Source organism: Bactrocera oleae, chromosome 5 (genome assembly GCF_042242935.1).
Source record: "Bactrocera oleae isolate idBacOlea1 chromosome 5, idBacOlea1, whole genome shotgun sequence".
NCBI classification, from domain to species: Eukaryota; Metazoa; Arthropoda; class Insecta; order Diptera; family Tephritidae; genus Bactrocera; species Bactrocera oleae.
In genome coordinates, this window is record NC_091539.1 from 14,433,333 (window position 1) to 14,577,089 (window position 143,757).

At 34.1% G+C, this 143,757-nt stretch overlaps 15 protein-coding genes, 1 long non-coding RNA gene and 2 other non-coding genes across 20 annotated transcripts; 7 read left to right on the forward strand and 11 right to left on the reverse strand.

Moving 5' to 3' along the window:
- Positions 1-13,189: 13,189 nt before the first annotated feature.
- On the reverse strand, positions 13,190-19,234 carry LOC106622130 (uncharacterized). 2 transcript variants are annotated; one of them, XM_014241218.3, is made up of 3 exons: positions 18,652-19,234; positions 13,784-14,422; positions 13,190-13,713 (listed from the first exon to the last, which is right to left on the reverse strand). In XM_014241218.3, the coding sequence occupies exons 1-3, from the start codon at positions 18,803-18,805 to the stop codon at positions 13,697-13,699; spliced, it is 810 nt and encodes a 269-aa protein (XP_014096693.2). In that variant the 5' UTR covers positions 18,806-19,234; the 3' UTR covers positions 13,190-13,696. The 2 variants fall into 2 exon arrangements, with proteins under 2 accessions (XP_014096693.2, XP_014096692.2); XM_014241217.3 differs by having other exon boundaries at positions 13,190-14,422; positions 18,652-19,233.
- Positions 19,235-24,785: 5,551 nt separating this feature from the next.
- On the reverse strand, positions 24,786-29,218 carry LOC106622128 (serine protease Hayan). The gene is given in 4 exon segments (XM_036371272.2): positions 24,786-26,618; positions 26,703-26,868; positions 26,950-27,259; positions 29,214-29,218. Coding segments are annotated over 4 exon segments (810 nt in total). The 3' UTR covers positions 24,786-26,289.
- A 5,193-nt stretch (positions 29,219-34,411) lies between these two features.
- Positions 34,412-35,180, forward strand: mRpL49 (mitochondrial ribosomal protein L49). The gene is made up of 2 exons (XM_036371275.2): positions 34,412-34,567; positions 34,622-35,180. Exons 1-2 carry the CDS (start codon positions 34,490-34,492, stop codon positions 35,099-35,101), a joined length of 558 nt encoding a protein of 185 aa, XP_036227168.1. The 5' UTR covers positions 34,412-34,489; the 3' UTR covers positions 35,102-35,180.
- On the reverse strand, positions 35,154-36,858 carry Brms1 (breast cancer metastasis-suppressor 1-like protein). The gene is made up of 3 exons (XM_014241220.3): positions 36,512-36,858; positions 36,194-36,438; positions 35,154-35,763 (listed from the first exon to the last, which is right to left on the reverse strand). The coding sequence occupies exons 1-3, from the start codon at positions 36,699-36,701 to the stop codon at positions 35,482-35,484; spliced, it is 717 nt and encodes a 238-aa protein (XP_014096695.1). The 5' UTR covers positions 36,702-36,858; the 3' UTR covers positions 35,154-35,481.
- Positions 36,859-39,531: 2,673 nt separating this feature from the next.
- LOC106622129 (Odorant-binding protein 19a) lies at positions 39,532-42,456 on the reverse strand. The gene is made up of 4 exons (XM_014241216.3): positions 42,269-42,456; positions 41,130-41,208; positions 39,922-40,010; positions 39,532-39,849 (listed from the first exon to the last, which is right to left on the reverse strand). Exons 1-4 carry the CDS (start codon positions 42,347-42,349, stop codon positions 39,652-39,654), a joined length of 447 nt encoding a protein of 148 aa, XP_014096691.2. The 5' UTR covers positions 42,350-42,456; the 3' UTR covers positions 39,532-39,651.
- Positions 42,457-50,304: 7,848 nt separating this feature from the next.
- On the forward strand, positions 50,305-54,893 carry LOC106622131 (general odorant-binding protein 19a-like). The gene is made up of 4 exons (XM_070109845.1): positions 50,305-50,445; positions 52,088-52,166; positions 54,476-54,567; positions 54,650-54,893. Exons 1-4 carry the CDS (start codon positions 50,374-50,376, stop codon positions 54,848-54,850), a joined length of 444 nt encoding a protein of 147 aa, XP_069965946.1. The 5' UTR covers positions 50,305-50,373; the 3' UTR covers positions 54,851-54,893.
- A 2,780-nt stretch (positions 54,894-57,673) lies between these two features.
- Positions 57,674-58,550, reverse strand: Obp19b (Odorant-binding protein 19b). Its single transcript, XM_014241219.3, has 5 exons — positions 58,433-58,550; positions 58,262-58,349; positions 58,091-58,179; positions 57,893-58,032; positions 57,674-57,826 (listed from the first exon to the last, which is right to left on the reverse strand). The coding sequence occupies exons 1-5, from the start codon at positions 58,493-58,495 to the stop codon at positions 57,745-57,747; spliced, it is 462 nt and encodes a 153-aa protein (XP_014096694.1). The 5' UTR covers positions 58,496-58,550; the 3' UTR covers positions 57,674-57,744.
- Positions 58,551-64,531: 5,981 nt separating this feature from the next.
- Positions 64,532-66,053, reverse strand: Obp19c (Odorant-binding protein 19c). Its single transcript, XM_014244960.3, has 4 exons — positions 65,926-66,053; positions 65,519-65,797; positions 64,925-64,978; positions 64,532-64,863 (listed from the first exon to the last, which is right to left on the reverse strand). The coding sequence occupies exons 1-4, from the start codon at positions 65,986-65,988 to the stop codon at positions 64,705-64,707; spliced, it is 555 nt and encodes a 184-aa protein (XP_014100435.2). The 5' UTR covers positions 65,989-66,053; the 3' UTR covers positions 64,532-64,704.
- A 3,731-nt stretch (positions 66,054-69,784) lies between these two features.
- On the reverse strand, positions 69,785-70,909 carry LOC118682440 (uncharacterized). The gene is made up of 2 exons (XR_004978264.2): positions 70,012-70,909; positions 69,785-69,951 (listed from the first exon to the last, which is right to left on the reverse strand). It is a non-coding gene; the product is annotated as an uncharacterized lncRNA (long non-coding RNA).
- A 12,012-nt stretch (positions 70,910-82,921) lies between these two features.
- On the forward strand, positions 82,922-84,076 carry LOC106625145 (uncharacterized). 2 transcript variants are annotated; one of them, XR_004978263.2, is made up of 3 exons: positions 83,046-83,220; positions 83,293-83,584; positions 83,655-84,076. It is a non-coding gene; the product is annotated as an uncharacterized protein (transcript). The 2 variants fall into 2 exon arrangements; XR_011396606.1 differs by lacking the exon at positions 83,655-84,076 and having other exon boundaries at positions 82,922-83,220; positions 83,293-83,535.
- Positions 84,077-92,784: 8,708 nt separating this feature from the next.
- Positions 92,785-93,344, forward strand: LOC106625943 (uncharacterized). Its single transcript, XM_014245761.3, has 2 exons — positions 92,785-92,912; positions 92,993-93,344. The coding sequence occupies exons 1-2, from the start codon at positions 92,855-92,857 to the stop codon at positions 93,301-93,303; spliced, it is 369 nt and encodes a 122-aa protein (XP_014101236.2). The 5' UTR covers positions 92,785-92,854; the 3' UTR covers positions 93,304-93,344.
- A 3,110-nt stretch (positions 93,345-96,454) lies between these two features.
- On the forward strand, positions 96,455-97,004 carry LOC138857310 (bacteriocin microcin B17-like). The gene is made up of 2 exons (XM_070109657.1): positions 96,455-96,606; positions 96,726-97,004. The coding sequence occupies exons 1-2, from the start codon at positions 96,471-96,473 to the stop codon at positions 96,881-96,883; spliced, it is 294 nt and encodes a 97-aa protein (XP_069965758.1). The 5' UTR covers positions 96,455-96,470; the 3' UTR covers positions 96,884-97,004.
- A 3,281-nt stretch (positions 97,005-100,285) lies between these two features.
- LOC106622929 (bacteriocin microcin B17-like) lies at positions 100,286-100,832 on the forward strand. The gene is made up of 2 exons (XM_070109658.1): positions 100,286-100,450; positions 100,560-100,832. Exons 1-2 carry the CDS (start codon positions 100,330-100,332, stop codon positions 100,715-100,717), a joined length of 279 nt encoding a protein of 92 aa, XP_069965759.1. The 5' UTR covers positions 100,286-100,329; the 3' UTR covers positions 100,718-100,832.
- Positions 100,833-103,187: 2,355 nt separating this feature from the next.
- LOC106622930 (RNA-binding protein cabeza) lies at positions 103,188-103,775 on the forward strand. Its single transcript, XM_014242271.3, has 2 exons — positions 103,188-103,336; positions 103,399-103,775. The coding sequence occupies exons 1-2, from the start codon at positions 103,282-103,284 to the stop codon at positions 103,590-103,592; spliced, it is 249 nt and encodes an 82-aa protein (XP_014097746.2). The 5' UTR covers positions 103,188-103,281; the 3' UTR covers positions 103,593-103,775.
- A 19,286-nt stretch (positions 103,776-123,061) lies between these two features.
- LOC106622934 (uncharacterized) lies at positions 123,062-123,769 on the reverse strand. Its single transcript, XR_011396448.1, has 2 exons — positions 123,373-123,769; positions 123,062-123,275 (listed from the first exon to the last, which is right to left on the reverse strand). It is a non-coding gene; the product is annotated as an uncharacterized protein (transcript).
- Positions 123,770-128,080: 4,311 nt separating this feature from the next.
- LOC106622928 (uncharacterized) lies at positions 128,081-129,066 on the reverse strand. The gene is made up of 2 exons (XM_014242269.3): positions 128,898-129,066; positions 128,081-128,795 (listed from the first exon to the last, which is right to left on the reverse strand). Exons 1-2 carry the CDS (start codon positions 128,983-128,985, stop codon positions 128,194-128,196), a joined length of 690 nt encoding a protein of 229 aa, XP_014097744.3. The 5' UTR covers positions 128,986-129,066; the 3' UTR covers positions 128,081-128,193.
- Positions 129,067-135,347: 6,281 nt separating this feature from the next.
- On the reverse strand, positions 135,348-135,638 carry LOC106622926 (uncharacterized). Its single transcript, XM_014242267.1, has one exon. It carries the CDS (start codon positions 135,636-135,638, stop codon positions 135,348-135,350), a length of 291 nt encoding a protein of 96 aa, XP_014097742.1.
- A 5,808-nt stretch (positions 135,639-141,446) lies between these two features.
- On the reverse strand, positions 141,447-142,499 carry LOC106622927 (PE-PGRS family protein PE_PGRS47). The gene is made up of 2 exons (XM_014242268.3): positions 142,338-142,499; positions 141,447-142,065 (listed from the first exon to the last, which is right to left on the reverse strand). Exons 1-2 carry the CDS (start codon positions 142,408-142,410, stop codon positions 141,662-141,664), a joined length of 477 nt encoding a protein of 158 aa, XP_014097743.1. The 5' UTR covers positions 142,411-142,499; the 3' UTR covers positions 141,447-141,661.
- Positions 142,500-143,757: the final 1,258 nt, after the last annotated feature.

Below are 143,757 nucleotides of genomic sequence, written 5' to 3' on the forward strand. Positions count from 1 at the left end.
GTTTTTGCTGATCAGAAAGTGGTTACTCCTGTTTTTGTTTTAAATTTTATCAAAGACCGCAACTTACAAGAACTATATCCAAATGTTTGGATAGCATTACGAATATTATTAACTATTGCCGTAACGGTTGCTAGTGGAGAGAGGAGTTTTTCTAAGCTTAAGCTGATAAAAACCTATCTGCGATCGACAATATCTCAATCTAGATTGACAAACTTGGCAACTTTGTCAATCGAAAATGAAATTGCTGAAAACATCGACTTTGATAACTTAATAAAAGAGTTCGCCGATAGAAAGGCTAGAAAAGTAAAATTTTATTAGTTTTTTTTAATAAATGTTGATTTCTTTTCATAAATGGTTATTTCATTATTATCCTTCGCCTTTTTTCGTATAGGTTTAAATTGCAGTTAGGGGGCGCCGTAGAAATCTCGCCCAGGGCGCTGGTAGTACTAAAACCGGCACTGTAAAAGGTGGTCTATCGGCTATATCAAACATAGTAAAACAATCAATTAAAAACGTTTCTGTAGATTGTTGGATCGATTAAAATCAAATCCAAATCCCCTGATTTCCTTTTGCCCAGCAACTATTTGCTCTTTTCCAGACTCAAAATGGCAAGCTGAAAAAAGATTTCATTCAAATTCGAAAATCAAAATAGTAAATTACATATATTTCAATTAAAAAAACGTTCTTTCATTACTAGACTTTTCAGACCAAGTAGTACAAGCCAGCTATATATTCGGAGCTCTTGATATGCTAGTAGAGCTTGAAAACGTATTGTCCAATTTCGGTCATAGTTTCGGTAGTAGTGATTGTTGTCTGATTTCGCTAATATGCATAAGGATATTAAGGGAATGTTATGTACTAAACTCTACAGTATTAACTTTATAGATGAAGTATATATATGCTAAGTGCCAATGCTGTTGCTTTAAGAGTTATCGCATTTTTAGTAGTTTTCGGCATAATAGTTGTATTAGCTGTGGTTGTGTTATTATCCGATTTCACCCATCTTCTCATTGTATCACGAAATACTAGAAAATGTTTCCAATATATCTGCTTTATATAGCTTTAATAAAAATTTTTATAATATTTTAGATCTATCTTGACTACGGCTCCCTGTACTAAGATAAAATACCTGCATCAAATCAAAATCTCGAGAGCAAGACGAGTACGTCATTTAAAAATGCAAAAAAAAACTTTTCTTTTACTTACGCTTTGCAATGGACAAGCACATTGTACAATCCCAAAAAATTACATTAATAATTTCACTCATACATACGCAGGCAAATGTTTTTAAATTACAGAAATTATGATAAAAATGGATAGAAAATGGGGGAAGCTAAAAATAAGCTTTCTACGCCGTTTGCCTGAAATATTCTATACTAAAACTCCCGAATGCCTCAAAGAGATTCAAATCTAGTATAATGAGTTAACGTTTTATGCTGTACAATTTATGACCTTGAGTATTTTTTTTGATACATTTCCAGATATTTTTTAATTATTGGTTATTAAAATTCATAAAAAATAAATTTATCTGCTTAGTTTTGATAAAAAACATTTTTATTGCACCAAAACATTATTAGAGGTTATTCAAAACTTGTTTAACAGTAAATTTTTTTCCATCTGTAAAAAGGATACCTTCATGGTCGTTGACCACGTGCCACTGAAAAAGCCGTTTGTATCTGTTGAGCCTAATTTGCTTCAACCGCGTTGTAAGAATACCAGTTGACCGACGATAGGCTTTCAAGTGGAGATCACCTCGAATAAGTCGTGAGCTTAATATGGTCAAAATTCGCATAACTTTCAGTTTTCTAAGATTGGATCAATAGTGCAGTAAACAAATATTTTCGAAATATTTAGTTATTTGAAAAGCTCATAAAATTTCTTCGGATCGTGTACCGTTAACTTAGACAATAACCCATACCAAATTTCGTGAAGATATCTCGTTAAAAAAAGTTTTCCATGCAAGAACTTGTTCCGATTGTTCAGTTTGTATGGCAGCTATATGCTATAGTGATCCGATATAACAATTTCTTTGAAGATTGCATTATTGCGTTAGATCATAATCCATGTGAAATTTCGTGAGGATATCTCGTCAAATGAAATAGTTTTCCATGCAAGCCCTTGATTTGATCGTTCAGTTTGTATGGCAGCTATGTACTTGTATATGCTGTAGTGATACGATATCGACGCTTCCGACAAATGAGCAGCTTCTTGGAGAAAAGAACATGTGCAAAATTTCATAAAAATCGATTTCTCTAAAACAGGAAGACATGGCTAAATCGGATCAGCTCGTCATGCGGATCATATATGAGTGTATGTACATATGAATGTACATATATATTGTATAGGGTACCGACGATTCCTTCTGTGTGTCACAAACTTAATATACCCTGGTATAGGGTATAAAAAAGCATTATTTAACATAGAACAACAGTGTTCTTGAAGAAAAACTCAAAAATTTCGTTGTGAGAAGTATTATTAAAGTAAATTGTATGTACATACATATGTATATAAGTATATATAGGTAGGTAAACCGAAGAGTGCAATTCTAAATCTAAATTATTTTTACTTCTTATGAGCTAAAACTTTTTTAATATTACCAAATAATTGACATTTAACTCAAATAACAAATGTAAGTATGTACATATGTATGTATCTACGTATTTTCTTTCAGCCAGCTTGCATAACACAATCTCTATACTTTCTTCACTGCTTTCAAGAAGTTCCACGGAATTTTTACTGATATGAAGAACGTATACTTAATACATATAGATATGTGTGTATGTAGGCAAAAAGGCACATTCGGGTATGTATACGATCGTGCTTACAAACCGTACGGCAAAGAGCTAACAGCGCTGCTAACGTTAACGTCAATGCTCGAAGGAACAGCGACTGCGCTGCCAACGTACACACCAACGGCAACGCTAAATGTCTCTCAACTAACGCGAGTACCGTTTGTATTATCATGTTTTTACTATGCATTTCGCTTTTGCCATTTTCTAGACGCATAGAATGTACGTAGAATGAGAGAATGGACGGCAATCAGTTCGTTATGCCGCAAAATCTTCAACAACGACGCAGCAACACAATTAACTTGTCAAGCAGTTGGTCGATTTATGGTTGGCTTCGTTTGTACGGTCGGTCGGTTGTTCGTTCGCTGACTTACTAGTTCGGGTGTTCGTTACTTTTTTTTTCTTGTTTTTATTATTATTAGTTTGAAGGAAGGTGCGGTGGGCACAGAAATGTTAAGCAATACTAATACGTAAGTGCTTGAGTACAGAAGCATGCCATTCAATCTTCCGAATGAACTGCATAGGAGGGGTTCGGGGTTGCTGGCGTTTGTGTTGGTGGAGGCGCAGTGATGTGGCCGACGTCAGTGCCACTTGGCACGACAAAAATGCTTAACTGTTTACGCGCAAAATTCGGTTTGTACGTTTGGTTGGACCTTGTAAGTGAAAATTTTTTAATAATGAGAAGATGGTTATGAGTTGTTTGCTAGATCTTTCTTCTTATGGCTTGAGAATAGTTTATGCGCAATCAAATATTGTATGTGCTTCAATAAAGGGCGATAAAAGCCATTTTACCATATTATTCAAAATTTTATTATCTCTTGATCGGTTTTTAGGCGCAGGTCTTTGGGGGGCGAAATAGTTACATACAAACGTTTGCATTTACCAGACTGATTTTGAACATTAGGGGTTAAACCAGTGTCATAACCACAATTTATTTGGTAGAGTACAAATTTCCCGATTCACTCTGGCGTAGTCGAATCGTTCGGGTTAGTCAACTTCAGCACGGAAAACTTTAAACGGGTTTTTCTTAAAATTTCATTTTTCAAAATAGGTCATCCCACAGTAACATTACTTAGTAAGCTGTGTACGGTTTTTTTTTATAATTGCAACTCTTTTTTTATAAACAATTGAATGTTCATTTCGGTCAAAAAGTGAACCTGGCACATCTAATAGGTCCACAACTATATTATATATGAAGCTATAACATTTTCTGATCTTTCAGGCAATTTGTGGATTTCAAAGGAGGCTTTGTGGCCAAGAGTGATTAAAGCCAATTTTTGATACCTTGTTCTGATGATGAACCGTCCGTTCCAGTGAGAGCTTTCTGCATCGACAGGAATAAGTAATAAACAGTAAGGGCAAGATTTATAAGGCGGGTGAGGTTAAACTTCCTAGCCGCTGTTTCCCAAATAGTTTTGACCGGTATTCCAATATGAGGCCGAGCGTTGTCATGATGGAAAATTATTGCCTCGTGTCTAGTCGCCAGGCATTTTTTGGCAATTGCTCGCTTCAATTTGCTGATTTGTTGTCGGTAAAGTTCCCCATTAATGATTTTACTCGGTTATACAAGCTTATAACCCATTGGCTCAATTCGGCTGGTTAGCCAGTTTTCAAACATGGTTTGTGCATTGAGGGTGGTTGCAATGTACCCTTTTTTCATCAGCATTCACAATCCGACACAAAAACGACTTCGTTTATTGGCTCTCAAGCAGCATTTCGGAACGTCTCCTAGCTTCAAATCATATGCACCTAGTTTCTTTGCGTTTGAATGTACACAGCTGAAACGTTTTGTAATAGCTGTTTGAGTGACTCGCAAAGGATTCTGTGAGCTCTATTTGTGTTTAGCAATAATCTTCATCGAGTAATGCTTTTAGTTCCTCATTTTCAACGTTTTTTGGCCACTCAGGGCGTTCTTCGTCTTCTAAGCCAAAATCATCACTTTTAGGTCGTGGCTCGTTCGCTCAGCTAGAGCATGTTCAGCAAATGTTAAACTTTCACAAAAATACTTTAACTTTCGGTTGAGGGTTTCTTCATACGTATACTAAAGTATTGAAGAAGAACTTCCCGCAAAAACACTTTTTCATGCACAAAGCTCGACATACATACATAAGTATTTGGGTGAAAAAAATTACTGTTCTTTACGCTTCAAAAGAACGACATAAGTAGACTGAAAAGACGCTTTCTAACGCATGTTCGGTTATTGAGATTAGGATCCCGTTTTTTATTTTGCTTCAACTAGCAGGAATTTCTAGAATAACCATTACCAATAGAGGGTCTTTCGAAAAAGGTAATTCCGAAGATTGGCTGAGTGGCCGTCATTTGGTATCAAAATGTCAACATGAAATTATTTTTAAATTTACGACTTATTTTGAGGACTCTAGTTCGGCTTAACCACTTCAAGAAAAGTTTAAAGCTTTTTGGAAAAACTCATATATTCGGTCCAAAAAGCTGAGAAAGCTACAAGTTTCTCAACAATCAATATCAGATTTCAGCTGCTGATAATGATTCAGTTTGTACGTTCGTTTGTTTAGATTTTCTTCAAACAGTAGAATTAGAGTATCTATCTCTCCCTGAAATGGATGTCAGTAATGATATTACCAACATAATAAATTCTATGAATTGTGATAATTTTGTTTTGCTTTACATATGCATATTCCAAATCAATGTAAGGTTTCTACAGATGTACAGTTTCGTTGATCATTAAACTCAAATATCACTTTATTAGAGTTGGTTTCTATAGACTAAATATCCCTTTTTAGTCTTTAGCAAAACCCGAAAATTTTCTAGTTTCTAATTTTGTTTATTAGCTGTATCAAGGCTTTATGATTTGGTTACATGGACAGAGAGTATTTAGACGTCTTTTAATGCATTGGCATATGGCCTATTTCTTGGTATTCATCCCAAGATACACTATCGGGTCATGGCTTACAACATAATGAACTCGTTTGATATTGAAATTGCTTGAATTGAAATCTAAAATTTCAGTTTGTCAAAATTTCGTTCTAGAAAATGCAATTTGGATGCTATTTATTAGGGAGTATTTTTGATATTTTGAAACAACAGATTACTTTACCTTTCTTAAAGGTAACATAAAATTTGCATTAATATCAGCACATTATTTACAAAAATAGCTTTTAAAATTCTTGTACACAAATAAGCTCAAGAAAATCAAAAACTTGAGACAGAAATATTCAAATTATTAGAATTTTAATTTCATAGAGATAAATATCAGTGTTTTTCCAGTTGGGCTAAAAATTCTAAGTATTCTCTCGTAAGTTTTATTAATGACTAAGACTCACGCTCTTTTGGAAACGGAAAATATTCTCGGTGACTTTTTTAATTCCAATATTGTTTCAGATAATTTCTATCATGATTTCCAGATACCAACAATGATTACTCAATTAATTTATTCCGTACTTTCATTAATGCCTCCGTATGTTATTAATTGCATTTTACAAATTAAATTACAAGTATATAATTACATATAATACATTTTTGCATTTATATATACATTTTTTTTATATAAATGAATAATTTGAAAGTCAAATTTGTATACCGATTATGGAGGATCTCGTCAATTTAGGCCTAATTTAACAATTGTCGATAGCTTCTAAAATCATATCAGAAAATCTTAATACTATATAAGTTGATACATTCGGGGTCTCATTCAGTTGCTAATGTTTATATAAAATCCCATATCTAACAGCTAAGTTATACTCTAGGAGACTCGCGCTTCATCTTTTTTAAAATCTGAAAGAGTATATTAAATTCCAAAGTTTATTGATCTCTGGTTACTAAAATCTAATTTTAAACTCGGTTTAAATGATTTGATCAAGTAACATTAAGTGCTTTCTTATTTCTTAGTATTATAAAAATACTGATCCAAAAGATTAATCTGGAATGCTAAGTTACTGGGTGAAACCGTTACAAGTAATCAGGTAGTGGAAATCAGGACAACTCTTGTCATTTAATTTTTAAGAAGCTAATTCCAATTGATTGACCTTAACTCAGAATTTGCTAATATATAAACCCAAAGTAAATAAAATCACCATATCATTTTTACTGGAAAACCAGGAGTTTTCCTTTCAGATTATAAATTGGGAAGGTAAATACACGTCATTGACATAGTTATGTATTTAAAAACATGCATACATATGTATGTACTTAAATTGACTAACTGGGTCTTAAGTTCCCAACATTTTCTGTTCAGTCATCGATCCCAGCCTCCCTTAAGGGTGTATTTTAATTCGTATAGAGGATTAAATTTTGAGCAAATTTTGACGCTCAGTTGCAATTATATAATTACAATTATTTTATTATCAGTTGTTTATTAATATTTCAAGAGCTTATAAACAATTAAAAAGAACAAAAAGAAAATTTCACAAAGTTACAAGTTGTTGAAGTAGAGGATTAAAAAAATCCATTTTGGTACAACAACACCCTTTTGGCCATCTAAACACAAAACAAAAGAGAACGTAAACGTTCAGGTTTCCTTGCAAGAACTTGATTTTGATGGTTCAGTTTGTGTGGCAGCAATATGTTATAGTGATCCGATATCGGCGTTTCCGACAAATTGGCAACTTCTTTGGGAAAAAGGAACTAGTTTGCATATATACAGACAGACGGACATGGGTACATCGGCTCAGCTCATCATGTTGATCATTTAGATATGTGAAAAGTATTCGGTGCAACCGAAGTTTTTTTTAATAATTTTTACACAATTCCGATTTTGAAAATTTTGGTTTTTTTGTCGCTTTTCAACAAATAAGAATATATATATATGTATATAATAATATTCATACAAAACAAATGTATATCTGTTGATTAGAACTTGTGATTTTTTGCAAACTGTCCGAGTTGCCAGCTACTAAAATAGCTCTAAATTTTAAAATAATTCGAATTCTTTTCAACAGATATTTTTAAATATTTACACTACATTATGAAAAATTATAAGTATACCACTACTTCAAGGATGCTTCTATACCAATATCCTTTCCTGCACTCATAGGGAACTAAAGTTATAACATACAGCGCCTAAAACTATGCTGCAAGAAAGTAATAAAAAGCGATCATTAAATATTCACTCTTACAATTGTGCAAAATATTCCGTTACGCTTATAGTAAAGCTTTGTTATTGTCGCTGCTGACATGTTTCTTATCTCAGGAAAGTAGATGAAGTTTATTGCACGCTTATCACAAAATATAGAGGCTATAACTTTGCCAGTCTCTTTCCACGCTCTGGAATGCAGTCTATGTGAATGATTTGCGAGTGGTCTCCAAAACGAAATGGTGGAATTATGTTTTCCTTCTTTGCTATTCAGTTTTATAAAAGTCAGAAGTTTAAAAGTTCCTTAGAATCGGTAAAACGTTTAAAAATGTGTTTTATGTGAAAACGGTGAATATAAAAGAAATTATGCCACAATTTGAAAATGAAACACATTTCACACAATTCTTGTCAAAAAAGCGTCTACAAACTCCTGCTTTAAAGGGCTGCATCCAATCAAAATTTTTGGCGTTAACAGTGCTTTTAATTGTATTGGTTCTTAATTATATTCACAGCTCCTCTCATGTCGCCCTATGTTCAAGTAATTATTTATGTATTTCCCCTTTGTAAATCGGTTCCTTATGCCAACTCTTTGCAGCGAAGAGATTTAAATATAATATACATACCTATATACCTATGTATAGGAGGATAGAAAAAAAAAATACGATAACATCACGTTTGGCATACAAAGAGGAGAGTGTTACGATTGTCGTTGCCATAATAGAACCAACATCGCCATTTTAACAATAGAACAAATTTTATTGTTTTATTTATTTTTTTTTGTTGTTGTTTACACAACTATCTGCTATATATCTATTAAGAGAACTAATTTGAAAATACATATCTGAAATATAGACGTGTAATTTTGTCATTATATGCAATAAGCTTCTTCCAGATGTTTTCAGATGTAATGTTTTGATATTAAACTTGTTTACCGTTTATACTTTAGAATATTATTTCGTATTGGGACATCACCTCTATTATATTTTCTTTCGGTTTCGCTTAAGTGAATAACCCAAATATATTTTGTGTGGTAGTTTTTGTAGTTAGGGAGCAAAGGACGTTTCCAAATGACCATTGGGAAAGATACGGATAATTTAGTATGAAGAAGCAACGTATCTAAAGTACTTAGTTGACTAATAAAGAAAACATTACATTGGCAGCCGATGATATAACCAGTTCTAAACGGCTTTTCTTCGAGAAAAATTTGGTATCCGGGTACTCGGATAACTACCGAGATGCCTCATCCTTAATCTAACAAAAGATGTACAGTGGAAGAAGTCCAGTATCTAGTGAGAGCTCCTATCAATGCGGTAATATGAACCTTGCTAAGAGCTAGTAATTCAATAGACCTCTTATGTTACACTTTGATCCTAAAAAATATAACTTTTGCAAAGGTGCCAGGTACTAACGCTATCCGAGCTCACACAAGGTCCACATAGCCAGTACTGGAATGGAACAGCCCTGCGAAGTAGCGACCCAGTCTGATTATATTGGGATAAGAGGGCACTTTAATGTGAGCTCAACAGCTTTGCAGTTTCCAGCAATTCTGCTAGGCACCCAAATCAGTCTGATATCGAAGTTACTTTATGGTATTGCTAATGAGCTCAGACACTCCTTGACTAACCTTGTGCGATCAGTGCGATTGTCAGCGATACCAGTACAGCCGTTATGCTGCCGGATTGAATGCTTACCTCCCTGAATGAAGGGGCACTTAGAAACAGCGCTTCTACTGTTGCCCTAATTGTAGGGATTGCTGCTTGAAAAATACTACAGTGGTCTTGAAACCCCGAGCTCTCACTAGATAGTTAATGGAGAGCTCTTAACAGAAAACTATTCCTCAAACTTTCCTCCGCCCACATATCTCTTGTTGGCATGTACGCGGAGAAGAAACCAAAAGTTACAAGTATTTCGTTTTCAAATTACATTTAATTATGTGAATTCGGTTTCCAGAACAAGGCATTTGATTTCGAAATCACATCAAAAAATTATTCGATTTCTGGGACAGGCAAAATCCGATTTTCAAACCGAATCACCTCGTTCGTATGTGAAAGTGAAAAGCAGAACGAAAAGAAGAGAATAATATTATATATATACCTATATATTTATATATTTTTTGTAACAAATACTTATTTATTTCATAACAGTCACCCGAATTTTGTCCATAATTTTGCTCGGAACTACCCAAAACACAATTTATTCTCGTTCTACTACTTCTGTGAATTTCAGATTAACTTTTATTAAAATTAAATAAATAAAAATTTTTTAATTTAAATATTTTTGAAGTCTAAAATTAGTTTTTTAAACGCAATACTAAAGCACAACACCTTTGATACAAATTATACAGCTCTACAAGGGAAAATATATTTTTTGTTGCCTTAGCAAATTTTGATATTGCAAGTGTCCGTACTACGAATTTATTCATGAAAGTATTGAATGTGCTCTTGTTTTTATGATTATTGCATATGTAACATTTTGATCAACTCTCGGCTTGTTAGTAAAAAAGATTATTTTTGCAATCATGATTAGGGTTCTGCGCACGTTTTTCGGGCATTCAAGCATCATGCGATCTTCACTCTCAGGCTACTTATCGAAAATGCGAGAAAAATTAAGTGGAATGTTTTTATAAAATCTAAACGTGGAGATTCTTATCTAGACTTACAATCCACAAAATGTTCTGTTTTATTCAATGGAAATTTCTCTTTGGATTTCAAAAGTCATTGGTATGAATTCAAGAACAAAGATGTTGCCAAATTCTCTGAAATCCGTACCGTTTACTGGTGCGAGTGAATGGGAAGGTAAACATTAACGCCAAAATTATTTTCTTAAATGTACTCCGAGAAATAATACATATTGGGTTGGCAACTAAGTAATTGCGGATTCCACTCATAGATGGCTTCAGTTGTATTTTTAGGTTTGCTGGCGTAATCCAAATGTAAAACACATTTTGTTATTTGATAGTTGGCAATTCAGCTGTCAATCAGTAAAAGAAAGTGTTTTGATCGGAAGATCAAAAGGAACATTTTCGCAAAGGGAAAAACGCATCGCAAGCTCACAAAAAGTTATGTGCTGTTTATGGCGACAAAGCCATAAAAGAACCGCAGTGTCAAAATTGGTTTGCCAAATTTCGTTCTGGTGATTTTTCACTCAAAGATGATAAACGCTCTGGTCGTCTAGTTGAAGTTGATGACGACCTAATCAAAGCAATAATCGATTCGGATCGTCACAGTACAACACGTGAGATTGCAGAGAAGCTTCAGGTATCACATAATGTAAATTATCCATTTTTAAAACGAATGAAAACTGGCGATGAAAAATGGGTTGTTTACAACAATATCGAGCGGAAAAGATCATGGAGCAGGCCAGGTGAACCAGCTCAAACAACATCAAAAGCTGGTATTCATCAAAAGAAGGTTTTGTTATCAGTTTGGTGGGATTATAAAGGAATTGTCTACTTTGAACTCTTAACACCCAACCGAACGATCAATTCTGTTGTCTACGTTGAACAACTAACGAAATTAAACAATGCAGTTGAAGAAAAGCGGCCCGAATTGATAAATCGAAAAGGTGTTGTATTCCATCATGACAATGGAAGGCCAAACACATCTTTGGTCGCTCGGCAAAAATTATTGGAGCTTGGTTGGGATGTTTTGCCACATCCACCATATAGTCCTGACCTTGCACCATCGGATTACTTGTTGTTTCGATCTTTACAAAACTCCTCGTACCTGATTCAGTTTTTTGCTAATAAAAACCAGAAGTTTTATGAACGTGGGATTATGATGCTGCCTGAAAGATGGCAAAAGGTCATTGATCAAAATGGGCAATACATTACAGAAAAAGGTTATTATTTCCATGAAAAATTGTCTTTGATTTAAAAAAAAAAATCCGCAATTAATTAGTTGCCAGCCGTACATATATACGTAATCAATGATCGTGAGGAATTATAAAGAAGTGGACCTGGAAGGATATTGTGTTAAATACATTTGTAGTCAATTTCTGGATGTATGTAGTATGTAAAAGGTTAAAAGTGGATTATTTGATGATGACCATAAAGTACCAAATTAAAAATAAAATGTACAAAATCTACTGACAAAATTTCATACTCACGGAGGAAATATGAGTACCAAGGTGGACTATTTCCACAATCATTTGGGGCTTCAGCAAAATGTATAAGTGATGAAAGAAAGGCATCATAGTTGATGGGATCGTCATATTATGGCAGATTACTATTGGTCCTTAAAAAGATATTATTATCTGGAAATTATAAACGGTATGCTAAAAAAAAAAAGTTTTATTGAATGTTGCATACATATGTATGTTTTCGAAAAACTCGAAATAATAAATATATCTCTAATTATGTTTCATATTTTTCGATTTTTGTAATGTAAAATGGAAATAAGGATTTAAAAATAAATTCAATTCAAGGATAAAACCAAAGAATTTGAACCAACTGCATCATCAAATATATTTCTGTCAATCTTGGGTTTTGCTCACAATTACTATAGGAGTTTGACAGTTCGTGTGTGGTGATATCACGAAAACTGTCGCAATCTTAGGTCTCATTGTTTTTTATACTTTACGAATGGTAAATAACGTCTTATTTTTTTGGAAGATTTACTGCAATAATTTATTTACAATGTATTAGCACACAGTTCATATTTGAGCATACATTATTTTGTATAAAAACATTGTCGAGCACCAATTATCTTATCGAGACTGAGTAGTAACAATAGCGACGAGAAATTTAATTGGTCACAAAATGGTTTAAGCCCTTTTTTGTGATGAAACGATTGAAACTGAAGTTGGTGTTTTGTAATCACTCACATACTCATATTGATTGTTCAAAGAGTTAACCTGTGGTACTTTTTGATGAAAGAATTGAAAATTGAACAGTCACCACCATTTACAGCTTCGTCCTCTTTCGTGTTTAACAGAAAACTCTTTTTGAAGAAATACATTTTACAATTTTTGTTTAATTATACGCTGATTGATTTGCTGATAATAATAAGTTTGCCACGATGTTTGTAACACCCAGAAGGAAATGTCGGAGACCCTATTAAATATATATAAATATGAATGGTCATCGTGACGAGCTGAGTCGGAGACGAGCTATCGGAGTACTACAACTTACTTATATCTACCATATAAACTGCCAATCAAAATCAAGCTTTTGTATGGAAAACTCTTATTCTGTGAAGGGTATTCTAGCTTCGGTGCAACCAAAGTTAACGTGTGTGCTTTCTTGTTTTTAATACAGGTGGAGTCGCGTATGAGAGCTCAAAAATCGTAGGATCCTTCCTCGACATTTACAATTTTCCATACTACTCGGTATAAAGTTTCAAAAGACAAATAGTACAAAAAATAAAGCATTTATTTCAATTCCACTGGAAACAAAAAATATTTTTCTCTAATAAAAATCAACAGATATTCACTGCACACATATTTGGTGTGCATGCAGGTATAGTATAATGTATGTATTAGTGTCTAACTGTATGTATGTAGGTTGTGTGCGTTAAAGCGCTAGGTAATAGTGTGTTCATGTGCGTAAGGTTTACTTTAGTTTAGTTGTAGTCCTCGATATTAGAAATAAAGCATTCACATCTAATTTCCACATCGGACCACACCGTTTTCTATCACTGCTGCATTCTTGTTCCCGTTCACGTTCACTTTCCCTGGTTCCGCACATCCAGCACTACCACGGTCAACATTCACATCACCTTCATCAGCATTGTATTTGCGGCTATACGTTACGCATCGCATGTGTATGTGTGTACGCCTCAGTCGGCATTATCCAGAATGGCATCAATCAGCGCTACTACCTTCTGCCGGAAGCGGCGATTCTGTTTCCCGGACATTTCCTTCAGAAATGGATGCAAGCTGTTGAGAAATGATTGATCAGCATCAGGTGAGGAGGGCATTAAACATTGGCGATGATGTTCATTTTTACTTTTAATCCACTCGGCAAACTCCGTCAGATCGACGGCGGATGCGCTACGCGGAGTCGGTTGCGTATCCGTTGCTGCAGCAAAAGCACTACTGTTTGCCGCATTACCGCTGTTATTGTTGACGCCACCGCCAATGGCACACGCATTCATGCTGTTGACGGCCGTCGCTGTACATCGTCCATGTTCCGGCGTTGTGGCACCCTGCTCCGTTTTGATGGCGGTCGGTGCCGGCATGACGACTGGTACTGGTATGGCGCACGGTGCTGTCATTGGTGGCTGCACTGTTATGCGTTGTTGCTGCGTCGCGGTTGCTGTTCCTTCGTGTAGCGAAACCACAACGTCCTCTTCAGCTATTGCTACCTCCGTGCCGTTGGAATCTTTGGTGTCATCACTGCTGACTATGGGCAATGGTATGTGATTAATGCGCGTCATGGGCGGTTGCGGTGTCATTTTGCGCTGCGCAATTATGCTTGGTGTCGCATTGACATTCTTTAGGCGCGTCTTTGTGTAGGGTATCAAGAATTGTAGATATTTGGAGAGGTAATACTTGCGTTTGCCTCGTCCGGTACTAGTGCGTGATAATTTCAACGATCGCAGGAAACTACTCCGGATCGTACGCCATCTCTCGCGACAATTTCGTACTGCAAGCAAGAGAAATATTGGATGAACTGTTAGATATTTATTTATAAAGTCAATAAACTCAAATCAAATATACAACCAAACAGGGTCAAAAATCATATGGGCTTTTGTTCCAATTAAAACAACAAAACGTGTGAAAATTCAATATTTGCAAATTTTTTGGTGTGACTAGCTCGTTAAAAACAATTCAAAATAAAACTAACAAGTAAATAAATTCCTCCTTTAACTCCTAAATCAGTCGTAAATTAACTACATAATATAGATTGTTTCCACAGTAAGTCTGAACTTCTTCAAATTGTCTACAACGCGATTTTCAAATATAGTAACTTTACTCTGTAACGTTTTGCTCAGCGAAATAGTTGAAATAAGTTGCCGTTAGCCGGAAAATATAAAGTTTCATCCTTTCAATAAATACACTATTTGGAACTAATGACTTTGATTCTGAAAAATAAGCTATTGAAGATTAACATTTCTAGTGTGTAAAGGTACTTACTACTAAAGAAGACCCAGTCGCAAATAACAGAAATTTATTATAAAAAGACTTAGACGGAGCCGATAACAATACTGAAAAGTTTGTGTCGTTTTTATGAAATGGCAACACTCAATATCTTGAGAGCATACGTATGTATGTAATAATTTTTAACGACTATCTCGAAATATCTATTTTGTTATTGGAATGTTCTTTCATTAAGGCAATTCACCGTATCAAAAATTATTTAAAGCGAGGATAAATTTGCATGAATTGAGCTACGAATTCTGCATCGGTCTAGTGGTAATCTGATTAACAACGCGCATTGCGCAAATTAGGCACAACAGATGCAAGCGGCTTCTACAGTGGCACGCGGTAAACGACCATGAAAATATTCTTTTTACAAATGAAAAAAATTTCAATGTTGAAGTAGTTTTAAATCAGCAATCCGACAAAATCTACGCAAAAACTGTTATTCCAAGGGTTCAACGTGGTCAAAATACAGCTGCTGTAATAACTTGGTGAGAAGTCTTCTGTAAACCCGTTACACCACTTTCACTTCAGTAAAAAATGGGTTAAAACTGGGCCAAAAGTGTACCAGCATAAAATTTCAAAACGCATTGTAAAAAGTCTCTTCGGTGGAGAGCATTTAATCTTCTAGTAAGTTTCTGCTCCAGCACACAAAGCAAAAGCCATCCAACAGTGCCTTAGAATTAATATTTCTGGTTTCATAGCTGCTGAGATTGGCGTCTGGAAGTCCAGATTGGAATCTGTTGCATTACAGCTCGTGATCAGAATTGGAGGACATAGCCTGCCAAATACCCCTGACAAATTTGGAAAGTCTTGCCTTCTCTTTTGCTTTCGTTTATGACGTAATTCTTTCCAATCTTGAATAAATTAAAATGAAGTACTTTATGGTAGAGCAAGCATTTTTACAGAACCTACTAAATTGCAAGTTTGAAAAGAAGTAATTTATTTTTTTTCGTTTTCAAAATCATAGAAGATAGAGAAAAACTAAATTTAAGGACCCAAAAGTATTATATAATCTCCGAAAACCACACTAAAAAGCGAAAGAATATCGTTAATGTCACCAAGAGTTGATACTACTGATAAAAATATGATGTTTAGGATAAAAGTAAATATATTTTTTTTATGATATAAGATTTTAGGTACACATTGCTTTAAGTATGTTTGTAAGAAGATTATGTATAGAATAAGACTATGTTTAAAATTACACATCATAATCTTTTCGTGGGAGATCCTTGTGAAACAAAGATTACATATATTGTTAAAACTGTAAATAATAAACACTGAATAAGAAGCATGATAAATACGTTACTGGTGTTAACCTTTCCCATAAGTGTTTACTACTCAAATATTTTTTAAACTCGCTTAGCTTGATTTCTATGTTGCAATATTTCATTAATTCTAGCAATTTAATTGAATAACATCATCTCTTAAATTTTTTTAATTTCATACCAATATTACAGCAGTTCTTTTATTTTATCTAATGTTCCAGCGTTTCATCAACCTCGCGTAAGCTGTGCATTCCGCCGAAGCCACTTTTCCAATTTTCCGAAGGTGGGATCTTAAGAGTAATTCCCTTTGGCCTAGAAGAAGAAGCTTTTTGGTCTGTCCCTAATCAACACTACTAAAAGGTAACTTTGTGGTATACCCTGTGTTGCTAGTATTCCAGGACCTGAGCTTCAAACTACCTTTGAAAGAGCTGAATGGCCTAGGACAGTTAAGGGGAAGTGTGTTCCTAACTGCCCCCGAATGAGTCAACTCGTCTGCTTTTTCGTTTCCTTCAATTCCTATATGACTGGGTATCCAGATGATATTAACCGAGTTACCTACTAAGAATCTAGTTATTGCCTGCTTGCATAACCTAACGCAGTGAGACTTATTGCAGGCACGCTTGGCCGTCCACTAGAAGGTTTATGTACTTGCAGGTTAATGCAGCAGGCCACTTGACAACTATTTTGGTCTGAGAGACTGAATTGTTGTCATTTAGTTTGAAGTAATTTTCTGCCTATGGACTACTACAGAAAAGGCAGGCTCCTGTTCATATTTCCCCCCATGATCCGTCGGTGAATGTGTATATTTCGCCGTTGGAACTGACAACTAGACAAGCATACATCTCGTCGTCCTATCATACCCATGCCCATGCAACATGGTGTCAGCGTAAAAATCATTAAGCGTGAAACGAAGGGGATTAAGTGTTGCGCTTAACATGGAGCTTTTACTACATAGGCTTTTGTAGGTATATACATGAGTACAGTTATAATTTCACAGTTTATGAAAATTCCGATCGTAAGAACTTTCGCGCTGAGGTCAGCTATAAAACATGCGATAAAAAGAGCAGGAAATGTAAAAACTATTATCGGCGCAGTGATTCAAAGAATGCCCACTAAAAATCTAATGCGTATGTACATATGTAATTATACAGATGTGTGCTTTTAATACCAGCTACAGCTCAATTTTGAATTGAATGAAAGAAAGAAAGCAGTAAATTACAAAATTTTAAAAACTTGACATATTTGAGAGCATTGAATACTGTTGTTCTACTGAATATCGGTAAACGCGTTTTGCGCAATGCAAATAAACTCATAGAGGTTCTTGTAACCGCAACAAAAAATAGCAATAAATTAAAAGCATATTAAATGCTCGTGCACAAACGTTAATCGCAAACAGCGCAATATGAGCCCCAAGTGTAGGGAAACGGCTGAGAACAACTGCAAACAGAGAGCGCCAGAGAGTCACAGTTAGAGTAGTGACTGTGGAAATCACATGAGGCAATAGACGATTGTACGAGTGCGGTTATGGGCACGTGCATACATACAAACTATATTGCATGTCAAAAGCTCCGAGCGCAGAGAATGCCATACATGATAGAGGCAAGCAAAGCTTCTGCAGCAATTGCAGCTGGCGTGCCAACATTGTCGCACTCTGCTTCGCGTCTCGTCTCGCCATAGCGCACACCATGGCGCACATGCGAATGCAGCAAAACACGGCAACAAGTAAACAAACCGATTGACTGGCGGCTGACGAAGCGACACGTTGTGACGCCCCAGTCGTAGACACACGCACTCCGCCATACACACAAGCTTGCGAAAATCTAAAAAACGACAAAAAACTTCACAATAACAACTTTATAAGAAGTTGGGGGCGCAGCTCTGGGCAACGTAACTGAGCGCATTGAGGGCGCTGCCATTGCCAACTGACCAACATGTGTGTGTGTCTGTATTGCCTACACAGGCGGGCGACAATCATCAAGTTGCGTACGTCAGCCGTTGTTGCGGTGTGCGCGCTGTGGTGGGGTGAGGTGTGCGCGACACGAGTGACGAGCATAGAAGTGCAGCGCAGTATAGCGCTTGCATCGCGAATGCGAAAACTTTGAAGAACGAACGGCACGCAATTCTACGCTGCGCTCTGTGACTCTAGTGAGCTCTGGCTACTAGCTCACTATTACTACATAGCAAATGCGAAAGCTCCGCCGCATGCACACACAAATAAGACAACTACAACAAACGAGAAAAAATGCATTACATTAACAACAATAGAAACAAAATGCAAACGCAAATTATTATAATAGCAATAGTGCATACATGTGTGTGCTTGTACGTTCGTACATATGTATGTACAACAAAAATAATAGAAACCACAATGTTAGCACTAACAACAATTATGGTTATTAGCAATAAAGACGAAATGGGAGCAGCTGCGACGGCGCCAGCCAGCAGGCAAACAATGCTTACATACCATTATCTTTTGTCTCATTGGCCACCTCCTGCCAGGCCTTTTGGGTTTCGTCCTTCTTGCTGTATGCTGGCAGCGTTGAGTTCCAAAGGCACGGATGGTTTTCGACCAATTGCACAAAGCGCACATTCAGGACGGGATCATCCTTGCGCGCCATGCTGACAGTCGACGTCGCAACACTAGATGCGCGTCGCTGGCGTACAAACGGCGGACGACGACGACGTGTGCGTTGACGACGCCTGATGTTGCTGATGATGACACCCGTCCGCCAAATGTACACTGACCGCTCGCGCACCGTATTCGCGCGCCCTGTGTCGCACCTGTTATCGCCTTAATACCACAATATAGTACACCAATTGAAGCCACTCAGACGACGGCTGCCCTCGTTTGCATTTGGTGTGCAATGTGTGGCGCGGTGCGGTGCGGTGCGGCACAGATAATAATTGAATGCACGTGTATGAGTGTGTATGTGTATATATGTTTTTGCAGTGTTTGTTTGTATTTGTATGCGACGCGAATTAAATAGTGAACGACGGTGCAGCAAAATCAACTTGACTGAACGAGCGTTAAGCGAAAACTGAAAAAGCTGCATTGGCGACAGCGGCGCCCCAACAACGACGACTACTACTGCAATCTCAAATGGCAACAGCAAACGCAAATGCAACGACAACAGCGGCACCATTCAGTCAGCACGATGAACGCGCCGTAAGCCAAAATAGTGGCACAGTGTGAACGCATGGAGGAACATGTGAACGCTAATAATAATTCATTGGCATTGATTTGAAGGCCAAAATATGTCCATACGCTGTTTGTATGCTCATACATTTACTAGCCCAATTGACTATCGGATTTTGTGTAATTTTGTGTTATTTACGAAAATTTCTTTTTAAAGCTCTGGCAAAGAGACCGCTTAAAGGGTTAGCAGTATTCAAAATTTTCAAACAAACGATTTTTTAACACCTTGGCTGCATCAGGATGTAAAAATGTGTGATTGTACATATGTCAATCTTAAACTGAACTGAACAAGTCTAATCTGAGTGGTTTAAATTTATCATTTTTGACAACAGAAAGTTTTAAACTTGGTCAAATTTCGATATAAAATAAATTTCGTTAAGACCGTTAATAATCCCTTGTATTTTAGCAAGGTTATATAGCAAATCGGGATATTGTGTTTGGTTCAACTACAATGCAATCAATAGTTATTGAATAATTTGCTGGCAAAAGCATTGTTCGCATTGCCCACCGCATAGTTTGACATTTGCTGAACAAGAAAATGTTTAAGACATTCGTCGTGGTTTGCAAAAGTGGTTTATAAGATCGTAACGGACCACAAATATCGACTGTATGTATTTAAAAGGTGCGAAAAAAAGAAAAACAAGAAAATAATACCGTATACAAATATAAGAGTTTCCATGGAGTTTGTATGGCAACTATATCGGCGGTTCGGATAAATGAGCAGATTCTTGGCAAGAAACGGATGTGTGCAAAATTTCAGATCGATTTCTCAAAAACTAGGAACTAGTTCGCTTATATACAAACAAACGGATGGACGGACATGGCTAAATGAACTCAGTTCGTCGTATTTTGTATTTTTTGACCAAGTGTAGAAGAGTTTGATCCGTGAGCAACTGAGTGCTGTACTTTAACCATAAGAACAAAACACTTAATATGGACATCAATTAAAATTTTTTAACATGATTAAAGAAAATGGATATATCACACAATTGTTTATCTGGAAGGGTTGTAAACTTGTACCTTTATGAAGAAACTATTAGCGAATTAAAGTAAACAAAAGGTGTTTATTTTTACCTTAGATTTATCACACATCGCCCCACAGTGCAATGCTTAAGTCACTGTCGGCGTTCAACTGCAGTTAGAGGTATGTAGGTGTTTCTACGTGCAAGCAAACACTTGCGCTGCACAGCAAAAGTTGCGAGTATATTGTGTGCACCCCTTTGTTGCGACCGCCGTCTCAAAAGCTTGAGAGAATGCAAAATATGACGTCACCATGAATCAAATAACTACGCGTTGCATTTACTGTAAGTCTTAACAAACGCAAAAGCACAATGGCTAAGGGAAAAAGTTCGCAACTGACATAAGGGCAAAACCAAAGGGGGATGGTGGCGGTCGAAATGTCGAAAATGGCAGCAAATTCATCTCACAACGGCACGATGGTTTCAATTGCTGGCGAGAGCCAAAAGCCAAGCAAAGTAGCCCACGTATGCTCAAGCAGCAATCGTGCTAATTGCTTTCGGTCGTCGTTAGGTGTAGTGACTGTAATGATCGCATTGGCCCATAGCAGCAGTAACTGCAGTTCTCCGCATGCAATGGACGTATATAAAATTTACATCTGCGTCGCGTAAGCGTTAGAACTTTTGCAACGATATTGCATTTGCTTGTTTTGGTTTTTTTTGCTCTTATTTTTAGTATAGTCTTTGCTTTGAATTGTAAGTACCTTACGAGTTGTGCCGAATCCGCTTCGGCACATTTACCTGCATACCATTTATGCACCTATATATGTACATATGTGTATGTGTGCTGTCAGACGCAGCACTAGTGCGAGCTTCGGTGTCGTGTGACGAAAGTGCATTGGAAATTATTATTGTTGTTATTGTTAGAATATACATCCACACATACTACCTATTTTGTTACATTTGTGTTGACTTTGTGATTCGCATTTTCTTTGTTCTATTTGCCTTTTGTTTTTTGTAGGAACTCATTTGAGCTTTCGTTGGTAAAAGTGAAAAAGCGGCAAAGAAATTGAACTCGCCAGTGTGTATATCTATGTGTAAGTGCTGTCACTTCGCACGTGTTTTCATTCACCATTTCATTAAATGATAAAAAAAATGTTTGTTGATCTACATACATTTGTACATATTTACATTCATATAATACCATAGCACTCGAGCTCCGCCTCGGTGATAAAGTAAAACATTTATTCTAGAGCTTTGGATACCTCTTGGTTTTTATACTCTTGCAACATGTTGTTACATAGTATAATAGTTTGGTTCACCTAATGATTGTTTGTATCACCTAAAACTTTTTAAAATAGATATAGAGTTATGGTGTAGTGTAATATAAATGAACAGGATAACGAATCGAGTTGAAATCCGGGTGATTGTCTGTCTGTACGTCCGTCTGTCCGACCGTCCGTCAGTGCAAGCTGTACGTTGTACTTGTACAGTACCTCTTGGTTTTCCCATTTCATAACAAATAAAAGTTTCAGATCTTACACCCGAATATATCGCTTTCAATTAAACATCAGGAAAACGTGACTTGGTGGTTGCCTTGTCATTATTTGTATACTAATAATTAAACCATCTTCATCTCTTGATTTAAAACGGAGAAGCCGAAATAACACGGATTTTGTACCGTTGCTTTATTTTAACATCTGTTAAAATCGATTTTGACTTTTTGTACCGATCTTCTAACCGTTCGATACAATTTGTGAAATTAATAAATATACAGTATAATAGTTCGTCTAACGGTTATTTTTTGTTAGATTATATTGTTCCAAATATGCATCGTTTTCTTCGATAACTTGTTGCCACTTTGAAGGCGATGTCACTCACAGAGAAACTTTCGTCAGTCGTTTACAAGCCCCTCTTCAGGCCAATTTTTCAGCAGCAAAATCATTCGCCATAGACAGGAACATACAGTAATTACTTGGTACTAGGTTCAAGCTATCAGATGAATGCATAAGAACCTCTAACGCATGGCATTGTCATTATGGAATATAATTCCTCTTCTATTAGCCAAAGCTGCCTTCAAATAGTCTAATTGTTTACAGTACAGCTCATAATACATCTCATAATAGATGATTCTCTGCCAATCTCACCAAACACATAGTAAAACCATCCTCACAGTCAATTTTAACTTGGTCACCATTTGCGCCGACTCAGGGCGATTCAACCACGACCATTTTCTTTTGATCGGCAACGTTACTTTATTTCAGCAGTAACCCTTCGCTTCATAAATGGATTGATTTTGTTGCTATTCCTCATCGATTCCTAGATGGAAATTGGATCCATCAGGTTCTTTTACGTCAACTGGTGTGACATCCATACATCGAGCTTCGAGCTATTAGGCAATAGAAAGAGTTCTTACCGATTGTGCATGATTGGCTATAAAAATATTAGGACCACAAACACTATTTAAAATTTCAAACGCCTGGCTGTCGTTTTCTCCTTTATTGAAGAAAGCGATGTTCCGCATACTCTCTTGTATCAGTTCAACTCAACAGTTGTTACTGCTTTTGCATGTACATTTGTTTACATGAGAGCAACGTGCACAGATAGCGCGCAGATAAATGGCAAAGAAAGCTACACTTTATATATTCTCTATATATTTATACCCTGAACAGGGTATATTAAGTTTGTCACGAAGTTTGTAACACCTAGAAGAGAACGTCGGAGAATCTATAAAATATATTCATAAATCATCAGCATGATGAGCTGAGTTGAATTAGCCATGTCCGTATGTCTGAAAATATACAAACTAGTCCCTCAGTTTTTAAGCTATCAATCTGAAATTTTGCACCTGTCCTTTTCTCACAAATAAGCTGCTCATTTGTCGGAACGGCCGATATCGGACCACTATAGCATATAGCTGCCATACAAACTGAACAAACGGAATCAAGGTATTGTATGGAAAACTCTTTCATTTGACAAAGTATATTCACGAAACTTGACATGGATTATTATTTAAGGCAATAATGCAATATCCCAAGAAATTGTATAGATCGGATGACTATAGCATACAGCTGCCATACAAACTTAACAATCGCAATGAAGTGCTATAGTATGGAAAACTGTTTTATTTGACGAGATATCTTCACGAAACTTGGCATGAATTATTATTTAAGGCAATAATGTAATCGCCGAAGAAATTGTATAGATTGGGTAACTATAGCATATAGCTTTCATATTAACTGAACGATTGGGGTAAAGTGCTTGCCAGGAAAATTTGTTTATTTGACGAGGTATCTTCACGAAATTAGGGACGAGTTATCGCTTAAGGCAACAAATTATTCTCCGCAGAAATTGGTCTGATCAGAACACTATATCATATAGCTGCCATACAAATTGAACGTTCGGAATCAAGTTCTTGTAAGGAGCCGTTGTATTTGTAAAGGCTGTTATAGTTTCGGTGCAACCGAAGTTAACGTTTTCTCTTTTTTTTATTCCTTAATGAAATTTGCCTTTACTTAGTTTTATAACTATAGCAGTTGCAAAAATGTCTGACTATGATTTGAGCTGCATTTGCTTTGAATAAATTTATGATTTTTGGAATTTTAGTAAATACTGTAATTATATACCTATATAAGTCTACACTTGAGATGAAATCACTTAAGAAAACACTTAGATAGTATCGCCTGCATCGCTCGTTGTGTACGATAGTATGTGTTTGCCAATTGCAAATTAATAATAGGGGTATTCACACCAGCTTTGTTAATTCAATATTCGCTAGTTCTTTATGCGCATTTTGTTTGTGTAAAATTAACGGGCTATCGTTTTACCGAGTGACGAAATACCAGCTATGTGTTTAGCGGTGTTGCCTAAAAAGTTCATGTGATTCATTGTGAAAAAATACATTTTCTGCGCGCTAAAAATAATTTTAGAAAAATTTTTCACAAATAAGTTTTTAATAAAATTGAATCAGTTATTTAAGAACAAAATATACCACACTATTGAGATGGAGCAAAAGGTGTGTTCACAGTTAAGTTTTTTAACGAAGTATCAACTGACGAATTAATAGATAAACATGTTCGTTCTGAATACCTGTAATGTGTTTCATAATTTTGTTTCCTATAACAACCAATACAAACTGATTTCAAGAAGCTGTAAAGGTGACGCCAGCTCATTTTGCTATATTTGCGACGAATTTGTTAAAATGAGAAAGAAAGATTTGATGATTTAGGTAAAAATCTAAAGATTTGTGAAGCACATCAAGCTTTCCTCAATGTATCTATTGAAATTTAGAACAAAAAAGGGCTCACCATGAGCCATGTAACTCTTGAAAATATATTATGGATGGTGAATTTATTTGCTTTTTTTTATAATAATTTTACAACAGACGTCGGCAGGCCATTATTCGCTCGCGCACTGCTTGTCGTTTCTGTAACAGTTCCAATATAACTCTCTTCTTATTCTTTGCATACCAACAAATTAGGAATAATATCAAGAGTGAGCCACTAAGCCGCCGTAGAGAGTTCTGCAGAATCGAAATTACAAATACGAAACTGAGTCGAAAAATAAATTGCATTATATTATATAATATATAGGGGTGATTACTTTGAAGGGGACAAAATAGATAATCATGATTAAATAAAGACTTTCTTAAGAAATACAAAATTCGCGATACTTTTTGAACAAACATTGTATATTCGCGAATTGATCCCTCAGTTATTGAGATATTGTTTTGAAATTTTGCACACGTTCTTTTCTTCCAAACAAGCGCTTGCTTGTCGGAATCGCCGATATTTGACTAGCATCTAGTGGTTATACAAACTGAAAAATCGGAATCTTCTATGAAAAACTTTTAAAGTTAAAGAGATATCTTCTAGAAATTTGACATGGTTTATTGTCTATGACAACGGTGAAATCTCCGTGAAAATTGTACAGATCGGACAACTATAGCATATAGCTGCCTTCACGAAATGTGGCATGGATTATTATTTAAGGCAAAAATGCAATATCCCAAGAAATTGTAGAGATCGAATGACTATGGCATATAGCTGCCATATTAACTGAACGATCGGACTAAGTGCTTTCATGGAAAACTTTTTCATTTGACGAGGTATCTTCACGAAATTAGGCATGAGTTATTGCTTAAGACAACAATGTATTCTCCGCAGAAATTGTTCAGATCAGATCACTATATCATATAGCTGTCATACAAATTGAACGATCGCAATCAAGTCCTTGTATGGAGGCTTTGGCTTTGTATTATAGCTTCGGTGCAACCGAAGTTAACGTTTGTTCTTGTTTTATATTATTTTTACCTGATTGATTTTACTTTACTTTTATATTGGTTAAGGGAGGAGATATATTAATACAACTATTTTAGAAGGTAATTGGTACCGAAACAGAGTGAAATCTTCTCTAGCTCTTATTTATCTAGTTTACTAAATTATACTAGTCCATATTAGGTAAAATACTTTACATAAAGTAAATTAGCATTTTGGATATACCACGCGGTATTAATTAAGGGTTAAATGAATGTCAATCAATGTTGAAAGCAATCAATGTAGTGACGAGTTTCATTCCAAAACATGGTTGCATCTCAATAAATACAATAAATAATAAGTTGTGTTTAATTCCACTTAAAGGAAGGTTTCTACAGTATATTCACCCAATTAAACCCGTTTATAAAATCTTAAGGAAAAGCACAAAAATTGACAATAAACTCGATTCTATTTTTTCAAGAAAAAAAAAACTAAATTCCTTAAGAAATGCAAACTTGGTACATATTTACGTTTGATCTTATTTTCCTTAGGACGCCCAAACTATTATAAAATCTTAAGGAAAAGCACAAAAATTGACAATAAACTCGATTCTATTTTTTCAAGAAAAAAAAAAAAAAACTAAATTCCTTAAGAAATGCAAACTTGGTACATATTTACGTTTGATCTTATTTTCCTTAGGACGCCCAAACTACACTCTCAATGAAATCTTAATACTCGGATACTCTAGTAAGCACGGTCGGCACTTGGGATTGACAGCGTATAACAAAGGAATCTATGCCGACGAGTCGGTATTTATTTAATCTTGCATCTTCCACTATGACCATAGGTCCACTAGCACTAATACACTCATCTCCCGATTGATTAACATCTTGTGCACACAATTGCGTTGTCCGAATACCATCTGCAATAAACCGGTTAACATATTTACTATAAGCATCTTGACACAATGGTATCGGAAGTATCCGTACGCGTACTGCACCCACAATTAGTTGACCATTGACACCTAGAACGACGAAATTTTATTAAAACTTAATAGAGATAATTAAAATAAAATCAAATATTAGAAAGTTTGTATAAAATGTCATACCCCAACGCGTGGCATACAGCTCAGTATTGTTTAACGGAATTGCTGCCGCGGTAAATAAGCAAACGGTATACACGAAAGAGGAATAATTAACGTCACTATACAATTCTACCAAACCGATATCTTTGTAAGCAGAAGCTCGTGTATAGTTGGGATGCACATGAATGGCCTTAAAAATTTTACTTTAAATACTTAAATGTTTGATATGGTGTATATATATGTATGAATGTATATATGTATATGTATTTACTTTGATTTTCTTCTCTACCATGCCACTACTATGTTCCACATTGTCAAGGTTTGTAATACCCAGTCACACAATCACAGGTTCGACGTCTGTTATACAATGAGCAGCGGTTAGCACGAAACGTTTATCAATTAAGGCGCCACTATATGGAAATGTGATATTCTCGTTTTCCTCTTGATGACCAATGAGTGCCATGTAGGGATATTTTCCAGGCGCAACGGCACTACCTTCGGTCGTCTGCGGTATCAAATTGGGTTGTAGTCCATTATCTAATGCCTCACAGGCTAAAAATTTCCTTAATTTTCCATAAGTACTTTTTTATATACATAAAAACGTATGTATAATATATATGTATATAGTAAATTTGTATGTAACAATAACTGTGCATAAATATATCGCATCTATTTACGTGATTATTCAAAATATAAAATAGCAAATGGCAAATATTAAATTATTTATGTTGATGTTAGCATGTCTCACTTATTACAATGCCACCGATTGAGCCGAATTTAATCTGAGGCTTCATATTTATAGCAAGAGTTATGTACTTATGTAAACATATATAGTATATATATATATATATATAGTATATATTCACGTGAAAGTAGATGTGCATATTATTTCTGCTGATGATAAGAATAAAAGAATAACGTCGCCAACGATTTAATAGTAACAAGAATGTGAAGTACACACAAAGTTCCATAAAATTAAATTATTAATAAACGCGAATGTATAAAACAAGAAAAGTTCTTTCAAATTTATTTAAAAACAAAAAAAAAATTTCATTTTCGGTTGCACCGATGTTATAATACCCTTCACAGGTGCAGTTTTTGTAGCACAAAAGAATATAAGCAGGTAAATAGATCTTTATCTTGATTTTTATCGCTCGGTTTGTATAGCAGCTATATTACGGTGGGTCAAAAAAACGAATGTTTTTTTTTGCTTGGAAATCTGAAAACATCGTTTGATTTGAGCTCTTAATTGTACCGGGAAAGTCTTCCGCCTTACAGTTTTCTTTTTTTTTATACATAAGATAGAAAAATTCATATCTTGCTTCCAACTACTTGAAAAAATATTTCCTTTTGTGGACTTTTCAAAAAAGGTCTGTTAACATTTTTTTGTAAACCCAACTGTTTGAAAGATATTAACGATTCGTCGACTCGTTTTTCAGAACATTCATTTCCACTCGGAATTCATTTTGAAAAAAACAAAAATGTGGAAATTAATTAGTGTAAGTGAAATATAGAACACCGAATGTCGGATTGAAAGTGGATGCACAACCTGCCTGAATACCTTACTTGTAGAAATATTCTCCGAATCTTTGAAGTAAATCTAACAAATACTTTTCGAGTTATTCAATAATTAGCAATGATTTCTTATGCGCTCTAGAACGTTCGTGTAAAATTTCAAATACATTTTTCTTAAAATGGTGTTTTTTGAGCTGGTGACCACTGGAGCTCGAAAACCGCTCGGTACATTTTAGTGCAATTTATGTTTATAGCTTATTGTTTGAAAACATGAAAAACTAGTGCCAGATCGAAGTATTTTTTTTAATAACACTTCTCTAAATTGTTTATATACATTTATATATTAATAAATAAAAAGTGAAATTTTTTTCGCAAAAAGAGGAAACAAATACAGTAATGAAAACATACATTGAATAAAAAGAGAAAGATTATTATTAACCGGGCGTTTCTTATATACCTGTCTCTACGAGCATCCGTCAAATTTACGGCTGGATGAAAATACGTATTTATTTAAAAAAAATTAACAATATTAGGCTTTACGTAAAAATAAAATATTAATAAGTCAAATATTTTTTTAAGTTATTACGGAAATGATAATAATATAAAGGCTCTTTTATGCATTTTCTGCATACGATATTTTTACAATATCTGCTTCTATTGTTATTACAATAGCCCGATTGTCAACTTTTTCGCACTCGTGATGTTGAAAGTGCCTGATCTGAAACGTCTGAACTGTGACGAATGTTCTCCAGCTAAAGAAAATATAAATTCCTTTCTGGATATATTTGTTCTGGTACACTCTTTCTACAATATCCATACGTTTATCGCTGACAAATCTGAAATAAAATAATATTTATTATAAAATGTAATAGTTTCTGGAACACATTTTCTATTGTTTTCTATCTGTATATTTCTATGCTTGGTGCTTAGTTCTTAGTGCTTGGTTCGTTTATCAAAACGTATAAATCTCAGAATTTGTATAAGTCTATCTCTGGTCACTGTGTCTCGGAAAAAAATTACCCCATTTTTTGGGCCATAGATGAGACAATTTCAATGATCTTACTTCGTAAGAGCCCCGGGCATATAGTATTGCTAGAAAACTACGTTATTAAGAAACTGTAATTTTCCAGTCTTTCTTCAAAACTCGACGTGCCTCGGTTTCGGTGCAGTCTTTTATATGTTTCATAATATGAGCGGCAATTATTAATTCAAAAGCACTAGTTACACAACCCGACATAATATTTATTTTTGCGTAACCAAATAATGTATAAATTCTTTAGAAGAAATGATTAGTTTACGATGCAAAACGGTTGAAATCGGTTAAGCGGTTTTCGAGATATTTCATTGCAAAGTTTGAGTTCCGTCAAATTTTCGGGTTCCGTAAACCTAGTTTAATAACCTTTGATATCTATCAGTTATGTTAGCTTCAACTAATGATGATTGTGGACTTATTGATAACGATGTATTGAATCGCATCGCTAGTGAAAAAAAATTTTATCATAGTTTTGACACAATTATTTGCGAGGATAATAGCTAGGTGGGTAACTTTTATGTAGAATTTTCTAATAATTTGATTGCCACTCCATAAGTTGGAGCTCAAAATAAATGCGGTAGTATTGTTGATTCGAAATTTAAATACGCAGCAAGTTCACTGGAGTTGCGTGATTCCACGCATATACTTGACGTATTCAGAGACTGCAATGCCACTTAATTTTCAAAGAACACAGTTTTCAGTCACCACCGCATTTGCTATGACAACAAATCCCAAGGACAGACATTTGATAGAGTTAGAATATTGTTGAGAATATCTGTTTGTTCGCATGGCCAACTTTACGTTGCAGCCGGTAGAGTTATATCATTTGACGGGCTTAAATTTTATGTCAGTAATGATGGTGGATAGGGCCATTTGGCTAATGAAGAGAGGTTGTTTACGAAAAATATTGTTTACACTGAAGTTTTGAGAGCGTTGTAATATAAAATATAGAATTATTATCATACATAATTATCATTTTTGAAATAGTTCAGTTTAAAGGCTTTTCAATATTTTAATTTTTTCATTCGTTCATTTCCTAATTTCATTTCTTTGTTTCTTGCTTTCACTGCATGTAAACGATTTGATTTCGTGATGGCAGAGGTTAGGAATTTGTTTAACAATTTACGACGGGAGCAAGATGTTGTGCAAATTCGCATTGTCGAAATTGTGTTAAACAATGAACGTGATCAAGTGAAAATTCATTGATCAATAACTGTGATCAATTGAAGAATCAATGCGATATCACCTGAAGACCAAATGTACGCAACAGAAGACAAAATAATTTCTTTGTTTAAAATATTTCAAAATGAAGCATCAGTTCAAGACTTCATCGGTATTTTATTGAAACAATTCATCAATATTTTATACTAATTATTATTTATCTTTCACAAGTGCATACGTGGCCACATATGACGATAAAGTCAAATTGGCCGATTTGATTCGATTGTTCATTCAAGGAAGAATTAAGCTAAAGCCAGAAACAGAACAAATGATTTTGCACGAGAATGAATTATAAATTTTAATTTTTTCATAATATATTTTTGTAAATTTTTTCTACAACTTTCTTTAGATTTAGTTCACATTGTGTTCAAATTCTTCCATAAAAATTAAATACTATAAACATTGTTGATAAATTGTATGTTTTATTGGTCGAATTTCGACCACTGGCGACCCTAGTACTTTTAAAAATATGAAATCTATAACAATATACCTGCTGAACTTGCACTCATTTTCTTTCAAACTATCACGCCTAACTGAACTCAAATTTTAGACTTCACTTCGAGTTGCTAAATATTGAATGAAAAAATAAAAAAGAAACAGTACTTTGTTTCAAAACTAATAGTAGTAATATTCGTTAAAGATAAGTATGTATGTATGTATGAAGTCCAATGCAGACTGTACGACTAACAGTGAGCTATTCAGTAGGTCTGACTCCACTTCAGATGCTTCTATTGTACATTCGAATAGCTATGATACCTCCAAACATTCCTGCAAAGGTAATGGGGGCAGAGAAATTAACTGCTCTGAAAGCATGGCTGTCGAGAAAAAAACTTTCTAATACGTTAAACATTTTATTAACTATTTTCCCACTTACTGCTTCAATGTTTTTGAAGAATAAGTCAAATACGACGTAGTGTTTTATGCTCTCATCACATCTGTATTTTTTTTTTTTTGATGTTGTGGAGCAACTTTGTTTTGTACGATTTTGAAAATCAATTGTGTAAAAATAATAAGTCCATACATAGACTTTCAGTCAAAAATATTTTTTCAATTATACAAATTATATACGACAGTTAATAAGAAGATCTCAATCAAACATTTATTCATCGATCTAATCAATGAAAAAACAGTTCTTTTGAAATCTGTTGAATAGCATGATTAAGTTTTTGAACATGCAGCATAAAGTCCATCAATCTTCAATGATTTCGAACTCCTGCCTCTAGGCACAGTGTAGATAGTCCTGAAATCCTGCCCTGTGACGAGCATGATTGATGAAAATTTTTGATCCTTCCTAAAGCACTAAATGAACGTTCACCACTTGAAGCAGAAACGGGAATAGGGAAAAATATATTCAAAGCGATGCTAATATTTTAAAAAAGTCTTTCTAATTTTCTAGCGTTGCTCGCATTCAATAAGTTGTATGGAGTAAGACGGGTGATAGCAAAAGCGGGAAAATATTCATTTATCGATAATCACAACGTTTTTATAAATATTCGAAATAATCACCCATCTAAAGTATTCTAATTTTTAACTATTTTCCTAATTTGTTGGAAAATATGGGGCTCTTCGAAAACTCCGGGTTCGGGGAGAATAATTAGCAATTTTTTTTATTAAGATTGTCGTCTTTAGAGCAACACCTAGCAGCAGGTTTGCTCCGTATCCTTCTGACTCGTGCTGGGATCGGTCCAACCCGGGCCCCGAGGAATTCTTCCGCTGCATTTGCGCTAAAAGGCATCATCCAAACTCCACCTCAGTTAGGTGCAACACATGCAATGGATGGAGCTATCTTTAGACCTGTTCAGGCCCATAGGGAGTGGACCACAAGTTATGTGTTCGCACACTGCGCCGCCAGTCGAGTGGCGAAGAAAGGAACTCCACTCTTACAATTTAACTGCAACGGACTCCAGAGCAAGATCGAGAACATATGAGCACTTGTAAAAGCTCGCCGGATATTACCATCTCATTATAGCGATCGAGAAACCTACCGACTTTATTTCTGAGGGCAACCGCACCTTTGTTAACTTTAACAAAGCTAATTGGGTCGGCATCACAGAATTTACCGAGAGCACTTTAACCGCAATACTCATTTCTACGGACGTCATCGTAGGCGACCGTCAATTCCGAAATGTAATCGCTGCTTCTACCACTCGCTTTATATCAACGAGTGCGACACCTTATGCCATGCCGATCCCTGTGATCCCAACATGCTGATGCTAAAACATCTAGTCTCGACGGGAGTAAGCTATCTCACCAAGGTCTGCAACATGTCGCTGACCGTTCTTTAAATACCCGATGTGTGGAAAGTCGGAAGAGTGCCAACAAAGGGGAGTATTATCGACCGATAACTTTCGTTTCCCCAGTAGTGAAGACACTTGAGGTCTTGCTACTCCCAAAATTCACACACCACCTGAGTCTAATAGACCACTAGCATGGCTTTCGAAAAGTGCACAACACCACCACAACACTTAGCCCCATAAACGCCCACATAGTTCATGGTCTAAACCCCTAGCCACCCTGTGAGATGACGATCCTCGTATCGTTGGACTTATCAAAAGCTTTTGACACAATCAATTATGCAATGCTACTTGAGGACATCGAACAATCTGGGCTGAAGAGGTGGACTAACTAACTGAGCGGTCGGCATTCATTCGAACTGTTTCGAGGTCAAAATTCCAAGCTGCGAAGAATTAAACAGGGGGTCCCGAAGAAGGGTGTCCTCTCCCCACTGCTGTTTAACTTCTATGTTTCGAATGTAACCCGATCACCAGATGGAATTTCCATGACCTCGTACGCTGATGACTTATCGTGCAGTCAGGGCAATGGAATCGATGGCATGTGATTTAGCTGCAGGGAGCTTAACACTCTCCGCCACTAAATCCACAGCGACCATATACATTAAGTGGACGAGCGAGTACATTCTGGATCTAAACATTACAGTCGACGACGTTAAAATTTCGACTGTTAATAACCCTAAAATTTTAGGTGTTACATTTTATAGCCTGGTCTCCTTCACTCCTTACACGACCGCGATAACTGCCAAAGGACAGAGCCGCAACAAAATCCTCAAGTTGCTTGCCAGCAACTTATGGGGATAAGACAAAGAAACGTTGTCGGCAGCATACAAGGTAATCGGTCTTAAACTACACTGCACCGATATGGTCAACGGGATGTAGTGCAATGCAGACGAGGAAGTTTCAGATATCTCAGAAAACTGCATTTCGGACCATCACGGAATGCCTCTTGATGTCTCCAGCCGAATACCTACACAATGAGACACGTATGCTGCCGGTTAAGGAACACAACGAGCCTCTCCAAGCAGATTTTGTTGGGGTGTTTTCGTAAAAACCACCCCTGCAGTCGTCTGCTTGAAACCGAATCGCCTTCCAGGAGCATCAAGAGGTCTTTCCTTGATTACGTCGACGACATTGAACAGTACCAGTACCACTCATCGCAGACGAAATGCTAGATTTGCCACAAGAATCTAGAGTGACCCTTGCGCAACTTCGTTCTAGATACTGAAGCAGGTTAAACTCCTACCTATCCAGAATCGACGTCGATATACCAAATAAATGTCCACTCATTAAACATTCTCCCTATGATCCGAACCCCTCGAAACAGCTTGTTTCCTGGGCCTCCCGTTAGATGACAACCAAACTGAACCTTACCACCCAAACGGGGATTAGATAACCGCTACAACAACAACAACAACCCTTCTGAATGCTTCTTTGACGCATTTTATTTGTTGATTCGACCAGAGAAGGTAGATTTATAATATACATATATTATATAATATGAAAAAAACTAATAATCATCTGTACAGCGGCATCTATAAACAAGTTTACATAGAAATGACAGGTGTTGTTAGCTATTGAGCGCTATCTTTTGAGTAATAGTAGATTATGAAATCTTTCAGGCACCTCGTTATCGACTGATACAGCTGCAAGAACGTACGTTCTCTGCATCAACTAATTGCACTGCTTCAACTACTAGAACAGCTGATTGAGAAGTGAATTTAGTCAAACGTTGGACGAAACATACAATCATGGCGTCAACCCAAAAATTTTTGTTACAAATTTGCAAAAGCGCGCCTAATCTGCTAAACCTTTCCAGCAAATTACAGGTGAGCTACTTCATTAAGTGTATAATTATGCATACTTACTTTTTTTCATTGAAGCGCTTGCCGGCTAGTGCTTTCGTGCGACATTCTAATTATCTATCATCTCCACCATTGGGCCCCCGCGAGGAATATCCTGAGGTAGAGATCGTGCGTAATGCAACTGAATGGAAATATGTTGAACGTTTGTTACCCCAAAAAACGATTCCAAATCCTGTTAAAAAGGCAGAATACCCATCGGGATGGAAGCCACAGACCGCCGCTACACGACCAGATCTGAAATATTTTGTAACACGCACTAAAAATCACATGGTACCTGTGTACTTACATACAACCTTCCGTGGTCAACGACGTATTACCATTATTCGACGAATTCAGGGTGATATATGGGAGTTGGAGCGTGAATTGCGCGTTGTGGTAGAAAAAGCTAGAAATGGCAAACTATGCGCCAGTCGAGTAAATGAAATGAGTGGTCAAATACACTTTCATGGCGATTATGTAGATGTTATACGGGAACACCTCAAAGAGAATGGCTTTTAAGTTGTGAATTTTGTTACCTAATTTTGTCACTGGATTGAGTATAAATACAAAATTTAAAGTATGTTCTATAAAAGTACAACTATGCCATTTTTATTTTATAATGTTAATGTTATGTTTCTTATTTGTGGTGAATTGCGCTAGTACATAGTTAAGATATAGTTAGTTTAGCTTATGAGCGAAATGTTAAATCGAATTAGCTGAAGTGGCGAAATATAACATGTAAAATCGATTATGTAAGGATTATGTATATATGCCCTGAGAGAATTTAAATAATTAGAACCAACTTCATTACATACACATAAATTGTTAAATTTCAATTCATTTGATGATTTTATAACTAAAGGAAAACTAAGGACTATAGAATTGCAATTCGGCTTTTATCATACAGTCACAGAAGAGACTGAGGTCGCCGTAGATCGTTTGAGTGCTTTTCGTATAGCCGTCCAATCCTCCATAATATCTTCATCACGCAACATGTAAACAATGTAGGGACCAGTAACTGTAACAGCTTTTTTTCTCCCAGGACCACGCACTTTACTGGCCCGTCTATCAACAGCCCAATCTGACCAAGATATATCGACATTGTTACGATCTTCTTCCAGTCGTCGTATTCTTTCTATCAATTGCTCCTCTATCTGATCGATTGCTAATTGCTTTTCACTCTGAAATAATAGCAAAACATTAGATTTGAAGAAAATTGTTAAAGAAACTTTGAAATGTTATATTTAAAGAATATTTTGTGCAATTTTAAGTAGTTAGTATAAAAACATAATTAAGGAAATAAAAAAAATTTCAACATCTTCTTCAGTGAACTTTTGAAAACCACAACTAAATTAACCCAAGTGGAAATATTTGTTTCAAAATGCTTAGTTGTTTTTGTAACTGTACAAGGCGTCCGCTAAGATGTGCATATTTATGTCTCATACGGAATATTGTTGTTGTTGTGTAGCGGTGGAAATCGTTCCCTATATAATTTTGAGGAATACTGTTGGGTTGACAGTCCTTAGCCGGATATAAATCCAAGCCTTCTGACTTGCGTGGCTATGCGCCTTATACGAAATTGTAGAATATCAATTTGCAGGAAAATCTTACCTCGAAGTTTTGTATTGCAGCTTGTGCCTCAGACTGATACTTATGTTCAATGTTTTCTAACCGAAACTGACGCAGCTTTTCCGCAACTTCTACGCGGTTTTCGTAAGCCTTGTCTAATTCTCTCAAGGGAATTAAGTATTCCTCTGAACGTCCTTCGCGCACATCAGCAATCTGTTGTTCATTTTGTTTATATCGCTCTTGATAGTACTGTTCTCGTAATTGTTCAAATTGCAGTTCGAGGCTGGCTAGAAGTTAGTAATGTTGTAGTAAAAGCACGATATAATGTATACAAACATTTCAAAAACATATCATTAGTACCTAAATCCTGACAATATTCACTTCGGATTCTATCCATTTCGATAAAATCCATATCAGACGAATCGTCAGAGTCCATTTCGTTAGCTTCCTCGTCCGTTGATTCTCGGTTCTGGCTGGAATTGGAATGATCGGAATCGGCCCCAGACACATCCTCAACATCTGTCGCCTCCCCTTCATTTTTTGCAGGCATAGTGTTAGCGTTCAAAGCCCGACTTAACGAACAATTACTGGGAATACAAAAAACTTTAACAGTTATTTATGTAAACAACTTCGTTTATTGCAAATTTTGGTTAATGTTCCCCAAGTACTTTCGTGACTGTGCTACCTGCGATTGCTATGTTGTTGTGAACTACAGTCCAAACGTCAAAGATATTATGATAAATGTCAAATTGTGTGGAATGTGAAATGTATGTTTTATATGCCATATTGTCACATATAGATGTCGCCATAATTACGTAAAACTATTGAATGAATTAATTTGTTATTTTGGAAATGCTATATGCTTATATTTTTATATATAAAAATAACTTAAAAATGTTGCACCAATGGAATAGAATTGAATTATTCTAAATTCGAGATTATATTACAAAACACTTTTATAATTTGAACAAACAAATTTTATATTATTGTCTACATATAATTCAATTTTATTAAATCTATTATTAAAATATTAAGAAATATTTAAATTTTTTTTAGATAATTTTCGCTGATTCTATAAATGATCATAAACTATAAAAACGTGCAATTTCTCACAAAAATATCGTCTTTACCGTGCACATTTAAGAGAGTATGGCGCTCGTTTAATTTGCAGAGCTGAGAAGTGATAATAAGTAAGCTGAGGTGTAGCTAGATTTCTGTAGTACAGTAAAATTAAGTAACTACTAAAACTATCTGACACTTCTACCGGACAATAGCTAGGAAGTATGGATCATCAACCGATGCTTCGATGTTTTTGAAAAATGGACTTGTAAACTATGGATTCAATGATACAATCGAGTATATATTTAAGGTAGTCAAAGGCACGAGAACGAAATGAGAATTTTCAGTAATTTTTTTGCTATAAATATAGCATAATAATACAATGTTTTGACTTGAAGTCACGAAAATTTGAAAAAAAAAAGGGGGTAATTTCCAAAGTAGTAGCTGTCTGTTTTGACCCAGTTCCAAAAAAAGGCCTTTGCGGTAACAATCATAAGTCCTTGGAGATTCATCTAAAATCAATCGGATGGAAAAAATTAGTTTTATAAATAGATAATCCTGGGCCTGATAGAAGCTGTTTTTTTAAAATTAACAAAATGGCGGCCTCAGAAATTTTTTTTCTAAATTTTTGGGAAAAAATCAACAGTTAATTCGTCGATCAGGCACGAGTTTATTATGTATTCTAAAAGCTGTATAAATTTCATTAGAATCTACTGAGCGGTTTTCGAGTTACAGTTGCCACCAGTTCAAAAAACATAGTTTTGAGAAAAACGCATTTAAAGTTTCTTTGTCATTTGGCGAATAACTCAAAAAGTAATTATCGGATCAACTTGAAATTTTCAGAGAATACTTTTAAGATATTACACTTAACGAAAATGTAGAAACTAACCCCTTAAGAGTTTACAAAATAGGTTTGGAAAATTCCGTTCAGTAATCTTGGTATAAACCTAAACAGTAGTGATACAGTATTTCTGCTCACTAATCGAGTCTTTCTTAATTATTACACACGCACAGTTTAAACGAATATTAAGTTTTCCAAAAGTTTAAGGATATCATCAGCAACATTTTTTAAATTTATGCATATTAAATGATAACTGTATAATAAATAAAATATTATAATCAGTGCTTCAAATTGAGCAACACTTTATTTCCTTATTTTTTTTTAGCTATTGTAAAAGAATATTTCAAAAGCTTTTTAGAACGATATAGCTAACGAATCGTGCTACAAAAGAAAACCGTAATAACTTTTTTACTGTGTGAGTAATCGACTTACTTTTTTTATTTGGATTATTATTAATATTTTTTAAATGAATGCTTGGGCTGTTGCATCGTCAATTAAGGCAAATCTAAAAGTTCCGACTTGCAACTTATCGGAGCAACTTGAGTTAGCGGACGGTCATTACAACGGATATTTCATGATGACTTAAATTTGTTTCCGTACAAAATTCAAATAACAAGACGGTTAAACTTCGGTGACAATATTTTGCCCGGCAAAATCTGAGATGGTTTTTTTTAGTCATCAATTTTTACTATATTATAATTCACTGAAAACCGCGACATAGCAACACAATTTTAATTAATTCATTATTATTATTTTTTAATTTCTAAGCCCGGGACGGCCGAACGCTTAATTCGGAATCCGGACTGTCTTGGCCAAACCGGTACGAACTAAAATGAAATGGCCGAAGAAGACAATAACTTGAAAGATTGCCTGTTTATGTCTGATGAAGTGCATTTTGATCTAAACAAACAAAATTGCCGTATATGGAGTGAATCAAATTCAGAAATAATCCACGAGACGGAAGTTCACCCAGAACGAGTCACTGTGTAAGGTGCGCAGATTCATCAAGGTGTATTATCGGGCCATACTTCTTTGAAGAAAACGGTGTAACAGTAACCATCAATGTCACCGTTTTTTAAAGATATTGAATGAGTTTTTTTTTTACCCAGAACTGCACCGAAGACGTATTTCTTTCAATACCGTTTTGTTCCAGCAAGATTGAGCAACTGCACATTTGGCCAGACCGGTTATTGCGGAGCCAGAAATCTGGCTGAACAGAAGCAGTTAAATCAATAATTGAGGCAATCCCGACTTCAACCCGTAATGAATAATTTTCTAATTAGGTGTCGCATATGCGTGGCTGATTATGGAGGTTATTTACGGTCCATAATTTTTACAAATAATTAATTATATAAAATAAAATTTAATATCTATACAACAAAAAATAAATGTAATGCATTGATTAAAAAAGATATTAGGGTTGGTTTTTGTACCATGATTCGTGAGCCACCCTGTATAATAAACTTTTATACTAACAATATATTTTTGCAATTATTTTATTGGAAAATAATTCGAATGAAGATATTTTTTTTGATAATTTTTAATATAATTTTAAAGTAGAATTGCGACGTCTAACAATAAAAAGTAATAGCCAATCACTTTAAGGAAAAAGAAACATTGATATGTTGTCGCGCATACAAATTAGAAGGGCATAAGACGCGTCGCAATTGTTCTTTATTCCACTTGTTACATCTTTACATTTTGTTAGACCGTTGCGATAATCCTCCTTGTAATTGTCCGGCATCAGCAAATCGATTTGTTTCAATGCGCTTTCATACAGAAATTTGCCTTTCTTCATCTATAAGTGAGACACACAGAGCAGATTTTTAATTTATCAGATACCATATAACTTGCCAAACATTACTCATACCGTCTGCATCATTTCCATGATGCAATTAATATAACATTTTACGTCCTTCGTGTCTGGAACATTACCATCTTTGATGCCATCTGCCACTTCTGAAAATTAAAAAAATAATCAAATGAATGAGATAAATCGGGAGGAAGAAATAAGTAATGCTAAATTTATGATCAACACCAGAAACTAGATTTTAACTCACGGAACTATGAACAGCCCCTAATTTTCATCTAGTACACACCGTTTACCAATTTAATGTTAAATTGAGAAATATGTAGATGGTCCTTGGTAATCTCACAACAATGGTAAAGAGAAGAGGAAGGTAAATAGAAGTAAATTTAACTTCATTATCAATAGTGCTGCCACCTATGAAACCAAAAAAAATCTTACGAAACATAAGAAAGGGTGTAAATATTTTGATTCGAAAATTCATAAAAGCAGCAGAAGTCGATTTATTTCATAGTGTATGTAGTTATAAGCTTTTCAGACTAATTCTAGTGATAAAGGTCATAGGAAGCTGGGTTGAACATTCCCTATTTGTTAAGTCTCATTCGTCAGTTATAGGTAAAGATAAATAATATTACCCCAGTTTAAACTAAATTTTAAAATCTAGATTTTTTCTCATTTATTGTTAATGCAACCGCTTAGCGATTATTGCCTAGTCCATGACTGGTCAAAAATTTTGTAAGTAAGGGCAAGAGTCTTTCCAACGCAGATTAGTCTACCTTCTTCTCAAATAGCAAGAGCTAGAGCAGTACATACAGAAAGGAAACAGGGTAGTCACAAAACAAAATTTTGAATAATTTGAAGCCTCTTTGGCTCTCTAACTGTGCAGGAAAGTCATTTACATAATAGAGTGACAAATCTTGAGGGTATTTTACATATTATCTTATTATATACAAGGAGTATGAATATACTTGTACTACTATGTTAACATAGGATGAAACTTATTCTGATACAAATGGTATTGGTCATCTTGTATACAAAAAATAAAAAGTGTAACCAATGCTGGACTATAATAATTGATATTAAAAACTATGAAATCTGCGTGTGTAAATATATTAAAAAAAAACATTTTTTAGACTTACACATTTGTACATGTCTAAATGATTATTCTACAGAAAGATAACCCATGAAAAGTTCATTTTAGTCATTCTGGCTACACCATAAATTATAATTGTACAATTTATACATTTTTAAGGCATCATAAATATTATTACCTGGTGATACTTTATTAAATTTTGGCAAACAGACATCTCGCATCAGCTTTCCAGCAGATATCATTTGCTCCTCCGTAGCCTGGAAATACATAGTAACATAGATATTCTTATTAAAAATTTAAATGAGAAGCAAATCGATTAGGTGGAAACCCTGATTTGTAAGCTTTAATAACACTTCAAAATCATCCCATATTTAAAATTCTATATAGACCCAAATGGAATTTATAGCGACAACTTTGACTCCAACTTTTAACTAGTCAGCTAATTTCTATTCCTTGAGCTTAATATTAGAAATATGATCCACGAGCGAAAAGCCGTACTCGTTTCAAATACCGGTATTCTCGTCTCCAAAAGACGATTTCCTCGTCTCTAAAAACATATTTTCCCATTACCTATGTAAATAAACAAGAAAAAACATCAACTTCGGTTGCACCTAACCGAAAATACCCTTCACAAATACAAATGGTTCCATTCAAGAACTGGATTTTGATCGATTACTATATGCTACAGTGCTTTTGTATACACACAGGAAAGGTCTTCATATCATGACCTGATGAGATGTAGATATTCTAAATTTGATTGTAGACTTAGCAGTAGAGTTATCTAAATAGTTCAACTGATATGACATCAAAACGGAGTCCAGATTTGAGAAATAACATGTGATAAGTCAAAATTTGTCAACGATTTAAGTCGAAGTTAGCACAGACTATCAGTACATTTTTTTGAGGTTGTTCCAGACTCCGGGAAAATGCGCTTATTTTCTCTGGATGCCTAAGTGTCCGTTCTTGCTTTGGTTCTCTAAAGATCATAGCCTACATGCTTGAAGATTTATATGAGATCAGAATATATTTTGAGGCACTTTTGTCAGTTTTAGGTTGTTTTAGGACGGGAGCGGCTGGAAAAATTTGTGTGAATTTTTTTGCATTGAGTTGAACATCGGTTAATTTTTTAATACAATTCTAACTATAGTGCATCAAAAAATAAGGCGCAATAACAATTTTAACTGTAAGCTGGGCACCATTTCTTGTACGAGAGCAGATAACATTATCCGTGAAGTTTTAGCGTAGAATATTTCTTTTATATATGATATTAGTTAACACAATAGACATATTCAAAAATATTCCAAGGTCCACACTCACACCGCCAGAAACTTGATCCGAATATAAAACCAACGCGATGAATACGGTAGCAAGGACGAAAGGATTTATTTTTTTCAACATAATTAATGAAGCGATTCACTTTTGCTATCCTCGCGAAAAATTTTATATCGAATAAAAACGCAACTTGCTTTGATTGATTGATCGAGAATATATCAAATACTTAATATCAACACCAGCAACTTTCTTTTATATCTTGACATGATATGTACATATGTATATTGAGGTAAAAGCACAGATATGTTAAGTGTAGGTAGTATATAATTTATGCGTCACATACATGTACATTTATATTATATATATATATATATATATATATATACACAGTTTACTATAGACAGCGAACAAGTGAGTAAAGAGCCAACCAATTGATATGTTGCGAGAATAGGCCGGACAATCGGACATGTACAATCGTACAAAAAAGGCGGAAAAGGTAAAGTCGGGTGGAAACGAACATTAAATACTTTAAGAAATGGTATCCATAGACTTTATATGTAGTGAAGTCTACAAGAATTTATTACAAAGAAGAAAATCAGTGAATTTATTAGCAATCAATAATCATTATTAGACGAATTTATGAAAAACTTAGTTAGATGTATTTACATATCGTCTGAGATATCCACATTAAAATAAAACAGGAAAACGGAATTTTTTACATCTTAAGTTAGCTGAGATTTTAATTTTTAGCTTATCGACAAGAAATCAACAAACAAATCTTCCTTGCTCATACAAAATTTATCATGGCAGTCAATATAATATAGTATTTTTTCCGTTGACGGATCAAAACTTCAAAATCGAAATAACCTAAATTTTTACGTTTTTCTTAAGCGTAATATGCTCACTTTTTAAGGGATAGCATATACAGACCAATAAATAATTTTCATAATCTATATATATATGACAAGTTGGCTGATAGCGCTTATTATACCCTAAACATGTTTGCCAATAAGTTTGTAACACCCGGAAAGAAACGTCGACGTATAAAGTATATACTACATATATAAAGGCCCAGCGTGACGAGCTGAGTCAATTTAGCCATGTCCGTCTGGCTGTCTATTTGTTCGTCCGTCTCTCTGTACTCGTATATAGCGAACTACATAACGGACTACAATAGCATGTAGCTGCCATACAAACGGACCGATCAAAATCAAGTCATTGTATGGAAAAATGTTTCTCTTGACAAGATGTCTTCACGAAATTTGGCATGAATTATTATCTAAGGCAACGTTAAAAATTGTTCAGAATGAATCGCTGCGATTATAGTTTCGATGCAGCCGAAATTAAAGTTTTACTGTTTTTGTGTTAAAATTAAAAGTAGCTGCCCTATTACACAATCTATATGAGACCCTTTCTTCATGAAATTTAAAAAGTTTCGCACAATCCTTCTATATATTCTTACCTAATTGTGCCAATTTACCGTAGATATTGGTATATATAAACGGTTTATGTTAACTGAAGAAGTTCATAGATTTTTGAAAGAGGGTTTACAAGTCAGGGGTTTTGGTTCCCTTTTTTACTGTGGTTGTAGTGTGATATGTAGACCTTGTTTGGGCGAAAGCGCAAGTGAGTTGTCATCAAAGTTATCAAACAGGAGGTGTAGAGAATGAGCTTTTTCGATAGGACAATGAGTTTATTTAATGGGGCATACAAAGAGGTGGTTAGGCTCAAGCGGGGACACATGCATGGCATGCAATACATACACTGGTATGGTATGTCAGGGTCGATTGTAGATAGGTAAGACTTTAGCCATCTGCGGTATCCACTAAAGTTGTGCGAGAGTTTCACAAGGCAATTCGAGCTTTACTAGGAGCGGAGCAGTGCTGTACGTCGAATGTAATATAATATAAATGTAGTAATTTTAAAAAGCAAAAGACGGCATATTTTGTTGGCGACTTCACGTGGAAATTGTATGCGAAGCTCGGCCAAATTGCTGTTGATTTACAAGCGGCTTATACCCACATATATGTATATGTACATACATACTTTATATAAAGTATATAATGTAGTTTTCGATGATCAAGTGCAAATGTGTTGAAAATGCTTCAAACAGATTACAAACATTAAATTGTTGCAGTTGAAGATGTGCATGCATGAATGCAAAAAATTGCCCTTTTCATTACGAATGCTGTTATTAGTATACAAAAACAAAACATTCGCGAAACATTGAACAACACTGCAATAATAACATGAAAACACATAATTATACAGAGAAAAAGCTGAAATAGTACATATGGAAATGGAAGGTCATATGCAAATTAAATAATAATATACAGAATATAGAAAAAGTAAGTTATCAAAGCAAGAGGATTTTTTTAAATGCTCTCGTCTTTTTCGCTTTATCGAATTTCAATTTTTTTGTATATGCTCGGAAAGTTCCTTTATCAAAGTACTGCAATTGATGATTTTATTGGCGATAACTAGTCTGGTATGAAAATTGTGTGCCATTCTATATACTCGTAAGTGCTCAGTGACGAGACCTGGAAATAGTAAGTTATCAAGTGTAACAATCAAACAAAACTCAATAAAGTTGCAAAAATTTATGATTTTGTAAATTTTGAAATTGAAGTAAAGCTTTGATTTTTATTTTAATTAAATTTTTTGAAATATTGATTCGATGTATTGCCGAAAAATTTAATAAAAGCCAGTTCGCAATATAGAAAGTTATTGCTGGCTACAACAAAGAAAATCGAGGAATCAAGAAGAAGAAATAAGGGCGCCCAAAATTTAACACAGAAAGAGTTGATAAAATAATTTTGAATATTTCCAATTCTGATCCCTTTAAATCTGTTCAAAAAATTCGTGCCCCGTTTATAAAAGAATGCCTCCTCAGGGCACACTGTCCGTAACAGATTGCGCCAAGCCAATATTCTGGCCGCATTGCAGGAAAGTTACCCTCCTTACGAGGGAAAGTTACCCTTCCTAATGAACAAGTAAGTAAGTTCTAAGTTCGGGTGTAACCGAACATTTTATACTCTCGCAACTTGCAAGGATCAAAGCCGGGAAATAACTTTAGGTGTTGACAAAATTTTATATTGAAGGAAGTATTGATTAGATTCAACCCACTTTTGACACAAAGACATACTATTATCGCAGATTTTCTTTGTTTACTTATTATATGAATTTGAATTATATATCTTACACATTGACCGATATATTCGGTAAAAAGTCAACTAAAGGCACTAGGGTCCACATATTCAGTGCTTAGGGGCTTGAACAGTTTTAGTTCGACTTAGACAATTTTTGGTCACAAGGTGGCATACTTTAAACGCATTATTCACGCAACGTTTTTCCCCGATACAATCATTGTTGCTAGATTTATATAGTGGAAAGTGAAAGAATCAGATGGAATTTAAAATGGTGTTATATGGAAAATTAGCGTGGTCATAATTGCGCCCATTTTCGCATTATAACATAGTAATATGAGAAGAATGCTGAAATTGGTTTAAATCGTTTAAGCAGATCCCAAGATATGGGGTTTCCCCTAAAAGTGGGCGACATGTTGCAAGAGTATAAAAACGACAAGCATTTTATGAAGAGCACATATTAAAACCTTAAAATTATTGGCATAAAGTGTTTTGGACTGATGAGTCCATGGTTGGACTTCGTTATTCCATGACATGGCTTACGTTTGAAGAAGAAGAACTGTCATACAAGTGCACTTTACCCACAGTTAAGTCGATGGAAAAGGGCTTAATGGTTTGGAGGTGCTTATCTACGAATGGGCCTCACAATATTGTGGTCTTGGTAAAGTTACTGCTGCAGGTTATTTAAATATTTTAAAAGAGCACGCCGAATATCTGAAAAATTAAAATGTGATTGTGTTGAGTGTTTCATTCTCATATTCCTGACTTGTCACCAATTGAGAATGCTTGGGCAATCCTAAAGATGCATATAGCTGAAGAGAAACCCGAATACCTGGCTGATTTTATGGTCTGTAACTATAACGCAACTTTTCTTCAATAGAAGTGTTTGAAGCTTGCCAACTCTATACAACAACGATTGTGTCAACTAGCAACGCGAAAATATGGACATTGTACTTGTATATATTAAACAATTTGATAAAATGAATTTGTTTGAAAACATATAAACTTTAAAATTTTATTCACCACCCTGTTTTATACTTCAATTTGATAACTTTCTTTTTCTACCTACTGTATATAAATATCCCTACCAATATTATAAACGGGAATGTACGAGGTATGCTCAAAAAGAACTCAAATAAAATTTTAAAATTACGCTTTTTCGGAGAGTTCAGCTGTCAGTTTTTTTTATTATTTTGATAAACATTAAACAGACTTTAAAGTCTGATACAATTTTCATCTATTGTATATATTTATTGCTTACTTTGTCTGGAGCTGCCGCTAAGTTTAGAAGTGTTTTTATGAGTTGGCGACTTCGGTTTATTGAAGGAAGTGGATCAGAGAATTTGTTCGTGAATTTTTGCCCAAAAGCATGGACGACATTAAAAGCGCATCATTGAAAGAGCCAAAGGTTATCAAATAAAACGAATTTGAGAAGTGTTTCGATGATTGGAAGAAGCGTTGGTATAAGTGCATAATATCGAATGGAGACTAGTTTAAAGTAGACAACAATAATGTAGACGAGTGAGTAATAACTAAACGAAAACTCCCGTTATTTTTTGATTACGCTTTCATGTTGAAACCACTTGACCACTTTGCATGAAACTTTGTAAACATATTCCTAAAGGTGTAGAAAGAACAAGTATCATATGTCATACCTCTAGGAATATGTTATTAAAAAAATATCTATTTTTTTATGGATTGTAAAAATATTTATTTTGGCAAATATGAAAGTAAAAATTTGCAAATTGAAAAACGTCTACAACGGCGTCTATCGAGGCAATTATGGGGGCTTCGGCAAACAATCACAGGTTATTTAAGGTATCTTGATGAAACATATGATCCTTGACACCCAAGAGACGCCAGTATTGCAGATAGGCGTATTCGGATCACTTCCACGCCCACACAGTTAAAATAAAACCTATAAAGTGCCATAACTAGGTACTAAATTAAAATACCGATCTGAAAGTGAAAGAATAACGTGTAGCTAAATAATAACTATGGTTTAGATTGGTTACTTTCCACTATGCATATCAAGCAACAATGATTATATCGGGCAACAATGATTATATTGAGTGAATAATACGTTTAAAGTATGCCACCTTGTGACCAAAAATTGTCTAAATCGAACCAAAACTGTTCAAGCCCCTAAGTATTAAATATGTGGACCCCAGTGCCTTTGTTGACCTTCTACCAAAAATATCAGTCAATCCACAAAGAAATCTCAAACGAGTATACCATTTGACTTTGCGAGAGTATAAAATGTTCGGTTACATCCGAACTTAGCCCTTCCTTACTTGTTTCAACTATATTTGTTATGATTTATTTTTGATAATACGGTTAAAATATAATCAATGGTACATTATAGTATGCCATTTGAAGAATACAAGTATGCTGTAAAATTTTCATGGAGAAATTTCAAAAAATACGGTTTAAAGTAAGTTGAATTGCTGAATTGCTCATAAATCGGTGCTGGATCATCGAAAATCAATAAATCAAAATTATATCGTTAAATAATCGCAATAAAATTGCCTAGCTTACGCTGAGGAGGTTTTTCGAAATTAAATTTTTCACTTTTTGGAAACACTTTTCAATGAAAAAATCGGCTAAATATATTAACAAATTTGAAAAGAACTTGTATATTACATATAGAAATAGTGTTCAAAATTTCAAAACGAACGGTGAGTAGTTTTAAAGTTATCAGGGGCATGGCTTTGAAAACGTAAGTTGTGGGGGGAAAACTCTTCAATGTTTTGAAATCTGATGTACGTAAAACGTTCATACTAAGATAGGTATAAACATACTTGTAACTTCGTCGATTTGTAATTTTGGCATAATCCATAATTTGGTTGATTTTTAGACTAATACTAAGAGACTTGAATATTAGTTTGGTTCCGTGTGATTTTCTAGGTCTTGAAAGGTCTTGAAACTAAAATGCCCACTCTGGTTAATACAAGGTGCGTTCCAAAGTAAACAGTAAAAAAGTAACAAAGTAAACTCTAGTGGCGCAACCTATATGTCGACTAGTGCGTTAGAATCTGCTATCCATTATCGACTTCCAGACTCAGTCCAATTGATGAAACAAGTTTATGGCGATGATTGCATATCCCGTAGCAGAGTGCACGAGTGGTTTCAACGTTTTCAAAGGGGTCGTGAGGGCATAAATGACGATGAACATGTGGGCCAACCAAAATCCGTGATCACCGAAAATTCCATCGAAAATGTGCGTGAATTCATAAAAAATGAGCCGAAATCATCATTGAAATTCATGGAAATAGAATTTAACATCTCCAAAACATCGATTTATCGCATTTTGGCCGAACATTTGGGCTTACAAAAGGTGTGTGCACGGTTTGTTCCGCACAAATTGACTGACGACCAAAAATTGTTCAGAATTCAACATTCGAAGGACATCATTAAAGAGACAATAAGAGACCCGAACTTCCTTTACAAGGTTGTGACTGGCGACGAAACGTGGTGTTTTCAATATGATCCCGAAACGAAACGCCAGAGTGCTGAATGGAAGGCGCCGGACGAGCCAAAACCCAAAATATCACGCCTGGAGAAGTCAAAAATTAAGACAATGCTGATTTGTTTTTATGATTCCAAGGGTATTGTCCACAAAGAATTTGTTCCACCCGGCCAAAACGTTAATGCAATATTCTACCTTGGAGTTTTGAAGGGTTTGGTGCGCCGTATTCGACGTGTCCGGCCCGAATATCGCGAAGATGAAAGTTGGCGTTTGTTGCACGATAATGCGCCGTCTCATCGATTGACGCTTGTGGCCGACTATTTGACCAAAAATCACATTTTAACAATCAACCACTCCCCGTATTCACCTGACATGGCACCGTGCGACTTCTACCTTTTCGGAAAAATGCATTTGCCGATGAAAGGAAAGCGTTATGCAGACGTGGAGGCCATTCAAAAGGCTTGCACCGGCATACTGGCGGCTATACCGGGCAACGAGCTAAAACACTCGTTCGACATGCTTTTGAACCGTGCAAAAAGCTGTATTAAAACAGAAGGAGACTATTTTGAATAAAATTAATTGATTTTGCCGATAAAACCATTTGTTCTGCCTTATTTTTAAAAGTCCTGTTTACTTTGGAACGCATCTTGTATGTGGCGAGTTGATTGACTACAGAAAAAGAAATTTGCTAAGTCTTATAACAAGCGTATAGAAATATAATTCACCATTCGTAAGCGTGAGATAATCAAGAAGAGCTTATTTTAATATTACGTATTGAAAATATAAAATTTTTTCTTTTTAAGATCTTTTTTAAAATTTTATAGGTTTATTTATGATATGAGGCCATGGCTCAAACTCGCGGCGACTTTAGTTTAGTCTTAAATATTCCGCCAACTTATCGATCACTATAAAAAAATGTTGTGTCACTTTCACTAGCTTATGCCTTGATTCAATAATACTTTTGCGATATGATTTTCGAAAAAGTAATCAATTACAATTGTTAATTGTTGTTCAATGTTCGTTACTCAAGGCAATTTTATGTTTCATATACATATGTATATGTCTCCCTACTTAAAGAACTGTTTTGTTTGTTTTGATTAATATTTGGTCGACTGAATTCATGCCTCAAGGCAAAAAACTTCATTTTACTTATACTCGTACATATACCGTGAATGTATTGTTCTATTTGTACTTTGTAAAAAATTAGAAACTGTTTATTCGTTTACAATGCATGTATGTATAGAACTTTATTACTGGGATCTTTAACCTAATAATGAGCTGATTGATTCTTTCCTCTTATAATTTACACATATTTATCTGTATGTATGAACAACTATACAATTTTTTTTTACTTTAAATTACTTTGTATATTTTCTTATTTTTGGTTGTCACTCGTGCGAGAAATTGCCCAAAAATTCACCGTATATATTCAAAAAGAATTTGCAAACCCTATTCAGTTTCAGTCAGCCTTTTCGCATATTAGTGTATTGTTTTGCCAGATAAAAACAGCCGTTTAAAAAATTAATGTTTAAATAATGAATTTTCTCAAGGTTCTCTTCACTACTTGGAGTTTGGCGTTTTTATTCGCTACTCCGATATCTGCAGGTGTAAGTTAAAAAATAAGTTGCAATTCGGTTTTAAAATTTTCTTAAAATAAAAAGCGAATTAAATATATATGTACATACGAGTATATGTGAACATTAGACGATTTTTCGCGGTTTTAGTGTTATGATTAACCGTGTTCTCTGTTTTTTTTTTTTTGGTGTTTTCCGACAGGTCAAAACGTAAGGTATTATAATAAGTACAGAAATGTTTCGAAACCTCTCGAAATACCACCGAACAATAATAGTTCTATAATATTCCATTATCACTGAGATTGATTTATGCAGAGATAAATAATTGTCAAATTTAGCGGTTTGGTTATTCAATCCTTAATCTCACTTGGGTTATCCGTTCGTCAAAGTTAAGTGCATTATTTGAAATTTTATGGATTTTGAAGGACTCGATGAAGTCCGTGCCAGTTTTGATATCTATGCACATACTTTATAAATAACATTTCTACAGGTTGGGCTAAAACATGTTTTTTGTTTTTATCAAATTACAATAGAAACTGGATAATTGAGGCAAAACCGATGGATGGTATGGAAATAGAAATTTTACTTTTTAATTTTTTATTCCTTATGCAAATTATTATGAAGATTTTCAAGAAGAAATGTTTTGTTACATTTTAAATAATGATTTTGTTAGAAAGTTTGCTTTTAAAATAGCCTGAAAGAATAAATTTCTTCGTTAGTATGGCTCTGTATTTATTGTCAAAAATGTGTACATTTTTAGGTTTCTATAAAATTATGGGCCCATACTTCAAATCAAATAAAAGAGTTTTCCATATAAGGACTTAAGTTTGAACGGCCAGTTGTATGGCGGCTATATGTTATAGTGTAGCAATGTGAATAATTTCTTCGGAAGTTGCAGCCATGCCTTAGATAATAATTTCTGCCAAATTTCTTGAAATATCTCGTCAAATGAAAAAGTTTTCATACAACACTTGATTCTGATCGTTCAGTTTGTATGACAGCTACTTATATGCTAAAGTTGTTTGATATCGGCAGTTCTGAGAAATGAGCAGATTCTTGTTGAAAAAAGAGCGTGTTTAAAATTTCAGAACAATATCTCAAAAAACTTAGAGACTAGTTCGCCTATATATAGACGAACAGACAGACGGACATGACTAAATCTAATCAGTGTGCCGCGCTGATCATTTATATATGTACGAGTACATATCTCTGACGTTTCCTTTTGGGTGTTACAAACATCGTGGCAAACTCAATATACCTTGTTCAAGGTATAAATATTGTTAAAGCTAGAGAAACTGAGAGTCTATTTCGACGTTTCAAATGCTATATATTACTCTGTAAAGATGTTTTGAGTACCTTTAGGAAGTTAGACCACTCTAAATTAGTATAAAGATTATTCATGAATTGATGCAGTTACATACTTTACATACTCTGCGTTTTCACGAGTGATTCAAGCTCTTTAACAAACGGCTTATTGATTAATTTGCTTCTTCAATCTTTTGCATATAAATATAACATTTCATAATGAATGAAATAGGTCGGGCTTTAATTATAGGTTGTGTGTATGAACGTTTATAAGTTGAGCAATTGGACTAGAATTATTATGTCGCTTCGAGATTTTTTATGTAAAAAACGTTCTGGAGTTATTTTTATTTTTACCTAAGTATATTTCCAGATCACCGAGGAGCAGATGTGGGCCACTGCCAAATTAATGCGAGATGTGTGCTTACCAAGATTCCCGAAAATTAGCATCGGTAAAAATTATTTTATGAATTCTTAATATTGTTTTTATCTAACGTTTGGAACTGTAATGGATTAGAAGTGATTGTTTTCAGGAATAATAGAAATATATTATATATTATAGCAGTTTCATATAGTTATATGTAATATGGAATACTTGTATGTATAGTTTTGGAGTTAGATTATCAACTACTATGCAATTTTGACAATTCGTTTCGTTTAAAACATGGTGTCGTCTTTATCTTCTTTACTGATTTTCAGACTTTTAGCTTAAATCGAACTACCATATACATGTATTAATACTAATAAGTAGTCGTGCAAAAGAGGAGGAACTTATCGATTGGAATTTGTACAATGATGTGACTTATCAGGTACTTTCTGAGTTGGTTCTTTCTATAAGAAGTTATAATATATTCGTTTGCTAGGAAACTATCATGTAAGAGTTCTAGTTTTATATAAATGTGCTCCGGAACTTTTCTAGCTCTTATGTTAGTAGGTTTCTTCTCGAAATAGTTATATATTTTTAGGGTCTTGAAGTACATAAAACCAAGTAAGGAAGAGCGGTATTTCGAAAATATTAATATTAGGTATATGGGTGCTGAAGGAATTATTGAAACGATACAACCAATTTTTGACATACAGGCATATTTTTATCAGAAAAGGATTATCTTTGAATTTCTATGACATATATCTCATAGATTGACCGATATTTTCGATAAAATGTTCACTGTAGGAACTGGGGTCCACATATTCGGTATTTAAGGGCTTGAATAGTTTTAGTCCGATTTTGGCAATTTTTGGTAATAAGGTGCCACACCTCAAAGGCACTATTCGTGCATAGTTTTATTCCGATACATTAATTTATTTTTGATTTGTATACTGTAAAGTGAAAGAATCAGATGAAATGTAAAATTTTTATATGGGAAGTAAGCGTAGTTATAGTCCTATTTATTATTGATTTATCGCGCTTTTAGTAGTTTTTCACAGAACCGTTATGTATATTAAACCTCTTACTACTGTGATCCATTGTGCTAAATTACAGTTTCATATCTTGTTATGGGACTTTATAGATTTTCGTTCAATGATCCGATCACGTCCATCTAAGAACTCGTACTTACTTTTTACATGTGTTGGTACACATTTCTCATTTTTTATACTCTCGCAACCTGTTGCTACAGAGTATAATAGTTTTGTTCACCTAACGGTTGTTTGTATCACCTAAACCAGGATGAAGAGACGAGTTGAAATCCGGGTGACTGTCTGTCCGTCCGTCCGTCAGTGCAAGCTCTAATTTGAGTAAAAATTGAGATATCTTTATGAAACTTGGTAGACATGTTTCTTGGTACCGTGAGACGGTTGGTATTGAAGATGGGCGTAATCGGCCCACAAAACGCCATTATTCAAAAACAAATAAATTGCCATAACTAAGCTCCACAACAAGATACAAGACTCTTATTTGGTATACAGGATCACAATAGGGAGGGGCATCTGCGGGTAAAATTTTTTTTTTAAGTGGGCGTGGTCGCGCCCCTAATAAGTTTGATATGCATATCTCCTACACCGCTAAAGCTATAATAACCAAATTCACTGGAAGCAAATGCTTTTAGAACCTCTACCTACAGTATGAAAAGGGGTGAAATCGGGTGGCAACTCCGCCCACTCCCCATATAACGGTACTGTTAAAAACTACTAAAAGCGCGATAAATCAAGCACTAAACACGCCAGAGACATTAAATTTTATCTCTGGGATGGTATGAGATGACTCTATAGGAACCGCGTTCAAAATTAGTCAGTGGGCGTGGCACCGCCCAATTTTAGGTGAAAACCCATATATTTTGATCTGCTTAACCGATTTTAACCAAATTCGGTGCATAACGTTCTTTTCATATTTCTATGTTACATATAATACCATTTTCAATTCTATCTGATTCTTTCACTTTCCACTATGCATATCAAGCAAGAATGATTATATCGGGGTAAAACTTTGCGTGAATAATACGTTTAAAGTATGCCACCCTGTGACCAAAAATTGTCTAAATCGAACCAAAACTGTTCAAGCCCCTAAGTATTACTAAATATGTGGACCCCAGTGCCTATAGCTGACTTTTTACCGAAAATATCGGTCAACATAGAACAATGCGGCAAGATCCACAAAGAAATCTCAAACGAGTATACCATTTGACTTTGCGAGAGTATAAAATGTTCGGCTACATCCGAACTTAGCCCTTCCTTACTTGTTTTCATATACAATTAGTTATCAGATCTGTATTCATCTACGAAGACTCCTTTCTCTACAAACTTCTTATACAAACTTTATTTTCAGAACTCGCCAATCAATTACGCGACGGCAACATACCAGACAACAATAAAGACGTTAAATGCTATATAAATTGTGTTTTAGAAATGATGCAAACGGTAAATATACCAGCCATTATAGTATACTTAATTTAATCATACATTTTTGTTCATGTTGTTAAATTTGTCTTCTCTACTTTAGATGAAGAAGGGAAAGTTTCTGTACGAAGCGTCGTTAAAGCAAGTTGATTTAGTTTTACCCGACAGCTACAAGGATGATTACCGCGCAGGTCTACTAAAATGCAAGGACGCAAGTGTTGGCATAAAGAAAGACAACTGTGAAGCGGCTTACACAATTCTAAAGTGTTTGCGTGGTGAAATTAAACAATTCATATTTCCTTAATATATGTCGAAATTGCATGCTTATTTATTATATATCTCTAACAAGTGCTAAATATATATTACAATAAAAAATATTTCATAATTCATTTTGTGATTTTCCTCCTTCATATACTTGTAAATATATACCTCGTACGAAAAAAAACATATACAAAATTGAAACTAGACATGTCTAATAATATTGGCCTAGAAAGTCTCAATTGACACATCACTCTGTTTCCTATAGTCTTAAACTATTTCGAAATAGTTAAAATTAGTATCTAGTTTTTTGATAATATTTGGGCAATTCAAACTGATTTAAAAAAAAACGGATGTTCAAGTGCATGTGCAAGCAAGTAATCATAACTTACGGTCGCTACATAAATAGAGCTTCACTTAGTTACCCACCAACTTTCCTAAGGGGTCTATTATGTGGATGTGCGTGTTCAAATATTAAGTTATTGCAATGAAATTTATTATTATTTTTTTATTGATAAGTGTTGACGATCAGTTGAAAGCTGAAAACTGCAGCTTTTTGTATTTTATGTATACTATAACCTCTCAAATGCGTGTACATATGGGTTTGTTTCTGGCTCTAGTAATTACTGGCACAGTATCAATGGACACACCACAAATTGATACTTAATATAATACTTAGTAAGTTTATAATATTTAATTTGATGTGCGTGTTGTCAGGCGTTTGCAGTCAATATATTTATTATTTTAAACTAATGACTGAATTTAATTTTTTCTCTCGTTCGTCGACAGTAATGGTGAATGACATATATACTTAAACAGGAAAAAAATATTGTTTTTGTATTTTATATTTATGTATAAAATAACGTGTTATGTTGTCTGTCCTGGTGTAAATTCTTAAACTACCGAATTGATTTTAGTAAAATTTAGCACACTATTTTCATAATTTCCAAAAACAAAATTATATTTCAAATCATAAGCATGTGTTCAAGATTCATATAAGCATCATGTAAATATTTTATTAATTCCTTCTAGCACTTCTTCAAATACTGTGACCACGCCCATTCCCCATATAGCTTTCACTGTTCTACTCGCCACATTAGACCTTTTTAGTGTGAGATATACATATGTACAATATAACACTCGGAGCTTAGCTGTGTATCAAAGGCAGCTAAAAAAAATTTACATAAATTTGCATTTGCGTGGCTGAAATTCGATTCGAAAATCACGATCTGTTGTATGGTCAGCCCATATCATTTATAAATATATCATACGTATATTCATGATTTGTGTTTATTGTTTGTGTTGTGATATTTTAATTGAAGCTCAGAGGATTTTCCGTGTACAAATCAATATACAATTATAGATATTCAGAGGATTTCAACTGTCATCTTGGCTGATTCCATTGTTGCAAATTTACCACTTATTTATGTAAATTGTTATTGATTTTCAAAATTAGTATGCTGTTTCTGAACGCATTTTGATGGAAGAGGGTTGGTAACATTGGTTATCAGAAGTTAGAGTTTGTAGAGAATCAACAATGTACATTAGGGTGGAGCAAAACAAATTTTTTACACATATACATTTATATAAAAATTACCGAATGTGACGGCTTTTGACTCAAAATTTATTTTAACGCTTAAAATTTTTAAATCGAAGATTTACTTTAAAACTGAGTTTTCACTCTTTTCTCCAAAAATTTTCCTTTTTTATAATTTACAGATTTTACCCCCAAACTAAGCAAGAAAAATTATTTTTTTTTCGCTCCACTCTAATGTTGATTAAATAAGCATAATATTTAATCTTCCTTCTATGAAATTAAGAAGAAGTCTCCTTTCGTGATATATTTAATCCAGCTCCAGCTTTTTTAAGCCATCTGGAAAATACGTTTTTTAGAGATTTACAAAGTAGGGTTCTTTGGCAGCGATTTATGCCAGAATGACTTTTTCAAGTTTAGAAAGAAAGAAAAGTCCCACGGATCCAAATATAGAAAAAACGGTGGTTTGTAGCCTAATGCAAACAATTTGGTCGTGCCGAGAGACAGTCAGTTCGTCATCATGGTGGAAGAGCACTTTTTTCTTCGCTAAATGGGGCTGTTTTTTGTGCCATTCATAATAAAGCTCTGTCACCATTTTGACCTTTTCCATGTAGTTAATATAGGTCACATCTTGTGAATCCCAGAAAAGGGTGGCCATTGCCTTTCTGTGCCATAGGACAGTCTTCGCTTTCTTCGGAGCAAGTTCACCGGTGAGGTACACTGTTTCGTCGACTGTCACGAAAAGAGACTGTCGGATAGTGACGTGGGCACACGGTTGTGCTGTTGAACAAGATATGATAGCATGAACTTTTGTCAGGTTATCTTCGGTTAAGTTTAAGCTCGTTAAACTATTTTTTTGCAGTCGCTATCGAAGAGAAGAGTCACTGTACACAGTATCCAAACGCTCTTGGATTTAATTGCGTGATTTCCCTTTTTCATTCGTTTTCTAATAGGAACACCTTAAAAATTGTAGCTTAATTAATTTTGGAGCGAAATTAGAAAATTTGCAATCTGAAAAAGGTATTAGAATCAAACATATTTCAATAAAAACATTGACATGGCTTTGTCTATTTTTGCCAATTGCACGCATTCTTGAAACGGATTTGACAGTGTTCAAAGCCAAATTTTGACCATTAAAGCTTTGAAAGTAAAATTGAGAAAAATTTTATAACCAAAGACAGTTCGAATTGGGTTAGTACATTAACACATTTGATTATATATATATATATGTATATATATTTAAGTAAATATTTGTAGGCTCACTAGCAAAATGTTTTCATTGAATATAAAATTTGTACAAGTTATATTGATAAGCATATAGATTTGAAAATAATATTTCGAATGCTGAAAATTACATACATTTTATTACGAAAGTATAACAATTTTCCAATAACTTATGCCACTCATTATTCCACTTCGGGTATCTCATACTCGCGCTCTTTCATTTCTTTCAGCATGCACATGGCAAACGAATGCGCAACTTCGCATCTGTTTAGTAATGGGTAGAAACCATAAGTCACAACTTAGCAAGTATATAAAGGATTACCAACTCACTTATCAGTAATGCCCATTTCAACATTTTTCTCATTACAGCCATTCGATATATCTATGAGTTCATCCATTTTTTCGACATACAAAAGTACCATCCAGCTCACTAGCTTCTCCGAGTTTACATCAGTGCGGTCTTCTACGAACTGTTTAGCTGACAAATTGTCAAATGTTCTCAAAATAGATATATATTTGTCTACTTACTAATCCAAATTGTTCCATGAGGCAGCCACGTAAACATTTCGTTATAAGGTGCGCGTCCTCTTTATTCAAGATAAGCTCTTCCATATGTGCTTTTTAATATGAAAAAAGTATTAAGAAGGAAAGCATATTATGGATTCTTAATCACAGTGTTTTAGCATCCGACTTACTTACCTTTTTCAGGCTTAGGCTCACAGTTCATGGCATACGGTTCGACTGCCTCAAGCACCAGACCCATAGGTATCTTCATGATTTCTTCGGCCTGTTTTGTATTAAAAAATGTGTTATATTTCAAATTTCAACATTTTGAAAATGAAATTTTAAAACTCATCCTTTTTAACTAACCAGCACTTTTCTTGTGGCAATCATTAAAATAATGACTGCAAAAACAGTAAACACTTTATACATTTAACTTTGGGTTTTATCACCTCCACGTGTTAATAAGACTGGACTAGAATGCTAAATGCGCATTGCAATTCTATTTATTCAAATTTGCACTTGAAATATGCATGTATAAGGTAAATTAAATATTTTGCCAGATGATAGTTACATAGGTATATATGTTAAACATGATCGACTGATAAAATCCAACAGGCAGGGATTTATCTAAATTAAACATCATATCAATTGCAATACCTTGTTTTTGCAGTCATAAGCTACACGTTACTAATTGAGATTTACAATTTACCTGAAATTTGGTTATGTACATATGTCTCTATCGTACTACTAATAATTTATATATACATATATAATATATAAGTACATGTTTTTTTTTTTACTAATTTAAAAAAGCAGAGCAGTAAAAAAATACTATTTAGGCCAAAACAACATGGATTTTTTCAGTTCTTCTATCTAGTTAAATAATCTTTTTAATTTTCAATAGACTCTCCAACATTTTTATGCCATCAGTATAATGACTTTACGCAAAATATACGTTTACAACTGTAAAAGCTTCTTCATTCGACGAAAAACGCTTTCCACGAAGGAATTGTTACAGGTTTCTGATGAGGGATAGTAGTTGCTGGGAGCCAAATCTGGGAATACGGTGGATACTCAAGCAATTCGTAATTGAATTCGTTGAATTTTGTCATTGTCATTTCCGTCCCCGATGAAATACAAATCAATCATTTCAACTGACAATGTTATTATATCCAATATGTTTGCAGAATTTTTCAAGTCAAACTACTGTAATAATTCTTCCAAAACTTTTTGTTATCAGCACGTGCTGTGTTCGAATACTTTAATTAATGCTCCAATTATTTCTGAAGAAGACGTCCTACTTAAATTAAATAAGTTAAAACCATCTTTTAGTTACGGCCCAGACAAGATACCCTCATGCTTCCTAAAAAATAGTGCCAAATATATTTACTTGCCTTTGACAAGGATATTTAATTCCTCTCTTAAACACGGTATATTTCCTTCAATATGGAAACAGTCATTTATAATTCCTTTGCATAAAAGTGGATTTAGATCCAACATTGAAAACTATCGTAAAACTATCAGTTATACCTAAACTTTTTTAAGCTATCATCACTGACCATATAACCTTTTCGATTTCTACGCTAATTTCCTCATCTCAGCATGGATTTCGTAAAGAGAAATCGACTCTAACAAACTTGCTTGAATTTGTAAATGTATCATTGGGTTTTAGGGTACATAAGCATACGGATGTTATATACACAGACTCTAGCAAAGCTTTCGATAAAGTAAACCTCTCGATTCTCATACATAAACTTGATCTGCTGGGCTTTCAGCCAAGATTTCCTCAATGGGTAGCTTCCAATCTTTATAATAAAACACAACGAGTGGTATTTGAGGATACACCTTCAGATACAATTAATGTTTCTTCAGGTGTTCCGCAAGGTAGTCATCTTGGCCCGATTCTGTTCTTATTGTTTATTAACGATATCTCTTCAGTAACAGAATTCTCAAAAATTTTATTATACGCTGACGGCGTAAAGCTTTTAAATCATACACTTCAACTGAGGAAAGGTGTCTGTTGCAAACAGACTTAAACAATATGGTTGCATGGTGTGATAGAAATGATTTGCCATTGAATCTGAATAACTAGTTTTTAACTATGTTGATTTGGGAGTTAATATGGAAAAGCTGTCCTCAGTTTTGTTGGTCTAAAGAATTTAGAGATCCGTATATTACTAAAACACTTTATACAACTTTGGATAGACCTCTGTTGTTTGGAATCCTAACTACCAAATCCATTCTGACAAGTGAGAGTTTGTTAAAAAACAATTTTTACTTTTCGCCTTAGCGCATTTCCGATGGAATTCTAGGGTAAGTTTACCTCCATACACTAGTCGTTTAAAACTAGGTAGATTAATAACCTACACTTTCTAGTCATAGGGAAATGCTTGGCATAATATTCTTAGTGAAAATCTTGAATGGAACAGTTTGCAGTTCTTTTCTCCTGTCTGAAATTAAATTTAATATCCCGATTCACTTTTCGAGGCAGTTTAGACCTTTACTGTTAAAATCCTGTAGATCAAATTTTGAACTAAACGAGCCATTCCGCCGTATATGTCATGATATTAATTCTCATTCCAGCACATTTGACTTATCTGACTCACTTTTCAAAATTAAAAAGACTTTATTGTTTTTTCTTAACGAATAAAAATGTAACAATTTATTATATTGTAACTAAAAATCTTAGCTGTTGAAATTTTTGTTTCTGTAGCTGAGCAGTTTTAGATCTCAACACTTTAAAAACTCTCTTGCCTTTTCTGACTCGGCTAATTCCTCACATATGCGGATTGCGCCCCTCTCGTCGGTTGGGCGGGAGGAGGGTAATCGTTGGGTTATTATTATTATTCTTAAGACACCTTTGTGAGCAGGTGTCTTGACGAAAAATTATTTGTGCTGTAAACCAAGGATTTTCTCACGAATTTTTTCATCCAGGCTGCAATAATATTCAAGGTTGATTGTTTTACCTCTTTGCAGATATTCAATCAACAAAATTCGTTTGCATCCCAAAAAACTGATGCCATAATCTTCTTTGCTGACCGTTGTGACTTCATCTGCTTTGGAGCTGAACAACCACCTTCAGTTCACTGTAAACGTTTTGGTTTCAATTTATGATCATGGTGGTAGATCTAAGTCTCATCCATAAAAAATCAATGCTGAGAAATTTGTTTTCGATCCGGTTTTTGTTGAATTGTTAACGTGTGCAGCACTAACTTCCATATGTAATTCTCCATGTAAAATATGAAGTACTCGTGCGTCTTAGATGCCTATAGCATTAGCAATTTCATGCTTAGTCAACCTTGGGTCTTTACTAACAATATTATGAACTTGTTCAATGATTTCCTGTGTAGTTGCGGTTTTTGGACGTCCTTCGCGTGGAAAAATACTCTGACACGTCAACTTCAAATGGCTTGTAAACAAAGAACTAATTGACAGAATGACTTTTAACTTTGCATATGTTCTCAAGCTAGTAGTGTTATTTGAAAATTTGGAGCTAGTAGTGTTATTTCTTTGGGAGCACTACTCATTTTCCAACCAACTTATAGTATAATTACGCTAACAAAAAAGTTTGTGTTTGACTATGTTGCCGTTGATATATATATATTTATACCGTTGGAAATGAGAAGGCATACAGAAGTGCAAAATGTTATTTTTTCGAATGTACGTACGGAACAGAGATAAAAAAATGTGTTAGCGCAAATTTAGCGACTACAACAACTACAAGCGCCGTGGCGCATTTTCATTGGTCGATGTTATTACTTCTTGCACGTCACAGTTAACACAGTCGTATACAGAAGTACACTTCATCGCTGTTCTGTATGAGTTACCAATGCATATGTATTCGGATTGTGTATCGTTTATGGCGGATTTGTGGTTGCGATATTTTCCACTTTTAATTGTGTTGGACTATGCGTGTTGCAATTCTGAATTTTGTTACAATTACATTTTCAACGAACATTAAATTTCAAGTATTGTTTGTGAAAAAAAAACACATTGAAGTGTAAATAACCGTTAATATAATTCGTTATATTTTGGTGAGTTAAAAATTGTTAGATTAATTAGAAGTGCATTGTGTGATAGGTAAATTTTTTGTGGTTGTTTGCATCAACAATATTCATAACAACAACGAAATAGGAAGTGATTGAATTTTTGCCGTTTTCTTTGCATGCGTTTGGTTGGCTACAACTTTTAAGGAAATTTGATTTGACAACGTTCATTTTATTTTGGTAAGTTAGAAGTTTTTAGGTAAATTTCAAGTGCCTTTATTGATAGTTAAATTTTTTACCTTTTTTTTCAAGATTAATTTCTTGGGTGAATCGACACCAACAGCACTTCAGTTCGAGAGATAATTTCTTCGTGTATTTTGACGAGTTTATTTTTTTCTTTACTTGCAATTTGTAAACAATTGTGAACATAATTTGTATGATCCGTAGGCCATATTTGTTTCATTCATTCAATTAACTAAATTTTTTTTTGGAAGTGTATTGTCGTCGATGCGATAAATCTATCTCATCATGCCTTGCCGTAAATCGCTTACAGGGAAAGTATATAAGTACATAGACAAAGAAATAGAGAAAATATGTAATTGAGTAGAACACGAAATTTTATTAATACTATAAATTTAAATCAAATTGAAGTTGGTAATAATTCAGTTCGTTAAAAAGAGCATTTGTTGAAATACCGCCGAAATTTTGATCCCTTTCATATTGGTACTATCAACTTGGTTTATAGGCTTTGTTTAGCGAAGAATTTTGCTTTAGAGTCTACAATGCGTGAAAAAATTCCCTCACTATGTGTTGTCATAAGGTTAAATTCCATCTTTCACTATTAACACAAAATGATTGTTTGAATTCATTATATGAATCTCACATCAAATGATATGAATATAAAGAAAAAGTCCAATAATTATTTCGACAATATTCGATGCTACAATTCGGCCTATGCTATGGCCAGTTGGGAAGCTAATATTTTATCACAGAACAGGACCCAGTGACACAGCATATCATCATACGCCAAATTATGTCCAGTTGTATTTTTACGATTTCGATACGGCTGTTCAATATAGAATGCGAGAGCAATCAAATAAAAGTTGCGATGCTGTTTTAATGAGCCAAATTTCTGTTGAATCGGATAGAATTAATTAATTTATTCGTTCATTTCGTACAATGAAGGAACATTATGATAGAGTGTGCAATGGGTAGAAAGAGATTTGTATGGCAATTACCGTGAATCGTGCAGATTTGATTTTGCACGAGAATAAATTATAAATTTTAATTTTTGTAAATTGTTTTCTACAACTTACTTTAAATTTTGTTCACATTTGGTTCAAATTCTTCAATAAAAATTAAAACCTATTAACATTGTTAATAAATTATATTTTCTATTGGTCGAATTTCGACCACTGGCGATCCTAGTATAAGTATATAAATCATCAGGATGACGAGATGAGTTAAATTTCAAGTGACTGACCCTTTGTGCAAGCGCTAACTTAAGTAAAAAATGAGATATCTTGATGTTCCTTGGCACCCTAGGAGAGTTGATATTGCAGATGAGCAGAATCGCAATTATGCCATGCCCACTAAACGCCATTAATCAAATCATCCTAACATATAAAGTGACATAACTAAGCTCCACATAAGATTCAAGGCTGTTATTTAGTACAAGAAATTACAATAGCGAGGTTAATCTATGGTTGAACAAATTTTTTAAAAAGTGGGCGTGGTGCCACCCTCTAATAAGTTTAATGTACATATGTGTGTATGTATCTCCTAATTAAGCTGTAATAACCAAGTTCACTCAGGGCAAGTTCTTTTGGCATTTCTGCCCACTTTGTGAAAATGGGTGCATTCGGATAATAATTCCGCTCACCCACCATATAACGCATTTCCTAAAAACTACGATAAATCTATAAATGAATACGCCACAGACATTAAATTTTACCAAACAGATTGTACAAAAGGCCATATTAGGAGCCGGTGTTAAATTGTCTACGTCGGACCAAAACTATTTAAGCTCCTAGGTACCGAATATGTGGACGCCAGTTCGTATTGCGAAAATAAGCTTAAGCTTATAAATAAGTTAAAGCTTGTTAAAAAAAGTTAGAGTAAAAATTTTTTTTTTTTTTATTTATAGCAATCGAATTAACCTTAATAATTAATGCCTTGAGACAAGAATATCGCGTTAAATGTGGTCCCTTAATTGTTGTCACATTCACTTACTATGACAAATGACGGACGCATCAATGATGCTCTAGAATATCAAGAATTCTTACCCCTGCGAGATTGATAGCTATCGCTTTGAATATAAAAGTATGTTTGTATGTAAGCGTAGTACATGAGACTTGTGAAAGATTTGTGTTGAGACGTTATCTAACTCTAGAACCCGAAAAATGTTGTATGTTAAAAAAAGCAACAACAACAAAATGTGACTCATTGTAATATTGTGCAAATAAAAAAAAAAAAGGAATGCATCATTGCCGCAGGCATAAAAATGGATATTTCGAAACATTTATTTAGACAGTACGTTTTTTTCAAACAAATGTACCTTAAAATTGGTTTGCAGACATTGCAAGCAAATCAATTCGTTGCTATAGGTAATATTTTACTTTTCGTCTTTATTTTAAGACATTTACAGTTACTCTAATATATAAGCTTAATTTTGCGCATCTTCATTTCGGCGCCGATACATTTATTTATTTGAAAGGCGCGCTCACAAGAATCCTTCGCTGTTATGAATTTTTTGCAATTCTCAGCTGAGGCCATGGCAATTGACGTGAGTAAGGCATTATTTTCGCCAATCTGCAAAAAAGTTAAGAACTATTATAGCTGCGTGTGGAGTTGAAACCGTAAATGTACTCACAATGTCAGCGATGTGTCCAATTGCCGTCGTCGACAACGAGTCATTTTTATCCATCTGGAAGATATATTTTAAATTTTAATTTGTAATTATTTTTCTTAAAGAAAAAAGTTAACTTCATACCCTTTACAGGTGCATTTCTTATAGTAACTATCTATATGTATAACTAAATCTGAAAACATAACTGGCACAGTTTGTATCCAACAGAAAACGTTTTGCTAATTCTTTTTAGCCATGTTTTTTGATATAAATAAACTTCAAGTCGAATTAAGGAAAAAATAGTTTTTATGAAGATCAGTTAGTTGTATACTAGAGTGGTCAGCTGTATACTAGAGTGGTCCGATATCGGCGTTTTCTCCAAAAGAGTAGCTTCTTGGGGAGAAAAGTATGTGCGAAAAATATTAGATCGATATCTCAAAAGTTGATTGACTAGTTCACATATATACAGACAGACGGTCATGACCAAATCGAATCAGCTCGTCACGCTGATCTTTAATATATACACTTTACATGCTTCCGACGTTTCCTCTTGGGCGGTACAACTTCCTGGAAAACTTAATACATATACCCAGTTCAGGATATAAAAAGAAAACTCACCACTTCCATGCGTTTCAAAATGCACTCCATCATACACTTCTCCGTGGAAGTCGGTTGATCCTCGTAAAGCAGCGACTTTTGCAACTCATTCGGATTAATATTCAAATCTTTGGCGCATTGTGCCTTTGAAAGTGTTATAAAATCTTGAAACTCTTGCAGCGGTCCCGGTAATTGGCGTTTGGTGCGTTTGTAATCTTCCAAAGTTGAAGGATCCTCGCGCGTCATCAATGGCTTACGCTTTCCAGATAACTTGTAAGCGTCTTCAATGAGTGCGTTGAGCTGTCAAATATCAAAATATACAATATTAGTATCATAGTTTTTTGTTGTCAATAGATGCTAGATAATCCGTTGAAAGTAGGATTCTAACGCGTTTTCGCATAAAAACAAGGAAAAATAAATTTGCTTACACTTTGTAAAGTCATCAAACAAATGAAGCCAGCAATTAGCAGTGCACTACTTGAATTGACCATTTTGTTGTCGTTTTTTTTAGTAAGAGAAGGCGTGAAGAATTACTTGTATCGACTGTGGTTCTCGTCAGCTAAACTTTACTTTTATACCCGTCCACTCATTTGTCATTTTTGTACATAAAAGTTTTGCGAGCGTAGTCAGTTTTCGTGGTTGAAGGTTCTGTAAGAACTTCAAGTTCGCCCTATGTACATATGTATGATATATACAAGTATAGGGTGGCCCACGAATCGTGAGACAAAACCAAACCGTACTAACCTTTTTTTTATTCAATGCATTACATTTATTTTTTTATTGTATAGCCAATTTTATTATATTTATATAATTAATTATTTTCAAAAACTATGGACTGTAAATGACCTCCATTCTCAGCCACGTATATGCGACACCTAATTTGAAAATTATTCATTGCGGTCTGAAGGGCTAAAGTTTGGATTGCCTCAATTATCGATTTATTGGACTGCTTCAATTTAGTCAGATTTCTGATTGACATAAGCTCATAAGAAAAGTGTGGCGCAGTGAGGTCAGGTAACCTTGAGGGCAAGGGGAAAGTGGAGTTTCCTCATATTAATTTGTTTTCAAAATTTCATTGGAGCTCTGCAATAACCGGTCTGGCTACGTATGCAGTTGTTCCATCTTGCTGGAACCAAACGCTATTGAAAGGGATATGTCTTCGGCGCAGTTCTGAGTAAAAAAACACATTCAACATCTTTAAATAACGGTGGCCATTGACAGTTAATGTTACACCGTTTTCTTCAAAGAAGTATGACCCGACAATACACCTGTGCCCCACACAGTGACTCGTTCTGGGTGAACTTCCCTCTCGTGGATTATTTCTGAATTTGATTCACTCCATATACGTTTGTCTATTTACATTTCCGTTTAGATCACAATGGGCCTTATCAGACATAAAAAGGTAATTTATCAAGTTATTGTCTTCTTCGGCCATTTCAATAATTTTCCAGGCGAATATGGCAAATCTAGAGGGTTTAACCGGCTTGAGATTTAAACTTTGTACGGAAACAAGTTTAAGTCATCACGAAATATCTGCTGTAATGACCGTCTGCTGACTGCAAGTTACGCCGATAAGTTGCAAGTCGGAACTCTTGGATTTGTCTGAATTAACGATGCAACAGCCGCGATTGTTTCTTGAACGATGGTACGGTTCTTGCGATACTTCCTGATTCGCCAAACATGTTGAACAACATCATAATGGTCCATCAACTCGGAGGAGTGCCGCCCAAATCCCGTCCCGTACCGCTGCACTATCCAAATCCTCTTTGCGGTATGCTAAAATTCATTAAAAATATAAATGATAAAATTGAAAAATAAGTAAGTCGATTACTCACACAGAAAATAAGTTAATACGGTTCGTGCTACAAATTTGTGAGCCACCCTGTACGTATAAAATTTCTGCTGAAGCATTATTAATTGCTATAATATATTTTTAAATATAGTATGTAAGTATACCCATCGATCTAAGTGGCGCTAAGAGCTCTGCTTCATGAGGGAACAAAGTTTTTGCTTTTGTTTGTGGTTTGGTGTTTAAAGGTTGCCCAACTGTACATTCGATGAATTTTATGCTATGGTACTTTCGAATAGCTTCTAGATTTTAAGAGGAAGTGTTAGTGTAAGTCATATCATAAGCAATCGGTATCGAATATTATATAAGCTTTCTTAGATTGGAAATACCTTTGAAAACTTCAAATCGCATAAACAATTGGTATAAATCACGATGACAGTTGGGTTTATGTAACCGTAACGGACCCGGATTTTTATCCGACCAAGAAAATCTGAAATGGAAAATGTTTTCTGTCACTACATCAATGAAATGACTCAATACCCTGTAGTGCATTTATAAATGATAGTTGCCTCGGGCTTATAGAGTTAAGAAATATTTGAAATAATTATAAAACTATAATATTAATGTGTCAAGGAATTTATACTTATATGATTATATAATAAAATTCAACTTATTTTATTATTATTCTGTTTGTATTGACATTACAAATACTTTTTAATTCAACTATTTAAAGCGCTACACACTTTGTATGGGAGCACCCACCACTGTATTTAAAATGCTGACACTTCAATACACTTAAAATTATAAATAAAAATGCGATTTTTCTCGAGTGCAATATTTTATTACATATTAAAGCCAGTTATTATTATTGTTGTTAATACATATCTGTAAAGTATTACAAAGTAGACAAAAACGAATGGGTGCGGAGTGGTGTCGAGTCGAAATACTTTTAGTTGTGCGCGGAAGCTGTCGTATCGAATGAAGTACAGAAGCTGCTGGGGTCATCCTTTTTGTTAACTGGTGGTGTACAGGCGCGGTGTTGTGGTGTGTTCTATTGTCCCGTGTGGTGTATTATATTAGGGCGCGCCAGCTTTCCCTTGAAGTGGTGTGTATGTAGGGGGAGGCTTAACTCATTTCAACAGTAACCATGTCTTGATACGATAATTATCTCGCCACTATTCAACTTCAAATTGGTTAGAGAAAACGATTTACTGCCGCAAACTTATCTAGTTTTTACTTTTAAAATGATTTGTTTTAGTTTCTGTATATACTTAATTATGTATATATTGCCATAAATGTATGTATTTTCGGTGCTTGGTCAAAATCAGAAGCTTATAGTTATATTATCAAATGCAATTTTCTTTCAAAGAATGGGTTATAGTCTAGTAGAGACCTTTACAGATCTTCGTCTTTGTAGTAACGAAATCCTTCTTAGTATGAGTCAGAAAAAATTAGTAGTATATTAAATTTTCATTAAACAGTTATTAGAGCTTAAAGCCCTCCCTGTATTGTAACACTTTAGTTTAGAAGCTTTGAAGCGCTTAAAAGGTGGTTCAAAACTATGATAAGTTGAGCAATGTTTTAACCATTATTGTTTGTATCGATCGCAAAAATGTAAAATGCATATATACGTATGATAAAAAGAATTTACAGTAGAGTACTGTTATTTTTTTCCATACATAAATTAATTATGGTAAGTAAAACTAAATTGAAGTATATATTTCACTTTATAAAATCGTTTGTGATATCGATATATTTTTATAACCTAACTTTTAAAGCGCTTTACTCTGGCAATTTGACACAGAATTATATATTTTTTAGAAAATACACTAATTAAATATACATAACTTTTTAAACTGACTAGAAATAAATCGATTGTCAATATATGTAACTGTTGTCTGTTCTCTATCTGATAATTAGAAAAAAATTTGAAAACTGTAAGGCGGAGAACATTTCCGTTACGATTAAGAGATCATACTTGGCGAGACTTTCTTAGAAGTGTCTAAGAACTTATTTTTCAGAGTTCCAAGCGAACAAAAAAATATTATTTTTTTTATCCACCGTACTGAATACTGTGCCACTCAAGTGCTTGTGTTCGTTATAAAGTAAATTACTCAAAACAACATTTTCAACGATTGCGTAGCCGCAATTCCATTGGAAACGGAAAATTTTAAGCAAACTCGTTGTTCAATTCTTTTTTACCATGGTAATAATCGTCAGACAAGCCTTTCGTCAATAATAGCTGCCAAACATAAACTAACTGATATATGGAGATCAAACTTCACAGTTTAAATGTACCCGTTAGAGTCAAATTTGATCTTGAGTGTATTTCCAATACCTTCGCAGCAGTTGCGCTGTGCACGCGGCGATTGTGACTGTGCATAATGCATCGATGATATTGCCAACCCAAATTGTTAGCCTTTTATATGTAAGTATAGCATATATTTTTACAATGAATGATTGGCATATGTACATATGTTATTTTGAATGAAAATACATTTTTATGTATTGTATGTATGCATGTATTATATTTTAATTTAAAATAAAGAAATATAAATTCATTATACTTCGAATTATTAACCTCCGGGATTGCCTGGTGCGCCTGGTCCACCAGGTGGAGCGCCGGGAGCACCTGGATTGCCCCCTCCTTGGGCTATCGCAAAGCCTATATTAAATAAAAATGCATTATTTCAAAACTAATAATAGTATAGAAGAATATTTTTACCACTCAACAAAGCAATCATTGCTAATGAAAGCATTACGAAGTGGAATATTGATTGCATTGTGCTTATTCAACGGGAGCTGCTTTCTTATCGCACTCGAGTGAGGATCAGAGTATTGAATAGCAAGTTAAGCCAGAAGCCGTGCCTTTTATAGTTTGTTGCCTCACCATCATAGCTTTTCAGTGCTTTACCGTAAGGGCAATCTCTATGTGAACACTTGTTAATACATATACATTTGCATATAATTACATACCATATGAATGATAACATAAAATAAATAATATAAACATGTGAATCAGTGATGTGAATGAATTGAGATCGATTGAAGTGTACAATGTGTATGTGTTGCTGTGATCACGATTATTCGCTTATCTGTCGTACATCATAGAGTAAGTTAACATATATACATATAACTATAACATATGTATATATCTTGTAAAAAATACAAAAATTGTTTTTAAGCTACAGATTGTTTTCTTCAAGCAAATAACAGGATAACTAGGTTTTCGTCGACCATATATTTTAAACGGGTACATATGTATGTACTGACTAAATTAAAGAAACCCTGAATATATATAATTTTCTCTTCATACAGTCTGCTGTCTCCAAAGTTGTTAATGATTGTCCTTGTGAGATTAATTATTGCGTTTTTGACAAGACTTTATTTCAATATAAAATTTTGTAGCTCTATTTATTGCAGGCCAAGAAGAGCTAATATGGAAAAGCGGATTAACGGGGTATACACTATAAAGACAATCGCATTAACGGAAATCAGTGTATTGTTTATATGGTTAAACATATTATCAAAAAGAAAATTAATTGCTTAGTCTATTTAAAGAATACCGTCATTTATACATGTATTTTAGAATATTATTTCAAGTCAAACGAAACGGTGGAAAACAGGTAAAATGTGGACTTTTGACGAACGGAGTGACAGAAAAAAAGTCACCTGTATCAACATTTTGACATGTATATTATACAAGTATATTGTCAACGAAACAAGTATACTCTTGGACTTTAGATTTTATTTACTAAGTATTTCTTTTATTGTTATACCAAGAGGAGGGTATACTATTAAGTTTGCCACGATGTTTGTAACACCCAGAAGGAAACGTCGGAGACATAAAGTGTATATATAAATGGTCAGCTTGGCGAGCTGATTCGATTTAGCCATATCCGTCTGTGTATAAGCGAACTTAGTTTTAAAGATATCGATCTGAAACTGTGCTGTTCATTTGTCAGAACCGCAGTGAAGTTTTGTATCTAGGGTCATGCCTAGATACTTGACCGTGTGAAAGTAAGGTATCTGTATCCATTATGTAAAGACAGATTTCGTATTATTTAGTTATAACATATATCCCACCTTTTGGGTCACAATAGTACCTGATTAAATGTAGATTGCAATTTTTTCGTTGACTCTCTCTCTCTGGATAGAAAGGCAGTATCATCAGCAAATGTTGCTATTGTAGTTTTATTAGGGGTCGAAAGGTCATTTGTGCAGATAATACATAACAATGGTCCTAGAATGATACCTAAAGGCAGCTATCTTTATATTACGTAGTTTTGAAAATTGATTTCCTTGTTTGAAGTAATAGTAACGATCTTTCATATATAAATTTGATTTAATTCTTAAATATACATAATGAGGAAAGAGCTTTTGCACTTTATTTGAGGAAGACTGCACAGCACACCTTTTAACTTCCAGTGAGTTTTCAGCAATATTTGTGATACGATGTATTTGATAAATGGTGTAATATTTTGCTCTGAAACCAAGCCATGTTCGGTATGTTACAATTTTCTATATAAGGCATCATTCTGACTATAATTATACCCTAAACAGGGCATATTAAGTTTGCCACGAAGTTTGTAACACCCAGAAGGAAACGTCGGAGACCCTATAAAATGTATACATAAATGATCGGCATGATGAGCTGAGTTGATTTAGCCATGTCCATCTGTCTGTCCATTTGTCTTTAGAACTAGTTTCTCAGTTTTTGAGATATCGATCTTTAATTTAGGGTATGGCCGTTTCTCACCAAGAAACTGCTAATTTGTCGAAATCGCCGGTATCGGATCACTATATCATATAGCTGTCATACAAACTTGACGATCGATATCAAGTGTTTGCATGGAAAACTTTCATTTGACGATATATTATATAATATATTCCTTAAATTTGGAACGGATCATTATGTATGGTAATAACGGAATCTCCGAAGAAATTGTTCAGACCGAATCAAATTCTTCTAAGGAACCTTTTGTATTTGGGAAGGGTATTAAAGCTTTAGTGCAACCGAAGTTAAGGCTTTTTAAACTTTTTGTTACCACTATCCTCATTTCTGATATTTTCCATAATGAAGGTGTGTATTTCAGTGTAAAGACCGCACTAAAAAGCAGAGCCAGCTTACAAAGGCATTTTAATAAAATTTGGCGTAAAAATTCAGTGTTACTCACCTGGTGATTTACTTCAAAATCATGAGTAATATCAACTTGTAATGAGAGAACTTCAGCCAGATGATCAGAAAATTCTTCTATTTCTCTTTATCATCTTTAGATCAACTGCTATCTATACCTTTGAGATGATTATTATATCAAGTCGACCTTTTAAATCCACCAGCAGTTTGTGCTTTTTTACATGCCAGATTACTGATATACTACTTTTTAAATCCATAATTTTTTTAGTATTACTTTTTTTGTGTTAAGTTAATAAGGCTACATTTATCAGCCGGTAACCGCGTTTGTTGCCACTTTTGTCTGGCTTTTCGCTTCATCTTTTTTAAATCCAAAATTCCAATTCGATATTTCCTATATATCACTCCCTTGCCAAAATTGGGAGTGTTGCGCGATGCAGCATGTTGCAATTACTTGGTAAACTTTAATATTTCTTTAGTTATTTTGCTACAGCTCCCAATATTTTCAGCAGTTATTTTCTTGAATAATTCGAATCTATAAAATTGGTGACAGACTTTATATATGGTATATGTTCATAAAATGTCAAAAACATGGGAATAATCTGAGCTGAGATCAAAGCTGTTCTCTATTTCAATATTTTGTAATGAAATTTATCTTGTAACACAGACGTCGGGAATTTTTGCTTGATCAGAAGGTGAGTAGTTTGCTTCGCCAGAGTTTTCTAAGTTCGAGTTTATTGAATTTTAAGAATGATTGAGCTCTGAGGTGTATTTCAGGCATTAGGCATTCATCAATATTTTTAAGATGAAGCCGTAGAAAATACGCCTTAAATTTTACAGAAACCATGTAACGATGCCACAGCTTTCATATTCGCCAGACATTAGCACCGTGTGACCTTGTGACGAAATTTCCTGTTATTTTTTGAACACACCTCGTTTGTACTGACATATGTATGCTATAACTATCAAAACTTATCCCGCGGATTGTATAAAATACTGTGTATTAATTGTATTAATCCAGCATAACTTGAATATAATGTAACTTAATATACTTGTTTGAATACACTGAACGACATTTCATCTAAAAATTAAAATATATAACCATTTTGACTAAGGAAAAGACTAGAAGTGTTGAATGCTTAGCAAGGTCGATGATTTTTGCATAAGAATCTTGTCGGATCAGGTTAACTACTGAAATAAAGAGGAACAATTTTATACCTTTGATGATAAGATAACAAGTTAAATTAGAAAAAATCAAATTTTAGTTCCATGCATCTTAATTAAAAGTTTTTCCAGTGTACGAAAGTTGAATTTTCAAAAATTCTATAATAATTTGGTATAAATACGGGAGCGAATTAAGTGGATCAGCAATATAACTAACAATATGAAGACCCAAGTATTCCTAGCCATTGTACTGGCTATATTAACGTTAGTTATTGGTGAGTATACTTCTACATATGAATATTATATAGTTTATATAATAAGTTATTAATTGTCTGTCCTTAGCTCAACCAAATCCGGAAGCTTACAGAGGTGATTGCTGTGGTCCTTGGGTTGGAGGAGGCGGTGGCGGAGGTGGAGGTTGGCAAGGCGGTGGTGGAGGAGGAGGGGCTGGAAAATAGATTTACACAGCCTATGACATCGTTTTCAGAGCAAATAAATTAGTAAAAATCATTACTTATTCAAATAAATGAATTATGTAGTTGAAAGTTGATTAAAAGTTATTTTCCAGTTCTTTTTACAACATAAACATAATAACCTAGGTATTGAAAACATTATATCAAAATTCACCCATTGATTCCAAAAATTATACTATTTTCAATAAAATTAAGTTAAAATAAGGGTTTATTCATAATTTTGATTACCAAAGTCCTGTAATAAATTAACCCTTGATCCTAGTAAAGTTATTTCCATGCACATCAACGATTCTCGAATTTCGTCTTTTGATGACAATATTGTAATATTGTATTTCTTTTATGAATTTGTTTGAATTAAAATTTTAAAACTAGAGGCAGCTCTTCTCGAATATATCTCCGGCATACCGTGAATATCTTTTGAACCGGTTCAGCTCTGTAATATAATATTTAAGTTGTTTTTTTTTAGTTAAACAAATAAAATATACAGAGCTGATGGCAACTCTTCTCAAAAATATTTTTAACTATAAGACTTGCAGTGGCTCAGTTGACCAATGGCGGCGTTCTGTATAATTCGAGCGTAACGGATTTTGTTTCGTAACGTTATTTGGATTTAGTTATTCGATTTTACTACCTGATTAGAATAAGGATCGAACACAGAACTTGCGCTTCTCGATGTACTTTATTATAATGTTATAATTAGTTAATGAACTAGATTTTGTATTACGGCGGTTAAAAGAGCCGTAGTATCTCTTTTGAAAGTCGAAAAGTTTATATCTGGATGGATGATTTTAAATAGAAGATTCTTACAAAACCGTCTTTTCCGGTTAATTTCCCAAAAATAATAAAGTGCAAATAGGTTTTCTTCACTAAGAATTGAAATATTGTTAATATATATATATATTATTCTAAAAAATATTCTTTATTAATTTGTGACTTCTATTCAGTAAAGTACTGTTTCACAGCCCTTAATACCAGTAGCAGTAATTACCTAAATAATAGGTAATTAACCTTTGTTTTATATTATTAACTAATAAATTAATTATAATAAAAAAAAAACAAATTTTTACTGCTGTCTTTTAAATTTAAAATTTTTTTTTTTACAAACTGTAGAGAGAGAATACAAACCTCCCATCAGTGCAAGCAAGCTTCAAGCTTATCAGCTGTTAGAGATCAATTTAAAATATCAAACGAATGCACTTAAAATGTATGAAGCAGTCATATGTATTAGAAAATCTTAAAAACTGGGTAAGCCCCACGGAAAGTCTTGTGTTGCAAGAGAAACAAAATTAATTTCGGAAAACCCCACAATTGATAATGTGGGCATAACACAAATAATGCAATAAGTGGATAGAAACAATTTCAATCAGCAGATCATAAACTGTAGGACCGAGTTGTGTGTTACATATGTACATACATATGTGTGTGAGGTGTTTATTTATAGCATTGTAAATGTAACAAACGTACGATCGACATTTCCCCATTCTGAGGGTGAGTGAACTCTTGCATCAGTACCTTGGACGCTTGTTGGCTTTATTCATTATCTCTTGTTATAAGGTGCTAATATTATATTAAATTGTGTTATGTGGTTGATATCACTGTTTACAACCGTATCCAGCTTTTTCGTTGAGTTTTAATGTTAAACTTTGCAACTTTTTCTCAAACAAAGAAAAAATTCATAGTATCAAGCCCTTTTTGTCTGGTTCCAAATTTAAGTGAAAATGTCACAATTATTGAACAAGACTTTTTAACCGGATAGTTCACAATCGAAGAACGAAAAAAAAATAAATATCATCTGCAATTTCTCTGCTGTATGGCTGCTGCACGGTTGATGTTGGACGACTTTTCCAAAACGCCGAAAACACAAAATTCGGTCGACAGTTTTAAACACTACTATTTGAGATTACTATTCACGGCACCAAAATGGTTTAGACATTAAACAATATTACTGTGCGCTATTAGATCGATTGGATGTAAAGATCAAAATTAGGCCAAATTTTCAAGCCAAAAAAGTTTCAGTCTCCATGTAGCACTTATGTTGTAACTTCAATATCTTAACTCTGACAGCTGAGATTTTGCATTCAATGCTGGTTTTGAAATGATATTTTAACATTGGTTAAGGAAATCTCTAGCAATCTGATTACATAGAACTTGGTGCGTAATATCTAATAGTTCACAACAGCGGACGTTTGTGGGCATCCCAATAGCTTTTCCTATACTTTGGTACAAGGGATAATTAGCGCAAGCTCTTGTCCCGAAAATAGCTTTCTTTAAAAGTAGTGAATATTTCGAAAAAAATTACCAATTTTTATTGGTTATCACAATGATTGCATTTATATTTAGATTTTATTTTGTGACCTACTTGCATTTAAATTTATAGAAAATAACTTTATCTAAATTAATATAGAACTATATGTAAAATAAAGTCAAGGTTTAATAGCATTCACGGTTTTAAATCTTTTCAAAATCGCTACCAGAAAACACTAAAATTTAATTTGGAAAAATATATGAGCTAACAAAGCTGGAAATACTGACAATTTTATTATTGTTATTATATCTTATTTGAAGAATAGTTCTATACAGCCAAAAAACTCCCGTTACATATGAGAACATATTTGTCAATATTATGAAGTTCTTTATTTATATGGATCAGTACTTATATGTATATATGTATGTCTCTTTCTTTCTGATAATAATCCACAAAAAATGTGAGGACCACGTAGACAATTAGGTAATGTTTTAAAGTAATCACATCGCAATGTTAATGTAACTATATTATACCCTGAACAGGTTATATTAAGTTTGCCACGAAATTTGTAACACCCGTGGGGGAGCCTATTAAATATATACACAAATGATCAGCATAATGAGCTGAGTTGATTTAGCCATGTCCGTCTGTCGGTATATATATAAACTAGTCCCTCAGTTTTTAAGCTATCGATCTGAAATTGCGCACCTGCTCTTTTCTCACTAAAAAGCTGCACTTTTGTTGGAACGGCCGATATCGGACGACTATAGCATTTTCATTTGACGAGGTATCTTCAAGAAATTTGGCATGGATTATTATTTAAGGCAATAATGCAATCTCCGAAAAAATTTTATAGATCAGATGAGTATAGCATATGCCATACAAAAAGAATGATCGGAATCAACTTCTGTAAGGGATAATATAGTTTCGGTGCAATCGGAACTCTTCGGTCACTAGTGTTGGTTAGAACGTAAAGTGGTCCTGTTCTAGTACATAATGTGGTCCTGCTTTTTGAAGGAAATTAACGATACGTGAGGTAATTTTGTTACATGCTGGAGTATTTATACTATTTGGGAAATGTCTTTTATAATTTTCTTGATAAGTAAGCGGCAAAACGGCCAGAATATACAAATATAAAAACTAATTTGTAATTTTGTATCAAAATTAAATCAATAATAAAATATATATGTAAACAAGTAAGGAAGGGCTAAGTTCGGATGTAACCGAACATTTTATACTCTCGCAAAGTCAAATGGTATACTCGTTTGAGATTTCTTTGTGGTTTGACTGATATTTTCGGTAGAAGGTCAACTATAGGCACTGGGGTCCACATATTTAGTACTTAGGGGTTTGAACAGTTTTGGTTCGATTTAGACAATTTTTGGCCGCAAGGTGGCATACTTTAATTGCATTATTTACGCAAAGTTTTACCCCGATATAATCATTGTTACCTGATTTGCATAGTGGAAAGTGAAAGAATCAGATGGAATTGAAAATGGTGTTACATGGGAAGTAAGCGTGGTTGTAGTCCGATTTCGCCCATTTTCGCACTATGACATAGAAACATGAAAAGAACGTTATGCACCGAATTTGGTTGAAATCGGTTGAGCAGATCTCAAGATATGGGTTTTCACCTAAAAGTGGGCTGTGCCACGCCCACTGTCTAATTTGGAACGCGGTTCCTATAAAGCCAATTTATACCATCTCAGAGATAAAATTTAATGTCTCTGGCGTGTTTAGTGCTTGATTTATCGCGCTTTTAGTAGTTTTTAACAGTACCGTTATATGGGGAGTGGGCGGAGTTGCCACCCGATTTCAACTATTTTCACACCGTCAATAGAAGTGCTAAAAACATTTGCTTCCAGTGAATTTTGTTGTTATAGCATTAGCGGTTTAGGAGATATGCACATAAAACCTATTAGAGGCGAGACCACGCCCACTTTAAAAAAAGATGTTCTAACTGCAGATGCCCCTCCCTAATGTGATCCTGTGTACCATATAACAGTCTTGTATCTTATTGCGGAGCTTAGTTATGGCAAGTTATTTGTTTTTGATTAATGGCGTTTTGTGGGCGTGGCAGTGGTCCGATTATGCCCATCTGCAATACCAACCGTCTCACGGTACCAAGAAACATGTCTACCAAGTTTCATAAAGATATCTCAATTTTTACTCAAGTTAGAGCTTGCACGGACGGACGGACGGACAGACAGTCACCCGGATTTCAACTCGTCTCTTCATCCTGATCATTTATATATACATAACCCTATATCTAACTCGATTAGTTTTAGGTGATACAAACAACCGTTAGGTGAACAAAACTATTATACTCTGTAGCAACAGGTTGCGAGAGTATAAAAACGTTTGCTCGGAAGTCTCACAAATAATGTGTCGAGAAAAAGAAGAAAATTCTGCGATAATCGGACATAATAAAAGCTTGTATTGGATTACAATACTTTTTCGAGATTAAATTTGAGTACGTTCCTTTGATAATAATTAGAAGTGATCGAAATCATTGATTTTTTCCGATTTTAACTTTTAACTCAAAGTTTTAGGATTTTAGTGCAGCAATTCGAAAATAATAATATTATTGCCTAACGCTAATGCCTGGTTCAGCCCAGATGAGGAACAATTTTAATCGCGTTCTTTATATTCGTCTAAGAGCTGCCTACGTTATTTACTTATAGCTATAGGTCTATATGCAATTCTCCGGAAGTTGTTTCACTAGAAATTAAAAGGCCTCGTTCACAGTTTGTGATATATATACATATGCATATTGTTTTTTTTTTTTTTAATAATAAATTTTAACACTTTTAGTTCTTAAAAAGTATATTTAAAATTATATTTACAAATAACACCAACAAATATTTTACTTTTAACCCTTATGTTAGTAACCGGGTACCCGGGTACGCACCGCGGTGTATATGTGTGAATAGCTTAAAAAAATTCAATATTTCATTTTAAGCTCTCAAATCGTCGTTTTTTAACTTAAAAGAAAGCTATGTTACTAACATAAGTGTTAAGTAGAATTCATATATAATTTTTCATACATATGCGATTGATCACTAAAAATTCGTTGGCTACTTAATTCAATTACCATCGCCACCATCACCACCTTTATAGCCACCACCTCCACCTCCACCACCTCCGCTTCCCGTACCGCTTCCTCGCCCACCACGGCCACCGTTACCTCCCCAGCCACCACCTAAAAGTTAAAAAGAGAAAATAAATTCTATTATTTCCTCCCCTATTTTGTATACAAATTAGCTAACTGCACTTACCCAAAGCCAATGCGAGTATGGCCAGAATCGAAATATAGATCAGACAGAAATTCATGTTGTGCAGCCGCAAATAATCAGTGAGTGCTTAACGAATTTAATATCTATATTTATATGAAACTAATAATGCACAACTGAATGATATCGGTAAAAATATTTCACAAAAAAGCTACAAAGAAAATGTTTTGTTTTATAGAAAATTTCAATGGAAATATTTCAGTTGTTTAAATACTCTTGACAGAGTCTTTTGTAAAACAAATTTGGAAAATGTTCTGTTAAAGTGTAGTAATATAATAAGATGGTGGATAATATCTCACATGAAGAATTCTCCGCTAAATGGTTTGGTTTATTCGAACCGATTTGGCCTTTCAATAATTACAAGGTAGGGTCTAACACAGTTATAGGAAACTACAAATACCAGAGCAATCTCAAAATTATCCGATCTGTAATAACTTTTATACAAATTATTTATTTAGCATTAAAGTAAATTATAAACAAGAAATTTAAAAAATTATAATTTTATTATTCAAAAAGTACATCCTTGGCTATATTTACATTCGAGCATTATCTGTCGGAACTTATTATTGACGGATCTGCAGGTCCGTTTCTTAAATTCTTAAAAACGATAGAGTACAAGTCTATGAACCATACGTTATAAACGCAACGAACTGTAAAATTTTCATATTAATTGTAAAAAAACCTGCCGCTTTTTACTATAAGTTTATAACATCACAAAGCAATGTATTTTTGTTTTATTCAACAAGCTCTAAAAAACTAACGGTACCAAAATGTCATAATCTCTGTTTATATCATTCTTTCTACTTTACAATGAAACATTAAGTTGTTGTTCAAACTTTATATTAATGTTTCTTGTATTTCTTTATGCGCCACCTTGTATAGCACTCACCTTTTTATCTTGCTTTCACTAATAAATTGGTTTTTTTTTATGTTTTTTAAAGAAATTCACACTTTATTGTCGCACAAAATTAATAATATTTTAAATGATTCACAGGTTGTGACGGTTGATAGTGGAGATAGCGATTGGTACGAGTACGATGCGCAAGAGGGATCGGAATTATTTCGAATGTGTTGAATTGATGACCCAATCCCTCTTTTTGTTGATTGTGTGGGGTGTCATCGTGTATGGTGGTAACTTCTGTGCTGACATCGTGTGCAGTGTGGTCGTTTATGTTGTGAGTGCGTGTTGTGTTCCAAGGTGTGGTGTGTTGTATTAGGGTGTGACATTATTTACCCTGAAGAAGCGGTGTAGTTGGAAGGGGAGTTTATAGTCATTTAAACATTTCTCAAAAAAAGGTATTGGAGCTAAATCTTGACCGTGTGGTAATCAATTATGGCCAATTCACGTAGAACTTTTGTTTCGCTTTGCGTCAGACATTTGTTTTGACAGAGAAGTTCGATGTACGCTTTTGTATGAGTACGTTCACATAAAAAGTTTTCGACGCGAAGATAAGCAAAATGTTGGGCATCTCTCATCTTTACACGCTTTCCCAAGCAACAGTTGCCATTTTTATTAGAGAAAAACACTGAAAGCAAAGTGTTCATTGTGGCATACCCATTCTTTCCTTCGCTTCGTTTTTTTAGTATGAACTGTCACGCAAAGTTGTATATGAATGGGTCTTTAATGTCATATCTATTGGATATCTCTTTTTGTGTGCACTGAGTGCTGAAACCAAAAATGATTAAACATGTACAGATTGGACTCTAAAAGTATTTAAACTGCCTTGTATTCATATAAACAGCGATTTTCATAAATATATGGTCAAATATTGCATTTTCTTGTCAAAATTACAAAAGTAATTCGTTCTCTTCTAAGCAACTGGCAAAATAATGCTTAACTGAAACTTTAGTACTCGCGTTGATTTTTGAAAGGGCTTATCTCAACTTAACTGAACTTTTAAGGTCGTATTTTGGATTAACACTCATTGTGTTATTTAGGCGAATTTTTGCCATAGCCTAGTCAAGAGAGGAAAGTCAAGATTGTGTATAAGTATGAACATTGCCCTCTCCGTCTCTTAAAGCTTTAATGAATCTTCGTATTTTAAAGTACATATTTAAATTGTCATAAGAGCGAAATTGAATAAAAAGTAAAAGCCATTGTATATCGAATATCGGGTTAAAATTCTAGAATTATTAAGCCAAGGGAGGCAATTCCGGTCTGTCATTCTAATATCTTTATGTAAAACAAGTAAGGAAGGGCTAAGTTCGGACGTAACCGAACATTTTATACTCTCGCAAAGTCAAATGGTATACTCGTTTGATATTTCTTTGTGGATTGACTGATATTTTCGGTAGAAGGTCAACTATAGGCACTGGGGTCCACATATTTAGTACTTAGGGGTTTGAACAGTTTTGGTTCGATTTAGACAAGTTTTGGCCGCAAGGTGGCATACTTTAATTGCATTATTCACGCAAAGTTTTACCCCGATATAATCATTGTTACCTGATTTGCATAGTGGAAAGTGAAAGAATCAGATGGAATTGAAAATGGTGTTACATGGGAAGTAAGCGTGGTTGTAGTCCGATTTCGCCCATTTTCGCACTATGACATAGAAACATGAAAAGAACGTTATGCACCGAATTTGGTTGAAATCGGTGAAGCAGATCCCAAGATATGGGTTTTCACCTAAAAGTGGACTGTGCTACGCCCACTGTCTAATTTTGAACGCGGTTCCTATAAAGTCGTCTCATACCATCCCAGAAATAAAATTTAATGTCTCTGGCGTGTTTAGTGCTTGATTTATCGCGCTTTTAGTAGTTTTTAACAGTACCGTTATATGGGGAGTGGGCGGAGTTGCCACCCGATTTCAACTATTTTCACACCGTCAATAGAAGTGCAGTTTGCTTCTAGTGAATTTTGTTATTATAGCATTAGCGGTTTAGGAGATATGCACATTAAACCTATTAGAGGCGGGACCACGCCCACTTTAAAAAAAAAAAGTTCTAACTGCACTGTGTACCATATAACAGTCTTGTATCTTATTGCGGAGCTTAGTTATGGCAAGTTATTTGTTTTTGATTAATGGCGTTTTGTGGGCGTGGCAGTGGTCCGATTACGCCCATCTGCAATACCAACCGTCTCACGGTACCAAGAAACATGTCTACCAAGTTTCATAAAGATATCTCAATTTTTACTCAAGTTAGAGCTTGCACGGACGGACGGACGGACAGACAGTCACCCGGATTTCAACTCGTCTCTTCATCCTGATCATTTATATATATATAACCCTATATCTAACTCGATTAGTTTTAGGTGATACAAACAACCGTTAGGTGAACAAAACTATTATACTCTGTAGCAACAGGTTGCGAGAGTATAAAAACAATAAAATACACACTTGATGTATATACTTATACATAAATATTTATTTACAAATATGCATTACCTAATGCAATTTAATGACACTCCTCCACATGGGGATTCTTTGTCGCCCACATAAATATGTCAACACCGAACCCTTTGTTCTCAGATTGATAACAAATAAGCAGTCGCGTCTGAAACGTCGTAATTTACGTATAAATATAACAGCTACAACGAACATCGATCATTGTAGACTTTAAGCTTGCAACATGAAGTTCTATGCACTCTTCGTTTTCGCACTAGCCATGCTGGCTATGGCATTCGGTAAGTGTTGCTTCGATTATGAGTAGAAATATATGTAGAATGGGTTTTTCATATACACACATTAATTTGCAGCTATTCCCAATCATGAGCTCCGACCAATTGCTGAGCTATATCCTGGTGGCGGTGGCGGTGGCGGTGGAGGTGGAGGAGGCGGCGGCGGTGGTGGCGGAGGTGGTGGTGGTAAATAAGGCAGTCTGAGAATGGTTTTGATTTGACTAATGTCTATACATTTTTTTCGGAAATTGCATTACTTTAATAAACTTATATAATAAAATATATAATATAATAAATACATATGTACATACACACAAAAAATATAGTCTACAAATTTTTATGGAAAAGAGCTTGTTCAGGGGCACACCTGGTATGACATAATAAAAAAGGCGATTACTTTTATACTGTCTATTTCATCAATTGTTTTTAAAAATTTTAAGGTTATAATTATACTTGTTACACAGTAAAATTTTTGGAAAAAATTATTTTGGAAATGGCGGATGTACACCTGTTTTAAAACCGTTGGGCAAAGAAGAAACACTATTAAATGTACCAAATGACCGACCTTAACAACAACTGGGATTTAGTTGGATATTAGCCTCTAGCTGTCGCAGCTCTTCCAATTTTTACTTGCTTTCTATGTTTTCCAAGAGCACAACCGTTAATTAGGGTTTCTAAAGAAGAAATTCCGTTTCCTTGATTAATTTTGGTACCTTAAGTATTAAAACAGATCATGACGAGTCAATAAGCAGGCATTTTATTATACTTTATGTGATAAAGAATTTAGACGTTTTAGACTTTTTTTGATTCTAGTATGACAATACAGTTACAGTCACCTCAAAAATTCTTCGATTTATGTATTAATTTCTTCTACTACTTTTGGAATACTTTTGCATGTCATTTAGACGCCGGAGCTTCACGATTAGGGCTGTTTGTCGGTGTATTAAAGCGATAATCCCGGTTGTTTTATTATCGGAGGCAATTGTGTAGTTCAACTCTTTAAATAAATGAACGCTAACTACACAGCTTCAAAGGCTGCATAAAACTTATTTAATAATTGTAAGGAACTCCTTCCTTTATAGTTGATCAACTGATCACGCTATGTTAAGAACGTAAAAAAATGCTGTTGCGGTGGAACTTGTTGTGAAAAGTTTTTTTCTGTAAGATTAAATTATTTTTATACTTAATACCGGGAAAAAATTTGTCTAATGATCTCTAATTGAAAATATCGTTTTTGGTAGAGAGCTTTTTGAAGTTGACTTAGCTATCTGTTTCAGGAGCGATGCTCTTACCCTGAACCTGAAGTTGGGGTTAAAGTTGTTTCAGACATATTACTTTAGCTTACACAGGAACTATAAGTATTCTTTATATGATCACATACCATGGTTTGTTGTGATAGCTTTACGATGGAAATATTTCAAGAGAGAATTCGGAGATATCGCTATCGGGATAAGTATTCGCAATATAACCTAACCTCGCTGGCATTCGATTATGTGTTAATTGATTTCAAAGTTGTTTATAATTATCTGTAAAAAGCTCTATGTTATTTATTAATAATACTACGCATACTCATGAAATTATAGTACATATAGTATATGTATGTTATTACATGAAGGGGTACATTTGCCTACTTTACTGATCATTAATTAATATAAATTGTAAATAACTATTATTTGTAAACAAATGAAACAAAACTGCGGGACTTCCATGAATCAAAATTTCCTAGTAAAACACTGCGATTTTATAACACGAGCATAATATAATATTACAATGTTATAATAGCCGTGCCTTTGAACCAATAACAAATTTATATACTATCGCAACATATTGCTTCAGAGTATAATAGTTTTGTTCAACTAACGTTTTGTCAATTTTTACAAGAGTTTCGGTTAGAATTGTCAATTGGGCCTTAAGCAACTCATAGAAACTTTAACAGAAATCTCCGATATGGGTAATTAACCGGTGATTTAACTGATAGGTGGCTTGCAAGAATGGTAGCCTTAATATCATCTTTTCATTCTTGGCTTGGTTGCGCCCATGTCGTTTTTAAATTCGTAAGTATACTCCTACACAATTTTTAAAATAATATACAAATTATTAAATTTAATTAGTTTTTTTTTACATTTTATTTAGGTTCCATTTTATTTAGTACTCCTGATTTTGGAGAGTGAAATTATGAAATTAAAACATATTCTGTTATGATGAAATTTCACAATAAGTATATATAGTATATACATACATACTCATGCAGACCCAGAGGCATAATTCTGCCAACCTGCGTATAAACGAATATTACATTATTGAATTTTAAATTTATAGAGTCGGACATAATGTTTAGCTAGTCTGCATTGCTGATATCTAATAGGAGAACAGCAGTAAAGGCTAAAAACGTCAATAAATTACTAGTTTTAAACAACATCAAGTGGATTATTGAGGAGTAAAGTATTCTAACGAAAGGTATTATAAGTCTACATTTTTTAATCTCATATTTCGTTAGTTAATGTGTAAAACATGTACCTTTTTATTACTCGTCAACTATCAGAGCAGTTTATAAAGTAACTTGAAAAATTTGATGTGTATTTTTTTGAGTTCTGCGTCATTGTTCATATTTTGTTTTATGAATAAATCCAAAGAGTATTTCATAAAAATGAAGTGTACAAAACAACTGTTTCTTAATTTATAGCAGCGAAAAGTAAGTAGATTTCAAGGGCAAAACTATTGATACTATCGATAGTATTTTTTAAACTCCGACAATCGATAGTTTTGCAGCTTTACTGCTTTAGCTGCGTTGCGCTTCGATGTGAACGACTGATACAAAAGCATACTCGTACATCGAATTTTTCTTTCAAAGCTAACGTCTGGCGCAAAGCGAAGCAAACGCTTTATGTGAATCAGCCATTAGCCCATTATTACTTGTTTTAGTTGAGTTCGATAACATATATTTCGATGATATTCGATTTCATATAGTAGTTATTTGTTCGATTCGCTACTCTCATTCAGTTTCGCCCGTTTCCAAGCCTTCCTTATGTGTTTATTGCGGCTTTCTTATCTCATTTGCTCATTTTATTGACAGCTGTTCGTCAGCAGTGACACAAAATACTATATAAATACAAATACAAATGCTTATGTCTATTTATATACGCATCCAATAGCTATCGACGAGAACAGAATTGGCATCATTTAGGAAATCCAGTTCAGACCTCTTATCGCTGTTGCTAAAAGAAAAAAAGTTTTATAGCCATTAATATGTATGTATGTAAACAAATATTGTAGTTTATTCATATTCCCTGAGTGAGTTTGGAGAACAGGTTTTCATCTCAAGCGTACTCAGTACAAAAAAAAAGACAACAATGGCAAAATGAAATTTGTTTTTAGCCGGCAATTTTCAGTTGTTATTGTATATGTTTACATTATGAGAAGGCTAAAATAAGGTTGGGCGAAGTTGCTATTTTTGTTTGAAAGTATTACTCACTGGCACAAGTTTATCGAATGTTCTTAATCTTACGTGGGTTTAAAATACAAATTAAAGTGTTAAGTGGTGACTTGTTTTGACTAATACAAGTTTTTGCGAAAAACCACATTATTAGTTCGTATTTGGTTCATAGATTATATGAGAGTTCCTAGTGATATTCCTTTTTAAGAAATTTAGATCTCTACAATGAATAGCTGGTTCAATAAGAAACAATGAACGGTTGGCCCTGTATCTATAATATTTGTATTTCTAAAAATTCTACAAACTTATGTTCGGTATTTACAAAAACTGTTGAGATATTTTTTTTAATTTGTACCCGATTTTAACTTGAGTTTGGGTTCGTGTTGACAATAGAAGGACATTGATTCCCAGACTTTCTTGGAACACATTCGAAAGAGAAATTTGAAAATAAAATTCGAATCTCTATCAAGTTGAAAAGGTCATCAGCGACTTTTTCCTGTTTTAGGACACCAAAAAAGAACGGAAGAGAAGAAATTTAGCGACAATGAAGATAATCGCCGAGATTGAGGCCGATTTTACATAAATCCAAAAGAAAAATCGTACTGCAAGTTGGAAGATGGTGTATCAGATGCAGTACAGTATATTGAATAACAGAATCGAATTTTACCATAGATTGAATAGCATAATCGAATCTTAAAAACGATAACAACTTTTCATTTCCTGACTAGACGACTTTTGTGAGTTGAACGTATTCGTTGTTTTCAGTACATTCATGGAGTCACATTCACATCGCTATATTGTTCATGATAACTGTTTGTATTAATGCACCTCCGGATGAGCTTCAATTCACTGAATTATTTAAAAAGTTTTTTGTTAACGTTTTTAACGATCTTATAGGAATACCGTAATTAAGTATTATTTATTTATTGTATTACTTATAACCATTATTTGCACAACTTTTTAAGTACTGAGTGCATTTGCACTTGAGTTCACTTGAACATATTGACTTTTGTAATTTTATGCTCGAGAATTATTTACGCTTTATTTGAAGTGAAAAATGTCATATTTACAATTACCCAGTAGCTAATATTCTATGAGATGCCAAACAACAAACTTCTGACCAAATATATAAAGGTTCCAATCAAAAACTTTTAGAGCATGGTATATTCATAATGAAAATATTTACAAAGATATTTGTGTTCCTATATTACTAAAGCAGAATACAAAGAAATATGAACTTAAACTAAGGATCTTCCTAATCCATTAGCTACAATCCCATAATCAAACTCGCTTGAAAATGAGAGATCCACCGGCCTTCTAAGAGCAACGTATTATCAAAAACACTTATCGAGCTTGTCTAGTTTTAAGAGGTTGGTTGTAGTCAGAAGTATGTAAAAATTATAATTTTAAACTCAAAGTCAGTAAATTATTTTACTTTGTAATAGTAAAAAAATGGCATCATTAAATTAGGTTTCAACTTGACTTGACAGAAATTTGAAAAAAAGTATTTATTTTTTAAAGTTCCAACCGAAGCTCCTTGCGGTGACCATCACTTGGAGATTGATCTAAAATCAATTGGACAGAAAAAATTAGTTTTATTAATAGATAATCTAGTATCTGATAAAAGTTTTTTTAATTAACAAAATGGCGGCCTAAGAAAAATGTTTTTTCAGATTTTTGGGAAAACCAATAGTTAATTGTTAATAACAAATCAAAATTACAAAAAGTCCTTCGATCAGGCACTAGTCTTTCATGTTTGCGAAAAAAAAGCTATATAAATTTTATTGAAATCTATCGAGCGGTTTTCGAACTACATTTACGCATTTGAAGGTTTACACGAACGTTCCAGAGCGCCCGATAACTAGTTGCTAATTATCGAATAAGTCGAAAAGTATTTGTCGGATTTGTTTCAATTTTCAGAAAATATTTATAATATATTTACTATATATAAAAAAATTTCCAAAAAATCGATTTTTCGAAACCTACCCTACCTACCTAACCCCTTAAATAGATTAACTTATTAATTATTGTTAGGTCTTATGTAAAAAAATTAAAAACATGAAGAAGTATTAAACAAAGCAATTTAATTTACCGCAATATACTGATAATGATAACGACAGTTATGTTGATACTGTTAATGATCAACCAAGTTTTTTCAAAACAAGCGCAATTTTTTTTAATGGCCTAACCGGTCTATACCATTTTTGCGTACGGGTTATACCATACATACCTTATTCTTATTGCTTTTATCCCTCAAAATAAAAAGAAAAAATAGTTTTGAATCTGCTTTTATGTATGTAAATGAAAAAATCCAACAGAATAAAACTACACAAAAATTTAACATATAAATAGTTTATTAAAATTAAGCGCTAATTCTTTTAGGATTCATTCTTACCATAATCTTTTTAAAATAGACTCCAAATGTTTAAAAATGAAATATTTTACTTTTCCTGTCATGTTCCGTAGAAATTTCTCTTATTTATCCCCAAATATATCATGTCATGTGTCATGTCAATGACCAGCTCGTCATTATTCTCAGTCCTATGGTTTCCCAGGAAATACTGCACTAATGCCTAAAAACTGTTCCAAGCTTTTTTTCTCCTTATTTCTACGTAACTTCTGGAAAATTCTCTTATCACAATTTATAATTTTTTTATTTGAGACATTCCTAAATAGATTCCAGCTTTTGTTTTCACCTCTTAAAGCTTTGGAAAAAACTCTTTACATATTTGAAAAACTCGGTCTCAAGTTTAAGAGCCTTAACAAATTGATTAAAAAAACCAAATTTAATATGCAATGGCGGCATTTATATAGTTTTAGGATCGACAATTGCTTCCCATTTAATATTGAATTCTCCCACTTCGTAATCGGTATGGCGGCCAATGTTTTTGATGGTACTGAGCAGCATCATTCCTACTATTCCATAGGTAGAGACAACAGGAGTATTAAGAATACCCACCCTGCATTGCAATTCAAAAACACAGCATCTTGAAGTCTCCAATAACTTCCCACATGTATTCCATATACTTAATACCTGTTAATACTGTCGTAATTTTCTTTGAAATCTACGGAATTTAATAATGTAAAAGATGGAAATTTGTTCCTATTGTGTAGTAAAACAACTTTTATACTTTTTGTTAATAAAAAGGCGTGATTCATGACAAAAACAGAGTCCATCTTTCATACGGAAGAAACAAGAAAATTTTTCATATTTGAACATCAGAGTTCAGTAAATTCCATTGTTTTAATCATGATACCAATAACTCTGTTTGATAGATTTACTTAAGTCTCTTATTAAATTACAAAAATTGATGAGATGGTATTTTGTGATTCCAGAACGAATTCCGAATGTTTGCGAAGACCGACATCACATATACTCGGGCGCGAAAATCAAAAATGATCAAATCGCTATATTTGCTTAAAAAGCTAATATTTTTGATTCGTAATCGTTATTTACGTATACATTTGCTTATATAACAAGAATATATATTAAGTAAACCCCAAGCGCAAAAAACAGAAATTTTTTGTTGACCTGTGTTATAATTCTATAAGAATTTCTTTATATTGCAATATATTTCAGATACTATTTTATTCATTTATACTCTAGTTTTTCTTTTAATCGATATTTTATTCACTGAACAGGGTATATTAAGTTTGCCACGAAGTTTATAACACCAAGAAGGAAACGTCGGAAACCTTATAAAATATATACAGAAATGATCAGCATGATGAGCTGAGTTGATTTAGCCATGTCCGTCCGTCCGTCCATCCGTCTCTCCGTCTGTATATATGCAAACTAGTCCCCCAGTTTTTAAGCTATCGATATGAAATTTTGCACCTGTTCATTTCTCACTAAGAAGCTGCTCATTTGTCGAAAATGCCGATACAAACTGAACGAAATTTGGCGTGAATTTTTTCCTAAGGCAACAATGTGATCTCCGAAGGAATTGTTCAGATCAGTTTACTAAAGCATATAACTGATATACAAACTGAACGATCGGAAGCAAGTGCTTGTATGGAAACTCTGTTATTTGTCGAGGTATCTTCACGAAAATTTGCATGGTGATGACTATAGCATATAGCTGCCATATTAACTGAACGATCGGAAGCAAGTGCTTGTATGGGAAACTTTTTCATTTGACGAGGTATCTTCACGAAATTAGATCGAAATTAAGTTCTTGTAAATATCTTATTATATATATTAGCTAACGGTTTTACTTGTTGTATCACTCAAATAGAGTAAAATAAATATGCATGAATTGCCTTGTATTCTGAATTCGAGACAATTGATACCATTTACTAGGCATTAATATTCATGAAGTATTATTAGTGATTCATTCAGATGATGCAAAAAGTTGTCATTTTTCAATAATTTATTTGTTTAATGCCTATTCGCTAAATAAGGTTGCCATATCTTCTGAGCTGTGAGCGATATGATTAAATTTGATTAAATTTGATTAAATCATGCAAAAAATGTACTGTTAATTTGTTGTTTAAGTATTTTTGTTGTTAGTATATAGTTTTGGTGTTGTGCTGAAATTGACGGTCTAATGGGTAATTTTAAGAAACTGTTAAAAAAAATGTGTGTTGATGCCAGAAATGCAATAAATAGCGAACTTCTCTCCTCTTTTTCCCAAGTTGTACATACATACATCAGTGTCTTATTTCAAATCAATAAATTTTTATCAATAGAAGTATTGGCAGCCCTATGTATAGGCCATATTAATTTGCATATACTACAAGGCAACATCTGAAAATATTATGCAAGATTGATATTATGTGTAAAATTCTAGCGACTCGGTCAGTCTAGTTGACACATACTTATAAGTATGTATATTCATACACATACCTACATTTAAAACTAGGAGCAATAAAAATGCCTTTGCAGTAAACTTTCGATAACTCATTATTGCAAGAAATTATTGTTTTATCATCAATATGAAATATCAAAGTTTTCCTGATAATTTTTAATTTTAATTCGATAACTCATTATTGCAAGAAATTATTGTTTTATCATCAATATGAAATATCAAAGTTTTCTTGATAATTTGTGTTAATTACGATAAGTTCTTTAGTTAGTGGCTTTCACTCCCGGCAGGCGTTGAAAGTATTGCTTAAGTTTACCAGTTAATTCAATATTTTTGCTCCAATGACAATTGCTGAAATTATATTTAACAGTTTCTTTGCAGATAAGACATAACCTTCGCTCAACATTTAAATATTTGCTTTATTTCAAAATTTCGTTCAATTAATGATATAATGGGTGTTTACATACCAAGCTGAAAAAACAAAGTGTTGTTGCATAAAGGCAATGCTCCATGTCAGAAATCAATGATACTGTTTGAAGAATAGCATGAACTGCGATAAAAATTACTTTCACATCCACCGTGTTCTCCGTGTCTGGCCAGAAACTTTTTCTTCTTATCAGACCTCAAGATGCATGATGCATTTATGTCAGAAGAATAAATATATGAGAGCCCTTTTTCTCGTGGTTGTTTTTGTAAAAATTATACAGTGAAATAATGTCTCTGTGTCACTTACATAAGTCAAAACGAGGTAGGATCCAAAACCCAACTCAATCAAACAATAATATTATTTTTAGGAATTTAAAATTGGTATCAATGATAAAGTTTATCTACTTTACAATGGTCAAATTTTGAGTCAAATTTGGTGAACGCTTCAATTTCGAGCATATAGGAGATTAATTGAAGAGGCAATAAAAGGTTGCTACTTCACCAACCAAGTAATTAGGTTGGCTCGTTGAGCATGTAGCACTTTCTCTTATTTTTCTCATAAAGAGTTTTCCAGATACATGAAACTAAGGTGATTTTTTGCAGGCCTAATAAGAGCATACTTTACTGTTTGAAAATCTATTCAATTCAAGTGCATACAATTACTTGTAAATGAATGCATTTTTCAAGCTTCATAAAATGTTTGCTCGATTTTGTGACTTTTCGCAGTACAAATATCATATTTAGAGGCACAGTTATTCCATTTGACTTTACTCCAATTCACTAAATATATTATGCATACGCCTTTATAGGTATGTATATATATTTAGTATTTGTATATATGTATGTATGTGACTATATACCTTATCCGCTGTTGTTACTCTTTATGCATTCTTTGTGATGCCCTCGGTATAAAACACGGTAGCATTGCATTAGCTCATCAATCGCAGTTCAGTATTCAGCGAGAATTGTTGCAATGAAGCTTTTACTTGTTCTCTGCGTGGTGGCTACAATCATGATGGTCCAGTGTTACGGTGCGTCCCCATAAAGCATACATATATCATTTTCAAAAATTTTGACATAAACATGTATGTATATTTGTTTTTATTTGCAGCTGGGGAACCTAAAGGGCCGGTTAGGCAGAAGCGCTCACCCGAACCACTTAGTAGAGATGGAGCTCCTGGTGAGCCTGGTAAAAATGGCGGTGGAGGAGGAGGTGGAGGTGGTGGAGGTAATGGAGGTGGTGGTGGAGGCAATGGTGGCGGTGGTGGTAATGGTGGTGGTGGAGGCAATGGTGGCGGTGGTGGTAATGGTGGCGGTGGTGGCAATGGTGGAGGTGGAGGCAATGGAGGTGATGGTGGTGGTGATGGCGGCAAAGGTGGCGACGATGGTGCTCCCGGAGCGCCTGGTGCTCCAGGTCATTAATTTTGTTAAGGAAAATAAAGTTTTGTTTTGTTTATAAGTCAGTATTGGGAATTATTTTTTATTGATAGTTATTAGTAGATTAATTGTGAATAATTATGGCTGAGTGTTGGCATACCACGTTTGTACTTCTAACTCTCTCTCTAACTCACATTTGCGTATCATTAAACAGTTTAATATGGTGAGTATTTGAAGTTATCCACCTAATATTGCTGCATATCAATATGATTGACGTTATAGTTAGGTTTGGTAAATAGGCTGATTTTTCGTGAGGGCACCAATAATACCTAGAGCCTGCAACAAATTTATAAAGGCTGCTAATATCCATTCCAGCCAATTCAGCGGGTTAGTAGAAAGTGTGGCTACCAAGATGCTTTAACCTTAGTCTGGCGAAAGCTGGTGGAGGAGAAAGTGTCTAGATGTTTGCGCCTTATCTTCCTCATTGAGACTTTGACAAGTTCCGTTTTCCAAAATCTTTAGCCATACCGCGTGAACAAATACAATACAATGTAAAAATTTACATGTATAGATTTTTCGATGATGCACTACCAATAGGCTTTTCCAAATTTAAAATACTCAATGAAAAATATTGGTCAAGTAAAAAGTTCGTTTGATTTTTCAAAAGATGATAACTTTGTGTACATTTGTCCGGTTTAAGTCAAATATTCGCCGTTTTGTTCGTAAACTTGTTGCCAACGAGATGCCAACTTCATTATACCCCTCTCGTAGAAGGCTGGCGTGTGGCCATAGGGGAGCAGCTCGTAGTAGATGATTCCTTGCCAATCCCACTAAACATACAGCAAAACCTTCCTGGCCGTCAATTCGGTCTTGGCCACCGTCTGGGCCGCTTCCCCGAGCTTTGATCACGACCGTTTGCGCTCGATGTTGTCGTAAGTGACCCATTTTTCATCGCCAGTCACAATCCGCTTCAGAAACGGGTCGATTTTGTTGCGATTCAGCAGCGATTCGCAGATGGAAATTCGGTTTAACACTAGTACAATAACGCCATCTCTTAGATAAAAACCGAACGAACTTTTTACTTGACCTAATATATAAAGACGTATACAAAAAATTTTTCATTGAAGTAAATATGTTTGAAGATGAAATTTTGATAGCGCTCCTCTGCACCTGAGAGGCTTCATTCTATGCTGTCTTTAACATTACCTTGAGGAAAAAATTATGTTAGCATGGTTTATTTACATATAAAGTTTTTAGAAAACGTTAGCATGAATATTTATTTATTTATTTATTTATTCCAGGATACAAAGTACATATTACATACAAAGTATGCACCTATAGAGGTGTTAAAAAACACCTGTACATAGGCCTGGTAATATTAGTTTATTATAATTTAAATGGACCCTATTATTTTTAGGTTTTCAGAATAATATTACAATAGTAAGCATAATTACAAGTTCTGGTTACTAAGCTTTTATCTAAAAATGCTTTATATATATACATATATATTATATAATTGGTATACGTTTTTTGGAGGGAATCAAAGTGATTCTTCAAAAACCGGAGGATTTAGTACTAATTCACTTTGTTGTGAGCCCAACGCCTTTCGTAGAGACAGAACATATGTATATATAATCTATACTTCCGATTTCCTTTAATATTTATACTAATATTTATACCGAAGTTCCTCATATGGGAGAAAAAAGTGTCCCATGTGTATTTTTTCGCAAAATTAAAGTAAAAATTTGAAAGGATCTTTGACTAAATTTAACGCAATGTGAAAAAAAAATATTTTCAATTCATCATAATCAAAAAAATTTTAAAATTTAAATTTATATTATCTATTATTCAAAAATAACAATCTTGGCGGATTCAACACCGAGATGTCTTTAGCTTTTTCGCATAGTTTAATTATTATTGTTTTAGTTTCAGAATCACAGAACAAAATAAATGTTTGCGACTTTTTTAAATTTTTGCTAAAATAGCCAAATGAGGCCTTTTTCCTTACGATCTAAAGAACCTCTGTGCGATTTCGCCTTTTCGCATGTGCACCGATGGAATAATGACCAAACCTTTAAACGTGGATTGAAAGTGATCAGTATACCTGATTTCTTTCGAATTATTTTCGACCATTTACTTCGTTATTATTTTCAACTATGGTAATACAACTTCATCTATTTGGTTTCTGTAGGCGAGATTTTATAAGCACGAACCACGTGATGCCTCTAAGCATGTTACTCTGTTCACTCTTCCCTTAAGAAGTTTATTGGTCTGTCCACTTTTCTGCTACGCCCTGTACTCAAAATGTAAGAATACCTGCTGTTTTCTTCTCAAACAATAATTCAATTTAATTTGCATATAAATATAAAAATAAATCGCTGTTTACATATATTTAATAGGGAGTAAACAATTTGCGCGCTTTAATTATATTATATAATTTCTTGTTGAGATTTCCTCAATAAAATGCAACTAATCAAATGTCATTTACAGCTGTACGCATGACATTAAGAGTTTGATGAGTTTGTTTTCATCTCATTGACAAGTTGTTCTACTCACTTGGCATTAGCGACCTTGTGCGGATAAGCGAGTTCTCGGAAACATTGTTTTTGATAATTAGCGGCAAGAAAATTATGGTTTTGTATATAACTTAAATATAAGTATTTATATATTGTAGATTCATAGATTTTTATTTAATTACAAGTACATCTACACATGTATGTAAATACTGCCTACTTCGTAGAAAATCGTAAAATTATACCCGCGATCTAAATAAGGCATAAAAACAAGAATTATTGCGCATTAATTTCTATCGTTGAACGGTACTTTTCATTTGCTCTTCTTACAAAGCCCTAAATTGTGAATCAGCCGGGCATTACCGGTATTTTAATTGATTTTGTATTTTGTTTTTGTCCACAGTACTTACGTGAACATACACATACATATGTATGTATGTATAGGTATACATACATATATACGAATAAACAAATAATGCGTACATATATTTACTGAAGCGCCGGCTTTAATCAATAAAATGCACGTGTAAGAAAGCATTTCTATACATCTTTTGCTTCTGTAAAAACCAAAATACATACATATGGATGTACTTGTATGTACATGCATTCAAACATGTAAGGTTTGCCTGTTGCTATCACTATGCGTTTACTGGCGCGTCAAAACACAGGGTCAAGTTTATTGCGTCAGCTGCTTTTGATATGAACCTGAGCTGCATGCTGTCAAGTATAAATATTGGTCCTAACTGTGGTTTCAGACATTGCAGTTTCAGTATTTGCATCATGAAGTTCTACGCTCTCTTTGCTTTTGTCCTGGCCTTAGTGGCGATGGCTTTGGGTGAGTTACAGGATTCGATTAATAATTAACACAGCAACACTACATATATAAAAATATATATACACAGTCAAATAATCGACTTTTCGATAAATTAAAAATACGTCTTTTTTTCTTTACAGCCATGCCTGAACCTCTGCCCGGTGGTGGCGGCGGCGGCGGTGGTGGTGGTGGTCTCACCTTTGAAGAACTCGGCGGAGGCGGCGGCGGCGGTGGAGGCGGGGGTCTCAACCTTGAACTCGGCGGAGGCGGTGGTGGTGGCGGCGGCGGTGGCAAATAAATCGCACAGCCATCAACTGCCATACATAGTTTAACACATTGTTAATTGATTTGACTGTTTAGCCCAAGGATTTAGAACCAATTATTATATTAATAAATCTAATTTGATAAACAAAAAATAATTTGCATTTTTATGATTTGTTATTATAATTAATAAGTTATTATTAAGTGATTTTATTTACTGTTGAACAGCTACTCAAGTTGATATTCGGTAAAAGAAGAAGGCTTGAACGTTGTATTAACTGTTGAATAACTTGGTGCATTTTGAAAAAAATTTTATAATGACACTCTTATAGAAACCCTCGTCCCTATTGACAAAAGCCTGGCACAGTCGTTTTTCACGAGCTTCTCTTGTGGTGAAGAGGAGCAGGTAATCAATGATACTGAGTGAAGTAATTACAAAACTATCTGAGAACTTTGTTTTAGTACGAAAGTTTTTTTTGACCGCCATGTAGCATAAACCAATCGCATACGAAATACAGATTACTGAAACCATCGACATATACTTATATAGTAACAAGTAAGGAAATTCTAAGTTCGGGTGTAACTGAACATTTTATACTCTCGCCACTTGCAAAGATCAGAGCCCGGGAAATTACTTCAGGTGTTGGCAAAATTTTGTATTAACGGAATTATTGATCGGTTGATCAAATTCAACCCATTTTTGACACAAGGACAAACTATTATCGACAGTTTCATTTATTTATTTTATTATATGAATATCAATTATATATCTTACACATTGACCGATATTTTCGGTAAGAAGTCAACTATAGGCACTGGGGTTCACATATTCCGATAAGGAAGCCCTAGGGACTTGAACAGTCTTGGTTCGATTTAGAAAATTTTTGGTCACAAGGTGGCATATTTTAAACGCATTACAAGTATTCACACAACGTTTTTTCCCGATACAATCATTGTTGCTAGATTTGTATAGTGGAAAGTGAAAGAATCAGATGGAATTTAAAATGGTGTTATATGGGAAATAGGCGTAGTTGTAATCCGATTTCGCCCATTTTCGCATTATAACATGGAAATATGACAAGAATATTAAAATTGGTTGAAATCGGTTATTTCATTCCATCCCAGAGATAAAACTGTCTCTGGCGTGTTTAGTGCTTGATTTAACGCGAGTGGGCGGGGTTGTCACTCGATTTCACCCATTTTCACACTGTCGATAGAGGTGCTAAAAAATGTATTCTCAGTGAATTTTGTTATTATAGCTTTAGTGGTTTAGGAGATATGCACATTTAACCTTTTAGATTTGGGACCACGCCCACTTTAAAAAAAAAACTTTAACTGCAGACGCTCCTCCCTAATGTGATCCTGTATACCAAATAACAGTCTTGTATCTGACTATAAGGTATACCCTTGTTATTGTTACAAACATCGTGGCAAACTTAATATACCCTGTTCAGGGTATAATAGTGGTGCCCGTACCATAAAACTGAAGGTTTTGATTACTTGTTGTAGGCATGTATTAGAATTAATCATCCAATTTCCATTATTACAGTGGAATTTTTTGCTTGTAATATAACGAGAACTTCTAAACAATTAATTTTTTCGATGGTTTTCCTTGTGTTAAGTCTCTCTGGGATAGTTCGGGATAGTGATATATATTAACTTCTCCGCTCTTGTACTCTCGAGCTCTATAAAATATCTCGGAGTTATCTTAGATATAAAACATATTGGCTCAGCATAGTCGGTAAACTTATGCAAGAACTGAAGCTGAACGATCATCAAATGCGTCGCAGATTCGCTGAATAGGCCCAAAACAAGGTGTCCACCGATCTAGATTTTGACAATAAAAGTTTATTCTACACTGAAACTTTTGGTTGAATAGATACGTTAATAAACAAAATTGTTGCATTTGAGAGATGATAATCCACCAGCCATGAGACGCCGTTACATCCTCAAGAAATCACCGTTTGGGGTGCTCTATGGGCAAAGGGAATCATTGGTCCATAATTCTTCAAAACTGGAGCCGGGAATATTGTTACAGCCAATGGGAAACGCTATAGACCCATGTTTAATGACCTTTTCGTCCTTGAATTGGAGGATGTTGATGTGGACGACCTTTGGTTTCAACAAGACGGCGTTTACATTACGCGAATTAACACCATTGGATTATTTTTCACGTAGTTTATTAAGATATCTTACAAATTTGCCGATAAATTACAAACGGTATGAAAACAATCGGAAGTTCGAAAATCATTATATAAAGGTTATATGAGAAACAATTATTGATTGAGAAATCTTAAAAAATGACCCAGACTTTTGGCATAAAACTAGACGTAGGCTCTGATGTTTTCTTATTCGGTATACCCTTGCATGAGGCGTGAGTTTGATTGTTAGCCCATTTTACGTACACTATGTTATAGTAAAGATAAATGTTTTGAATAAGTTTAGTTGATATGACATTAGTAGATTGTGAGATATGTATACTAAACTTAATTACGACTGGGGCCATACCCGCTTTTCAAACATTTTTAACCGCAGGTGGTCTTCCTTACTTTGATTCCCCATATCAAGTTTAAGTTTTATAGATTAATTTATGACATTGTTTGATCAACGGCATTTTCCGGGAATGGCAGTAGTTCAGCCAAGTCTTATCATTACATATCTCTCAATTTTTATTCATGTTAGGTGTAAAAGACAAAATTTAGAGCATTACTATGTAATGAAAACGCCAGAGTCAATAAATTTAACCGAAAGTCCCAAAATAATGAATATGGGGATTATGGTTGACTTTATACCGAAAATATCAATGAATCGGAAAAATATCTTAATAAATGCCAGTGGACATTATTTTCTGATAATAATGCACTCTAATGCTTAATACGTATAAAGTCGGCTGCTTCATATATAATTCTATTCCCATATACCCATTATAATGATTGATTGTATTCTATACATAATTAAATCTAATAAAGAATGTTCAATTTATAAACAACCTTTTTCCTTATAAAGATTGGCAGACACGTCGACGTATTTCCTCACCTTAAATTCTAACGCAACTTCGGCTGCTATGTATATAAAGGTTTGCTGATGCTTTTGCTTATTGCAAACTGAGAGAGAATTTAATATTCGGTTGCACGTCCGCATAGCCCTTTCTTAGTTGTTATTTTTTAGTCTCGCTGTGAACCAATATGTAATACCTGTGTACCGCTTTCCGGTGAAAATAGGAGAGCAAGCTTCATCAAGCATTTATGCATATGTGGAATACATTCTTGTGAAATACAATACATACATAAAACATATATGTATATGCGCTTTTGTTTTCAATTATTTATGTAAAACACGAATACACATACATATGTATATTCATACGTCCATATACGGACACGTGTAAGTCTAGACTGTTGTTATCGCTAAGCGTTTAAGAGCACATCAAAACACCGTGTCAAGTTTATTGCAGCAGCTGCTTGCAATACATAACTAAGCTGCATGATACTGAGTATAAATATCGGCCTTAACTGTTGTTTCAGACATTGCAATCTCAGTATTTGCATCATGAAGTTCTACGCTCTTTTTGCTTTTGTCCTGGCTTTAGTGGCGATGGCTCTGGGTGAGTTACAGGATTCAATCCAAAATTAGCAAAGCAACACTACATACATACATACCCTCAAATAATCGACTTATCGATTAATTACAAAAACGACATCTTCTCTTTACAGCCATGCCAGAACCTCTGCCCGGTGGTGGCGGCGGCGGCGGTGGCGGTGGTGGTCTCACCTTTGAAGAACTCGGTGGAGGCGGCGGCGGCGGTGGAGGCGGTGGTCTCAACCTTGAACTCGGCGGAGGCGGTGGTGGTGGCGGCGGCGGTGGCAAGTAAATCGCACAGCCAACAACTGCCATACATAGTTTAATTAATTTGACTGTTTGGAGCTAAGATTTTGAACAAATTTTTAAAATATTTTAATAAATCTAATTTGACAACAACAAAAAAATTGGGTTTTTATTACACCCTGAACCCAAGTTCTTAATACCCAAAACGTCGGAGATCGTATAAGGTATACCATATGCTATACTATATAAATGATCAGCGCGACGAGCTCAGTCGATTTAGCCATGTCCATCAGTCAGTATAGGTACATACATATGTATGTGCGAACTAGTCCCTTAGCTTTTAAGAAATCGATATAAAATTTGGCACACATCCTATTCTCCCCAAGATGCTGCGAATTCTTCTCAACCACCAATGTCAGACCATAATAGGGTCTCCTTGCCATACTAATGGAAAGCTTTTTTATTTGAAAAAAAAAATATCTACGAAATAATGCAACGCTACGATCTGAAATCATTCCGAGCATATTGTTCAGATCGGACCACTATAGCATATACGTACCTGGCATACAAACTGATCGCATAAAGTTCTTGTACGGAAAAGTTTTTTTTTACAAGATATCTTACCGAAATTTGGCCTAGCTTAATGTCAAATATCAAAGACAACGCTAAAGTCTCCAAACACACTGTTCATTGAGCTATCAAAATCAAGATACAAATATTTTTATACCCTTTGTGTTCTAAGAAATGCAGCTGAGAAAGGTCCTAAATATTTTATGCAGCCTCCGAGAGTGTTTTTAGAGAATACACTCAGATTATTGTTGTTGCTCTTCAGAAGGCAAACGCTATTACAATCTGTTTGCTTTAAGAACAGGCAAATATTTTACTGTGTATTCAAATAAGGTTGATTCGGCTTTTTTGAACTTACTTTAATAATCATTTTCCAACAGATAATACATTTTTGCATTAATGATCTTTAGGATATACCTTTATCGACTCAATACGCTTTTCTTGAAAGCAATATTAGAGATAAAATGAATGTTCCGTTTCAGAGTTCAGAGTTTTAGCAAAGCAGTTTATAAATGCATAAATAAGTATTTTCGATGTCCGAAACTCCCAATATAAAGTACCGTAGTCGCATACTCATACTAAATTAGAGAGTCATAATACGAATCTAATTACACGTATTTTCTATTTGTGCTTGTAAAATCTCAATCAATAAAATTGGAAAATGTTAAAATAATATGAAATAAATGGTTACCAAGACGATGATGAAAGGTCAAGCAACTTTTATTAGAGAATTTTTTGGCGAGTTCCATTTAACAGCAGATTTTAGTTTTTGAAAGAATTGAGATATTTATAGCATAATATTCAAAAACACTATGGTTCAAAAATATTTTACCAAACGATTTATGCAAGTACTTAGACAAACGTGTCGGCAGAAGTGACGTTAGTTTGATACGTAAAACGGGACTCAAAAGTTGTAAATTACTTTCCCACTATATAATATACCATAAATATCAATTACTACTCTTTCACGAATTTGAAATACATTTCAAAATAGAATTCAACATTAGAATGCTATTAGATTTAAAACCTTTTCTCTAGAGTTCAGTAGGAGGACAATAAATCCTTTTTAACAATATTCATATTAAATATACTTACATATAAGCACATTAAAAACTATTAATTATATAAGTATTTACTTTTCAGATTGATTCAAAATCTTTATTATTATCACTTAAAAAATATGAGCTAGATGTGCTAATACGACGAAATATTTTTCAAATTTTCTTCGATCATTTTCTAAGTTTATGCCTCATACGATCACAGTGGGATTTGAATTGGCTGTAAAATTGTGTAATCATTAAAATCGCAATTTATTAATACTCATATCAATATTTATTTATACGAGTATACAATATATTTTTCATTGAAATTTCGCTTTTAGTTTTGAGTTCAAAATTCTGCGTAAATACAACAGATCGTTAACCCAATTTCTACATATTTTATTAATAAATACTTGGAAATATAATTGCGCATAGTTATTACATAATTGCGTTCTTAGAATGCGCTTCAACTATTGTAGATTTGCACAAATGAGATCAAGTTAATTAATAAATATTGCATTTAATGCAAATTTCTTATCAGCAACGACCTTTTTGGCATACATAGTTGACTTAGACATATTTCTACTAGTGTGAACATATAAATATGAACTCGTACTGTATGTGCATTTTCGTACTATGAATTTTAGATGTTTATTGCCATGATTGTTTTGGATTTTCCACTGACGTTACGCAGCAGTGAGGTGATAATTGCACACATGTCATATCACAATAAGTTTTCCTTTTGCTCCGCCGATCTTATGCAGTAGCGCCATTTGAGCGCCATGTGTTAATATGTATGTACTTATATCTGTTCGTATTTCGTTGCTGTAGTACATTGCACCGCTTCGGAACGTTTACCGCAATTGAATAACCCTACGAAAATTCCCCGATCGCTCTGAATTCATGTGTTTTCAATAATGAAAACCGATGCTCATCGGTGTTTGTATATAAAGGGCTGGCGCTACATAAAACGTCGTATCACTTGCAATATTAACAAGTGAAAATGAAGCTCCAATTGCTGTTAGTTGTTTTATTCGCTATGTTGGCTTTGGTTAAGGGTAAAATTTTCAATTCAATTATTAAGCACCCTTTATAAATATTTTGTTGTAATTTTTTATAGGTGTACCAGTGCCAGGAGGCGGTGGCGGTGGCGGCGGCGGTGGAGGTGGTCGAGGCTGCAATTGTGAACGTGGAGGCGGTGGTGGAGGAGGCGGTGGCGGCGGTGGTGGTTGGGGTAATGGCCCTGGCGGTCCAGGTGGCGCTGGTGCTCCAGATTGCGTAAGGCCTTCTTGGATGCCTCCGTGTCCTCCATAAATTCAACGTTCGTAAATCTTAATCCAAAGAGAATAATATAGCACTGTTATACCTTCGAATCAGTCTTAATTATACACACATTGAGCAAAAGATCCTTCCACTTGTGTACAAAAGTATGCATTTAAAAATGTAAACCAAAAAGCTTTAATTTTATTTAAAAATAAATTAGAATGTAGATTATAATCTTCTGGGTATTCCTTTTTCAATATAATACAATGGGCCACGTATTTGCCCAAGGATACAAGGTTAACAAAGCATCAAGTTTATATACATAGTTTTCAGCTTGTTTGGCATAAATAATTTTCAAAATTATGTATTGCCTTTCCAAAGAGAAGTGTATCTACGGGTACGGCCCGTTTTTTTGAGCTCTTCAGTTAAGTCGAATGACATTAAGCTGTGTTTCATACAGTTTAATTTACGATATCATGATTGTTATACATATTTTTGAATCAAAGTTGCTTCATAGATGCAAATTGCTAAATTCTTAACACATTTCGTTCATTAGGAAATGTCGGAGAGGCAGGCATAGTTGCAAGTGGTTCCGTGGAAGTTAAGTGTTTATATTAAAATTGAAACCCCTCCCATTCGATTCGAATTTTAATATGTTAATCCAAAGCAATTGCAATTGATGCTCTGAACACGCCTATTGGGTGAATTCAGTACATTTCGTTTGCTGTGTGGGAAGGCGCCGTCAAACTTGACCACTTGAACTGGACCAAAAGTCCTGAGCATTCCAAAATATCAATGTTACAGTATCGGCAGAACTGCTTGCCAACCAAAATAAAGTAAAATACATCCGACCGATTCTATGGCCCTTTTACTTGCCTCAAAAAGAACTTCTATTGAAGGTGATAATAAAATTTGACTAAAAAACAATGGAAAACGTTAACTACAGCTGCAGTAAAGTTGCAAAACCCTTCACAGGCACATTTCTAAAAGCTTAAAAAGATATACAAATATCTTTGCCTTGATTTTGAATGGTTAGTTTAAAAGACAGAAGTATGCTATAGTGGTCCGATCTGAACAACTTATTTGATAAATGTAGCGTTGCCTTAGAAAATAATCCGTACTAAATTTCATGAAGATATCTTTTTAAATAAAAAAGTTTTTCATACAAGGACAATGAGCACTTTCTTGGAAATCTAAGGTTGTGTGTAAAATCCCACATCAATATATCAAAAACAGAGAGAAACAGACGGGCATATCTAGATAGACTCAGCTATTTACCTATGCTTTATAGGGTATCCGAGATTTTCAGTGGTTCAAACTTCTTGGCAAATTTAATACCCAGTCCAAGGTATAATTATAAATTGATTGTCAAAGTGGCTGAAAACTTAGCTCACTGTGGGATTTAAGTTACGTTTCAATAATTATACCAAGCTTGGCAATTAATTACACTTTCACTTATTATATGGTGCGGTCAATTACAATATAGTACAGTAGCATCCAGACCTAAATTAACGCGACCCTGGTGAGTGAAATTATTAAAAATCTATGACAGAGAGTCCATGCGTTAGCATAAGGTAATAGAGAAAGTATTCTTCTACATTTTTTCTTGTATCATGGGTTCAAGTAGTGAAAAGATGAAAAAATTATACGGTTTTCGAAAATTATTTCAAATCGAAAAGCGTTTGCAAAACCTATAAAGCGGGGGTGTCTTATAGAGGCTATTGTGAAACTAATATGTGATTTACCTTATTTTTATATTACACTTTTAACTTTCGAATCGAATATTTTAAGGAAGTACGTCTCATCCCTTCCCTTCAGTTTTCATTCGAGAAAGTGTAATAGTTTTAAGAGGTTAGGTGTAGTCAGAGACAAGAAAAAGTTACAATTTTAAATGATTTTTCTTTTACCAGTAAAATTTTATTTTATAAAAGTAAAAACATATTTAATGATAGTAAAGTTTCGACTTGACATGACAGAAATTTGAAAATAAAAATTAAGAATTTTCAAAGTAATGCGAGGATTATAACTAATCCTTGGAGATACATATAAAACCAATACGACATTAAACAAAATAAAGAAATTGTTTTATTAATAGATAATCCAGTGCCAGATCGAAGTTTGTTTTTAATTAACAAAATTACGGCCTTAAGAAATTTTTTTTCAGATTTTCGGAAATAAACCAAAGATTAATTGGTTAGAAATTTAATCGAAAATAAAAATAAAAAGTTCATATGAAAAACCTTCGATCAGGCACTAGTTTTTCATGTTTTCAAAAAGCTGTGTAGATTTCACCGAAATATACCGAAAATGGCTCGGTACAATGGTCACCTGTTCAAAAATCAAAGTTTTGAGAAAAACGCATTTGAAGTTTTACACTCAATTCACGTAAAGCTTATAGCAGTTCCTACCTAGCTGATCACGAACGTTCCAGAGAACCCTTTGATAATTGTCAAATAACTTAAAAACTATGTATTAGGGTATTCACAAGGTGTCATATTGTGTCATATCGTCGTATTGTCTTATTTTTTTTATGACTGTCATATCAACACTATTGTTGTTTCCCATACCAAATTTTAATACGACAAATACAACACGACGAGGTATGTATTCTATCGGCTGTATCTGTTAACTTTTTTTATTGTTGACGTTTAAGTGTCTAAAATTAATAAATTAAATAAATTTCATCAATTTCTTTAATAACATGGAAGGAAGCCACGATATTCAGGTAAAGAAGAAAAGTAAAATATAGAAATATTTTGTTGTTTCTGTGGTTGCAATGTGAACCAAAATGCCGCTATTTCAATATAAAGAAGCTTTAATTTTATTTTTGTCACTTTCCCGTGGCATTTTTGTATTCTTAATTTTTCATAACCAGCTGGTGAAGTGTAGAAATATTACATAATATGACATACAACAATTAAGGGGTGCTCACAAGTGTCGTATTTTTTAAGCTATTGAAATACGACATAAGACATAAGACGAAGTTTGTGAATTGCCTATATGTATTTTTCGGATTTACTTCAAATTTTTAGAGAATATTTCTGAGATATTATACCTTAAGAAAATATATTGATTGTTTACCCTTTAATGAGCTGTGTGAAGGCGATGGCAAGAGAGCGTATTAAAAATCGTGCCTACTTAATTGTATAAATTGTCTATTATATTATATTTGTATAATCTTTACTCTACTGGACATTTGTTTGTAATAACAAGTATCATTAAACTGAAGTTTAACAGTACTGATTACTTTTAATTTAAATACATACGTATATACATAAGTATGTACATATTTTATTGCAGCTTAAGTGTAAATTTACTTTTGTATATGGGTCATGAAATCAGATTCTCCGAACTGTCAAGCAGTTAAGTACTTACTGCTTTTCCGCCCAACACAAATGTACAAATCCAACAGTGGCAGCTTTGTCTTAATTTGTTTATCGTACTGTGTATTCACCCTAGTGCATCAACATATTCGCATATGTTTCAACATAAAAACTGTATTTATATTAAAAACAATTGCGACTCAAAACTCAATATGATAAGTATTGAAAGGAACGCTTCATTGCGACCATTGCAGTCGTTACCTTCCTGATTTGGTTTAAACAACAATAGCAAGACTGCTGTGAGGTGTGAATGAACCAACCCACGCTTATTACTTAGTATATTCTGACAACAGCGGTTATTCACTGAGCTGAACTGGTAAACATGTTGATGCAACGGATAAACTTGCGCACATGCGCATTGCTTCGCAGTAAACCGGTAAAAATATTATTGATTTCATGCGAATATCATTTACATGCATTCATACTTACAGACTTAAAATGTAAACAAGAAGTTAAATGTTATTCATATAACTGTAATCGTATAAATATTTAAATGTACTCTTAAAGCGGGTAATTAATCATAAAAACAATTTCATACAGAAAAGACTTGCTTTGCAACAAATAATTCCAACAAGCACAACAATTTCATTGTAAGCATTGTTGTTATTAATTTTGATTCAAGCACGTTTAAACAACTGATGTACTACATACCTTTAAAAAAAACGACTAATTAAGCTGTTTTTACATAATTTAAGTCGTTTTTTTATAAGCAAGTAGCAAAAGACCAAATGTATTCGATTTTTAACCCCTTAGCCTAACCGAAACTCTGTGTCACAAGCAGAAAAACTATCCTTCATAGAGTACTAACCTTTAAATATGCGTTCAAAGTTTCATGACCTTGCTGTAAATATACAGTACTGTACAGTAGGTCAAATCTCATGCATGTATGTATGTAATACAAATACATAAATACAAATTTTTTTTTGTCGCAATCCAAAGACTTTTACAGTATAACGGGTGTTTAATTGAAGTACTGTTTGATAGCATTAGTTTACAGTAAATTTGAATACTGTTTGAGGAATTTATGCAAATCTGTGCTATTAAATATGGGAATAAAGGTGATGTCCCTATTATTTTTTCCAACACTGTATATGTATTAATACTAGATATTGCATAAATTCCTCAAGCAGTATTCAAATTCACTGTAAACTAATGCTATCAAACAGTACTTCAATTAAACACCCGTTATACTGTAAAAGTCTTTGGATTGAGACAAAAAAAAATTTTTTCTGCACGTGCTACGTACTTATGAGCTGGAAAAAATAATAGGGACAAGTTTAGTTATTTATTAGTTTGCACAGAAAAATAGTAAAGATCGCAACGAAATTTTCTGAAATTAAAAGCCTATTTATTATTTTGTTGAAATTAACTGTACATAACAAGTAAATATTTTTTATATAAAAAGAGGCGCGGCAATTATCGTACGGAAAGTGAAAGTAAACCATTATCAAATTAAGGAAATCAAAAAAATTATTTGTGAAATAGCGGACATAATGGAATGCTTCAAAAATGTGTTCTGTAATGTCACACGCGTAAAAAGTGAAAAAAGAGGTCGGAAACTCAAAATCATGACACAGTTTGACCATTTGCTGGTATTGTAATCAAAACAGCATCCATTTGTCTCCCCTGAAAATATTAAAAAATTACTAAAAAACAAGTAAGGAAGGGCTAAGTTCGGATGTAAGATTTCTTTGTGAATCTTGCCGCCTTGTTCTATGTTGACCAATATTTTCGGTAAAAAGTCAACTATAGGCACTGGGGTCCCCATATTCAGTACCTAGGGGCTTGAACAGTTTTGGTTCAATTTAGATAATTTTTGGTCACAAGGTGGCATACTTTAAACGTATTATTCACGCAAAGTTTTACGTCGATATAATCATTGTTGCTTGATTTGCTTTCACTGAAAAGTAAAAAAATACTATAACATAGAAATATGAGAAAAATATTATGTACCGATTTTGGTTGAAATCGGTTAAGCAGATCCCAAGATATGTATATAAAAGTGCTACGTTGAAATTGGAATCACGTCTTGTGGTCGGATGAATCGAAAGTTAATTTATTTGGATTCGATGGCAAAACTTTTGTACGACGACCTCGAAATGCGGAATTTAACCCTAGATATACACGAAAAACAATTAAACACGGAGGCGGATCAATAATGTTATGGGGATGCTTTTCGGAGGCTGGAGTTGGGCCGATTTATTAGATACAAGACAAAATGTGTTTAACAGACTATCTCAACATCCTTAATTTCGTAATTTTGTTCTATGCGAAGAAGCACGTGCCACTAAAATGGGAGTTCATGCATGACAACGACCCGAAACATGCTTCGTTGACGTTATGGAATGACCCTGCTAGTCGCCGGATCTCAATCTTATAGAACACCTGTGGGGAGTGCTAAAGAAATCAGTCAAATTATGGGGAAAAGTCCAAGAACCATAAACAACATATTAGATTTAAATGGTAGAAAAGTAATAATAAAACAAAATAACACAAAAAAGTTGAAGAAATTGAAAAATTAAAAATGAACTAATGTTTGTCCCTATTTTTATTTCCAGGCTGAAATACAAAATGTATCCTTTTTCACTTTGTAAACTCAAATAAACCTTAAATAACTATTTAAATGTAAATTAATTATCTCAATGAAAATTATGTTATTGTATATCGTTTAATTTATACATATAATTGAAAATTTTAAACGTATCCCTTTGTCCCTATTATTTTCTCCAACACTGTAAATACATTATTATGTATATGACGGTAGGAGATTTAGTTCGGATCTAAGTTCCACACTAACATAGGGTTCAGCCTTTCGATGCTCTTCCTCGTAAAAACATAACAAAAACTATATAAGAGTTTAATACAAGAACTTGATTCTGATCTTATTTCGTTAAGCTACCTCGTCAAATGAAAGTGTTTTCTATACAAGCAGTTATATGCTATAGTGGTCCAATATCGGTCGTTCCGACAAATGAGCAGCTTTTTAGATACATAGGAAAGGACAGGTGAAAGTCGATAGCCTAAAAACTGTGGGACTAGTTCGTATATATACAGACGGACGGACAAACAGACATGGATAAATCAACTCAGATCATCATGCTGATATTCTATGTATACTTACATAAGTATATACTTATATGTATGTATATGTATTTATTAGCGAAAGCATTCAAGGAAGTTAAAAAGATTTCATTTTTTAAGCATAACCAGACAGTATTTATTACTGTAGTTAACGGTTTGGTGGCCAAGAAAACAATAGCTCATTGACAATAACCAATTCGGTTGTTCACATACATATGTACATATGTATTTACATAATCTATGAATTTATCTTCGTGCTTAAGCATATTTTCTTCACATTATTTTTAATGGCATACTCTTATTTTTAGACTCATAATGAGAGTCTAGCTGTTGAAATTTCCTTATCGTCTGCGTACATAAATATGTACTTAAGTATGTACTTCTATGTACATACTTACGTACAATAATTATAAACCGTTTACGGATAAAACCGCATATATCTGGTACATACACATACTAACAGTATTCCACGAAACAATTCATATCAGTAACAGTTAAATCAATTCACTAAAGGTAAATTTATTTCTCGTTGCGAAATTTTCTTCTATTTAATACATAACTAGGAGGTGAAAACTTTTGCTACCGGGTTTTTTAGAAAATAAAAAAACAACTTTTTATTTTATTTTAAAAACCGTTTCTTTATTATTCTGTTCGATACAGAAATAAAGTTAAAGACTGACTGTAAATTACAATATCGCTATTACTTATACTATTAAAATGCCTACCTTGCATGTTTGAAATCGAAAGAATAATTATTTGGAAATAATTAAAATGTGTTATGAAATAATTCCAAAGAATTATGTATTAAAACATTGGCATGTGCCGGAAATGCAAACGTAGTAAATGTCTGGCAAAAATATAATGTAACATGATTCCTTTATTAAAATATAAAGGTAACGATATTGACAAGTACTGAAAATGTAGACTCAGCAGGTCTGCATTGATATGGATTTTATAAGTTTATATTATATTGAGGTGTTTTGCTATAACACCCCCACTGTTAGATTGAGGCTCCGACGAAATATGCAAAATAGACAGTTTTTTATTTGTCTTATATGTAGTAAATATTACTAATATTATAATGGTAATGACAATTATTATGTTTATGTTTATATTGATGAAATTTGATTTTTTTGTTTGATATTGTATTTGTTGAATATATTTCTCATGTTCAATTTGTTTTAAATATAATGATTCTAACTTCAAATTAGGAAAATTATTCGATTTTTCTTTGATTTTTGTTATAATATTAGGTAGAATAAATTGGTCGTAGAATTTTAGTTTGACATTATTAAAGGTTTTGTTGTTTGTGTTAATTTCACAATTTTAAAATTTTATTAAAAAATTTCCGCTTATTTTGATATCAATTTTGTTACAATTATGTTCTACTTTGAAATAGAAATTTTTAAATATTAGTACACCAGGAAGGATTTCAATTACACTTGATTCATGTAAAATTCGCATATCGCAGTATGCTTCTTCATAGTTTAATATGCTTGAAATACATTTGTTAGATATTTGAATTAAATTTTTCTTAAGGTTATCTTTAATATCTACATCAAAAATGTAATTTTTTGAATCTATTAACATTTCATAGTTATTCAATATAATTGTTTTGTTGTTTATATTAGGAATTGGCTCAAATATAATTTTCGATAAAATTTCTTTTGAAAATTGAGGGATCTGAAGGATTATAATAATATTGTTGTCATGTAAGGCGACAGTTATTTTAATACCTGTGTAACTGTCAAAGTCATCTATCAAGTCAAGCTCTGTGTTTGTTAAAATGTCCGTGGGAATTATTCCCAATTTGCTAGAGAATATTATTTGTCCAATATCGTCGACATGATCTCGTAAGAGTGAAATGTCATTGTTTATTTGGTAAATGTGTTCCATAAACTTTATTTCGTCTTCTATTGTTGTTATTTTATTTTGTATATAATGCTTAAATTCGTTTAAGTAATTTCCTATTATGATTTGTTTTTGGTTTATGTGTTCAGTAATGTTTCGTATTTGTGTGGATATAAAATGGTTGATAAAGGTGAGATTGTTAATTTGGTTTGTCAAGGATTCTTGGTTTTTATATAGTGATTTCAGTGAGTTGCTTATTTCAAGATCGTCATCATTGTCCATAGTTCCTGCAATAAACTTTAGCCCTTTTCCCAATACGTTTATTAGTCCTCTTCTTTGTCTAAAGTGTGGGTTTAAGCCATCTACTTTTCCTTTTAGTAATGCAAAATTTTTATTTATGGTGTCTAATAATGTTTTTGTTTCGACCGTGCTAGCGTCAAGTGTTTGTAAGTTTTCATAGATTAAATTTAGTGTGTCCGTGTATGCAGTTACGTTAACAATGTGAAGTATTTTGTTGTATCGATCAATTACTTTTTGTTCTCCTGTTTTGATCGGTATATATCCATTATTGTTGGTTAAATCTTGAATGTCGATAGATTGTGCAGAGATGGTCGATAAAAATGCGATCGTCAAAATCCAAAGTATCATCTAAAAGAGTGTATAAACGAGTAGTAGTATCTGGGGTTTCAATGTCTAGCTTTTATTCTAGGGTTATTGTTATCCTGATATTTCTTATTTGGTTTTATATGTGCTTTATAATATTTTAATCCATTTTAGTGTCCTGTAAATGTTCTTCATCAATTATGCTAGAATCTATTTTTCTGTATTTTCTATGGTTCTTACCACCTCTAATTTCTTTTATAAAGTTGGTACCTTCTTGAATATCAACATCTTTTCTATCCTTGTTTAATTTATTTATATAGTTTTCTTTTTTCTTCCAAATTAAGTCATGGATTTCTTTATATTTGTCTTCATGGATTTTTCCATTTATAAAGTCGATTGGTTTAGTTTTTGTGGTACTGCGTATAGTGTTATTATAAAAACCTATTATCCTTAAAAATTTTTCTTCTACTGTCTCATGGCGGCTCCTTTCATTGTGTCTCAAAAGTCTAATATGTTCATTGATGGTATTATGCAATCTTTCAATATCTGCATTTGAAGTGTGGTTACTATTAGATGTGTAGTGTATTGCAATATTTTCGTCCTTTAAGAATTGTTGCATTGGTATGGCTTTGAAGCCGAGTTCGTTATCAACAATAATTTTTTTGATTTTACCGTAAGTGTTTAGGTAAAGTAATAGTTTAGTTTTGAATTCAATCCAATTTCTTCCATTAATTCTATAAGCTACAGCAAATTTTGTAAACTTGTCAATCATTGTCATAAAAATTTGTTTTTCTAATGTATAAAAAACATCAATGTGAACGATTTCGCGAGGTTTTGAAGGTGTTTCAGTGATTTTGTAGGGTATTTTAGGAGGATTTCTATCGTATTTTTCTATGTTACAGATTTCGCAGTTATTTATTAATTGTGTTATCCTAAGTTTTAGATTAGGATTGTAAATTTGTGTCTTTATTTCTTCGAAAACAGCTTGTATTCCTCTATGGTTTTTGTCTAAGTGCTCCTTCTCGATGATTTCACTTAACTTATTTTCGTCTTCTATATTTTCTAATATAGTAAAACATCTTATTATTTTGAACTTTTCATTATTAGAAAATACTTCTTCGTAAGTAGTTTTAAAAACATCGTAAAATGCGTCATCTATGAAGACTGCATTCAGTTGTGTAGGATAAAAATGGTTTTTAAGTAGTATAATGGTGGTATCCCTATCTAACTGCTTGATTTGTATGATTTTTCTCGTATTTTTAAAAATGGATTTATTTTGTGATCTCATGGATCCTGATGTAATTTTTTTGATAATTATTTGATTTTTGAATAGGTTTAGTGGAGAGGAAGTATCCTTGATTGTTGAACTGTCGGATTCTAATGCGTTTACGTTCATTGATTCATGTTCGATACAAGATAGCGCATCTGCGTTGCTATTTTTAATTCCCTTTTTGTATTTTATCTCGTAGTCGAATTCAGATAAATTCAATCTCCATCTGACGAGTTTTGAATTGGGTTCCTTGATGGAAAAAAGCCATGTCAAGGGTTTATGATCAGTTTCGATCAGAAACTTGCGTCCAAAGAGATATGGCCTAAAGTATTTAGTTGCCCAAATAATTGCTAAGAGTTCTTTTTCTATAGTACTATAATTAATTTCATGTTCGTTAAGAGTTCGGCTCGCGTAACAAATGGGATGGTTGTCCTGTGAAAGGACTGCTCCTAAAGCATAGTTACTAGCGTCTGTTGTGAGAGTAAATTTCTTTGTGAAGTCGGGATACGCTAGAATTGGGACGTGAATTAGTAATGTTTTAAGTGTATTAAAACTTTCTTGATAATTTGGGTCTGAGATGTTATTTTTTGCGTCTTTTTTCAAATATTTGGTCATGGGTTTAGCGATTGAAGAATAATCTTTTAAGAATTTTCTGTAATACCCGGTTAAGCCGAGAAATTGTTTTATTTGTTTAGGGGTCTTAGTGATTGGAAAATTTTTTACACACTCTATTTTTTTGGGATTTGCCCTTATGCCATCGGGTGTTACTATGTGGCCAAGGAATTCAGTTTCCTTTTTTAGGAATTCTGACTTGTCCAACTGAACTTTAAGATTAGCTTCTTTTAAGCGGTTAAAGATTAGTTTTATGGAATCTAAATGTTCTTGTAGAGAAGTTAAGAAAATAATGATATCATCTAAATATACAAGGCAGATTTTATTAATGTAGTCTTTAAGAATGTTATTCATGAGCCTTTGGAATGTCGCTGGTGCTGTCTTCAGACCAAACGGCATTCGCAAAAATTCGTAGTGTCCTCCTTCGACACTGAAGGCTGTCTTGTGAATGTCTTTTTCTTCTACCTCTATTTGGTGAAATCCTTTTGCTAAGTCAAGGGTAGTGAAATATTGACATCGGCCTAATTTGTCTAGTATTTCGTCGATATTAGGAATTGGGTATTTATCGTCTATCGTTACTTCATTAAGTTTACGATAGTCGATTACGAGTCTCCATTTAGTTTTCCCACTGGCGTCAGCCTTCTTCGCTACTATCCATATGGGTGCTGAGTATGGCGAATTACTATGTCTTATTATTTTATTGTCGAGCATATCCTGAATTTGTTTTTCTACCTCGTTTTTGTGAATATATGGGTATCTATATGATTTGGTAAAAATCGGCTCGTTATCAGTAGTCCTTATTTCATGTTTGATCGCAGAAGTAAAACTCAATTTGGTGTTTTCTTGGTAAAAAATATCCGAATATTTGTTAATAATTGGTAGGAGTTTGGTTTTTTCTTCGGAGTTAAGATGTTGGATCCTAATTTGTTCCTTTAGAGGTTTGTATTCTTTTTCTTCTATAATATTAAAATTTGTATGGTCCACCTTCTTCGTGAACGCATTTTCTGACTTAGGAACTAAGTCTAATTCCATATCCTTATGAATGTCTTTATATAAAGTTGCATTTTTCTCTATTTTGTCGGCATCTTTGCTTTTGACAAAGAGAGTTAAGGTATTTTTTCCAAATTTTATAGTATTGTTCATGTAGTTAATATTAGCTTTCAAAGGCCTTAATAGATCGTTACCTATTAAGCCGTCATAGAAGTCATGGAATTTTACTATGTAAAAATCGATAACGTCGAGTTCCGTATCAAATTCTTTAAAAGCTTTAATGCTTGCTTTTTCATTTATACATATTTTGTGTTGTAAGGTGTTTATATAAGTAGGATTAATCTTCTTAATCCACTTGGGGTGACATATACCCGGATTTAAAATTGAGTTGGTTGCACCTGTATCTATTATTAATTTTATGCGTCCTAATTTTGTTTTTAGTTTTATATATGGAAGTTCTCCGAGGCTGTATAGTGAAAATTTTCATGTCTGTCTACGTCCGAGAATTTATTTCTTTGGAAGGACTCTCCTTGTACATTTTTAAGTTGTGGCGAAGGATTTCCATCTAATTCATATTTGTTTATATCCATGAGTTCTGGAGATGGATAGCGAGGATTTTGTTGGGAGAATTCTTTTTGCGCTGGGTTAAGTTGTCGTGAGGGATCGTATCGATTTTGATAATTATGGTTTTGTTGCGTAGTATTGGGATAATTTTGGGGGTTATTATTATTTCTATAATTTTGCCGGTTAAAATTTTCGGAGTTGCTATTACGGTAATTTTTCCGTTTAAAATTTTCAAAGTTGTTAATGCGATAATTCTGTCTGTTGGAATTTTCAGAGTTGTTATTACGGTAATTCTGCCGGTTAAAGTTTTCAGGATTTGTAGGTTGGCATGTTGGTTATCTTTAGACTGCCTATTTTGTTGATTTACACTTTGTTTATTTTGAGAGCTAGGTTTTGAGTATCTTTGTTCAGATCTGTTTTGAGGAAAATATTGTTGATTGTCCACTCTAAGGTGAGCATATCCTGTTTCAAAAAGGATATTCATGGCTCCCTCTAAAGTGTCGGGGTTTCTACAAGCTAGGATTGTCTTCATTGGCTCTGGGATTTTTGATTTGAATACATTAAGGGCTGTGCGGCAATTATTTTGAGCGACAGTACTCGCTGCCTCTTGCCCAACGAGGAATACTGTTTTGTTGTTAAGTCGTCGAAGTTTGTTTTTTATTTCTTTAAGAAGTCTAGACTGTTAGTTTTGAAGGTAGTAGCTCTGAGTAGATCGAACAGGTCGTCGCAACTTAGTCTGTCTCCGAAATTATTTTGAAGAACTGCTTTTATGCTTTGCCATGAAACTGCTTGGCAATTAATTTCTATTATTTCCCTAGCTTTTCCTTTCAGTCTACTCTTAATTAGGTCAGAAAAAATTGTTTGAGATAGTTCGTCGTACGTTTGTAGTATTGGATGCACTCTATCAATTAAGTTAATAAAAGTCTGTAGGTCTTTAAGGTCACCATCATATGTGGGTAAGGTTGATAAATATTTTAGGGGATCGAAATTAACTTGAGCCATTTTATGTGTATTACGTGTTAATTTTATCTAAAGATTTAATTTAATTTATTTCTACCTTATTGCCGTGGGGTATTGTGATTGCTGCTGAACGTTGCTTGTGTTGTCCGACTGCTTATGATGTCTTCTTGGTTTAGAGATGATTATTGTGTTGTTGATTTTTTTTTTTCACCAAATTTTTCTTTAAGGGTTTGTCCTTCTTTTCTTTTTCAAAAGTTTTGTTCGCAACAAAATTTCCTTATTTTTGCACTAAGTTTTTTAAATTTAGGACTATCTTTTGTCCTTTTTTTTTTGTAACAAAAATTTCTTTATTTTTGTACTAAATTTAAAAGTTAGGACTATCTTTTGTCCTTTTTCTTTTGTAATAAAAATTTCTTTATTTTTGCACTAAATTTAAAAGTTAGGACTATCTTTTGTCCTTTTTTTTTTTTGTAACAAAAATTTCTTTATTTTTGCACTAAATTTAAAAGTTAGGACTATCTTTTGTTCTTTTTTTTTTTTTTTTGTGTAACAAAAATTTCTTTATTTTTGCACTAAATTTAAAAGTTAGGACTATGTTTTGTCCTTTTTTTTTTTTTTGTAACAAAAATTTCTTTATTTTTGCACTAAATTTAAAAGTTAGGACTATCTTTTGTCCTTTTTTTTCACGCAATACCGTTTTTAAGAATTAAAATTCACGTACACTACTCTTCGTTTCTTAACGACGGATAGGACAACGGTATCCTACCGACTGCGCGACTTTTGCTACCGGGTTTTTTAGAAAATAAAAAAACAACTTTTTATTTTATTTTAAAAACCGTTTCTTTATTATTCTGTTCGATACAGAAATAAAGTTAAAGACTGACTGTAAATTACAATATCGCTATTACTTATACTATTAAAATGCCTACCTTGCATATTTGAAATCGAAAGAATAATTATTTGGAAATAATTAAAATGTGTTATGAAATAATTCCAAAGAATTATGTATTAAAACATTGGCATGTGCCGAAAATGCAAACGTAGTAAATGTCTGGCAAAAATATAATGTAACATGATTCCTTTATTAAAATATAAAGGTAACGATATTGACAAGTACTGAAAATGTAGACTCAGCAGGTCTGCATTGATATGGATTTTATAAGTTTATATTATATTGAGGTGTTTTGCTATAACAGTGAAACCCCGATTTCAGAGCAATAAACTCGATACTATAACTGGATAATAACAATAAGCTACTGCAACCAGCAAGTCGTCTAAGATTTCATGTCATGCGTTCAAGTGTTCTGGGAAAAAAATACTTGTTTGCAATAAAAAATTATAATAGTTGAGCACCTAACACATACATAAATATAATTATATGCAATAGTTAACTGTATTTATATTGACTAATAAATAATCGTTTAATATTTACGATAAATATTTACTTTTGGTTGTAAACAAAATCGGCGTTTACAGTGCTTCGTTTGTTTGTATAGTAAACAAAATACACGAGTCCTAGTCACTAACTATAAAAATATCAACATGTTGCTATAGAGTATAATAGTATTGTTCAACTAACGGTTGTTTGTATCATCTAAAACTAATCGTGTTAGATATAGGATTATTTATATAATATATAAATGATTAGGGTGAAGAGACGAGTTGAAATCCGGGGTCCGTCCGTCCGTCTGTGCAAACTGTAACTTAAGTAAAAATAAGACGGTTGGTATTGCAGATGGGCATAATCGAAAAACTGCCACGCCCACAAAACGCAATTTATCAAAAACAAATAAATTCCCAAAACTAAGTTCCAAAAAAGATATAAGACCGTTATTTGGTATACAGGATCACATAAGCGAAAGGCATCTATAAATTAAAAATTTTGTAAAAAGTGGGCCTAGTCCCGCCCCTTAAAAGGTTTAATGTGCATATGTTCTAAACCGCTAACAAAATTCACAGAGAACAAATGAATTTTTAGCACCTCTATCGACAGTGGGAAAATGGGTGAAATTGGGTGACAACTCCTTCCACTCCCCATATAACGGTACTATTATAAACTATTAAAAGCGCGATAAATCAATCAAGCCAGAGACATTAAATTTTTTTTCTGGGGTGGTAGGAGACGACTTTATAGGAACCGTGTTCAAAATTAGTTGAAAACCCATATCTTGGGATCTGCTTAACCGATTTCAACCAAATTCGATGCATAAAATTCTTCTCATATTTCTGCGAAAACCACCATTTTGAATTACATCTGATTCTTTTACTTTCCACTATGCAAATCAAGCAATTATTATGATTATATCGGGGTTAAACTTTTCTGAACAATGCGTTTAAAGCATGCCACCTTGTGTCCAAAAATTGTATAAATTGAACCAAAACTGTTCAAGCCCCTAGGTACTGAATATGTGGACCCCAGTGCCTATATATTAACACTATTAAAGGAGCGCTAATTAAAGTAGGTCAGAGAATATGTACTTAGTATATGATATTTACATCCAATTTTATTGAGATAACTTACACTCGACCAATATTTTCGGCATAAAGTCAACTAATAATAACGAAAATTATTATAAATATGTAAGTACCTACATACATGTACTCTGTGATTCCAAATTAATTTCATTCCCTTCAAAGGAATCCCCGTTCGAAAAAACACTTTTGCCACTTTTTCAGTCCTAGAAATAGTCGGCATACTTTTTTTCCTTTATAGCCTTCAAGACCAGCTTGTATTCCCCAACCCTGTCAAAACGGCATCCCCGCATTGGCCTTTTGAATTTGTTGAATAGCCAGAAGTCGTAAGGAGACAAAACTGGTCGTGGCAAACGATTTGAATAGAGTTTTTTTGTCAAAAAAGTCGCGAAGAACAACTACAGTTTGACACGGAGCATTACCGTGATGACGGAACCAAGAGTTGTTCGCACATAATTCCGGCCGTTTGAAACGAATAGTTTGACGCAAACGACTCATAATGCACAAAGAATATTCTTTGTTGACAGTTTGGGCGCGCGGAAGGAATTCATAGTGCTCCGCAACACGATTTACCTCGGGCCTCAAAAAGTAAGGTGAGATGATTACTTTTTGATCACAATCGTATATAATATAAGGCCCGTGGTAATTTGTACATCGCATTGACCCATTGTTCGAAAATAATTAATTTAAATATAAAGAGAATACTGTCGATGTGTAAAAGAACAGTTAGACGTGGGTACCGAGGTCTCCAGGTTCAGTATTTGGCAACATAACAGTTATAGTCTGATTTTGTCGACTTTTAGATAAGTGATGTCACACCTGTAGGGCACTAATTTTAAATGTTTTATCCCGATACCTTCATTGGTGCTTGATTTGTGTATGATTGATTAGTTGTACTTGTAGTAAATATGTATGTACATACAAATGCAAGTAGAAATTGTTTGGCAAGTCTGTAGAATAAGTAGACCGCATAAATTTGCACCACTTCTTAATTTTGAATGTCGTTACAATCAGCAAATAATAAAATAAAGGGTGTTTTTTTTAAAACGCATATAATTTAATGTTGTGGCCAAGAGTTCAACTTTATTATAAAGATAAGGGTTTGCAATTATGTTTTAAACATTATTTCAGGCTAGTACCCGACGTGGCTGGCTCTAATAAATTCCAGCTGAGAGGCTCAATTTTCGACCACTTTTTGCAGCAGTTGGAGTTGTTGGGCTTTTCAAACGGCTTCACATAATCCCACAAAAAATAGCCCAGTAGCATTAAATCACACGATTTGGAGGCCACGCCCACGACGCGAGATAATGGGCTCACCAAAGGTTCATTTGTTAAGTTAGTTGTTTCGTTCACTTTATGAAATGTAGCACGATCTTGTTGGAACCGAAAGTCGTCCTCCAATTTGAGCGCGAAAAAGTAATTAATCATGGCTGTAACAATATGGCCACAGGTTCATTTGTTAAGTTAGTTGTTTCGTTCGCTTTATGACATGTAGCACGATCTTGTTGGAACCGAAAGTCGTCCTCCAATTTGAGCGCGAAAAAGTAATTAATCATGGCTGTAACAATATGGCCACAGGTTCATTTGTTAAGTTAGTTGTTTCGTTCGCTTTATGACATGTAGCACGATCTTGTTGGAACCGAAAGTCGTCCTCCAATTTGAGCGCTAAAAAGTAATTAATCATGGCTGTAACAATATGGCCAGAGTCATTTTTGAAGAAATAAGGAGCAATGATACCCTCTGTCCATAGAGTTTTGGAGGATCTAATGGCGTTTCCCCAAAGGCTTGTGGATTATTTTTACTCCAAATGCGACAAGTTTGTTAAATGACGTTCCCATTCAACCAAACGTGAGCTTCATCGCTAAACAAAATTTTCTTATGAAAATCGTAATCATGGTCACCGGTCTTCTTTTTGGTCCATTCACCGAACGAGCGAAGCGCTTGATGGTCGATTGGCTTAAATTTTTGCACGATTTGTAAGTTGTAAGTCCACAAATCATCCGGTTCTTCTTCGATACTCTGCTCCACAGCAGCAAAGGCGACTTCGTTGCACATTGTACGGTGTCTCTGAAGATGCGCATTAACCACTAGAGTAAATGGTGCGAAACCGACCCAAGGTAGATTGAATTACCAACTCTGCTGGGCGATTAAGTCGACAAAATACGAGTATTGGACGCATCGGGAGAACCATTATTTTAGTATTAAATTTGCACCATTTGCAAACGTTGTTCCAAAGTAAGTATGTTCATTATAAATAGCAATCCAAACAGAGTATAAATCAAGTAACAGCTGTAAAAACACCAACTCTGAAAAAAGTATTGCCTCATTGAAAACCAAACGTCTAAAATAACACTTTATTATTGACGCATACGAATACATAAGTATACATACCTATAGCTTAGGGCTTAGGTCTTAAGGCTTAACTATACATTTTTTTCCAATTTGAGAGCTTTAGTACGTTCAGGAGAGCAACAATTTATAATTTTTTATGAAGATACAATGAGAACCAAAATATATGTATGAGTAAAATCTTTTTATTTATATTGTGTACCATTAGTTTTGAACTTTATAAGAAAGAAAGTTGTGTAACATATGAAGTCTTCTTGATCACGTTATTACCGATTAAAGATTAAAAAATCCTTATTTTATAAAATATCCGAATTAAACTTCAGCCCAAAAGTACAAATAGACTTCTAAAGTTTTGGCTTACCTCTTCGTTACTTTAACTTTGAAAACAAACCTGAGATTCTCGATTGCATTCATATCGGGGTCATCGCCTGGTCAATTCAATTGATACCCCCTTCATTTAAATATTTTATTTATAATCCCATAGTTCGCCAATGAAACCCATACGTTGGTCTGCGAATTTCCTTTACCGATACTGTAGTGTGGAATCATTGACCTCGAACAAACCTGTATATTTTAATCAACGTCATTGAGTGCAACCATACTGTGTAGAAGAGAGTCCACGGTATTATAGTAAGTACTAAGAAGAAGATGAAGTAGAGCGAAGTTTACTTTGTATGGCTTGACTTCAAAAAAAACAACAGAGGGTGCCTAGAACATAAGAAATCTGTACATCGGTCGTCTGTTATTCATACCAAATACGAAAATCACACATGCTTTCCAAGAACAATTTTTCGAAAGGATGACCGTAATCGTATTTCTTACAAAAGTTAAATAATCATACAATATATATATAATATTATGCGTACAATGTGTTCTGCCCAGTCGGTCTACAGTTCATCAGAGAGGAGCTCGTATAGCAATTTGTAAAGGTGGAGAGCAAAGAGGGAGGGAATGGAACTTTTTTGAGCAGAGAAGTTAACACATATCTTTCTTATTAAGGAGATATTTTTCATGACGACAAAATACCAACCACAAGTCTATTAATAGGCCTCTATTAACTCAGTACCAATTTATGTTTTGGACGTTGGAAAGAAATTTTCTACACCGAAAATATAAGATAAAAACTCAAGTTTCCATAATCTTAAACAGTTACGCATTCTGGGTACCTCTTCCGCACAGAGGAATTACTGGCTCTTCTCTCCATTGTCTAGACCTAGAGAGAGCGATCAGGTCCTCCAAAATTCCTTAAGTATTTACAGCATCAATCCAATTGAAAGGAATTGCTATACTTAAAAATTTGTACCATAATACACTCAAATCCTAAGAAGACTTGTATATTGTACTTAAGTACATACATATGTCGCTTAATTAAAAGTTCTGAGATATTATTTTTAAACTAATTTTTTTTTTTAAATCGTATCCAAAGAGTCGCCCAACAAGATTATATTTCATTTATTATACATCTGCTTGAATTGCTGGGAGTTTACTTGCCACCACCACCACCGCCACCGCCGCCGCCGCCGTAACGACCACCTCCGCCACCACCGCCGCCGCCGCCTCCAGGTAAGGGTTCTGGATTCGGCAAGGGTTTAGGGTTTGCTGCAATTTAAAAGAAATACAGCCAAATAAACAAATTCTCAAAGAAGATTATTATATATTGTATTTCATGATATTTTTACACTAAAGTAATACTCACCAAAAGCCAAAGCGAATATGGCCAATATAACAGCGAGGAATGCGTACAACTTCATCTTGAAGACGATGCGGAGACAATGATTCCACCAAAAGCCGATTGTGTTTTTATATACAAGTACGACGTATTTCTATCGTCCCTATCAACATACAAAGAAATCTTTTGGGAAAACCAAAATAAAAGTATTTGGACAAAACGAGTAGCCATTGCGTTATCGCTTTCACGTGACTGAGCTTTTGCATACGTACACATGTGTGGTATATACAAAGAGAAGGGAGTTCACCAATTCAGTGCACTCGATTCGATCTGCATACAAATGTATTTATGTACAAATAAGAGTCCCTTTATGATTATATAGCTTTGTGGTCGAGAACCAAGTATATTTATTTTTATAATAAAAGTCTGGGTTTTCCATTTGTATTTTTGGTTGAATGGGCAAGATATTTGATCTTCGAGCCGGTTGTATGTAGCTGCACGCATAAATAACCACACAGTTGTACTTATTGAATGCTCTATATTCTGTTTTCTCAGAATAATTTTTATATAAATACATAGCTACACACATTTACATACATGTGTACAGGTATAATGTTTGTGTTCTTAAGAAATATTAAATAATTATTTAGGAAAATATCTAAAGCTGATGGTGTCCGACGACACATGCCGAGGCTTTTTCTCCTTTTTGCTGCTATTTGGCTTCAAGTACCAGTAAGGCTTCCGTTGAAGTGTAACTGCAATCCGAACTCACCCACCGGGTACATTCTCGCCAAAGTTGATACAGCATTCTACCTTAGATTGCCTATTTGATAGTCTTCGCTTTTCTTTTATAGGTTTAGGAGAATGGTGCAATAGCCGACTTAAATTAAAAAACTGTTAAAAAAATATATGTTAGTTAACCAAAATCAAACAACAACTTATCGTATATTAATACCCACCGTAATCTAGTCATATTAGAACTCCTATGGGAATATAGGTAGGATTTTTAAGACCGAATTTCGAACATTTTTTTCGAAGTGTGTCGGAGATGAGTTGAAAGAGTACACTCACCTTTTAAGCTCTGTTAAGATTAATTTTAAAATTTTTCAACCTGAACAGAATATATTAAGTTTGCCACGAAGTTTGTAACACCCAGAAGAAAACGTCGGAGATGCTATATACTTACTTGACGATATATCTTCGCAAAATTTGGCACAAATTTTGGTCCATGGCAACGCTAAAATATCTGAAGAAATTTTCCAGATCGGACTATATTATATATATATATATAGCTGCCATACCAACTGAAAGATCGCAATCAAGTTTTTGTGAATAGTATTCTTGCTTAGGTGCAACCGAAATTTACGTTGTTTCTTGTTCTTTATTGAATTCGATTTGTTAGCCGCTTATATCTAAGCGGTGTAAGCCTCTTTCGATAATAAAGTTTCACAAAGTGTTTAGACTAGTTGCTTTTGGAACATTTCGTTGGTAAATCGAGGCAAAATCCGGTTAAGTTCAAGGTTAACTTCTACAATATTCAGAACACTATAATTATTGAAAGTGTCTGTACTCTTTGATAACTTTTATTAAGAAGCTGACTATCCTTTTGATGATGTTATCAACTGCACTATTGAAAAAGCTTCAAACTATCAGGAGAGTAATTGAAAATATTGAATCTACTTAACTAATTGAGTAAATCATGCTGTAATTCCTACTTAAATTATCACTATTTAAATTTAAACAAGTAAGGAAGGGCTAAGTTCGGATGTAACCGAACATTTTATACTCTCGCAAAGTCAAATAGTATACTCGTTTGAGATTTCTTTGTGGATTGGCTGATATTTTCGGTAGAAGGTCAACTATAGGCACTGGGGTCCACATATTTAGTACTTAGGGGCTTAAACAGTTTTGGTTCGATTTAGACAATTTTTGGCCACAAGGTGGCATACTTTAATCGCATTATTCACGCAAAGTTTTATCCCGATACAGTCAATGTTGCCTGATTTGCATAGTGGAAAGTGAAATAATCAGATGGAATTTAAAATGGTGTTATATGGAAAGTAGGCGTGGTTGTAGTCCGATTTCGCCCATTTTTGCACTGTGACATAGAAACATGAAAAGAACGTTATGCACCGAATTTGGTTGAAATCGGTTAAGCAGATCTCAAGATATGGGTTTTCACCTAAAAGTGGGCTGTGCCACGCCCACTGTCTAATTTTGAACGCAGTTCCTATAAAGTCATCTCATACCATCCCAGAGATAAAATTTAATGACTCTGGCGTGTTTAGTGCTTGATTTATCGCGCTTTTAGTAGTTTTTAACAGTACCGTTATATGGGGAGTGGGCGGAGTTGCCACCCGATTTCAACTATTTTCACACCGTCAATAGAAGTGCTAAAAACATTTGCTTCCAGTGAATTTTGTTATTATAGCATTAGCGGTTTAGGAGATATGCACATTAAACCTATTAGAGGCGGGACCACGCCCACTTTTTTAAAAAAAATTTTAACTGCAGATGCCCCTCCCTAATGTGATCCTGTGTACTAAATAACAGTCTTGTATCTTATTGCGGAGCTTAGTTATGGCAAGTTATTTGTTTTTGATTAATGGCGTCTTGTGGGCGTGGCAGTGGTCCGATTACGCCCATCTGCAATACCAACCGTCTCACGGTACCATGAAACATGTCTACCAAGTTTCATAAAGATATCTCAATTTTTACTCAAGTTAGAGCTTGCACGGACGGACGGACAGACGGACAGACGGACGGACAGACGGACGGACGGACAGACGGACAGACAGTCACCCGGATTTCAACTCGTCTCTTCATCCTGATCATTTATATATATATAACCCTATATCTAACTCGATTAGTTTTAGGTGATACAAACAACCGTTAGGTGAACAAAACTATTATACTCTGTAGCAACAGGTTGCGAGAGTATAATAAATACTATGCAACTCTGTACGTATATTAAAGAAACAGTCAGATGCGGGGTAAGTATTTTTAAATGCTGGCATATGGAGATATGAGGGATATTAGGTATAAGAAGATAGACCATGGTCATTTTATTCATATCTAAATAAATTTGAGTGTTGTTTTGACAATTTTTAGAAACTAAAACTAATCGAGTTAGATATAGGGTTATATATATATAAATGATCAGGATGAAGACATGAGTTGAAATCTCGGGTGACTGTCTGTCCGTCCGTCCGTTCGTCTGTGCAAGCTGTAACTTGAGTAAAAATTTAGACATCTTTATGAAACTTGGTACATATATTTCTTGGTAAGACGGTTGGTATTGCAGATGGGCATAATCGAACCACTGCCACGCTCACAAATTATCATAAACAAATAAATTGTCATAACTAAGTTCCACAATATGATAAAAGACTGTTATTTCGTATACGGAATCAAATTAGGGAGGGGTATCTGCAATTTAAATTATTTTAAAAAGTGGGCGTGGTCCCGCCCCCTAACAGGTTTAATATGCATATCTCCTAAACCGCTAAAGCTATAATAACGAAGTTCACTGGGAACAAACGGTTTTAGCACCTCTATCGGCAGTGTAAAAATGGATGAAATCGGGTGACAACTCCGCCCACTCCCCATATAACGGTACTGTTAAAAATTATTAAAAGCGCGATAAATCAAGCACTAAACACTCCAGAGACATTAAATTTTATCTCTGAGATAGTAGGAGATGACTTAATAGGAACCGTGTTCAAAATTAGTTGAAAACCCATATCTTGGGATCTGCTTAACGGATTTCAACCAAATTCGGTGCATAAGATTATTCTCATATTTTTATATTATAGTGAGTAAATCGGCGAAATCGGATTACAACCACGCCTATTTCTCATATAACACCATTTTAAATTCCACCTGATTCTTTCACTTTCCACTATACAAATCAAGCAATAAAGATTGTATCGGGGTAAAACTCTGCGTGAATAATGCGTTGATTGTTATATAATTGAGATTCGATATATTGTCGATATATAATTGAGATTCATATAATAAAATAAATAAATGAAACTTTCGATAATAGTATGTTTTTGTGTCAAAAATGGTTTGAATCGGATCAATACTTTCTTTAACATAAAATTTTGCCAACACCTGAAGTAATATCCCGGCCTTTGATCCATGCAAGTTGCGAGAATATAAAATGTTCGGTTACACCCGAACTTAGAACTTCTTTTCTTGTCTTTGTTTTCTATTTAATACTACGAACACGAGCGTCTTACTTTTTTTAAAAAGAGAGCAGAAGCGAGCTTATCAGCTTATTAGTTTACACATTGGATGTGGTAAAAAAAATTAACACTCCATTCCTTTTTCTAACATAATTTGATTTCATACGAATTGTTAAAGTATACTTACAATGTTCGGCCGTACACGAACGAAGTTCTTCGTTACTTGTTTTTATCGGAAATTATCTTTGGCCTCCCGATGATAAACAACAAAAATGATGGGAGTGTACTGATGCCATCTGAGGGCCGGTTGCCCATAGCAATAAGTCGAACTGCTTCAAATTGCTCACTGTGTCACTTGTCCTCTCTTCTCTAATTCAATTCCCTTTCTTATTTTCAGCTATTCTACCCCCCTTAACTAATAGTTTAATATATGCATATACATAAGTATGTATATACTGAAAACTTAGAGACAACTTTGAATTTATTCATGGCTATTATAATCTATACTACTAATAGTCATACCCACATCATTACAAATGCCGTCGTTGTAAAGCTGAATAAATCTATTACTTTATGGAAATTAATGATTTTTGTAAATATAATAATAAGTTAATACTTTTTTAATTTTACTTTAATTATCTTGGCAAACAAAACAATTTCATTTGCTATAACCGCCAGGTGAACCTGGATATCCTGGAGCACCGCCCCCTGCTCCTCCACCACCACCTCCGCCGCCTCCTCCACCATTACCACCAGGATGACCGGGCTGACCAGGCAGACCACCGGAGCCGCCGTAACCCCCACCGCCGGGTCCTCCAGCACCACCGTAGTCACCTATGCCGCCTCCTCGCCCACTAGCACCACCATAGGCGCCACCGCCCGGTCCACCAGCACCACCATAACCGCCAAAACCGGGTTGTCCCGATTGACCGGCTCCACCGCCATAGCCACCATAACCCACGCCCCCATCGCCACCGATTGAACCACCAAAGCCATTGTAACCGGCACCGCCAGCATATCCGGGCTGTCCGGGTTGGCCGGCACCAACACCATAACCACCCGCGCCGCCACCATATCCACCACCGCGTCCACCAGCACCCCCATAACTACCATAACCGGGTTGACCCGGCTGACCGTCATAGCCGCCACCACCTCCACCTCCGCCAGGCGATCGCTTGGCGCGTGGCGGTCCGACTGGACCCAGCCCAAGCGATATATAATTCACATCTTCAGCTCTCTTTGCACTTTCCACTTGCTGGGCTGTAATTAAAATACAACACAAAGTAATTAAAAATAATTGCCGTGCAAAAATGTTTTAAAAATATCTAAGTACATAAATCTTAAATGTACAATGTGCATTACCATTCACGGCATCACAACAAATGACTAACGCCAGCAGCGTACTCCCCACCGCCACCGCCGACAAACACCTGATTCTCCAACACCGCATCTTCCGACTCGTTTCAGTAGAAAATCGAAGTTCTGCCTTCAACTAAATACGAACGACTATTAAGCGGTGAACGTTTCGCGTACTTGTTTTATATATTCTGACATATTTGATTGCCCACTCCCCCTCCAAGTCCGTCAGTTTTAAGTGTTTCGGCACACACAAGCATATTTGTTTAGCAAAAAATTGGCGAGATGGTTAGTGAAGCATACGAAATTGATCCGAGGCAATTAATGGAATATGGATCAGGTTCTGCTAGACTTTTATGTTGCTTTTTATTAAAAAAGTGAGCGTAGCAGCAATGTTGCTTTGCATCTTGAATGCATCTTATATATACATGGTCTCGAACCTTAAAACCCTGTAGGGAATATGTACAAATGTTGTTACCATCATAGATGCAATTGTCTATCTTCACTTAGTGATGTTTAAAAAAATAGTCGAATCGCTCCATTTTAACACATTTTATGAGCTTAATCTATATTTTCCATAACGTCTGCAGATAGATTTTTCTACCGTTATCGGTCAAAGACGTTAAAATTAAAGGAAAATTGTTAAATATATAATCAATAATAAGAGGTTATCACAAATTCTATCCCGAAACTAAACAAAGATTTTACTAAATTCTTATACAAAACTTGTCACGAGCTTGGAAACAATTAAATATCTGTTAGTATAAATTTTGGAATATATATCACATGTTTAACATAAAAGGACCATTAGCGCGATATATACAAACTTTTGCTGATCTCACCATGAAAACCTCTTCTGATATTTTCATAGCAAATAGCCTGAAAACGTTCAGGCAAGCATCTGAGTTTCCGAGATGGCTGGCGTGCTTACCATGTACATAAATATAAAGGGTGTTTTTTTTTAGAGGTATAGAACTTTAAATTGCAATAAAACAACGATCTTATTTATCCGAAAGATAATCTTGTGGCATTACATTTTAAATATGATTTCTGGTATATGACCGCCACGGCTGGCTTGGATGTAGTCCAATCTGGACGTCCAATTTTCGATGACTTTTTCCAACATTTGTCGCCGTGATATTGCCGATATATATAATGTTGTCTTCCAAATGGTTAAGCGTTTGTAGCTTATGCGCATTAGAGCAACATGATCTCTAAGTTTCATTAAGGTACCAAACATACCATCACCAATATATGCGAGATAAAGTTAACTGGATGTTTTGAAATCCTGATATTAGTTATATGGCGGCTAGGACAAGTTTTCACCCGATTTTATCCATTTTATGCACAAAGGTACATTGTTATTAGAAAAACATGACCTTTCAATATTTTTAAGATAACTCACATATTGACCTATATTTGCGATATAAAGTCAGCGATAATTTTTCTATTAGGTACGAAGTACGATAATTTTTCTATTAGGTAGATGAGGACTAAGGGAATTATTGTTCCGATTCAACCCATTTTAAGAACATGGACATATTATTATCAGATAAGGATTATCTCTGATTTCCTATAATATATCTCACGATTGACCGATATTTTCGATACAAAGTTTTCAATAGGAAGTGGGTCCATATATTCGGTACCCGGGGGCTTAAACCTTTTCAGTCTGATTTGAATAATTTTTGGTGACAAGGTGGCACACTTAAAAGTCCTAAATTTTATCCGGATACATTTTATGGTGCTTAATATGTATACAGAAAAGTAAAAAAATCAGAAGGAATTTAAAGTTTTGGTATATGAAAAGTAGGCGTGGTTGTAGTCCGATTTCGCCCATTTACGCACTGTTATGGAATGTTAGACAGCCTTCCCCTGTGATCGTGGGTGTAAAATTTTATGTTTCTGAAGCATTTATTTATTTACAAACCCATTATATAGGAAATGGCGCGGTTATCATTCGATTTCAACCATTGTTACAGCGTCGGTAGAAGTGCTTAAAAAATTTGTTCTGAGCGAGTTTGATTAGATTAGAAGGCAGAGTCACTCCCATTTTTTCACTTAAATTTTTATCTGACAAGTGCCCCTTGTTGCGATCCTCTATGCCCAATTACAGTTTTATATCTTTATTTGGTGCTTAGGATTGGCAATTTATAGGTTTTCGTTTAATTATATCTCTATAATATATACATATATGAACCCTATTACTATCTCGATTTGTTTTAGGCAATACAAACAACCGTTAGGTGAACAAAATTATTATACTCTGTAGCAACATGTTGCAAGAGTATGAAAATGTTTTATTTAAAGTTTATAGAATTACCCTAAAGTTAATTGAATTTTTCCTGTTTGGACAACGAATTTCGCATTAAATTATTAAAACGGAACGTTATTTTTATATTTTATATTTTGAGTATTGAATTTATTTTCAATATATTGTGAAAGTATTTAAAAATAGTAATAGTAAGTCTTACGAAGAATTTTAACAATTCATATTTGATGCTTTTTTTATTAGAATTGGAATTAATTATTCCATAATTTTTATATGTATAGCTTTGACGTTTATTAACCGACTGAGTTGGTTATAAATCTTTTCTTAACCTCTATTCAGCACAGAATCATTTCACCCCAAAACAACGCACAGAAATTGTGACGTATTATCTTGAAAATAGTCTTTGTAATGGGGAATGGATAATTCGTACGATATCCATGTATCAATTGCAAACATTTATTATTTGGGTCGCCTGCATACATAAAAATTTTAAAAATTATCCTCTATTATTAAAGGTTCGACTTTGACCTCGCATAACATTGAATTTTCACCATATAATAATTTCTTCAAAGGAATCTAAGGATAACACTTTTTTTTACCAGCCTGATATGTATGTATGTGCGTACATAAATCCAATATGTTATGTGCATAAAGTGTAGCATTTTGAGAGTCCTTGGATATGCTTAATGCCCTTATTATAGATTGATGCAACTCATTATATTCCTTATACGGTACTTTTTATCCATAGCAAAGAAGATATATGTGAGTACATCCACCACAAATATATATAATCCGCGTCTCGGGTTATTTAAAAATATAAATATTTAAGTCTTACAACTAAATAAGTAAGGAAGGCTAAGCTCGGGTGTAATCGAACTATTTGTACTATAGCAATTTGTAAAGTTCAAAGGCGGGAAAATACTTTCGGGCATTGCAAAACTTTATAATAAACAAGTAAGGAAGTGTAACTGAACATTTGATACTTCCGCAAAGTTAAGGGATATACGGGATTTTCGTAAATATTTTAATTAAAAGTAGGAAGTATTGATAAACCATTTACAATCACAGGAAAAGGTTATTATTAGAAAGAGATTCTTTCGGAATTTCATTACGATTTTTACATATCATGTACACGGAAGTTCAAAAATATATTTATATCAAGTATATGGGAGCTAAGGGAAGTATGGCAAGGGCATGCTGTTATCACGAAATATTTTCCCCGAGATTCACTACTAGAAATCACAGACTGACCGATATGTCCGGTAAAATATCAGCTGTATGCACTGGGGTCGACGTATTTGATGTCTTGAAAGTTTGGTGAGTGTCTAATGGGAATGTTTGGGTAATCTCACACACCAAATTTGGTTGAAATTAGTCAAGTAGTTCCTGAGATATAGGTTTTCACCTAAAATTGGGCGCTTCCACGCCTATTGCCCAATTTTTACCCCGGATACTATAAAGCCATTCTTTGCCATCTTGGTTGTCGAATTTAATGCTTGCGGCTTATTTATTTAGTGAGTTATTGCATTTTTACTAATTTTTAATATAACCGTTTTATGGGGAGTGGGCGTGGTTGTTTGCGGGTTTTACATTTTCACAGTGTATGAAGAAATGCTAAAAGGACTTCTTCTCGGCGAATTTGGTTAAGTGAGGTTAAGTTTAACAATTTAACACATTTTTAATCCCACAAGTGCCTCTCATTTCTGTGATCTCCTGTACCAAATTATAGTTTTGTATCTTAATTAAGTGCTTAGTATGTTTTCGTTTAAAAGCGTTTTGTTGGCGTGGCAGTGGCCCGATACACTACCTGCAATGCAAATCCCCCGTGGATGCCAAGGAATATGTGAACCAAGTTTCATCAAGATATTTCAATTTTCTCAGATTTCTATATTCATCATATTAATGCTGGGAAAGGCACGTATCGTATACCAACTTTTTGTACCAAATATATATATAATATATCCTTGCTTTATTTATATGATATATATAAGATAGGTCAAAAAAACAGGCAAAACAAACATAGAAAGGCTATCTCTGAATTAAATTAGACAACTCACATATTGACCAATATATGCACTATAAAGTCAACCGGAAGTAGGAAAATCTTAATAATAAGTATTTGAAAGTTAGTGGAACTATTGACCCGGTTTTACTCGTTATTATATCCTAAACATTTATTGTGTTAAGTCAAACTTAGGCACTGAGGTCCATGTATTCGATATCTGGGGGCTTTAAAATTTATGTACCGATTAACACCATTTTTGGTTCAGAGATGGCATACCATGAACGCACAATAAGTATTCGTGCAAAATTTTATCCCGATGTTTTCACTGGTTTTTGATTTCCAACTGTAAAATGGAATTTAAAATTGTGATGTGTGAGAAGTTGGCTTGATTGTAGGCCATTTTCGTTAATTATCATAACGTAATATAAAATTTCGAGATTATATTATACATTAAATTTGGTTGAAATTGGTTAAATACTTCCTGAGATATGAGAATCAACTAAAAGTGGGCAGTACCACGCCCATTGTACAATTTTTACATCGAGTCTTATGCAAGTCTTTCGTACCATCTTAAGTGTGAAATTTAATGCTTTTGAGATGTTTTTTGCCGAAGACATACATACGAGGGCGTTCCGATGAGTTTTCAACGTCCAAAATAAAAACTAAAATTTTGGAAAAATTGCGATTTATTTATCAAAATAGTATTTTTTATTTCGATAAAGTCTCGGAAGTCTAAAACTTTGTGGCGGCGATAACCTGCTTATTCGACTTAAGCTTCTGCCCGGAGTATGACTTTTCAAGTCCGGAAACAAAAAGAAGTCGACCGGGGTAATACAGTATACAGTATACTGTGTGGTGGTTGCCACACCGAATTCGTACAATTTGATCGACCATGGCAGAGTTATGAACCGATGGCACTTCTCTGCTATTCGGCAACAAATTGGGTCAGCAACTCGTTAAACCAATTTTTGACAACCGCTATCAAAGAAGAAGAATCACTCTGTACAATATCCAAGCACTCTTTGATATCTCTGCACCATTTCCTTTCTACAAAAAGCTTCTCCCCGCGGTCAAAACTACGATTTCAATTCGGCTGAAATTGACAGCAATTGTCTACGAGGCGCAACGGTCGGTGAAGCTAAGGTCTTCACGTATAAAATGCTCGTTAATAAAATTCAATTATGGTTTAAATAAAACGTTTGATACACAATTATTTTCATAGATATAAAGAATTTTCTAACAAGAAATAATTTCAGAAAATTTAGTAAATTTTGTGAACACATCGGCCGAAATTGTAAGACCACGAAATAGTTAATAAACATTTTTTTAAATGTTTATTAAATAATCAACAAAAAGCCGAAGGAATCTATAAATTTCTTTTTCTGCTTCTCATATGTGAATGCCACTCATGTGGAGCAAATCGTTAAAGTAATAGCCATTAACAATATTACCTAGCTGAGTCATAAAGCCATTGTTTACAAAATTATTAGTGATTCATTTAAAAGGTATATTTCCGTCAAAATGTAAACTATAAAAAAAAATTTTTCGAATATTTTTGCAATGAGTACCCTAAGCTAATTCTGATAAGAGAGTCATTAGCGGCTTGTATTCCTGCTCGTTAACAATTCTTAGTATTAATGGGTCTTATGTACTACACATACACATTGGTAAATTTTATTATTATTTTTCGATATACAAAACCCAAGGAATATATGGAACTTGCAAATATGTGAAATTATATACCTAAATCACTCTACTATATCTTTCAACAACCTTATGACAAGATAAATATCTCATTAAATCTAACAAGTTTTGTGGAAAATTATGTAACTCATCGGATAAGATCAATACATACACTAAAAATATATAAACGAAGAAGCTTTCAAAGTACCTACATAAGGAAGGTGTGGCTGACAAAATTCTACAAAAATTGTGAGAAAATATCCTCCACATATAAATAAAGAACAAGCGTGTTACTTCATTTTATGAAATACATTAACCTCAAAACGACCATTTGAAACACTACCAAAATTTTGTACATTTTTCGCTTTAGAATCACGATAGCGACTTGTCAATGCCGGTTAGGCACATTTTTTTATTTTACTGATAGTTTTTTAACGAACTATTTACGGTTTGAAATACTAATTTCACTTGCGTTTTCGCTTTGTTTTGTAGAAAATTAGCCATAAGAATATCCATAGCCTCCACCGTTTTCATCGCCACCACCACCGCCTGCACCATTTCGACCGCCACCGCCGTATCCATTGCCACTACTACCGCCTCCGCTAACGCCAGGTCCAAAATAACCAAAACCACCATTTCCACCTGATCCACCGTAGGGCCCATCTGGTCCATAGCCGCCATAACCATAACCACCGTTTGCACCACTGCCGCCTCCACCTCCTCCACCGTATTGCGCTTGACCAAACGAAATTAACGCGAAGCAAATGGTTAAAAGTAAGATCTTCATTTTCAAAAGTGCTCACGCCTTTCAAACGAACTCGTTCACTTTTATACCGGAAGGCAGGAATTATCAGTAATCCGATTATAATTTAAGTTGTTTTGAAAGTAAACGGAAATGTTATTTATGCGACGAATTGCGCTAATCAGTTGTAGTGATGTTCAGTGCTTATAACTTACTCATTGAATAAAATTGAGCTCCTCTAAAATACAAATATACTATAAACATATTATAGCTTATACGCGAAACAGCAATTGATTTTATGCACAAAAGGCATTCTATTATTTCTCGTAAATTAATTTTGTGGAACCAACACGATAAAATTAGCGATTAAATACTTAGATAGAAAAAATTGCATTAAAATATTGACTTGTTTTGTATTAAGGCGTTAATATGTAGTAATAAATTTCTAATCAAATGGAATTTGTTTTAACTTCTAAATTTTATTTTTAAGGCGTGCATATATGCATATTTAACCGGTATTTGAAGCATATGCAGACCAAGGAAAGTTGAGGCGCCGAACCTCATTATGCTAAGTACAATATTCCCGTCAAGTTGTTTTGAGATATCCCTTTTATTAACTGATATGTCAACCGGAAAAACGAAAATCATTATATTGGCTACATGAAAGCTATGTACCAACTGCGACTATTTTTGGGTCACACATATGAAGACTTCTGCTAAGCCTTTATTTTATAACTTCAATAAAGCTTGAGTTATCAAAAGTAAAAGAAGCTATGGATAGAAAGTGGTATTTTAGGGGAAGGGCCTTGAAAACAGCGTAAAGAAAAATGGTTGTGAAAGAGCGCACTATTGTTTAATTTTTCAACGGATCTCTATAAGGTTCCATTGTATTATCCCTATAGTTAAATTTTGTATTTTTGATATTACTATTGTATTTAGATTTACTGCATTTTAAATAGTCTTTATCATAAAAGTTATAAGGGACGTGAGCATAATTATTAGCCAATTTATTTTATTATGAACCATATAATTACGAAACGAAATGTTCTTTCCGAACTTGGTTATATTGTACTTGGGCATTGGTTGAACTACAACCACTTTCAAAAGCTTTTAAAACTTCGTATGCGAACCGCTGCTAATAATTTAATTGTATATTGAGTTTTAACACCTTCGAAGGTGTTCAGTTAGTGCCCGCGCTCTGAAAATAAATTTTTCTGATAATTTCGATATTTTTATATTAATGCCATATCATATCAATATTTCAGAATAGATGCAACGTATAATGTGCTAAATATCCTGAGAGTAGAAGACATTACGTTTTTTTTTAATTTTTACTCCAGTTTAGGAAAAACCCCTTTTTCTAAAATATTGGATATTTTCTTTCTACCTACGATAGGTAGGTCCATTTCTTTCGAAATGAATGAGATTACAGCACCTCAGCATTTTATTCAACTTTTTAGTCAGTGTCAGTATTAAGTCTCATTTTTCAATGTTTTACCACCCTAATACTAAGTTTTGGCGATCACGAATGTTTATTATGATGTGTTTAGTACTTCTGAAAACGATACTCTTTTTTTTATGAATCAAATCCGTATCAACTTCATAGGAATATTTTAACTTAAAATAGGGAGTTCTTCGAAAGAAAAAACTACAAAATCAGAGACCCAAAATAAGAGTATATTATTTTATCATTTTATTTATATGACGTGAAAAAAAATGACAAATTTTAGAAATATTCTATAAGATTTTTATTATTATATATTATAATAAGTTGTTTTTGCATCGAATTCTGACTGGTGATAAAATATGCATCCATCACGACAACCATAAACGTAAACAAGTAAGGAAGAGCTAAGCTCGGGAGTAACCGAAGATTTTATACTCTTCCAACTAGCAAGGATCGAAGGCGGCTGAATATCTCCAGGCGTTGGCAAAACTTTATATTAAAAAAATATTTCGAAAGAATTCAACATTCATTATCCGACAAATCCTGAATGGATTACAATTATATCTGGTATTTAATCAGTTATATTATAGGTCATAGATCCACTTTGTTTTTCTGTTATATTTTCATTCGCGTCAGCTAAAATTATATTAAAAACTTCTCCAAATGTGATATATTTGATGAAAACCCAACCGTAGAGGCCGAATTTAATATATTGAGATGATGTGGAAAATGTCAACCAGAGGATGGAAATTTATTATATTATATTAGGATATCAGGTTTAGACCAAGACCAATTTTGTTTATATTAAGCGCCAAACCATTAATATCATTTTATAACTCTTAATAAAGCGTGTCCTCTTAATTTCATTAAAATATCACACATTTTGACCAACCTAAACGGTTTAAAGTCAGGTGGAAAGTCAAGGAAAATGAAGGGCTGACTGCATTAATTTGTGACAGGTATACTTGAGAACTTATTTTCAAGCCATTTTATTAATATATAAACATAAACATAAACATTCATATATATGGAGTCAAATCAGTCGGATGTTTCAAAATCCTGATTATCAGTTGTACGGGAGCTAAGGGAAGTTTTTGCCCGATTTTATCTATTTTAGGCAAAATATGTGTTGTATGTGGTATAATGTCGTATATGTATACATATGTCGTGAGTATAAATGTCGTATGTGGTACAAAGTCAGTCGGAAGTTCGAAAATCTTTTTATTAGGAAGTATTACCCGATTCAACCGATTTTTTACAAAAGGATATATGTTATCAAAGCAATATTTTCTCCGAATTTCAATAACATATCCCAAAGATTGACGATATTTTAGGTAAAAAGTCAACCATAAGCACTGGGGTCCACATATTGGGTATGTGGGGTCTTGAACATTATGGTCCGATTTTGACAATTTATAGACTCGAGATGGTATAACTCAAAGGAACTATTTGTGCAAAGTTCAATCCGAATATATGGGGAGAGGGCGGAGTCAACACTCGACTTAGTCCATTTATGCACTGTCGGTAGGGATTCTTAAACAATTTTTCCTAAGCGAATTTGGTTATTGCATCTTAAAAGATTTAGGAGATACTTATGTACATTAAACTTATTAGACGGCGGGCCACTTTTTAATTTTTAGCCTATAGATGCCCCTTGCTATTGCAATCCGCTGTGCCATTTTACAGTTTTATACATTAATTAACATTTTCTAAAGCAAGTTTTTAACTATGTTGATTTGGGAGTTAATATGGACCCTAAGCTTAATTTCAGTCTTCATATTGATACCATGGTCTTGAAAGCAAAAGCTGTCCTCAGTTTTGTTAAACGTTGGTCTAAAGAATTTAGAGATCCGTATATTACTAAAACACTTTATACAACTTTGGTTAGACCTATATTGTAATATGGCTCTGTTGTATGGAACCCTAACTACCAAATCCATTCTGACAAGTTAGAGTCTGTTCAAAAACCATTTTTACTTTTCGCCTTAGCGCATTTCCGATGGGATTCTAGGTTAAGTCTACCTCCATACACTAGTCGTTTAAAACTTATTAATCTACCTACACTTTCTAGTCGTAGGGAAATGCTTGGCATAATATTCTTAGTGAAACTTTTGAATGGAACTGTTTGCAGTTCTTTTCTCCTGTCTGAAATTTAATTTAATATTTCGGTTCGCCTTTCGAGGCAGTTTAGACCTTTACTGCTAAAATCCTGTAGATCAAATTTTGAACTAAACGAGCCATTCCGCCGTATATGTCATGATTAATTAATTCTCATTCCAGCACATTTGACTTATCTGACTCACTTTTCAAAATTAAAAAGACTTTATTGTTTTCTCTTAATAAATGAAAATGTAACAATTTATTATATTGTAACTTTAGATCTTAGCTGCTGAAATTTTTGTTTCGGTAGCTGAGCAGTTTTAGATCTCAACACTTAAAAAACTCTCTTGCCTTTTCTGACTCGGCTAATTCCGCACGTATGCGGATTGCGCCCCTCGCGTCGGTTGGGCAGGAAGAGGGTAATCGTTGGGTTATTATTATTATTATAAGTGCTTAGTTGTGGCATTTTATAAGTTTTTGTTTAATAACGTTTTGTGAGCGTAGTAGTGGCCAAATTCGAACTTGTCCTTGCTTTTTTGCCACGGAACAGGTGTACCAAATTTTATTATAATGTCTAAACTTTTACTCAAGTTACTTACTTGCACACACAGGCGGACGAACAGACAGACAGTCACTCGAATTTCAACTCGTTTCGTCATTATGATCATTTATATACCTATATATATATAGCCCTATATCTATCTCGATTATTTTTAGGTGATACAAACTAGCTTTAGGTGAACAAAACTGTATTTTACGACAAAGTAGAGACAAATCATTTTCCATCATGACAACGCTCGGCCTCAAGTCCAAAAACCGGTCAAAACTATTTGGAAAACAGCGGCTGGAAGTTTTGCCACACCCGCCTTACAGCCCAGATTACCATTTGTTCCGGTCGATGCAGAACTCTCTCACTGGAATACACTTCTCATCCGAACAGGGTACTAAAACTTTGCTTGATTCATTCTTGGTCGCTAAGTCGGTGCAGTTCTTGTGAGATGCAATCCACAAATTAACAAAAAAGGTTGATGGAAAAATATATTACCGGAAACTGTCAATAACCTATAGTTAAGGCTGTCAATAACCTATAGTTAAGAATTTTTTATGATAAAAATTACTTTTTCCAATTTTTATTTAAAAATTTGCGTAGCGTAATCTAATATACAAACATGAATACATATATGATATCTACTATAATTTAAGCCACAGTAAGCTTCTCCATGCTTTTAAAATCAAAATTTGAAATTAAAATTGAAAAGGAATGACTTAAGAACTCTAGAAGGAGTGCCAACAGGTCACTGTCTAATTGGCAGATATGCCAGAAGACTACAAGTAAGTGCACCATACAATGACTCTTGTAGAAACTGTCAGGAGATAGAAAAAGAGGAGACTGTAAAACATATTCTATGACAATGCAAGGCTCTGTACAGAAAACAAATCGCAACTATCCTTCGAGAGTTTCTTGACGACGTTTCAGAGGTTGCAGAAATAATACTTTTTTCAGTGATAAACTTCATCAGAAGCATCGGGTAGTGCAGAGTGGAGACAATAGAGTGAGTCTTGTTGGTATCCCAATGGGGCTCCTAAAGTCCTAAGTGCGCTGTCAGGCAGCCACTCTACCTACCCACCTGTTATACCATGAACTTAACAAAGTTTGCCACGAACGTCGGAGCTCCTCTAAATTATATATATAAATGATCAGCGTGACGAGCTGAGTCGATTTAACCTGTCTGTCGGTCCATCTGTCTGTCTGTTTATTCGGCGAACTAGTTCCTCAGTTTTCAAGAGATCGATTTGAAAATGTATGAATTATGATTTTGTTTGTTTGTTGTTAAAATAGTAAATATTACAACAGACAATTGTTTGCTGTTTCACATGCTTCAGCTTTTGAGAAATGATAAAATTCGCTTGCAAAACTTTCGAGTTAAAACGATAGCGTTTACGGGCCTAACATTTTACAAACAATTTCATTGACTGAGTGTATTAATATAAGTACATGGTTTTGGTAGTACATATACATACACACATGTAAAAATGTACACTAACCCCCTAATGGTGCAAAGTGCGCACGCCCCTGTGTGCACGCCAATTAGCGTTTGAGATAAACATTTGACAGCCACGCCGACACAAATACCAGCCCGCTGAATTGTCATGACAAATGCAAATAATTGTATTGAACACATTTGAGGTACATAAATCCCAGCGACGTTCCGAACGTGAGCAGGGCGTAGCACTTCGTCGCGTGATGTCATCGCTGCCGCCCTTGAGAAGTGCCGACAATTGCAACAATAGTAGACCGCAACTGGTTTACAGTGCAATTAAATATATTTTATTGTTTCTATTTTAGATTACAAAAACAAAAACAACAAACATAAAATACGGTGACTAATTTTAGAGACAAGTTTAGTTATTTAATTAAAAACTAGTGCGTTATGCGAGTTTTGAAAAGGAAAATGAACGTAATAAAAATAATACAACTAAAATTTAACAAAGATTGTATCTACAAAAATGTCTACTCATTTCACAAAACTCGCGAAAGCACAACCAACGGCATTAGCAGCCACAACCAGTGCGCCTGCGCAAACTTAGCATTAGCTGACGATCGATAGCGTTGATCATAGTAGCTAGGATAGTTGCCTGGTCCAACGGGTCCAATCGGTGCGCCTGGTGCACCTGGATAACCACCTGGCGCGCCCGGCATGCCTGGCATACCACCCGCGCCACCATTGTACGAGAAGCGTCTGCCTTGGTCGTCCACGCCGCCAACATAATAGCCGCCATTACCACCAGCGCCGCCATACGCATGACCACGACTGTCTACACCAGCATAGCCGTAGCCAAAGTCACTGCTTCCCGGTGCACCTGGTGCTCCAGGCGAGCCTGCCGCGCCACCCCAGCCGCCGGCGCCACCATTGCCGCCTTGCGCTGCAATAAAATAGCATCATGTATGGCTTATAATTAATTGTGTTTTTATCTTAACAGTTTCTTAGAACTCGCTAGTAAATAGACAGTTATTGTTGCATTTGCAATGCAAATATGCCACATTTCGATGGGTGCAGTGACTACCCACTACACAAAGTACAAAGTCACTAATGCCAATAGATACACTGGCCATTGTACAGCTCATAAACAATACTGTTCTCACATGTCGTTTACTTGTATGTATGTATATATATGTATGTAGATCTATAAATCACCTGAGCAAAGTAAGGCGCAATTCAATGCCAGCAAAATCACGCCTGCGTGTCTGAGCTTTAAACTTGACTTCATCTTCCCGCTAACACTGCCACTAGTCGACTAAACAAAGCCGGCCCAAGTCAGGCTATTTTTGCTTTGAGTTTACAATTTGCCAGACGGCAGGCAAACTTTGCAATTCAACTGTTTCAGTTTGCAACTTATCTTCCGCTCTTATTCCGCTAAGTTTATTTGGTTGCTAAAAATTATGTTGTTTACTTTCGGTATACAAATACATAGCATGCTGATTAACGTAGTACTAGAGATACATACATACTACAGACATATATATATATATAAATATATATAATACTTGTACATATATATGTATGTAAGTGTAATTTGCGTAAAATTTTATATACATCCATTTGATTTGCCAATTTACATATTAAGTTACTCACTTATATACAGAATGCATACTTGTACATATTCGTATAAGAGAGAGTGTACATATGCACATACATATTTATTAGCATATCTAAAAACTTTTTCACAAGTCAATTAGAAATACACTTTTCAACATTCAGAAAAATAATATTATAAACAATACAAACGAAGTAATAATGCATAAAATATTCATATCAACTACAGTAAAACCTGACTGGGTGCAACAATTACAAGTAATAGCATATTGTACATAAGTATCACAGTTCAAAGCGAGCCTCAAAGTGGAAGCAAGATGAGTTTTTAGCTTATCTACTAAGTTCATATATTATGCAAAATTTTTCTTCAATATTCTTATGTAAACAAAAATTAAAACACTTATTTATGCTAAAAACCATTTACCTATTATAAAAAAAAAATTTTAATTTATTTTTCAAAAATTTTATTTATACATTTCCAATATGTTCTTGGGATTATGAGCATTATGAAATTTATTATTGCAATTGGTAATTTTTTGTTCAATTATAAGTTTATCATCAACTATTTGAACAATGAACATATGTATGTATCTTTTTTTGGGCTATTTTACCAAGCAGGAAAGATTTTATAAGCAATACTAGCTGTTACTCATTACTACATCTGACAGACAGACGGACCAAATTTTGGTACACGTACAGTAGGGTGAGTCATGTGAAACATTCTTTTCGCTTGGTTCTCTGAAACATAGGTTCTTAGGCATCTCTAAGAATGTCTCTCCAAGTATGAATTCTTAATTGTATTGGGAAGGTTTTCGCCTTACAGTTATCTATTTTTTGTTATTAACAGATAGAAAAATATAAATCTCGCTTACAACTACTTGAAAAAATATCGTTTCATAGATTACGATTTTTTCGTGAATCTAACTGTTTCAAAGATTGTAACAGTTGAAGTCTGATTATTTAAAAAATTTTGTTCTTATGAACTTTGTAACTCAATGACAAAAAAAATACCTACAAATCG

What these genes read in the sequence shown, in the direction of transcription:
- LOC106622928 (XM_014242269.3), bottom strand. Translation starts at nt 128,985, where the DNA reads ATGCGGTGTTGGAGAATCAGGTGTTTGTCGGCGGTGGCGGTGGGGAGT. An exon ending in TTGTTGTGATGCCGTGAATG is followed by an intron (nt 128,796 to 128,897) that starts GTAATGCACATT and finishes TTTTAATTACAG; the next exon opens with CCCAGCAAGTGGAAAGTGCA.
- LOC106622131 (XM_070109845.1), top strand. Translation starts at nt 50,374, where the DNA reads ATGAATTTTCTCAAGGTTCTCTTCACTACTTGGAGTTTGGCGTTTTTA. An exon ending in CTACTCCGATATCTGCAGGT is followed by an intron (nt 50,446 to 52,087) that starts GTAAGTTAAAAA and finishes GTATATTTCCAG; the next exon opens with ATCACCGAGGAGCAGATGTG. An exon ending in ATTCCCGAAAATTAGCATCG is followed by an intron (nt 52,167 to 54,475) that starts GTAAAAATTATT and finishes CTTTATTTTCAG; the next exon opens with AACTCGCCAATCAATTACGC.
- mRpL49 (XM_036371275.2), top strand. Translation starts at nt 34,490, where the DNA reads ATGGCGTCAACCCAAAAATTTTTGTTACAAATTTGCAAAAGCGCGCCT. An exon ending in ACCTTTCCAGCAAATTACAG is followed by an intron (nt 34,568 to 34,621) that starts GTGAGCTACTTC and finishes TTTTCATTGAAG; the next exon opens with CGCTTGCCGGCTAGTGCTTT.
- LOC106622927 (XM_014242268.3), bottom strand. Translation starts at nt 142,410, where the DNA reads ATGAAGTCAAGTTTAAAGCTCAGACACGCAGGCGTGATTTTGCTGGCA. An exon ending in TTGCGCCTTACTTTGCTCAG is followed by an intron (nt 142,066 to 142,337) that starts GTGATTTATAGA and finishes ATTTTATTGCAG; the next exon opens with CGCAAGGCGGCAATGGTGGC.
- LOC106622130 (XM_014241217.3), bottom strand. Translation starts at nt 18,805, where the DNA reads ATGGCGCGCAAGGATGATCCCGTCCTGAATGTGCGCTTTGTGCAATTG. An exon ending in CAATGAGACAAAAGATAATG is followed by an intron (nt 14,423 to 18,651) that starts GTATGTAAGCAT and finishes TCTTGCTTGCAG; the next exon opens with TACGAAATTGTCGCGAGAGA.
- LOC106622129 (XM_014241216.3), bottom strand. Translation starts at nt 42,349, where the DNA reads ATGTTGAAAAAAATAAATCCTTTCGTCCTTGCTACCGTATTCATCGCG. An exon ending in CGGATCAAGTTTCTGGCGGT is followed by an intron (nt 41,209 to 42,268) that starts GTGAGTGTGGAC and finishes ATGTATTTCCAG; the next exon opens with GCTACGGAGGAGCAAATGAT. An exon ending in ATTTAATAAAGTATCACCAG is followed by an intron (nt 40,011 to 41,129) that starts GTAATAATATTT and finishes TTTAATTTTCAG; the next exon opens with AAGTGGCAGATGGCATCAAA.
- LOC106625943 (XM_014245761.3), top strand. Translation starts at nt 92,855, where the DNA reads ATGAAGCTTTTACTTGTTCTCTGCGTGGTGGCTACAATCATGATGGTC. An exon ending in CATGATGGTCCAGTGTTACG is followed by an intron (nt 92,913 to 92,992) that starts GTGCGTCCCCAT and finishes TTTTATTTGCAG; the next exon opens with CTGGGGAACCTAAAGGGCCG.
- Obp19b (XM_014241219.3), bottom strand. Translation starts at nt 58,495, where the DNA reads ATGTATAAAGTGTTTACTGTTTTTGCAGTCATTATTTTAATGATTGCC. An exon ending in TTGCCACAAGAAAAGTGCTG is followed by an intron (nt 58,350 to 58,432) that starts GTTAGTTAAAAA and finishes AATACAAAACAG; the next exon opens with GCCGAAGAAATCATGAAGAT. An exon ending in TGAGCCTAAGCCTGAAAAAG is followed by an intron (nt 58,180 to 58,261) that starts GTAAGTAAGTCG and finishes CATATTAAAAAG; the next exon opens with CACATATGGAAGAGCTTATC.
- LOC106622929 (XM_070109658.1), top strand. Translation starts at nt 100,330, where the DNA reads ATGATACTGAGTATAAATATCGGCCTTAACTGTTGTTTCAGACATTGC. An exon ending in TTTAGTGGCGATGGCTCTGG is followed by an intron (nt 100,451 to 100,559) that starts GTGAGTTACAGG and finishes TTCTCTTTACAG; the next exon opens with CCATGCCAGAACCTCTGCCC.
- LOC106622930 (XM_014242271.3), top strand. Translation starts at nt 103,282, where the DNA reads ATGAAGCTCCAATTGCTGTTAGTTGTTTTATTCGCTATGTTGGCTTTG. An exon ending in TATGTTGGCTTTGGTTAAGG is followed by an intron (nt 103,337 to 103,398) that starts GTAAAATTTTCA and finishes AATTTTTTATAG; the next exon opens with GTGTACCAGTGCCAGGAGGC.
- LOC106622926 (XM_014242267.1), bottom strand. Translation starts at nt 135,638, where the DNA reads ATGAAGATCTTACTTTTAACCATTTGCTTCGCGTTAATTTCGTTTGGT.
- Obp19c (XM_014244960.3), bottom strand. Translation starts at nt 65,988, where the DNA reads ATGGTCAATTCAAGTAGTGCACTGCTAATTGCTGGCTTCATTTGTTTG. An exon ending in GTTTGATGACTTTACAAAGT is followed by an intron (nt 65,798 to 65,925) that starts GTAAGCAAATTT and finishes GATATTTGACAG; the next exon opens with CTCAACGCACTCATTGAAGA. An exon ending in TTGGACACATCGCTGACATT is followed by an intron (nt 64,864 to 64,924) that starts GTGAGTACATTT and finishes ACTTTTTTGCAG; the next exon opens with ATTGGCGAAAATAATGCCTT.
- LOC138857310 (XM_070109657.1), top strand. Translation starts at nt 96,471, where the DNA reads ATGAACCTGAGCTGCATGCTGTCAAGTATAAATATTGGTCCTAACTGT. An exon ending in CTTAGTGGCGATGGCTTTGG is followed by an intron (nt 96,607 to 96,725) that starts GTGAGTTACAGG and finishes TTTTCTTTACAG; the next exon opens with CCATGCCTGAACCTCTGCCC.
- Brms1 (XM_014241220.3), bottom strand. Translation starts at nt 36,701, where the DNA reads ATGCCTGCAAAAAATGAAGGGGAGGCGACAGATGTTGAGGATGTGTCT. An exon ending in TGAATATTGTCAGGATTTAG is followed by an intron (nt 36,439 to 36,511) that starts GTACTAATGATA and finishes ACTAACTTCTAG; the next exon opens with CCAGCCTCGAACTGCAATTT. An exon ending in CTGCAATACAAAACTTCGAG is followed by an intron (nt 35,764 to 36,193) that starts GTAAGATTTTCC and finishes CTATTATTTCAG; the next exon opens with AGTGAAAAGCAATTAGCAAT.